The 110,655-nt window shown below is 41.9% G+C and overlaps 1 protein-coding gene across 1 annotated transcript; it reads right to left on the bottom strand.

Moving 5' to 3' along the window:
• Nucleotides 1-10,016: 10,016 nt before the first annotated feature.
• On the bottom strand, nt 10,017-68,102 carry zmp:0000000529 (WD repeat-containing protein 20). Its single transcript, XM_039768077.1, has 4 exons — nt 67,290-68,102; nt 41,812-41,994; nt 28,153-29,493; nt 10,017-10,522 (listed from the first exon to the last, which is right to left on the bottom strand). Exons 1-4 carry the CDS (start codon nt 67,731-67,733, stop codon nt 10,475-10,477), a joined length of 2,016 nt encoding a protein of 671 aa, XP_039624011.1. The 5' UTR covers nt 67,734-68,102; the 3' UTR covers nt 10,017-10,474.
• Nucleotides 68,103-110,655: the final 42,553 nt, after the last annotated feature.

Here is a 110,655-nt window from a genome sequence, read left to right as displayed (position 1 = left end):
TTAGCCAATAAAAGGAGTCACTCTGCTTGACTTTTCACCCCATCCCTAATGGCTGACACAGTACAACAACCCTAATACTACAAACATGTTTAAATAGAGACAAGAGTTTTATGGTCAGATATGAGGATTGCCTGCATCTCTTGGACTGACACAGACAACCTGACTACACACCCACGTTTTATGGAAAAACTCATCAGAAACTTCCAAAGACTCTGTTGGACGGCCATCTTATTAACAGATCTTGACTAGACATTGTTCTCCTCTCTTGTTAAATGAATCTTAGCCTGGAGAGGTCTGTTCATTTTAACATCTAAGATGTCTCACTTGAAAGTTTCCCAATGCTGTGTCTGTCCTGGTGTCTCTAGGGAACTCCAATCTCTCTATTACATCTAACTTGGAGAATTCGTGATGAGTTAGTGAGTGAGTGAGTGAGGGCTTTGCCTTTTATTAGTACAGTGGAACCTCGGTTCCCGAACGTCCCGGTTCACGTACAACTCGGTTCACGACCAAAAAGATCGCCAAACTTTTGCCTCGGTTCACAACCACACACTCGGTATACGAACAAGCCAGGTTCCCTTGCCTGCCTGCAAGCTGAGCTGAAAGAGAGAGAGAAAGAGAGAGAGAGAGAGCGAGCGAGCACGTGCCTGCTGAGAAGGGGGAGGAGGAGATTGCTGCACGTGTTTGCCTGCCTATCTGTAGGCTGTAGTGCAAGCTCCCCCTCCCACAAAAAGGCAGCCTGAGAGAGAAAGAGAGCTGCCATGCTTTTTCATTTAAGCAAAGCCGCTCCTTGTTCATTGTTTTCAATAAGACGTGCACTCTCTTTGTGCTCTACAGTATTTCGTGTGCTTTTGCAGTTAACTATGGCTTCTAAGCAAGTGGAGAGTGGTCAGAAGTAAGTTTTGAAGAAAATTGAAATCGAAGTAAAGAAAGAAATTACAAGAGGTGGAAAAACTGTTTACCAGTTTACTTATTTACCAATCGGAGAACCCTCGTGCTTTCAAGCAGTATAATGTAAACAAAGCCAGACTGCCAGTAATGTGGAGGGCAAACACGAAGGGTTGGGTCACAAGGAGTTTGTTTTTGGAATGGCTGCATGAGGCTTTCACTCCTACCAGCTAAAAGCACCAGAAACCCAAGAAATCACAAGAGAGAAAACACCTGAAGGAAAACACTTCATGCCAGAACTCGACTCATGCAAGGTTAGTTTTCTTGGTGGTTTTTGTATTACAGATTTTTCAAAAGTTAATTTTTCAGTTCATAACGCGATTTGTTGCAATGTTACTTTTATCTTTTTTCAAATGTTCCTTTTTTCTGCTGTGCTTAAAACTCATTTTAAAAACAGTGTTTACAGCGATTAGGCTTTAAGTTTAATAGCGTGATCTCCTGCAATCTTTCTTTTCTGGTTGCTTATGAAGTTGGTGTTTGCATGCACTGCACTTCGATTTGTTTTAATGTTCGTTTTTTTTCTGCTGTGCTTAAAACTCATTTTAAAAAAAAATGCTGCGTGAGCACGTGCTACAGAGAGATTAGAGAGCGCGAGCGAGCAAGCGCAGAGAGAGAGGGGGCAGCTGACAGGGATGGGGGTTTAGGAGGATAGGGTGTGTGTGTGTGTGCGTGCGCGTGCTACAGAGAGAGAGCGTCAGCCAGCCTGCTCCTGTAGCTGAGGGAGGGAGGGAGGGAGGGAGCGCGAGCGAGCCAGCTCCTATAGCTGAGCAGGGAGCCTGGGTGTTTTGTGTCAGTGTTATTCAAAGTTTTTACATTAGTTTACTATTACACTGTGCATTCTATGGTGTAATTAACTATATTTGTGCTTAATCTTTACATATATTTACATACAGTTTGTACTGTCTGGAACAGATTAATTGTATTTACATACAATCCTATGGGGGAAACTGCTTCGGTTCACGACCAACTCGGTTTACGACCAAAGTTCTGGAACGAATTATGGTCATGAACCGAGGTTCCACTGTACACAGTAGATTGAAGATTATTGTGTCCTGTTCTGTGAATTGTATTTACCCTTTTTCTGTACCACCCACTGAACGCTCAACCTACCTTGGAAAGGGGTCTCGCTTTGAACTACGTTTCCCAAGGTTTCTTCCATTTTTTTTCCCTACAAGGGTTTTGAGTCAAGAGGGGGGTGGGGCTGTCAAAAAAACAGGGCCTGTTAAAGCCCATTGTGGTACTCCTTTTGTGAATTTGTGCTATAGAAAAATAAATTGTATAGTATCTGTTGGAATGACAGAGAAATAGCGACTGGATGGACACACAGACAAAGACATTTATCCTTTGACTAGCTGCATTATCAGTCAAAGCTGGGTTTCAATCTAAGTAAACGTAGACCTCAGTGTTAACACTTGCAGTGCCCCATGTAATGCACATGTCTCTGTTCTACGCCATTTGGTATTGGATTTGTAAAAGCAGTGGTAATGTTTGTGATGCACCACCTGTAGGAATGACAGAGACATAGCAACTGGGTGGATGCACACATACACACTTACCATTTTATAATGCTGGATTGGGCTTGTTCAATCTTGGAAAGACAGAGGACATTTTAAAGAAAGAAGCGGGAAAAGAAGACATTGTAAAGAGGTGTTTCAGGTTCATACCAAAAAGATTCAATCACACTTTTATATACAGCCATGGCCAAAAGTTTTGAGAATGACACAAATATTAATTTTCACAAAGTCTGCTGCTTCAGTGTTTTTAGATCTTTTTGTCAGATGTTTCTATGGTGTACTGAAGTAGAATTACAAGCATTTCAGAAGTTTCAAAGGCTCTTATTGACAATGACACGAAGAGTCAATATTTGCAGCGTTGGCCCTTCTTTCTTTTTCAATTCACCCTGGCAGGCTGGCAATCAACTTCTGGGCAAAATCCTGACTGATGGCAGCAGCCCATTCCTGTAAAATCAATGCCTGGAGTTTGTCAGAATTGGTGGGTTTTTGTTTGTCCACCCGCCTCTTGAGGATTGACCACAAGTTCTCAATGGGATGAAGGTCTGGGGAGTTTCCTGGCTATGGACCCCAAATTTTGATGTTTTGTTCCCCGAGCCACTTAGTTCTCACTTTTGCCTTATGGCCCGGCGCTCCATCCTGTTAGAAAAGGCCTTGTTGGTCACCAAACTGTTCTTGGATGGTTGGTAGAAGTTGCTCTCAAAGGATGTTTTGGTCCCACTCTTCACTCATGGCTGTGTTCTTAGGCCAAACTGTGAGTGAGCCCTGCACTGCCTTGGCTGACATGAATGGTCTCAGGATGCTTTACTGTTGGCGTGACACAGGACTGATGGTAGTGCCACTCACCTTTACTTCTCCGGATGCCCCAAACAATCAAAGGTGGATTCATCAGAGAAAATGACTTGAACCCAGCAGTCCTCAGCAGTCCAATCAGTTACACCTGAACACCAGCAAGACCAAGGAACTGGCGGTGGATTTAAAGAGGCCCAAGCCCCACATGGACCCCGTGATCATCAGAGGTGACTGTGCAGACCTATAAATACCTGGGAGTGCAGCTGGATGATAAATTGGACTGGACTGCCAATACTGATGCTCTGTGTAAGAGAGGACAGAGCCGACTATACTTCCTTAGAAGGGTGTCGTCCTTCAACATCTGCAATAAGATGCTGCAGATGTTCTATCAGACGGTTGTGGCAATCACCCTCTTCTACGCAGTGGTGTGCTGGGGAGGCAGCATAAAGAAGAAGGACGCCTCACGCCTCGACAAACTGATGAGGAAGGAAGGCAGGCTCTATTGTAGGCATGGAGCTGGACAGTTTGACATCAGTGGCAGAGCGACGGGCACTGAGCGGGCTCCTGCCAATCATGGAGAATCCAATGCATCCACTGAACAGGATCATCTCCAGACGGAGGAGCAGCTTCAGTGACAGACTGCTGTCACCATCCTGCTCCACTGACAGACTGAGGAGACCCCACACTATGCGACTCTTCAATTCTACCCGGGGGAGTAAATGCTAACACTACTCAAAGTTATTGTCTGTTTTTACATGCATTTTTATTACTCTTTAATTTAATATTTTTTTTTTTATATCAGTATACTGCTAGGGGCGGCACGGTGGCGCAGTGGTAGCGCTGCTGCCTCGCAGTTAGGAGACCCGGGTTCGCTTCCCGGGTCCTCCCTGCCTGGAGTTTGCATGTTCTCCCCGTGTCTGCGTGGGTTTCCTCCGGGCGCTCCGGTTTCCTACCACAATCCAAAGACATGCAGGTTAGGTGGATTGGCGTTTCTAAATTGGCCCTAATGTGTCCTTAGTGTGTGGGTTTGTTTGTGTGTGTCCTGCGGTGGGTTGGCACCCTGCCCAGGATTGGTTCCTGCCTTGTGCCCTGTGTTGGCTGGGATTGGCTCCAGCAGACCCCCGTGACCCTGTATTTGGATTCAGCGGGTTAGAAAATGGATGGATGGATGGAGTATACTGCTGCTGGATTATGTGAATTTCCCCTTGGGATTAATAAAGTATCTATCTATCTACTGTCCCTGATGTTTTTGTTGGCTTCTTTGCTGCCCTTCTTGACACCCACCAGGCCATCCTCCAAAAGTCTTCACCTCCCTCTCACCTGCCTGCTGCCATTCCTGAGCAAGCTTTGCACTTCTGGTGCCCGTAGCTGAATCAACTTGAGGAGACGCTTCTGGCGCTTGCTGGACTTTCTTGGGTGCCCTGAAGCCTTCTTCACCTCTCTATTGTAATTCGATCAGCATGACAGAGTCCTTGTCCTTGTCGATACTCTCACCAGTGTCAATGAGAGGATCACTGAGATGATGTCAGTAGGTCCTTTTGTGGCTGGGCTGGAATGTTTTTTTTTGGGGGGATTTCAGTTCATTTTCACGGCAAAGAGGGACTCTCTGATCACCCTTCATAACATTCTCAAGTAGTTGCAAATTGCCATCATAAAAACTGAGGCAGCAAGCTTTGTGAAAATTAATATTTGTGCCATTCTCAAAACTTTTGTCCATGACTGTAAGCCTAATCACAATCTGAAAATCAAAGTTTCAATTGACAAACTTCTTGTTCTTCTTTCGGCTGCTCCTGTTAGGGGTTACCACAGCAGATCATCTTCTTCCATATCTTCCTGTCCTCATCATCTTGTTCTGTCACCCCCATCACCTTCATGTCTTCTCTCACCACATCCATAAACCTTCTCTTAGACCTTCCTCTTTTCCTCTTCCCTGGCAGCTCTATCCTTAGCATCCTTCTCCCAATATACCCAGCATCTCTCCTCTGCACATGTCCAAACCAACGCAATCTCACCTCTCTGACTTTGTCTCCCAACCATCCCACCTGAGTTAACCCTCTAATGTCCTCATTTCTAATCCTGTCCATCCTCGTCACACCCAATGCCAATCTTAGTACCTTTAACTCTGCCACCTCCAGCTCTGTCTCCTGCTTTCTGGTCAGTGCCACCGTCTCCAGCTCATATAACATAGCTGGTCTTACTACCGTCCTGTAGACCTTCCCTGTCACTCTTGCCGATACCCGTCTGTCACTATTTGAATTAAACTGGATACATTAGGATTAAAAGTCAAGACGGAGGTGAAAAGCTTAGGGGTAACTGTTGACTGTAATCTGAATTTTAAATCGCATATTCATCAGATCACTAGGTCAGCATTTTTTCACTTAAGAAACATAAGTAAAGTTAGACATCTTATATCATTGAAAGATGCTGAGAAATAACAACAACAACATTTATTTCTATAGCACATTTTCATACAAACAGTAGCTCAAAGTGCTTTACATATTAAAGAATAGAAAAATGAAAGACACAATTATAAAACAAAATAAATCAACATTAATTAACATCGAATAAGAGTAAGGTTCAATGGCCAGGGGGGACAGAAAAAACAAAAAAAACTCCAGACGGCTGGAGAAAAAATAAAATCTGTAGGGATTCCAGACTACGAGACCACCCAGTCCCCTCTAATTAGTTCACGCTTTTGTTTTCAGTCGACTAGATTACTGTAACGCACTCCTCTCAGGACTTCCCAAAAAAGACATAAATCATTTACAACGAGTGCAGAATGGAGCTGCTAGAATCCTAACTAGGAAAAGAAAATCCGAACACATTTCTCCAGTTCTGATGTCACTACACTGGTTACCTGTGTCATTCAGGATTGACTTTAAAATTCTGTTTATGGTTTATAAAGCCTTAAATAATCTCGCTCCATCTTATATATCAGAATGTCTGACACCTTATATTCCAAATCGTAACCTCAGATCCTCAAATGAGTGTCTCCTTAGAATTCCAAGAGCTAAACTTAAAAGAAGTGGTGAGGCGGGTGGCCTTCTGCTGTTATGCGCCTAAAATCTGGAATAGCCTGCCAATAGGAATTCACCAGGCTGATACAGTGGAGCACTTTAAAACACTGCTGAAAACACATTACTTTAACATGGCCTTCTCATAACTTTATATATACAGTGGTGTGAAAAACTATTTGCCCCCTTCCTGATTTCTTATTCTTTTGCATGTTTGTCACACAAAATGTTTCTGATCATCAAACACATTTAACCATTAGTCAAATATAACACAAGTAAACACAAAATGCAGTTTTTAATTGATGGTTTTTATTATTTAGGGAGAAAAAAAAATCCAAATCTACATGGCCCTGTGTGAAAAAGTAATTGCCCCTGAACCTAATAACTGGTTGGGCCACCCTTAGCAGCAATAACTGCAATCAAGCGCTTATGATAACTTGCAATGAGTCTTTTACAGCCTGGAGGAATTTTGGCACACTCATCTTTGCAGAATTGTTGTAATTCAGCTTTATTTGAGGGTTTTCTAGCATGAACCGCCTTTTTAAGGTCATGCCATAGCATCTCAATTGGATTCAGGTCAGGACTTTGACTAGGCCACTCCAAAGTCTTCATTTTGTTTTTCTTCAGCCATTCAGAGGTGGATTTGCTGGTGTGTTTTGGGTCATTGTCCTGTTGCAGCACCCAAGATCGCTTCAGTTTGAGTTGATGAACAGATGGCCGGACATTCTCCTTCAGGATTTTTGGTAGACAGTAGAATTCATGGTTCCATCTATCACAGCAAGCCTTCCAGGTCCTGAAGCAGCAAAACAACCCCAGACCATCACACTACCACCACCATATTTTATTGTTGGTATGATGTTCTTTTCTGAAATGCTGTGTTCCTTTTACGCCAGATGTATCGGGACATTTGCCTTCCAAAAAGTTCAACTTTTGTCTCATCAGTCCACAAGGTATTTTCCCAAAAGTCTTGGCAATCTTTGAGATGTTTCTTAGCAAAATTGAGACGAGCCCTAATGTTCTTTTTGCTTAACAGTGGTTTGCCTTGGAAATCTGCCATGCAGGCCGTTTTGCCCAGTCTCTTTCTTATGGTTGGAGTCGTGAACACTGACCTTAATGGAGGCAAGTGAGGCCTGCAGTTCTTTAGACGTTGTCCTGGGGTCTTTGTGACCTCTCGGATGAGTCGCCTCTGCTCTTGGGGTAATTTTGGTGGGCCGCCACTCCTGGGAAGGTTCACCACTGTTCCATGTTTTTGCCATTTGTGGATAATGGCTCTCACTGTGGTTCGCTGGAGTCCCAAAGCTTTAGAAATGGCTTTATAACCTTTACCAGACTGATAGATCTCAATTACTTCTGTTCTCATTTGTTCCTGAATTTCTTTGGATCTTGGCATGATGTCTAGCTTTTGAGGTGCTTTTGGTCTACTTCTCTGTGTCAGGCAGCTCCTATTTAAGTGATTTCTTGATTGAAACAGGTGTGGCAGTAATCAGGCCTGGGGGCTACGGAAATTGAATTCAGGTGTGATACACCACAGTTAGGTGATTTTTAACAAGGGGCAATTACTTTTCACACAGGGACATGTAGGTTTGGATTTTTTTCTCCCTAAATAATAAAACCATCATTTAAAAACTGCATTTTGTGTTTACTTGTGTTATATTTGACTAATGGTTAAATGTGTTTGATGATCAGAAACATTTTGTGTGACAAACATGCAAAAGAATAAGAAATCAGGAAGGGGCAAATAGTTTTTCATACCACTGTATATATATATATATATATATATATATATATATATATATATATATATATATACATAAGTATATCCAACTCATTATAATAACTATAATAACTATTAATTGTGGTTCTAAAATCTTTTCTAACCCCTAGTCTCTCTTCTGTTTCCATTTTTGGTGTCCTTTTGGACACTCAAAGCACCGTGATGTCCCAACAATGATGGATGGATTAAAAGCCAGAAGTCTGTATGACCATCAACATCAAGTGACTCCGTGAGAACCCTAACTACAAAGAGGACTGTTTCATTTATGTTAGGTAGAATGTCCAGAGGGGACTGGGTGGTCTCATGGTCTGGAACCCCTACAGATTTTATTTTTTTCTCCAGCCGCCTGGAGTTTTTTTTTTTTTTGTTTTTTCTGTCCACCCTGGCCATCGGACCTTACTCCTTTTCTATGTTAACTAATGTTGTCTTATTTTAATTTCTTATTTTGTCTTTTATTTTTCTTTTTTTCATTATGTAAAGCACTTTGAGCTACTTTTTGTATGAAAATGTGCTATAGAAATAAATGTTGTTGTTGTTGTCACAAATCACTCCTGACACTCTTCTCCACCCATTCCACCCTGCCTGCACTCTCTTCAATTCTCTTCCACAATCCCCATTACTCTGTACTGTTGATCCCAAGTATTTAAACTCATCCACCTTCGCCAACTCTACTCCCTCATCCTCACCATTCCCCTGACCTCCCTCTCATTCACACACATGTATTCGGTTTTGTTCCTACTGACCTTCATTCCTCTCCTCTCATATCTCCTCCTCTCCAGGGTCTCCTCATCCTGCTCCCTACTATCACTACAGATCACAGTGTCATCAGCAAACATCACAGTCAACGAGGACTCCTGTCTAATCTCATCTGTCAACCTGTCCATCACCATTACAAATAAGAAAGGGCTCACAAAAATCACTAATAAAGAAGTCGCAAGGAGATCACCCTAAGCACTGTCATGTCAATGGCGTCACAAGCTGAGCAGAACTTGGGGAAGGACTGCCATAGAAACAGGCGAGTTAGAATGGCTAAACAAAATAGTACGTGATAATGACAATAACTTTCCACTTTTAAACAGTCACATAAGGAAAATGATCAGTCAGTCATTTTCCAACCCGCTATATCCTAACTACAGGGTCACGGGGGTCTGCTGGAGTCAATCCCAGGCAACACATGGCACAAGGCAGAAACAAAGCCAGGCAGGGTGCCAGCCCACCACAGGGCACACACCAAGCACACATTAGGGACAGTTTGGATCACCAATGCACCTAACCTGCATGTCTTTGGACTGTGGGAGGAAACCCAGGCAGACACGGGGAGAACAGGCAAACTCCACACAAGGTGGACCCGGGAAGCGAACCTCAGGTCTCAGAAGAAAAATAATCCACAAAATGAATCCTTTAAGGTAAAAAAAAAAATCCAGAAACACCACCAAAGGTACATAAAATGAAATGAAAATAAAATAAGAATACCAGGCCTAACAGGGCATTGTTATCCAAATCAAAACAAGCCAGAAACACCAAGTCCTTCTCGAGCTTGAATTGGATTTTTAAAAACGCCCATCTTCTGCTTCTTCTCAAATTCCTTCCACTAACGTTTCCCCATTTTTAGCAGATCACTTTTTTTGTGGTGAAATCTTACCATCAAAGGAGGCCTTCAGGCTGTGCAGAAGGAATGGTGAATCCCATCACTCGCACGTTTTCCAGAGATCCATTTCCTCGTAATACAGATGTTTCGTTTCAACCCCACAGTTCACAAATCCACCTCCCCTAAGTGGTGATGACCACCTCCCTGGTGCGCTCCGTAATAACCCGGCTACCCAAATCGGATGACGCAGCAGACACAGGTTTCTGTGGTGTATTCTCACCTCCAAAAGCTAGGAGGTGCCATTTTATGTCAAAGCAGCCACCATAGTAGTCGGCAGGATCAAATGTTTGGTGACACAGGATTCCAAAGGAAAAGAGAGAAAGGACAAAGAATAAGAGACATCTCAATGAGCTTTTAATGGACATACCGTTATTAGGCAGAGTGGTGTCATTCACTACCACTAGAATCAGAATTCCATCTCAGACGTTTTGGGGGTGAACATCACTATTTACAATATAGTTCATATATTAAATTGTTACTTTGATACAGCTAATATCTCTGTTATTTATAGAATATTCTGTGTATTTACAATATAAATTACTAGAGTCTGTATGTTAAAATAAATAAATAAAATACAACAGTCATATTTCTAGAGTTTCCGAAGAAGCACCAACTGCCCCCCCCCCGCCCTTCCCCACCCCATCTGTCAACCTGAATGGTTGAGGCGGAAGATTCAGTGGGAGAAGTGGGTGGGTGGGGGGGGCTCTTCAGTCTTTGTGGTTGTGCACAGAGTTTGTTACTGGGGTGGGGTGGGGGGGCTCTTAGGGTTAAGGCTGTAAACTATCAGGCGCTACACCACGGTCCCACTCGGCGAGCTACCGTTCTGTGTAGTCAACGTCTGTGGAGAGACAGAGAAGAATAAATGCAATTAGTGTGAGTAAAAACACCACCCGCAATGGAAATCACCGAGAGGTACGGAGGAGAATCTTTAAATATTCCGCGTTGGTTGGACTTTGTCTTCACCATGCAATGGAAGGAATACTCACATGGGGCTGCCGACTCTCTTCCTCTGGAAATGAGGACTCTCCCTAGGATGTCATAATACACCTTTACACGGTCAGGTTTTTTAAAAATGATATAAACCTTTAGTAGCAGTTTATCACTTGTTCTTCTTCTTCTTTCGGCTGCTCCCATTAGGAGTCATCACAGTAGAACATCTTCTTCCATATCTTTCTGTCCTCGTCATCATGTTCTGTTACCCCCATTACCTGCATGTCCTCTCTCACCACATCCATAAACCTTCTCTTAGGCCTTCCTCTTTTCCTCTTCCCTGGCAGCTCTATCCTTAGCATTCCTTCACCCAATATACCCAGCATTTCTCCTCTCCACATGTCCAAACCAATGCAATCTTGCCTTTCTGAGTTTTTCTCCAAACCGCCCAACCTGAACTGACTCTCTAATGTCCTCATTTCTAATCCTGTCCATCCTCGTCACACCCAATGCCAATCTTAGCATCTTTAACTCTGCCACCTCCAGCTCTGTCTCCTGCTTTCTGGTCAGTGCCACCGTCTCCAGCCCATAGCCCACATAACATAGCTGGTCTCAGTACTGTCCAGTAGATCATTCCCTTTCACTCTTGCGGATACCAGTCTGTCACAAATCACTCCTGTCACTCTTCTCCACCCACTCCACCCTGCCTGCACTCTCTTTTTCACCTCTCTTCCACAATCCCCATTACTCTGTACTGTTGATCCCAAGTATTTAAACTCATCCACCTACGCCAACTCTACTCCTTGTGTCCTCACCATTCCACTGACCACCCTCTCATTCACACACATGTATTCTGTTTTGTTCCTGCTGACCTTCATTCTTCTCCTCTCATATCTCCACCTCTCTAGAGTCTCCTCAACCTGCTCCCTACTCTCACTACAGATCACAATGTCAATCTATATATCTATATAAAAGTCAATGTATGTGTGTGCGTATGTATGTATATGGTGGTCCAGATCTAATTATGCAATTTTCATTACGCTATAACTTATTAAGTTTATTACATAGAGAATTCACAAAATTCTTATTGTTGCCGATAGATGGCAGCACATGCCCTGCATTCCAAAATGGCGGGGAGACGTTGTCAGTCGAACAGCGGGTACGATGTGTTCACCGTTTCATAATTGCATAATTAGATCTGGACCACCCTGTACGTTCCAGCATCACTTCCGAATTTTCATGAAACTTGGTACACGTTTCTCATTGGTTGACTAAAAATACTATAGGGTGAAATCAGCCCTGTGCCTCGCAGTACAGAGACCTGGGTTCGCTTCCCGGGTCCTCTCTGCGTGGAGTTTGCATGTTCTCCCCGTGTCTGCGTGGGTTTCATCCTACAGTTCAAAGACATGCAGGTTAGGTGCACTGGCGATCCTAAATTGTCCCTTGTGTGTGGTTGTGTGTGTTCCCTGTGGTGGGCTGGCGCCCTGCCCGGGGTTTGTTTTCTGCCTTGTGCCCTGTGTTGGCTGGGATTGGCTCCAGCAGACCCCCGTGACCCTGTAGTTAGGATATAACGGGTTGGATAATGGATGGAAATCAGCCCTAACCCACCTCCTTCTGGGTAGGGCGGGGGGTGGTCTTGCGCTCTGGTATGCTTATCATCATCCAGTTGACACTCTGAACGACCACCAGAGGGCGAACTGGAGGTGACTGCCAGCATTCTTTATGTTTTGAGCTCCACCGCGCAGGCCCCTGTTGCTTTTCAAATTAATTAGAGATGGCCGGTTCTGAGTGTCAACTGGATGATAACAGACATACAAGATTGCATGACAAGCACATTACTGAGTCTTCATTGTTTGTTAATTTATTTTTAATTTTTAAAGTTGTAATTATATTTTTCTTAAACAATTAAAAAAAAACCACTTTATTTTCCTCCTGGGCAACGCTGGATATTTCAGCTACGTTAGCTAGTTATGATATGATGGCCACAATCCCAGTCACTGGCAAACTAATAAGCCATTATATCTTTTGAATTAATGAACAGGCTTCATTCCTTCCATTCTTATTGTGATAGCTTAACTGTCGTAAACCCGTAGAAAATGATACACATGGGAAATTCACTTCTAGTAAAATAAAAATAATTTTACTCTTTTCAATTTAGTTTATTTGCATTTATCTACATTCTTTTATATTTTTTATTCTCTTTCTCATTAAATCTGGGTTCTTGGATAAATATGAATAGAAATCTTTACATAGCATGTTACTGAAATTGAATCTTGGGAGCATCAGCACCTTAAGTGAATCTGCTCTGCTCTTTTGAAAAGAAGTCGTCTGTGAACTTGCACTTTCAATTGCTGAATTTATGTAAATGAAATAATTATGACAATATTATTAAATTACTTGGGGCTTATTACTTGATCAGGTGATAACTAAAAAGAAATTGCATTTATATGACCGAACAAATGTGTGATTGTGTTTAATTAACTTTAACAGTTGACTCATTCATTTACAATTATAAATCCATTTTGGAACAACGGGTGGTAATAACAATATTTTCCATTAAAATATTTCAAAGCAGTACTTACTCGCACTTAAATACGACGGACTATACCTGGGTGTATGAAATTTCTCGTGTAACCGAGAAGAATCGAAAATGAGGCCTAACAAGGACAACGTAAAATTGTAATTTCGATTTTGAATAAATTCACTTAGTTACGGTGAATTAGGATTACAAATAATTAAGGAAAGGAACAGCATTTATAATGAAGTGTCTACTCGCCAAAAAGACAACGTAAAATTGTAATTTCGATTTTGAATAAATTCACTTAGTTACGGTGAATTAGGATTACAAATAATTAAGGAAAGGGACAGCATTTATAATGAAGTGACTACTCGCCAAGAAGATAAAGCTGAACTCGAAAGATAAAGTGAAAAAGTCAAGTTGGAAAGACGTTGACTATTCTCGTCAATATCTGCGTTGTTTACTACCGGAAAAGAAGTGAAGATTCTGGGGGAAAAAAAGTGTGCGCAGTATTTACGCAAAATTGGTGCACGGCTTTACCAAATGATAAGGATTTGGAGATTTTCACATTTTAGGACCCAAAATTCTGGGCATTTTTAAAATTTTATTAAGTCCTCCCAGACATTCCATGGCAAGTTAAAAATGAGGACATTTGGCAGCTCTACACTCATGCTCTAAAAAGAATGTCAGCTGGGGTGTACCGTGCAAAGAATCACCGGGTACAACTTGTGGACTCGTATTATTAGGAGGGCAAGTCAAAAACTAAAGGCGGTGTGAAAATTCCACAGTAACTGCAATGGACAGAGGCTGATGCAACACGACATGTTTGCGATGGCCTGTGTGTAGTTCAAACATGCACAACTCATCGCTCCGATGTAATCCTAGTTGAAGCCAAAGTCAAACGAACATGGATGTTCCACCGTGGGATTGCACCATTGCTGTGCAATGCGCCAAAGTGAGATTTCTTTGGGCAGAGGGAGGGAAACCAGAGGAAATTCAATGAAGAATGTTGGCTCATGCAGATCAGAAAGCTGTTTGGGAAACCATCTTACGCAAACATCACGTTACTCCAAGTCATCACGCACTGTGGAATGAGCAGCTCCATAACTCCATCCAAATGTACAGCAACAGCCAACAACATAATCCTTTGGTCTTCTCTGATGATGACATTTGCCATGTAAATGTGGCCTTGTGTCTGCGATGATGTTGGTCAACCAGATCAACCGTCATCGGTTACACTTGTTCTTCTTGCTTTGAACCTTTCTACCCATTCATAAACGTTTTGTTGAGTCTGCTGTTTCCACTTCCATACTGAATGAACATCCTTCGGTAAATTTCAGCAGGTTTCACTCCCTCGGCCCAAAGAAATCTCACTACAGTGCAACTGTTCAACATCCTGCAGTGAGGTATCCTTGTTCATTTGACCTCGGCTTTAACTAGACCAAGAGTTCCCAAAGTGGTCGATATTGACCCCTGGGGTCAATTTAAACTTTCTAGGGGTCGATAGTTTAAATAAAAAAATTTGGGGGTCGACAACAGCAAAAATAGACCCCCTTACTACTGCTATTTGTTTGTTACTTCAAAATATCTATGATTCCAATAAGAAGTAAAACAATTCAAAAAAACACTTTTTTGATAAAAACACATTACATACCAAACTTGCAAACGAAAAGGTAAAATGTGTCATTAAAAGAGTCACACGTAAGAATGCATTCAAATACAAACATGTCTGTGCATTGTCTTATCGAATGTATCAAAGCAAGTGTGGACATGAAAAACCGTTGCACATCCGCACTTGCTTGCCGTGGGACGAGACGACGGATATTCGATATTAGCAGAATCTATCAGTCTTGTACGGTCATGCTTTCATAAAACACTAGAAATTGGTTCGTTTGCTGTGACATGTACTTATTTGTGATTTGAACTTTGAATATAATTATTTATTGAGGAGTAGTACTACGAAAAAGAAAATCAGAGGACACAGTTTGTTTATTCGAGTTTGAACAAAAATCTTCTGTTTCAAGTAAGTACGTACTGTATTGTTTTTTTTTTTTTTATCACAGGGTCTGTCAAAATTGTTTGTTAATAAAAGTTTTTATTTCTTCAGATAATAATATGACTGAACCAAAAAAAAAGAAATGCAGGCAGTACAGCTTGGACTATTTGTACTTATTTTGAATTTACATATTTATTTCATAAATGTTAAAAATGTAAAAAAAAAAAAAAAACTCGTATTTTTTTGCTTTCATTTTTGTTAGTGCAGGTTTCGATATTAAATGTTGCACAAGATAATGTCATATTCCATAGTCCTTTTACAGTTTAATGCAAAAGTTTGGGCACCCTTGTTAATAGTCATTATTTTCCTGTATAAATCGTTGGTTGTTACAATAAAAAATGTCAGTTAAATATATCATATAGGAGACACACACAGTGATATTTGAGAAGTGAAATGAAGTTTATTGGATTTACAGAAAGTGTGCAATAATTGTTCAAACAAAATCAGGCAGGTGCATAAATTTGGGCACCATTGTCATTTTATTGATTCACAAACTTTTCGAACTAATTATTGGACCTCCAATTGGCTTGGTAAGCTCAGTGACCCCTGACCTACATACACAGGTGAATCCGAGTATTTAAGGGGGTCAATTGTAAGTTTCCCTCCTCCTTTAATTTTCTCTGAAGAGTAGCAACATGGGGGTCACAAAACAACTCTCAAATGACCTGAAGACAAAGATTGTTCACCATCATGGTTTAGGGAAGGATACAGAAAGCTGTCCCAGAGATTTAAGCTGTCTGTTTCCACAGTTAGGAACATATTGAGGAAATGGAAGACCACAGGCTCAGTTCAAGTTAAGGCTTGAAGTGGCAGACCAAGAAAGATTTCGGATAGACAGAAGCGACGAATGGTGAGAACAGTCAGAGTCAACCCACAGACCAGCACCAAAGACCTACAACATCATCTTGCAGCAGATGGAGTCACTGTGCATCGTTCAACCATTCGCACACTTTACACAAGGAGATGCTGTATGCGAGAGTGATGCAGAGGAAGCACAAACAGAGCCGCTTGAGGTCTGCTCAAGCACATTTGGACAAGCCAGCTTCATTTTGGAATAAGGTGCTGTGGACTGATGAAACTAAAATTGAGTTATTTGGGCATAACAAGGGGCTATGCATGGAGGAAAAAGAACACAGCATTCCAAGAAAAACACCTGCTACCTACAGTAAAATATGGTGGTGGTTCCATCATGCTGTGGGGCTGTGTGGCCAGTGCAGGGACTGGGAATCTTGTCAAAGTTGAGGGACGCATGGATTCCACTCAGTATCAGCAGATTCTGGAGACCAATGTCCAGGAATCAGTGACAAAGCTGAAGCTGCGCCGGGCTGGATCTTTCAACAAGACAACAACCCGAAACACTGCTCAAAATCCACTAAGGCATTCATGCAGAGGAACAAGTACAACGTTCTGGAATGGCCATCTCAGTCCCCAGACCTGAATATAATTGAAAATCTGTGGTGTGAGTTAAAGAGAGCTGTCCATGCTCAGAAGCCATCAAACCTGAATGAACTAGAGATGTTTTGTAAAGAGGAATGGTCCAAAATACCTTCAACCACAATCCAGACTCTCATTGGAACCTACAGGAAGCGTTTAGAGGCTGTAATTTCTGCAAAAGGCGGATCTACTAAATATTGATTTCATTTCTTTTTTGTGGTGCCCAAATTTATGCACCTGCCTGATTTTGTTTGAACAATTATTGCACACTTTCTGTAAATCCAATAAACTTCATTTCACTTCTCAAATATCACTGTGTGTGTCTACTATATGATACATTTAACTGACATTTTTTATCGTAACAACCAACGATTTATACAGGAAAATAATGACTATTAACAAGGTTGCCCAAACTTTTGCATCCCACTGTATCTTTTTCAATCATTAATTACAAGTGATTAAAATGAAAAGTATAATATCTAATGAAATATGGAATATCGAGTACTGTACAAATGTACTAATTTGAGTAAGTTGTCAGAGGTGGCTGGGGTGGCGACCCGGCCAGGATGCCCAGGAGGACCAGAGGAAGGCTTGTGCCTTCCCCGAACCATCTGGGGGCGACTGCCCTGGTTCCTTTTGGGGCCACAGGTATAGAGCTTTGAAGCTCCACCCTGTAGGGGCCCGTGGTCTCCGCCAGGCCATGCCTTTGGAGCCCTGGACCTCAGCACTTCCGCCACACCAGGAAGTGCTGGGGGAAAAGAGGAGCAGGGACACCCGGAGTGCTTCCGGGGATACAGCCGGCACTTCCACCACACTGGGGCATATCAGTGGGAGATTGCCGGGAAGCACCTGAAGCACATCCGGGTGTGAATAAAAGGGGCCGTCTCCCTTCATTCGAGGCTGGAGTCGGGTGAGGAGAGGACGAAGCAGGAGAAGCGAGAGTGGAGGCAGCCTGAAGGAAAGGCAGAGAGTGAGAGAGGCCTGGACTTTTGGGGACTGAAGGGGTTTGTGTGCACTTTGGACTGTAAATATATTGTAAATAAACGTGTGGTGGTGGAATTTCAACATGTCTGCCTGTCTGTGTCCGGGGCTCGTTCACAAAGTAAAGTAAATGACTAGGGGGTCGACGGTTTTAAAAGTTTTTGGTAAAGGAGTCTGCGGCCGAAAAAACTTTGGGAACTCTTGAACTAGACTAAGGCCAAAGCGACATGCGGCATGTTTTCAAACTACCCATAAGCCACTGCAATTTCCATTTTGTGCTACCCAGTTTAGAATTACAAATCAAACATTTCACACATCCTGCTTAAAGTGCAGACTTTCATTAAAGGGGACCTGTATACATTTTGGTCCCAGAATTGCCAAATGATTTGTAACTGGGAAGCAGAAGGGGGGAATCAAGAAAAAAAAATGTGTCTGTGTCCCAAACATCATGGTGGGCAGTGTGCTCCAATGCCGTTGAAAGCAGTTTAAACTTCCACGCCTCGCTGCACTGTAGGCGGTGTTTGTAGAACATGTGATAGACGGCCGGGGACCGTGATCTACTGGGAGGCCTGGGGAAGCAGGTGACTGGGAGAGGGGCAATTCCTACCCCGGGACACAAGAGGGCAGCCCCCCTGGGTTGCATCGGGGCCATGGGCTTGGAGCTTTGAATCTCAACCCTGCTGGGGTCCGTGGCCACCGACAGGGGGCGCCTGGACAACTCAGGAGCCTTGGCGTTCAGCACTTCCACCACACCCAGAAGTACTGTCAGAAGGTGATCAGAGAGCATCTGGAGCACGTCCGGTTGCTGTATAAAAGAGGCCAGCTCACTCCATTCAAGGAGCCGGAGTCGGGAGGCAGAGGACAGAGCTTGTGAGCAAGGAGTGGAGGCAGCAGAAGAAACGAAAGAGAAAGAAAAGTACAAGGACTAGGTTGTAGAGACTGTGGCTTTGGGCACTGTGTTGTGTGAAAAGAGCACCATAAAATAAACGTGTGTGCTTTTGGACATTGTGTGTCCTTGGTGTCTCTCTGTAGCCGGGCTGGTCTTTCACAAACCCAAGAAAAGAACATGATCCATTTGCTGTTGACGTTGCATAGCAGGGGTGGCCAGCTCTGATCGTGGAGGATCCTGCAGTGGCTGCAGGTTTTTGTTCCAACCCATTTGCTTTAATTAGAAGTCAATCCTCACCAATAACAAATTTTATTTAATTTCATAGCTTGTGTTTTAACCCTAACATGTCAGTTCATTTGTAAATCACAGATTTTATTTTTTCCTTTCTGATGATACATTGTGAGCTCGGGTCCGAACACCATCAGGCTAACGCCAGCACTTTGCCAAACACACGTTTATTAAAGTATAACAAAGTCCCACACAGCACACAGTGGGGCACATGAGTATAGGGCTGCCAACTGTCCTCATTTTTAACTTGCCATGGACTGTCTGGGAAGAATTGACAAAATTTTAAAAATGCCCAGAATTTTGGGTCCTAAAATGTGAAAATCTCCAAATCCTTATCATTTGGTAAAGCCGTACACCAATTTTGCGTAAATACTGCGCACACTTTTTTTCCCTCAGAATCTTCACTTCTGTTCCAGTAGTAAACAACGCAGAAATTGACGAGAACAGTCAACGTTTTTCCAACTTGGCTTTTTCACTTCATCTTTTGAGTTCAGCTTTATCTTCTTGGCGAGCAGACACTTCATTATAAATGCTGTCCCTTTCCTTAATTATTTGTAATCCTAATTCACCGTAACTAGGTGAATTTATTCAAAATCGAAATTACAATTTCACGTTGTCCTTGTGAGATCTCATGTGGCCAGTACCAATCTCACCCTCTCCTCACGGGTCTCTCTTCCAAATGTCCGTAGGCCACCTTTCCTCTCCTCACGGGAGCTTCGTCTTGCTCCCGCTCCCGACTACCTCAATGATTGGAGTGAGGCGGCCCCTTTTATTCCCACCCGGATGTGCTCCAGGTGCCTGATGACACTCTTCCTGGTGTGGTGGAAGTGCTGCCCTTGCACCCGGAAGCACTCTGGGTGTCGCTGGAAAGATCTTCCCCCAACCTGGTGTGGCAGAAGTGTTGATCTCCTGGGCTCCACAATGCTCAGGGCGCCCCCTGGTGGTGGCCACGGGCTCCATTGGGCTTTAGCCTATTTGCTCCTTCCCCATGGTCCCCTCAACATCCAGGGCGGTTGCCCCCTCGTGGCCTGGGGGAAATATAGACCACCTACCGGTCCTTCTAGGCGTCCCAGTTGGGTCTGACCCCCAGCCTCCTGTGCCAACATGTACCATCCAAGTGATAGGAGGCCTAAAATGGACGAGTCATTTTCAGTTCTTCTCTTTCCTTGTGAGTACTTATCTAAACCAAACAGTGAATGATGAATGCACACGGGTGGAAATGGAGACAAGCTAGATGTACTACTGCCAGTTCCTTTGTCATTTTGTATCTTATTGCTGGTGAGGAGCAGTTCAAACAATGAATACAGCTGCTTAAGACCACAATAAGCAATTACAGTGCAGGAAATAATTATCTGATCCCCTGCTGAACTTGTAAGTTTGCTCGCTTACAAAGAAATGAACAGTCTCTAATTGTTATGGTTGTTTCATTTTAATGGAGAGAACACAGAATATCAAACCAAAAATCTAGAAAAAAAAAATAAAAAATCACATAAAAGATATAAATGAATTTGCATGTCATTGAGTGAAATAAGAATTTGATCCCCTACATCCCAGCCAGAATTCAGGCTCTCACAGCCAATCAATCAATCAATCACAGATACTCCTGATCTCGACTACTTATGTGTATAAAGCACTCCTGTCCACAGAATCAATTTCTTCCATTCAAGCCTCTCTACCACCAAGGGCAACACCAAAGAGCTGTACAAGGCTGGAGTGGGCTACAAGACCATCAGCAAGACGTTTGGTGAGAAGGCGACGACTGTTTGGTGTTGTTATTTGGAAATGGAAGAAACATAAAATGACCATCAATCGCCCTCGGTCTGGAGCTCCATACGAGATCTTGTCTCATGGGGTGAGGATGATCATGAGAAAGGTGAGGGATCAGCCCAAAACTACACGGGAGGAGCTCGTTAATGATCGGAAGTCAGTTGGGACCACCATAGGTCACCAAGAACACCATTGGTAATGCACTACACTGTAACAGATTGAAATCGTGCAGTGCCCGCAAGATTCCCCCTGCTCAAGGAGGCACACGTACAGACCCGGCCCGTCTTAAATTTGCCAGTGAACATCTAAATGATTCAGAGAAGGCTTGGGAGAAAGTGCTGTGGTCAGTTGAAACCAGTTGGCATCAACTTGATCCATCGTGTTTGGAGGAAGAGAAATGCGGAGTATGACCCAAAGAACACCATCTCACAGTCAAGCATGGAGGTGGACACCTTATGCGTTGGGGCTGTTTTTCTGCTCACCCCATGAGGCAAGACCTTGCATGGAGTTCCAGACTGAGGGCGATTGACGGACATTTTATGTTTCTTCTGTTTCCGAATAGCAACACCAAACAGTTGTCACCTACGCACCAAGCTTCTTGCAGGTGGTCTTATAGCCCACTCCAGCCTTGTCCCCGACGTCCTATGACAGCTCTTTGGCGTTGTCTACGGTGGTTGAGGGGCTGGAATGGAAGAAATTGATTCTGTGGACAAGGAGTGCTTTATACACGTAACGAGTGGAGATCAGGAGTATCTGTGGTTGACTGATTGATTGATTGTAATGACCAATCTGTGGGAGCCAGAATTCTGGATGGGTTGTAGGGCATCAAGTATTTATTTCTCTCAATGACATGCAAATCGATTTATAACTTTTATGTGATGTGTTTTTTCTGTATTTTTGGTTGATATTTGGTCTCTCTCTCCATTAAAATGAAACTACCATAAAATTTAGAAAATTAAAAATTTCTTTATAAGTGAGCAAACATTCAAATTCAGAAAAGGATCAAATACCTGTAATTATTTCCCCCACTGTAGGGTTCAAAATCTTAACAAGCAAGACAACTAAAATGAACTGGAAAAATGTCACTTGAGCAGTAAGTGCTTCATCAGCAGTGAATGATTTCTCAAGGAGCAATTGGGTTCAAACAAAACCCTGAAGCCACTGCGGCCCTCCAGGACCCACGTTACTCAGCCCTGATTTAAAGCGTCTGAGGCGTAAATAGCAAATCAGTTAAATACAGTTAATTAGCAGCAAAAACTAGTCACTAATTAAGGAACTGGATAGAATGATCACCTGTAGCCACTGTGTCTCTTTTGCGGTTTTTGTTCTATAGCCAAGAAATCATGGCGATTAAATCTGAGCGAACCTTACTGTATTAATAAAACAAAAACAGCAAATGAACTGCCATGAACTAGAATGATGGAAAAGGTGGTGGGAGACAGTGGTGGTGAGAGAGACTACACGAAAATGATCTTCATGTGTGTTGTGCCAGGGAAAAAAAATAACCATCAGAGCAAGACTGCAGTTTGCAATTGAACATCTAGGCTGGGGGTCCCCAACTCTGGTCCTGGAGGGCCCCAGTGGCTGCAGGTTTTCATTCTAACCCTGTTCTTAATTAGTGACCTGTTTTTGCTGCTAAATAACTTCTTTATATCAGAATATGAGAATGTTAGAAAGAGAAGGACAGGCTCATGATCTGTTGTATGGCATGATCATACAAGGTTTGCAAATAGAAGCCGGTCACTGGTGTTTATTGATGACTAGCAAAATACCCGCACTTCGCAGTGGAGAAGTAGTGAAAGTTAAAGAAGTCATAAAAAAGAAAAGGAAACATGTATCATGATTGACAATAATGTATATAGGCAAGGAGCCAACCACGTGGTAGGTGTGCGGACACCGGTCGTGCGGAAAAAGGATGGATGACCGGGGGCAACCCTTGGGCGTCTCTGCCATGAAATAAATCATCTGTTAACAGAAATAAGGAATGAAACTGCCAAAAGGAGAGGTCAGTTCCGAAAGTTCCTTATGACATAAAAAAAAGAAGACATTGTTTTCAAAAGTTTGTTACGGGGCACAGCGCGAAATGAAACATACTTAACGTTTGTAAGACAGTGTAAAAGATGAGCACGGGAAATTTGGGCTTCCTACGTATTTCGGAAGTCATAGAAATAGTGAGGAGGGGTTTCCCCTATATATATATATATATATACATATACATACACATACACACACATACATACACAGTGCATCCGGAAAGTATTCGCAGTGCATCACTTTTTCCACATTTTATGTTATGTTACAGCCTTATTCCAAAATGGATTAAATTCATTTTTTTCCTCAGAATTCTACACACAACACCCCATAATGACGTGAAAAAAGTTTACTTGAGGTTTTTGCAAATTTATTAAAAATAAAAAAAAAAGAGAAATCACATGTACATAAGTATTCACAGCCTTGGCCATGAAGCTCAAAATTGAGCTCTGGTGCATCCCGTTTCCCCTGATCATCCTTGAGATGTTTCTGCAGCTTCATTGGAGTCCACGTGTGGTAAATTCAGTTGATTTGACATGATTTGGAAAGGCACACACCTGTCTATAGAAGGTCCCACAGTTGACAGTTCATGTCAGATCACAAACCAAGCATGAAGTCAAAGGAATTGTCTGTAGACCTCCGAGACAGGATTGTCTCGAAGCACAAATCTGGGGAAGGTTACAGAAATATTTCTGTTGCTTTGAAGGTCCCAATGAGCACAGTGGCCTCCATCATCCGTAAGTGGAAGAAGTTCAAAACCACCAGGACTCTTCCTTGAGCTGGCCGGCTATCTAAACTGAGCCGATGGTCACTCTGTCAGAGCTCCAGAGGTCCTCTGTGGAGAGAGGAGAACCTTCCAGAAGGACAACCATCTCTGCAGCAATCCACCAATCAGGCCTGTATGGTAGAGTGGCCAGATGGAAGACACTCCTTAGTAAAAGGCACATGGTAGCCCGCCTGGAGTTTGCCAAAAGGCACCTGAAGGACTTTCAGACCATGAGAAATAAAATTCTCAAGTCTGATGAGACAAAGATTGAACTCTTTGGTGTGAATGCCAGGCGTCACGTTTGGAGGAAACCAGGCACCGCTCATCACCAGGCCAATACCATCCCCACAGTGAAGCATGGTGGTGGCAGCATCATGATGTGGGGATGTGTTTCAGCAGCAGGAACTGGGAGACTAGTCAGGATAAAGGGAAAGATGACTGCAGCAATGTACGGAGACATCTTGGATGAAAACCTGCTCCAGAGCTCCCTGACCTCAGACTGGGGTGACGGTTCATCTTTCAGCAGGACAACGACCCTAAGCACACAGCCAAGATATCAAAGGAGTGGCTTCAGGACAACTCTGTGAATGTCCTTGAGTAGCCCAGCCAGAGCCCAGACTTGAATCCGATTGAACATCTCTAGAGAGATCTTAAAATGGCTGTGCACCGACAAATCCCATCCAACCTGATGGAGCTTGAGAGGTGCTGCAAAGAGGAATGGGCGAAACTGGCCAAGGATAGGTGTGCCAAGCTTGTGGCATCATATTCAGAAAGACTTGAGGCTGGAATTGCTGCCAAAGGTGCATCGACAAAGTATTGAGCAAAGGCTGTGAATACTTATGTACATGGGATTTGTCAGTTTTTTTATTTTTAATGCATTTGCAAAAACCTCAAGTAAACTTTTTTCACGTTGTCATTATGGGGTGTTGTGTGTAGAATTCTGAGGAAAAAAATGAATTTAATCCAATTTGGAATAAGGCTGTAACATAACAAAATGTGGAAAAAGTGATGCGCTGTGAATACTTTCCAGATGCACTGTATATTTTATATATAGGGGAGACCCCTCCTCACTATTTCTATGACTTCCAATATACGTAGGAAGCCCAAATTTCTTACAAACGTTAAGTATGTTTCATTTCGCGCTGTGCCCTGTAACAAACTTTTGAAAATAATGTCTTCTTTTTTTTATGCCGTAAAGAACTTTCGGAACTGACCTCCCCTGTCCGCGCACGTACTACGTGGTTGGCTCCCTGCCTATATACATTATTACATATATACATTATTACATATATACACATTATATATATATATATATATATACACATTATATATATATATATATATACACATTGTGTGTATATATATATATATATAATGTGTGTGTGTATATATATATATATATAATGTGTGTGTATATATATATATATATATATATATATATATATATATATATATATATATATATATATATATATATATATATATATATATGGCTCTCACTGTGGTTCGCTGGAGTCCCAAAGCTTTAGAAATGGCTTTATAACCTTTACCAGACTGATAGATCTCAATTACTTCTGTTCTCATTTGTTCCTGAATTTCTTTGGATCTTGGCATGATGTCTAGCTTTTGAGGTGCTTTTGGTCTACTTCTCTGTGTCAGGCAGCTCCTATTTAAGTGATTTCTTGATTGAAACAGGTGTGGCAGTAATCAGGCCTGGGGCTACGGAAATTGAACTCATGTGTGATATACCACAGTTAGGTGATTTTTTAACAAGGGGGCAATTACTTTTTCACACAGGGCCATGTAGGTTTGGATTTTTTCCTCCCTAAATAATAAAACCACCATTTAAAACTGCATTTTGTGTTTACTTGTGTTATATTTGACTAATGGTTAAATGTGTTTGATGATCAGAAACATTTTGTGTGACAAACATGCAAAAGAATAAGAAATCAGGAAGGGGGCAAATAGTTTTTCACACCACTGTGTGTGTGTGTGTATAATATATATATATATATATTTATATATTTTATACACACACATATACAGTTTAGAGGGTACACCCATTTCCCCTTGGGTTTTGCAACAGGACATGAAACATACCTAGCTTTTGTAAATACACTGCAAGGAATGAGCACGTGAAATTTCGGTTTCCCGCCTACATGGAAAGTGGGAGAATTAGTGATGATTCAGTGAGGGCTTTGCCTTTGATATGTATACAGTTGTGCTTGAAAGTTTGTGAACCCTTTAGAATTTTCTATATTTCTACATAAATATGACCTAAAACATCATCAGATTTTCACTCAGGTCCTAAAGGTAGATAAAGAGAAACCAGTTAAACAAATGAGACAAAAATATTATACTTGGTCATTTATTTATTGAGGAAAATGATCGAATATTACATATTTGTGAGTGGCAAAAGTATGTGAACCTTTGCTTTCAGTATCTGGTGTGACCCCCCAATAACTGCAACTAAACGTTTCTGGTAACTTCTGATCATTCCTGTACACTGGCTTGGAGGAGTTTGAGCCCATTCCTCCGTACAGAACAGCTTCAACTCTGGGATGTTGGTGGGTTTCCTCACATGAACTGCTCGCTTCAGGTCCTTCCACAACATTTCGATTGGATTAAGGTCAGGACTTTGACTTGGCCATTCCAGAACATTCACTTTATTCTTCTTTAACCATTCTTTGGTAGAACGACTTGTGTGCTTAGGGTCGTTGTCTTGCTGCATGACCCACCTTCTCTTGAGATTCAGTTCATGGACAGATGTCCTGACATTTTCCTTTAGAATTCTCTGATATAATTCAGAATTCATTGTTCCATCAATGAAGGCAAGCCGTCCTGGCCCAGATGCAGCAAAACAGGCCCAAACCATGATACTACCACCACCATGTTTCTCAGATGGGATGAGGTTCTTATGCTGGAATGCAGTGTTTTCCTTTATCCAAACAAAACACTTTTCATTTAAACCAAAAAATTCTATTTTGGTCTCATCCGTCCACAAAACATTCTGCCAATAGCCTTCTGGTTTGTCCATGTGATCTTTAGCAAACTGCAGACGAGCAGCAATGTTTTTTTTTGGAGAGCAGTGGCCTTCTCCTTGCAACTCTGCCATACATACCATTGTTGTTCAGTGATCTCATGATGGTGGACTCATGAACATGAACTTTAGCCAATGTGAGAGAGGCCTTCAGTTGCTTAGAAGTTACCCTGGGGTCCTTTGTGACCTCGCTATTACACGCCTTGCTCTTGGAGTGATCTTTGTTGGTCGACCACTCCTGGAGAGGGTAACAATGGTCTTGAATTTCCTCCATTTGTACACAATCTGTCTGACTGTGGATTGGTGGAGTCCAAACTCTTTAGAGATGGTTTGTAACCTTTTCCAGCCTAATGAGCATCAATAACTCTTTTCTGAGGTCCTCAGAAATCTCCTTTGTTCGTGCCATGATACACTTCCACAAACATGTGTTGTGAAGAGCAGACTTTGATAGATCCTGTTCTTTAAATAACACAGGGTGCCCACTCACACCTGATTGTCATCCCGTTGGTTGAAAACACCTGACTCGAATTTCACCTTCAAACTAACTGCTAATACGTGAGGTTCACATACTTTTGCCACTCACAAATATGTAATATTTGATCATTTTCCTCAATAAATAAATGACCAGGTATAATATTTTTGTCTCATTTGTTTAACTGGTTTCTCTTTATCTACTTTTAGGACTTGAGTGAAAATCTGATGATGTTTTAGGTCATATTTATGCAGAAATATAGAAAATTCTAAAGGGTTCACAAACTTTCAAGCACAACTGTAGATGCGACTGCTCACAGAAGTAGCCGAATGAATTCTGAAGTGTCCAGGGTGCTATACTGTTCTGCTCTGATTCAATCAAATGCTGCAAAACTGATAAAATGACACTTGATAGTACAGATGGAGGATGAGCCAAAACATACTGTGACAGCAAACCAAGTGCTTTTAAAGCAAAGAGCAGGATATTCTTCAATGGCCAAGTCAATCAACTGAGCTCAACCCAACTGGACACGCAGTTCACTTGCTGAAGACAAAACTGAAGGCAGAAAGTCCAACAAACAGGCGACCCCTGAAGAAAGCAGCAGAAGAGGCCTGGCAAAGCAAGATTAGGGGGACACCCAGCACTTGGAGAAGGCTATGGGGTGCAGACTTCAGGCAGTCATTGACTGGAAAGGACTTTCAGCAAAGTATTTAAAATGATTATTATATTAATGATTATGTTAGTTTCTCCAAATACTTTTGAGCTCCTGAAAATGAGGGGACCATGTATAAAAATGGGCGTCTTTTCCAAACAGCAATGTTTTTATTAAACCCCTTGAATTAAACCTTAAAGTCTACACTTCAATCGTATCTTGATTGTTTTAATTCAAACGCACCGTGGTGACACACAGAGCCAAAATTATGAAAATCATGTCGCTGTCCAGTCACTTATATACCTGACTGTATACGCCATTACACTGGCTTAGCTAGCTAGACAGATAAAAACCCACAGTAGTTATGAAGATTTTTTCTTTAACTTTTAAACAGCTGGTAAACGCTCAACCATTTCAAATAAGCCACTTATGACAGAAAATGATATCATGGACTCCTCATTGACCTCCATTTCAATTCAGAATTTTTAATATCGCTACATTAAAACCTCAATGGCTGGGAGGGAGTGGAAATCTATGGAGATTGAAAGCTAGAAACGAAAAGGAAGGAAGGATAATTTAACTGAAACAGTCTAACCCGCATTCCAAAAGTCGACCCTTCCATGTCACAAACCAAGGAGACTTACAGTTTTGCCAGGCCGCGCCCAGGTGCAGATTAGTCCCTCTTGGCAGGCAGTTATGATGCAGTCATCAAGGAACATGAGGACAGTGAGTCGCTCGTGGGCAATCTTCTTGCAGACCAGCGGCTCAAGCAATGGCACCTCATTCATGCGTGGGCACAAGGTGGTCCCCAGCACTTTGGCAGCATCCAGACGGCTACTTCTTGGCGCCACGTTGATCTTGTCGTTGCTCTTACTGATGTTTCCCAAACTGTGGTAACGCTTATGCTCCTTCTCCGCCGAGGCCCCACTTGACTTGTCAGACTTTCGCTCTTGCAGAGAAAGAGTAGCAAAGCGGCCAATGCTGAAGGGGGCATTCCCTTCAGATGCCGTCTGTCCCTTGCTGGCATTAGTGACAGCTGGGTGCGGAAGAGAGTTGGAACGCGACAGCGAGCGAGGCAATGGAGGTCCGTGAGTTACTGGGTGATGGTGCACATGCTGCGGATGGTGTCCTACCGAGCCATCGGCAGTGGTGGTGGTCCCAAGGCTGCAAAGGTTACTACCCCCACTAACAGAAGGTGGTATAGTGGAACTGAAGGTGTTGGTCAGGGTCCGAGCACGAGACAGGGGGAGATGTGGATACAAGATATCTTCCGTTAGATCCCATAGGCAAAACTGCGTGTCCTGACCTACTGAGCCAAAGCGGTAAGTGACAGAACTCCCAGCTTTAGAACTGTGCTTGGAAAGACGTGACAGGGTACTGCTGGTCCGTACCCGGCCAAAATGAATAGGGTCCTGGAGGTCTTCCTCACTGCCGCTGAATCCCATTTGATCGTCATCCTCCAGATTAGTAGTGTAAGGGTCAAAGGCCACTACGTTGACCCAAGACTTGTGTCCGTGACCCCGAGCAATCACTCGGCCTTCCGCGAAGGACCAAACAGTTACCAAATCGTCCTCCCCCCCTGTGGCCAGGTACTTTCCATCAGGGCTCCAGGATACACAGAGAAGCCCCCCAAAGTAACTCTTCATGACACCTTGGAGCTCCATAGAATCAAAATGGAAGACACGCAGGCAGCCATCCTGACCCACACATGCCAAATGTGTCCCATCGGGGGAGAAAGCAAACTCATTTAGCCCGCCTTCACCAATTGACCACCGCAGAAGTGGGTTCCGGGGGGTCTTGCTTTTGCAGGTGTAGACAGTAAAGCCGTCACCCTGCCGAAGCAGCGAGTACTGAGGTGCCGTGGAGCCACATGGGTGCTCCACATTGTAGAGGTAAAGGTTCCCACTGGCATGAGAAGCAAGAAACAGCTGCTCAGACTCCGGCAGCCATTTTAGGCAGGTGACCTTTGTCTTGTCGATCAGTCTCTGGCCAAAAATAGGGAAAAAAAATATAAAGAAATAATTAGTGTGAAAGAAGGGCAAAAGAGTAAATATGACAGAAATTCATTACACCAGACACTTGGCAAAATGGTCAGCAGATACCGGACCTGCAGAAAGTATTCACTTTTCAGACATTTTGTCATGCAGTAGCCTTGTGCTAAACATTTTTAAAATTGAGGGCTGTCATTCGATTTAAAAAAAAAAAAAGATTGCAATTAATAGCAAGATTAAAATCTGAAACCAAAATTAAATGCATTTTATTAGAGAATTTACTTATTTTCTTTCAAGCATATTGATGTTTTTCTATTAAGCAGAAATAAACGAGTCATTCCTAATACAAAACAGTTTTAATAACCACTTGCCTGAGCATATGAAGTTATTTCAGTTCATTTACGGATAGACTGACTGAACAACGAAACACGAATCAGCTCAAAGCACGTTTGTATTTTTAATTTTGAGCTGCATCACAATGCAGATCAGTCTAGCACTTTGATTGGTTCTGTCAATACAGAGGGGGTCCTCCGGTTACAACGTCTAGACATACGACATTTCGAGTTTGCGACGCTCACTCCCATAAAAACTTCAAAAGAAAATTGAGACGTGAGCGTTTCGGCTTACGCGTCGTACTTGCAGACTATGTGGGCAAACTAGTTTGGTTGCGCACAGCGGAAGAATACGAAGTAACGCAGCGTATGAGTGAGGGAGTTGGTGAACTAGTTTGGTTGCGTGCAGCACAAGTGTTCTGTTTGTGTTGCTTTGTTTGGCGACTTTTTGTCTGTATTTTTTATTTTGAGCTGCATCACAATGCACTTTGGTTGGTTCTGTCAATACAAGGAGTCCTTGGATTACGACATCTCCCGTTAATTAATGTTGACTTATTTTAATTTCTTACTATGTCTTTTATTTTTCTATTCTTCATTATGTAAAGCACTTCGAGCTACATCTTTTGTATGAAAATGTGCTATATAAATAAATGTTGTTGTTGTTCACAAATGACATTTCGAGTTTGTGACGCTCACTCCCATAAAAACAAAAAAAAAAAAAATTGAGATGTGAATGTTTCAGCTTACGCTGTTAGTGTCGTACTTACAGACTACGTGGGCAAACTAGTTTGGTTGTGCACAGTGGAAGAATACGCAGTAACGCAGCGTATGAGTGAGGGAGTTGGTGAACTAGTTTGTGTTGCTTTGTTTGGCAACTTTTTGGCCCTTATCATGGCTCCTAAACCAAAGTCACATTCTTCAGATGGTAGTGCTTCAAAGAAGAGGAAAGCCATCACGATGGAAGTGAAATTACACATTGTAAAGAGATCAGAAGGAATAAAGGTAAGGAATTTTTTTGTCACTTTTTCTAATACTACAGCACAGTTTACAGTACAGTATATTTATGTCCTTTTCCTTTTTCTGTGGCTTAGTTGTGCTTTTATGTTCTAGATTATGATTTTGCAAATGTGTTAGGATAGGTAAGTGACTTAGGCTAGGGTGTGTTTTCGACATCAATATTCGGGTTACATCACTATTGTAGGAGCGGAACTGTGTCATAACCCGAGGAGCCCCTGTAATGCCGTCTCCAAAACGATATGAAGATAAAAATATAGGACACTAGGGGGCTTTGCCAACTCCCTTGCCTGTGCTATGCATCACTTTGCGTCTCTACCGCTTGTGTATGTGGATTTCACTTTCACCAAACACCAAATCTTTTAATTCTCGTGGATAGGCCTCTTCATTGGGAAGAAACCTTACTTTTCCCTGATGGCAACACAAATTAGACGATCTACAAGTCTCTGACTTAAAGTTTAAATCCAAACAAAATCTACATACTTCTGTCATATCACCTATGTCCATATATTCAATCTCTTTTTGTTGTTCCGTTATTTCACCGAGTAATAATTTCCATTTGTTTGTGCTAATGCGATCTTTACTTTCATTTTTTCGAGACTTTCGAATTTTAGTACTTTCATTATCTCTAACCTGCTCTGCATGTGTATCGTGCCAACGTTTTCTGAACCTCTTTACGAAGTTCTACTTTGTCATTTACTCTTTGTCTTTTATGTCTGGCCCCAGGCCTGGTTAAATCTCTTGGCACAAAGTCTCGTTTTGCGGGAAATTGAAATTATCTCTCTGAAAATGTCTTGTCTCGTCTTGTCCCAGGGTTTTTTATATAATTGAGAGATTAGAACAACTGTGACAAGAACAGGTCATTCTGCCCGATGAAGCTCACTAGTCCTATCCACTTAATTTTTCTAAAATAACATCAAGTCGAGTTTTAAAAATTCCTAAAGTCCTACTGACCACCACACTACTTGGTCACTTATTCCATGTGTCTGTGGTTCCATACATGAAGAAGAACTCCTTGACATTTGTGTAAACCCTTAGCAATTTTCCAGCTGTGTCCCCATTTTTTTTGGTGAACTTATTTTAAAGTCACCGTCTCGATCCACTGGACTAATTCCTTTCAGAATTTTAAACACTTCAGTCAGGTCTCCTCTTGATCTCCGTTTGCTTAAACTGTAAAGGCTCAGGTCTTTTAATCTTTCCTCATAACTCATCCCCTTTAGCCCTGGAATCAGCCTAGTTGCTCTTCTCTGGACCTTTTCTTGAGCTGCTATGTCCTTTTTGTAGCCTGAAGACCAAAACTGCATCCAGTACTCCAGATGAGGCTTCACACGTGTGTTATAAAAGTTGAGCAGAACCTCCTGTGACTTGTACTCCACACATCAAGGCGCTATATAACCTGACATTCTGTTTACCTTCTAAATGGTGTCTGAACACTGTCTAGGATTTGATAGTTTCAAGTCCACTACGACTCCTCAATCCTTCTCATGAGATGTACTTTCAATTTTTAGACGTCCCATTGTGTATTCACACCTCACATTTTGACTTCCCACATGTAACATTTTACATTTACGGACATTACATTTCACCTGCCACAAATCTGCCCAAGCCTGTCTGCTGTCTAAGTCCCTCTGTAATGATTTAGCGGATTCTCGATTATCTGCCAATCCATCGAGCTTGGTATCATCTGACATTGTAGCCTTCAACAGACCGAGTCCAGAAGGTGGGCTCTACAACCTTCTCAGTTTATTTCAGGATTGCATGAGCCAAAGGTTATCTCACCAGGATTGGGCAAAAGGCTGAAAGCAGGCCTAGACAAAACTCTAGTCCACCACAAGGACCACTCTGACACTTTCACACATAAGTGACATAACCTAGATTAAAAAATAAAAACCTTTGTAAGAAATTCTTCTTTGCTTGGGCATGTCGGCTGTAAGACTTTTCATGAATTGGGACTTGCAAAGCTGTTCAGTTATAACAGATGTTAAGGAAAAACAGAAATGAAAGGCAAACTCTATTACAGCAAGTGCCCTTTATGGATACCAGGTGAATGTGGTACTCTGATGTTGAATTATTGGGTGACCACATTTTCAAAGTCCCAAAATGGGACACTTGTGTAGCATGGATGCCCACCTACTTTGTTTAATGTTTTGCTTTATCTCGTCATCATTATCATCAGAGAGGGATCAGGGGATGGGAATTTAAAAAAAAAAATGATTCACAAATGAACACATTTGATTCCACACGATGGAAACAAATTAATGACAGCACTGTCTATTTTTATCTGGCTCAGTTCTCATCGCGATACTGTTTAAATTTAACACAAGCTCTTAATCAACCTTTCCCTCTCGGGAACTTTGAATATATTATTATTATTACATCAAAATGGGATCTGGGGTATTGGAATCTTGTATGTGCTGTTCCAAATGTATTGCAAGGATGTTTGTATCAAGGACGCAATGTTGTATTAGATGGGCAGCATGTTTAAATAAACTGCTCAAAAAAATTAAAGGAACACTTTGAAAACACATCAGATCTCAATGGGAAAAAGAAATCCTCCTGGATATCTATACTGATATAGACTGGGTAATGTGTTAGGAACAAAAGGATGCCACATCGTTTGATGGAAATGAAGATGATCAACCTACAGAGCCCTGAATTCAAAGACGCCCCAAAAATCAGAGTGAAAAAATTATGTGGCAGGCTAGTCCATTTTGCCAACATTTAATTGCAGCAACTCCAAATTGTACGCAGCACTTTGTATGGCCCCTGTGTTCTTGTATACATGCCTGACAACATCGGTGCATGCTTCTAATGAGATGACAGATGGTGTTGTGGGGATCTCCTCCCAGATCTGGACCAGGGCATCACTGAGCTCCTGGACAGTCTGAGGTGCAACCTGGTGGCATTGGATGGACCAAAACATAATGTCCCAGAGGTGTTCTATTGGATTTAGGTCAGGAAAGTGTGGTGGCCAGTCAATGGTATCAATTCCTTCATCCTCCAGGAACTGCCTGCATACTCTCACCACATGAGGCCAGGAATTGTCGTGCACCAGGAGCCACTGTACCAGCATAGGGTCTGACAATGGGTCCAAGGATTTCATCCTGATACCTAATGGCAGCCAAGGTGCCTTTGTCAAGCCTGTAGCGGTCTGTGTGACCCTCCATGGATATGCCTCCCCAGACAATCATTAACTCACCACCAAACTGCTCATGCTGAATGATGTTACAGGCAGCATAATGTTCTCCATGGCTTCTCCAGACCCTTTCACTTCTGTCACGTGCTCAGGGTGAACCTGCTCTCATCTGTAAAAAGCACAGGACACCAGTGGTGCATCTGCCAATTCTGGTATTCTATGGCGAATGCCAATCGAGCTGCATGCTGCTGGGCAGTGAGCTCAGGGCCCATTAGAGGACATGGGGCCCTTGGGTCACCCTCATGATGTCAGAGACATTCACACCAGTGGCCTGCTGGAGGTCATTTTGTAGGGCTCTGGCAGTGCTCATCCTGTTCCTCCTTGCCCAAAGGAGCAGATACTGGTCCTGCTGATGGGTTATGGACCTTCTATGGCCCTCTCCAGCTCTCCTAGAGTAACTGCTTGTCTCCTAGAATCTCCTCCATGCCCTTGAGACTGTGCAGGCAGACACAGCAAACCTTCTGGCAATGACACGTATTGATGTGCCATCCTGGAGAAGTTGGACTACCTGTGCAACCTCTGTAGGGTCCAGGTATCGCCTCATGCTACCAGTAGTGACACTGACTGTAGCCAAATGCAAAACTAGTGAAGAAACAGTCAGAAAAGATGAGGAGGGAAAAATGTCAGTGGCCTCCACCTGTTAAACCATTCCTGTTTTGGGGGTCATCTCATTGTTGCCCCTCTAGTGCATCTGTTGTTAATTTCATTAACACCACAGCAGCTGAAACTGATTAACAACCCCCTCTGCTACTTAACTGACCAGATTAATATCCCATAAGTTTCATTGACTTTATGCTATACTCTGATTAAAAAGTGTTCCTTTAATTCTTTTGAGCAGTATATTTTTGAGTTACTGTAAGAGCCATTTGCTAGTTATTTAAGTTATATAAACGTTTGCCTAAATATTAGTGCATAGTCCATGGCAGGGCAATTCAAATGGCAGCCCGCAGGCCACATGCGGCCCAGAAGCAACCTCCAAGTCGCCCAGTCCGTGGTTCTGCCATGGCTCCAGACTACAACTAAAATGCAACCAAAAATAAGCTTTGGCGGTAATCATTTCTACTTAGTTTGTCAGTTGTGAATGAAATCATCGAAACTTTAAACTAATTATATCGTTAAGCGGATGTGCTGTTAATGTGCCAGTACAGGCTCCACCTTGCATATATCTGAACAGTATAAAGGCTAGTTTATATCCCACACTGGGTGCAAGGAAGTCCCGGCGAAAATGACGTCAGACTTGGATACGTGCACGGGAAAATATTTCTAAGTACATGGTGCTGCTGAGGGGATGGCTGTGAATTTCAGCGACAGGCTGGTTACGCTTGTGCCGGAATAATAAATAAACGGATAAATATGATGCAACCGGTCATCAGAACAAAAGGTAGCCATGCAGAACATTTGAAATTCATCTGCCCATCACCATAGGTCCCCCGTTATGAATATATCTGTGCTCTGTGGAATTCAGTTGTCGTTCTGATTTGGTGCAGCACAATAAGGTATGATTGTCTCAATCACCTTGTGTTTGCACATCTTTGCATGCCGTTTCTCTTTTGATTAAACCTTACTCCATGCAAAATGCTGGCCTGTCTGTTAGTAAACACGTACGAGCAGCTGCCTGCCCGCTGTTTTGTCACGCACAGATGTGATGAAGTCTGCATTTTAAGGTTGAAGTCGTTTTATCAGGATGCTCTGTGATTGATGGCGGACAGTAGACTTTTGTTAAAATTCCAATTTTTTAGTTGTTACTTCAGTCATTTTGGCAATAAATTCTTCAACGGGAGCTCTTCAACAAAGAAACAGGGAAAATAAGATTTATTAAAAAAACAATACTACCAATAATTATAATTAACCTGTAACGGCGCACTGCACGATAACATGCAGTGAATACACTTGACTTGACTTGCCCGCTGCCAAGAGTTGATTCTACAATAAAATAAAATAAAAAGAGTAATAATTCCAAAACCCTTTCTTTTTAAAATAAAGCTATAGTGCAGAGTTTCAGAGTAGTACATGTGTGCCAGATTTCAGGTTTACAGGTTATTTAATTTTGACCTTGACCTTCCTGGGTTGATCTTTGACATTGGAGGTCAATCATCACCCCGAAAGTGGACAGCAGACATCACGTATGTACATATGTGTACCAAATTTCACGTCAATCGGTCAAACAGTTTGCGAGCTACAGGTGATTTAAAATCCTGGACAGAAAAACGGACAGCCACGGTACCATATTATATAAGAAGATAATGCATTACTTTACACCCAAGAACTCGGCACAAAGACATTTTAAAGACAAATTATTAAAATAAATGTACTAATCTACTTTCATGTCATACGAGGTGCCTTGCATTTACTGAGGTAGTATTATTCGGTGGGGGAAACAATTTCAACAGAAAAAGGCTTTGTCATGGAAGTTAAATTTAACCTCTGTCATATGACTGATTAAAACTGTGTGAATGAAATAGTTCTATGAAAAAAAAGAAAAAAACCTTTGCCTGTCATGACCACCCATTTAACACTAGAATTCCTGAAGCCAACGAAAAAACCCGTAATCCCGGCCCACCTTAAATCCATTTGCAAATCTCCATCAGCATCTTTAACTTTGTAAATGTGTCTATCAGCACAAGCAGCAAGCAATCCCATCACCCCACCGCCGGAGATCATCTCGGGCAAAAAGTTCTCCCAGCTCAAGTCAAGGCTCCTTATATGCGCGTGTGGTGCCTGGAGTTGTATAGGGTAAATAAGATATCGTCATTTGGAATGCATACATTTCATGTGTGTTCCATGTCTACAATGATCTGTGTAAATTGTAGGATGAACTGCAAGGCAGGAATAATTGAACACACGGCTAAAACAGAAACGTTTTTCATATTTTAGTAATAATTGACAAAATGTGCACATGGAGTGTATAATGTGTGGAGACTGAAGTCCAAATATCAAATAAACAATTTCACAACAGGTACAAATTTAGCACAACAAGTGTACTTTTACTCAAGAATATTACCGTAGAAAAAGAAATTGGTATAGGGTACAACACTGACATAATAGCTTTGTTGACACAACTGCTGACTGGCAATCAAAAGGTCACTGGTTCGATTCAGAGTGCACCCGTTTTGAGTAGTGAGCTGCTCTTATTCTTACTGGTATACAATAAAAACATACATTTGGATTTGTGACCAAATGTAAAAGGGAAACAATGAATAAACAATACTAGTTTTTAAATAAATTCATTTGTGTTGATTTAAAATTTGTCATTAACTGCTGCTGAAAATGTCTGGCCCAGCTAAATTTCTTGGTTTGAAAATCTGGCCCAACTTAAATTATAATTGAATAGCCCTGGTCTATGGGAAGTTCCTACAACCCCCAGAAGTTGAATTGAATTGGCATATTCTAACTATTTCTAGCCCCTCTGATTACACATTATACTCTGTTAGTGACCTACCTTGTCATGTGTAAAGCATTGAGGGCACACGGTTTTAAACCGTGCCTTATGTGCCAAGTAACATGAAAGACAACGTGCTCTATTGAATGTGCAGCACTGTACGTTTAAAGCGAACAGAAGAAGAAGTAAAGCATCTTTTAAGTATAGAAGCAACTAAAGTTTAACCAGAAAAGTTAAGTTTAGAGAAGATACATTTTTCCTTTTTTTTTGCATTTTATTCTACGTGTGTAACAACCTTTTTTCTTTATTCGTGTGTGGATTATTTGCTTTGAATTTTTACTAAATATTTTAAAACAAACTTTTGGACCAAGAGATTTCTTTTGGACCACATCTGACCCTTGCTTGATGCACCCGCAGCTACAGTAACTTATCGGGATGCATAGCCTGAGAATCGGATTTGTCCCTGTCACCTGGACGTCTGGCCACCCTAGTGAATTCAAGTGACAGTGAAATTCTGAATCATTATAATGTGCAGATAACGGAGCTGTGAGATTGTGGTTTAGCGTAAGGTAAATAGTACTAACTAAATGTTTATTTGCTCCATGGACGGCAATTTACACACCTCAGGATACTTCACTCATATGCAAAAAATCCTTTATCTTGCTTATATTTTACACCTTTATGGTTAGTAGTAATAATAATAATCAATTTTATTTGTATTGCACTTTATATTTTAGCAATCTCAAAGTGCTACAGAGTAAAAACAAAGTAATAAACAAGAGAATCTATAAAATACTTTAACAAAATGTCTTTCTAAAAAGACAAGTTTTCAAGTTTCGTTTAAAAGCATCAGTCGACTGGGGCTCTCAGGTAGTCAGGGAGGGCGTTCCACAGCCTCGGCGCCACAGATGAAAAAGCCCTATCACCCATGCGACAGAGTTTGGTTCTAGGGACTTGGAGAGTATTAGCGTGTGCAGAGCGGAGAGAGGGTGAGGAGTTCCTGTAAGTTAAGGGGGGCATGTCCATGAATGCACTGATGGGTGAGGAGAATGACCTTGTACTCTATTCTGAGTGGGACAGGGAGCCAGTGAAGGGTTTTCAGGATGGGAGTGATGTGGTCATGCTTTTGCACCCTCATCAGGATCCTGGCAGCGCTGTTCTGGATATACTGGAGTCTTTGGATACTCTTGCCAGGAATGCCGATGAAAAGCGTATTACAGTAATCCAGCCTGGAGGAGACAACTGCATGGACGAGCTTCTCTGCATCTGCCAGGGTGGTGTTGGGTGGAGTTTGGCAATGTTCTTGAGGTGATAGAAAGATGACTTACAGAGGTGTTTGATGTGGGTGTGAAAGGTGAGTTGAGAGTCCATTTTAACACCCAAATTGGTGACAGATGTGGAAAGAGGAATGTTTTGGCCAGAGAAAGTGATCCTGGTGATGGTAGAAGAGCAAAGATGGTGTGATGTGCCAATTAAAATGCCTTCTGTTTTAGATCTGTTCAGCTGAAGGAAGTTGAGCCTCATCCATCCCTCTATCTCCTACAGGCAGGTAGTCAGTGTGGATGTTGGCAGAGGAGCAGTAGATGAGGTGGGGGTAGTCCTGAGGTAAAGCTGAGTGTCATCGGCATAGCAATAGAAAGATAAACCATGTCTGCTAATGACATTTCCAAGAGGGAGCATGTAGATGGTGAAAAGGATGGGGCCTAGCACAGAGCCCTGTGGGACAGCACAGGTGATGGTTATGGGTGTGAGATTTTGCACTGCCCAAGGTGACATGCTCAGTTCTACCAGTCAGGTATGATGTGAACCAGTTATGAACATTTCCTGAGAGTCCAATGGTGAATTGCAGGCGGTGAAGAAGGATGTTGTGGTCTGTTGTGTTGAAAGCAGCTGTCAGGTCAAGGAGGATGAGTAAAGAAGGGGAACCAGTATCTGCTGTCATCAGAAGGTCATTGGTGACCCTGACCAGGGCTGTTTCGGTGCTTTGGCCAGGGCGAAAACCAGACAAACTTTTCAAACAGATTATTCAGTTTGAGGTGATCATGAAGTTGTGCTGCAACTATTTCATTTAACTTATGACAATTTCAAAATGATCACAGAACCAATAGTTAAACACGTGTTGTATCTTTCCAAGAGTGAATGGTGATCAGCGAATTTCACCAAAGCGTTATTCCCAGTGACTGTACTGCATTCGCATTCGCTTCTATTTGTCTGATTACTTACTGATATTTCGGCCAGTTTAGGAGAACATTTTCCCCCTGCGTCCCATAATGCTTTGCTCTGCTGTAACAGCCAACATTGAATGGGACTGCCTCCCCAGGTATATACTGCTGATCATCTGCATTACAGACTTTGTGATAGAACAGATAAATAATGCAGGTTCTCAAAATTTTATTTTTCTGAAACCTATACAGCATAAGTAATGATTTATCTCTGCTTGTCGGTAAATGTGCAGGTTGATCTTCGAGTGCCACATCAGTATAAGATAAGGAGGTGTGTGCCCTATCTTATATATAAACGTCTACACATGAAAGTGTGTGTGTGTCTGTCTGGCTCAGAAGTGAGAGGTGGAGTCAGGCTAAGGGCTCCGCCTCCAAGGATACACAAATTAGGCCAGCAGGTCGGCAAAGCGAAACCTCCGAAGAAAGAATCACTCACTTAACCGCTAATACAGAAGTGAGGCGAGCACATCGGCAAAACGTTATCCCTTTTACTTTTCCTCCTACTGCTAATACACTAGTGAGGTCAGCATACCGGCAAAAGGAAACCTCCGAAGAAAGACAGTTGCTTAGCCGCTAATGCACAAACGATGCGAGCACATCAGCAACATGAAACCTGCTAGGAGGGAGATGCCCAGAATAGTTCTTTTCATCTATCTGACATTTCTACATTTCTGTTTTTTTTCCTGACGATTTCAATAGTTTCTTGGACCCTGGGATTTTTACAGCACGGGCTTACAAAGCTAGTCTTATATATAAACTTCTACATGTGGAAGTGTATGTGTGTGTGTGTGTGTGCCTGCCAGACCGGCCCGGAAGTAACAGGTGAAGTCAGGGTAAGGGCTCTGCCTCCGAGGAAACAGAAACTCGGTTAGCCACAAATACAGAAGTGAGGCGAGCACATCGGCAAAACGAAACCTCCGAAGAAAGACAAAGTTGTTTAGCTGCTAATGCACAAATGAGGCGAGCACATTGGCAAAATGAAGCCTCCTAGAAGAGAGATGCCTAGAGTAGTTCCTTTCAATTACCTGACAACTCTACATTTCAAATTTTATCCTGACGATTTCAATAGTTTCTAGGACCCCAGGCGTTGTACACCAAGGGCTTACACAGCTAGTCTTATATATAAACGTCTACGCATGGAAAAGTGTGTGTGTGTGCCTATCAGTCCTGCCCAGAAGTGAGAGGGGGAGTCAGGGTAAGATCGCTACCTCTGAGGAAACAGAAACTCGCTTAGCTGCTAATACACAAGCGAGGCGAGCACATCGGCCAAACGAAATCTACTAGGAGAGAGACGCCCAGAGTAGTTCCTTTCAATTACCTGACATCTCTACATTTCAATTTTTTTTCTGACAATTTCAATAGTTTCTAGGACCCCAGGCTTTTTACAGCACGGGCTTGCATAGCGAGTCTTATATATAAATGTCTATGTGTGGAAGAGTGCATGTCTGTCTGTCTGTCCGGCGCAGCCCATGAAGCTCAAAGAAAGCAACTCTGTAGCTAAAGTGAAACCACAGAGAAAAAAGAAACTTGCTTAGCCGCTGATGCAAAAGCGAGGTGAAAACATCGACAAAACGAAACCTCAGAGGAGAGAGAAACTCACTTAGCCGCTAATACAGAACCGATGTGATTAATTGATTGAATTGCAAGAATCCATGGTTTCTAGGAGCCCAGTCTTTCACATCTAGTGTATGCATAATTAGACACAAGGAGCTAAAAAACAAACCTTGAAGGAGCCTAATGCCACCCAAACACAGAAGACTCTAAGTGATAATAATAATACCGAAAGATATATTACCGTTTGCAAGACGTTTCTATCTTTTTGATAGAAGAAATAGTGCAAAGCATCAGCACAGACAGTTTGGAGAGCCTTCGGCGCGACTTCAAAAAAAACAGAACGAGCCAGTGGCTTCAATCATGACACCCCACTTTGAATGTTCTGCCTTCAAAAGACCTACGTATTTTTCCTGAATTTTGAGTACGTGAACACTTCTGTGATTTCTCTGATCTCCGTGGAGTTCGCTCATCACTACTCTCCACCCCAGTGACAGACACAATCGCTCCCAAATAGCAGTGCCTTCTATCAAAATGAGACGGGCACATAAGAGACAATGCACAATAAAAGAAGACCACCTGATTTAGCAGTGCACTCCTTGCTGCTCACTTGCTCACCTCCTCATTGAACAGCTTGCTCGTCTCCTTCTTAATGGGGTCCAGGTACTGCACCTGTCCAGCGGAGAAGCCCACAATGAGGGAGACACTATCTGCGGTGGCAGAGAACTGGTTAAAGTCGTGGCACGTGGGCTGAGTCCCCTTGTAAATCCGCTTGTCGATTGGTTTGCTAAGATCGACGGCCTGCAACAGAAAAAGGAAGCACAGTGAATTGGAGTGGCCACCTAAAGTGCATCTGGTTAATTAGAAATGCCTTCAGAAAGGATTTTTCAATTTTTTTGTTGCAGCCTGAGGCTAAAATTGTTTAAATTCATATTTTCCTATCATTGAGCAACACTTAATATGCCAGAATGACAACACGAAAATAGAATTTTAGGAATTTGGGGGGAAAAAAAAAAAACAAAAAAATTAATTTCAATGGTTTTTGCCTAAGGCTGCAACATAAGAAAATTTGTAAAAAGTGAAGTGTTCTGAATACGCAAATACATTCAAACATCTGGGGGACATTTAAATATTTATTTGCTTAGCAGACATTTTTATCCAAAGTGACTTTCAAAAGGCGGTCAACATAATTTCCAGTTTACAGTCTTTTTAATACCATTCTGCCACATTGACTGGGGAAAAAAAAGCTCAAGGCTTTGCATCTTGATACACTCCACATGGACTACCTGACCAACAGGTGGCAGTTTGTGAGGCTGAGTGTGTCAGAAATGATGGTGTGTGATACTGGAGCACCTCAGGGAACTGTCCTGTCCACACAACAGACTTCCAGTTCAATACCAGCACTTCCCACCTACAAAGATTTTCAGATGACTCGCCCATCATGGGCTACATTAATAATGGAGACAAGTCAGAGTACAGGAAGGGTGTAGATGCCTTCATCTTGTGGCGCAGGGGCAACACACACCCTGCAACTAAACATCAGCAATAAAAAAGAGCTGGTGGTGGATTTTAGGCGTGCCAAGAAGCCTCTGAGACCAGTTACCATTCAGGTAACAGAGATACAAGTACCTGGGGGTTCACATGAACAAAAGACTGGACTGGTCTGACAACACAAGAAGGGCAACAGCAGACTGGACTTGCTAAGAGACTCAGGTCTTCTGATGTCTCTTCTGTTTCTTTTTCCTGCGCCGCCACCACCACCTACTCAAAGCATCATGATGCACCAACATTGATGGACTGAAAGCCAGAAGTCTACGTGACCATCATCATCAGGTCCTTCCATGAAAACCCTAAATACAAAGAGGACTGTTTGACTTATGTTAGGTAGATTGCCCAGAGGGGACTGGGCGGTCTCTTGGTCTGGAACCCCTACAGATTTTATTTTTTCTCCAGCCTTTGGAGTTTTTTTTTTGTTTTTTCTGTCCACCCTGGCCATCGGACCTTACTCTTATTCTATGTTAATTAATGTTGACTTATGTTTATCTTTTATTGTGTCTTCTATTTCTCTATTCATTTTGTAAAGCACTTTGAGCTACATTTTTTTGTATGAATATGTGCTATATAAATAAATGTTGATTGATTGATTGATTGATGTGTGCAACAGGCTGCTGGAGATGTTCTACCAGTCCATAGTAGCCCGTGTGGTGTTCAAAACAGCAGTCTACTGGGGAAACAACCTGAGCACCACACTGGCTATTTATTATGGACTGGCAGAACATTTCCAGCAGCTTGCTGGAACACAATGCCTGAACAGATCTATCAGGAAAACCTGCACCTTCACAGGGCCAACACTGGACAGACTGGAAACTGTTGTGGAAAAGGTGATGATGGCAAACTGAATTATTTTATGAAAAATCCCCACCAGGAGGCACTCTCTTGGAGCACTTTTAGCCACAGTCTCATTCCATCACGGTGTGCTAAGAAGAAGCACCACAGCATCAAACAGGCGTGGCAACTAAAAAACAATGCGACTCCCACCAAAGAAAAAAAAAATGACACCAACCATCCAAAAACATAACACAAAATGGTGTTGTGGTGAAATCACTCTCTTGGATCACTTTTAGCCACATGCTCATTCCACCATAGTGTGATAAGAAGCGCATCTGGGAGTCTTTTCTGGCCACTGCTTTCAGGCAATTCATTTCTTCCTCCCAGGGTTACTTGTTAAGTTCATTTTGAAATATCTGCGCAATATACATTCATTTATTTATGTACAGGGAATGTCAGAATTATATTAACATTTGAATGGTGGAAACAATTTATTCACAAAACATACTTCATATGAGCAAGATGATTTACAGGAATGTCTCAACCTGTATGCCATCATATGTGGCACATACATTGTCCACAAAAATTGTATATAAGTATATACATAGCAGTACCATTAGTGTTAACATAATTTTGACTCACCCTGTATTTTCATTTCCTTACCAATTGAGTCAAAGATGAACTGGCTGAATTATCTGTCCTGTGAGGCTGTATCCTTGTTTTTTACGCTTCTGATGCTGTATGCAACTGAATTTTAAAATGCCTAAAAGAAGGGGCCCGAGTTGCCTTGAAAGCCTGAATACCGTAATCTGTTCGGTTAACCAATAAAACCAGGTGTCATTTGGCTTGACTTCAGTTCATCACCTTGAGATTAATACATTTTATTAATCAAATACAGGTAAACATCAGTCTGGGGGACCTGTTTGGGAAACAAGTTTTGCCAGATGAAGGTAGTGATGAGCTCAGAACAAAATACAGCCAAGTTAGACCTTCAAGATTATAAAAGCCTAACAGCTAATATCAGTTAGAAATCCACCAAACAAAAAAAGAGAGTCTTCTAATGCTTCTGAAACACATTGAGGGAGTGCTTTCTTTTCTTCTTTTATTATTATTACTAGGGGGCTTTGCCCCCTGCTTGCTTCGCTTGCCAACCCCCCGGGGTCCTGTGCTACGAGCCAGTCTCATTGCAGCTCTGCCGTATGGGGATATGAATGTACAATTTAAACAGATTGTTATTTTCATGGGAATTGTTACATATGCATAATAGAACTAAATATTATACATTACAGCGAGTAATTAACCATATTAAAAAAGTAAACTATGTTTCATGTTGCGTTAAGGGTTATTCATTGCGTAATATGTTTTTGTTCTGTTTGGCAAAATTAACACACAAAAAAACTTCAGTAAAAACTATTTTTTCAATTAAATTTTCATCAATATCGCATTGAATTTTGATTCAATGGACTTTCATTGTGACAACGTGACATATAACTGCCTGTGAGTGAATTTCATTTCTTTCTCTCAATTAAATAAAACAACTTTTTCGAATGTTTGGCTCTGAGATTTGTTAATTGTCTTTGCAAGAGCTATTGAAACAGGAAACTGTTAAGATTTTAATATGAATGGCGTATCAAGTTCTCCATTGTTGTCTAATGTTATCTCCTGAAGATGTACTACATTACCTTTCTTGGATGCATCCTCCTTTCTACAGTAATTCGTGTGGTGGAAGACCGGATGTTGTTAACAGTTGTAGATATTCTTCATGATATTATAAGTTGATGTTTTCATCTTCCATACAATCACCACCAACTGTTTCAGCACAGCCTATTGATATGCATTTAACCCGTTTGCTTGGTAACCGATTGACACTTTTGGTGTTGACTTCATTCGCTTGACTTCATTGTTTCTTGGTGTTAGGATTGCCCGTGTACTCTTTTTTTCTGTTGATGATAACCCTTTGGGATGAAATTCTTTTTTTTTTTTTTTTATTTATTAATTTTATTACAATCAATACATAGCAATCAAGTTTTTACAAAAAGAATTATGCTAAGAACAGATCGATCCCCACCCTTGAGAGAGAGAGCAAGCCAAACGGTGTAAAATTTAAGGCTTTTAAAAATACCTAAATCAACAAATTCTCTGTGCTTTATAAAATCATTTCAAAATATTTCTGATTAGATCCTGCCATGTTTTGAAAAAAGTCTGCACAGATCCTCTAACTGAGTATTTGATTTTTTCCAATTTTAAATAATATAACACATCAGTTTCCCACTGACTTAAAAGAGGAGAGTTTGGGTTCTTCCAGTTTATCAGAATAAGTCTGCGTGCCAACAGTGTAGTGAATGCAATCACAATTTGTTTGTCTTTCTCCACTTTAAGACCCTCTGGAAGAACCCCAAACACAGCTGTTAATGGGTTAGGAGGGATTGTGAGTCCAAGGCTGTCTGAAAGGTAATTAAAAATTTTGTCCAGAATAATGTTAATTTGGAGCAGGCCCAGAACATGTGACCTAGTGAGGCTGGGGCTTGGTTGCAACGTTCGCAGGTTGGATCATGCCCTGGAAACATTTTGGAGAGTTTTAGTCGAGACAGATGTGCTCGATATATAATTTTGAGTTGTATAATTGTATGCTTTGCGCATATGGAGCTCGAGTGAATTCTCTGCATTGCTACTTTCCACTCCTTTTCTGATATATTAATTGAGAGGTCTTTTTCCCAGTGTCCTCTTGGATCTTTGAAAGGAAGGGATTGTAAAAGGATTTTATATATTGTAGAGATGGAGTCTAACTCCTTGAAATGGAGTTGAATTGGGATGAAATTCTTGAATAGGATTTGGACATGATAAGTGTTCTTTAATTGGGAACTTAAAGCGAGGAAAACGTTATAATTTATACGAACTGGAACTGTGTCTGTCAAAAGCATGCACATGAATGAGAGGTGATGTGTAGTGAGCTTCATGGCTGGTGAGGCACTGACTCCTTCAGAGTGAGATTTACAAATATATAAACCCCAAAGAGAGGCTTATTCACTATTCAATTGTTGACATGCTCACTGAATACTGGTTACGTTTCATATCTCATCAGCATTCTTTTCACACACACACACACACACACACAGGTGAGGTTCATATTTGGCTAAGAAAGAACGTTACATTTATAGCGGCGAGAGAGAGCAGAGAGAACACATTTGCTCCTCACCCTCCATGTCTTCTAAATTTGCTGTTGCAATTCCACAATTCATACTCATTCAACACAAATAAAAGTATAGAGTTTACAAAAAAAATGGAATTCAGTTTTGACCTTAATTGAAATATTTAGTTGGTTTTAAAAGCTTTTAATTTTGATGCTTTAATCAATTCTAATACAGCCTGTTCAACAAAAGGATTTAAGAAAAATGAATGATTATTTTATTAAAGGTCAAAATTTAGTTTTTAAATATTAGATTTTTTTTTTCTTAGTCTGATCCCATTTTTTATGAAATTGAAAACTGTTTATGGTCTTACCTTTATTTTGTAAAGTAAAGTATTCTTGTAAAAGTCCTCCTTATTTTCCTTTACTTTTAAAAATCTTAATCTTCCATTTTGGCAGTCAGTCGGAAAAAAATAAAAAATAAAAATAAACGGACCGCTGCAGTGTACTTGACTTTCTGATATTGTTAACTTATTGGCGCCTCTGCGTGGAAGAACAGCAGCAATGAGTACCTGTTTGGCTCAAAGGACGGCATGGTCCTGTCTGCCTCACTCACCTTGTGCCATTTCACTGCGGTTTTATGTCCGATCAGCAAGACTAAATTTGTCACACACATTCATTAAAGATATTAGCCAGACTATGGACAGTCAGGGTGTATAATAAACATGTCTGCAGACATTAGATTGGCGACAAACAGAGAGACAGCAACAGGCACGCGCCAATTGCAGACATCAACCATGTGCGTGAGGGAGAGAGCAGTCCGAGGGGAGGCGAGGCTTGTCGCTGCCGCACTTCACGTTTCTCCCCTGTATTTAAACTGAAAATGCACAAATTTAGCGATTTTGACTATAAAAAGGCTCAAAATTTTTGGACTCATATCAAAAACAGACTAGTGGACACATTGATTTTATGCTATCATTATTAGTTTTTTTTACTTTTCATGATGACAGGCAACGCTCTGCCTCCCCTGATCGCACGTCCCCGTTGAATATGGTTGAGAGGAGGGCGGGACTTGAAAAAAATCTCTTGAAAAAAGTCTTGTCTATTCCCAGGATTTTTTTTTTACATAGAGAGATTTTAATTTTATTTTGTTAGCTGGCTATCCAGTTTCTCATTACCACATATTCCAAGACTTTGGGTCATTAAACCAATGGCATCAGGACACTGGGATGACATGGGATGCCTGTGCATTACAAAGGTGTTTACATATTAAACAAAAATCAGACCAGTCCTTCATGTGCAGTATTTCTGGCAAATGAGAGAAAACTTAAATAATTTGAGAAAACTCACATGGGGAGCATGCAATGTCTACACACAAAATGAGCACAGTGGCTGAACACAAGTCCTGGTGTGTTTGAGACATCAGCGTTATGGCTCTGTGCCACTTAAACAGTAATAAGAAGAATCCTTGCCAGTTGTGTAAATATCAAATAAGCCATGGATTGAAATGTCTGCACTGTTTTCATTGTGCATAATGTGTTAACAGAGGTAAAAGAAAACCAAAAATGAAGTGCAGGCGATGCCAGGGTTAGGAAAACACTGGAGGAAAAAAAAAATCATTTTGAAGCACACTGTCAACTGAGACATGAAGGTTTTTAAATCCATGCACCCATTAGCTTGAGCAGAATGTTATTACACAACTCAATTAACCTTTATAATCTACTTATGTAATGTAGGCTGACAGCTTCTATAAAAAGTAGTCAATAAAAAAAAAAAAACACAAAATCTGATCCTGGGCACCGCAGTGGAGTCGACAGAAATAAGAACGGCCATTATGGAATCTGCAACAGTGGACTAGTGAAGAACTACAGTGGACTCAGAGTATTCAGATGTCTTCTCTTTCTGGACACTTTATTTTGTGTTGTAGATTTATCATTTTCAACAAAAAAAATTGCCTTTTTTACCCATCAATCTACACATAATAACCTATAATACCAAAGTGGAAAGGTTTTCAGACGTTTTGCAAATTGATTAAAAAAAAAAAACAAAATGTTAAATTGCAAATGTCTCGATTCTAGTATTCAGAGTCTTTGTTGTGGCACCCCAAATTATGCTCAAGTGTCTCCCATTTCCCCTTGAAATGTGTCTGCCACTTGACTGGAGCCCATCTGGGGCAAACTGAACTGATTTGATTTCATTCAGAAAAGCACACATGTAGCGGTGTATTGAAGGTCCCACAGTTCATGCTCCATTTCAGCACAAAAACCAAGCCATGAAGTCCAAAGAGCTCTCTGTAGACCTCTGTGATCAAACCATTTTGAAAGCCTGGAGTGTTTCCAGGATCACAGTGACATCTATAAATTGTGAAATGGTAGAAGTTTGGAACCCCCTAGAACTCTTCCTACAGTTAGCCATCAAACCAAACTGAAGAGCTAAGCAATAAGGGCCTTGGGGTTTGGAAGAAGACCTGGAATCCAATGGTAACTTCTGAAGTCCTCGGCTAAGATGGACAACTATCTCGGCAGCGCTCCAATCAATCAGATATTTATGGTAGAATGGCCAGATAGAAGCCACTCTTGAGTCAAAGGAATATAAGCAGATTTAAAGGACTCTCATGAGTCCTGAACTCTTGGGCAGAACCCCAAACACTAAGCCTGGCCAAACCTGTCTAATACCATCCCAACAGTGAAGCATGGTGGTGGCAGCACAATGCTAAGGGGACACTTCTTAGCAGCAGGGGCAGGGGGAATGGTCAGAATTGAGGGAACGATAAATGCAGCCAAATACAGAGAGGTCCTTGAAGAAAACCTGCTAAAGAGTGTATGCAACTTCACAAGGGCATTGGTTCAACTTTCAGTATCACAATGATCTGAAGCATACAGCCAAGACAACGCTGGAGAGACTAAAGGACAAGAGTGCGATTGTCCTGGAGTTAAATCCCATACTTAGACTTAAGGCCAGACTAAAATCCCATAACTTATGTGTGGGGAGACATGAAGATGGCAGTCTACAGAAACTTCCCCTTTAATCCATAGCTTGAGGTAATTTGGCAGGAAGAATGGAGCAAATTGCATAGAGAGATACAGTAGATGTAAAGGCACAGATAGATAGATAGATAGATAGATAGATAGATAGATAGATAGATAGATAGATAGATAGATAGATAGATAGATTAGATAGATTAGATAGATTAGATAGATTAGATAGATTAGATAGATTAGATAGATTAGATAGGATAGATACTGATGACAGAAGAAATGCCCCCAAACACCTATATGACCAATCAGAAACAGTCTTCAGGAGGCCAATGTGGATGTGTCAGAGGCGACTATCTGCAGAAGAATTCATGAACAGAAATACAGGACACACTGCAAGATGCAAATCACTAGTTAGCCACAAAAAGGATGGCCAGTTTGCAGTGTGTGAAAAAAAGACTTCAAAGAGCCTGCAGAATTCTGGGAAATGGTCTTGTGGACAAACAAGACAAAGATGAACCTGATCAGAATGATGACAAGAGCAAAGTGTGAAGATGAAAAGGAACTACCCAAGATCCAAAGCAGACCACCTCATCTGTTAAACAAGGCAGTGCTGGGGGTGTTATGTCTTGGGCATGTATGGCTGCCACAGGTCCTGGCACACTTCTCTTCATTGATGATGGAACTGCTGACATCAGTGGCATAATGAATTCTGAGGTGGACAGAAATGTCATCTGCTCAAGTTCCAGTCAATGTCTCCAAACTCATTGGAAGGCACCTCATTCTACAACAAAATAATGAGCCAAACACACTGCTGAGGCAACATTGCAGATCTTCAAAGCTAAAAAACTGAAGTTTCTTGAATGGCCAAGCCAGTTGCCCGATTTAAATCCAATTGCCCAGGCCTTCCATTTGCTGAAAAGATAACTTAAAGGGACAAACCCACCCGAAACAAGCAGGAGCTGAAGATGGCTGCATTAGAAGCTTAGCAGAGCATCACCAGAGAAGACCCTCAGCACCTGGTGATGTCTATGAATCGCAGACTTCAAGCAGTCATTGGATGCAAGGGATATGGGACAAAGGACTAAAAAAAATGATGGCTTTGATAGACCTGCCATTGCTGTGTCCAAACATTATGATGCCCAGAAATGGGGGTGCCATGTAGAAAAATGAATGTCATTTCTACATGGTGGGACCGAAATATCTGCAAATCACCTTAAAAAGCTGATAATCCTATTAATCATACACATGGAAGACCATGACATCAACTAGTAAAAAGCACCAGATCTTCATTAACATGTGCCTAATTTTACAGATCCACTTGGCCCAACACCATCACAAGCAAAGATCTGTGGCAGAAGACAAATCAGCAGCTGGAAGAGGAAGCGTTGGCGAGAAGATAATGTGGAAGGAATGGGCATAAACATCACAAGCCCACATCTCTCGCCTGGAGCCCTCAGGACAAGCAGGAAAGAGGACAACAACATAATACCTGGTACCGACACCTGGAAGCAGACATTAAAAGAATGGACAATGACTACAACTGCAGCCAACTGAAAATAAGGGCCCAGGGCCGAGGGATGGATGGATGGAGGACTCCTTCCAGCAGCTTATGCCCCCAAGAAGTGTAGTGACCTTAACTATACCATCCGTCTATTAGCACCTGCCATCTCTATCTGGCCTGAAGTGAAGTTGCCTTCTTGCCAGGGCCATTTGGTGCTTTACACCCAGTACCGCCAAGACAGGCTCAGACCCCATATGACCTTAAACTGGGTATGCTCACTGGTACTGGCATTCAAACACCTAGAGATAGACCCATGCAGACATAAGGAGAAGAGTACCAGGGCTGGGATTTACACCAAGAACTCCAGAGCTGCCCCGCCATCCTCTTACTATCATGTTTATGATGGCACTTATTTAGTCCGCCCACTGAAATTAACAGGTTGTATTTGGTTCCAGCTTATTTCTCAGGGAACAGTTGCCTATTGATAGCGTTAGAACTGTAGGTGTTTCCTCTGTTCCAGTCTTGCCAGCCAGTTCTCTGGCATATAGTAAAGATATCAGACCAAAAAAAAGAAAATGTATGCCAAGCACTGCAGGAGCTGATTTTACAGTTTTGCTCAATGCAGAGTGGAAGCTGCCAAGGACAGTGTTGTGCGTCTCCCTTGTGCCTTCGATGACGGCAGAGAATTTGCATCTTGCCTGATGAAGGGGCCTGAGCTGCCTCAAATACCTGCATATTGTAATCTTTTTAGTTAGCCAATAAAAGGTGTCATTTTGCTTAACTTGTCTTTTGCTGGAATAAAAAAAAAAACTGGTATTGCATTTCTTCCACGCGTGTGGCAGTGCCCTCAAACGCTGACCAGCAGACCCACAGGAATAGAGACAGACGGGCAACAAAATCATTGGATCTTAATACCGCATTTAAAAACTCCCCTCCTTTTCTTTTTGCATTTTAATGGTCTCTGCACACTTCCATCCATCCATCTGTCCATTTTCTAAACCCATTTATCCAGAGAAGGGTCACAGGGAAGCTGGAACCTGTCCCAGCAAGCATTGGGCAATTAATTACAATGGTGTGCAAATGTATTCAACCCCCTTGAAAGTCGTCATCATCATTTTCTGCATCACTAAAGATCCACCCATCCATCATCCAACCCGCTATATCCTAACTATAGGGTCACAGAGGTCTGCTGGAGCCAAACCCAGCCAACACAGGGTGCAAGGCAGGAAACAAACCCCAGACAGGGTGCCAGCCCATCACAGGGCACACACACACACCAAGCACACACATCAAGGACAATTTAGGATCGCCAATGCACCTCACCTGCATGTCTTTGGACTGTGGGAGGAAACCCACGCAGACACGGGGAGAACATGCAAACTCCATGCAGGGAGGACCCGGGAAGCATGCGAGGCAGCAGCGCTACCCAGTGCACCACCGTGCCGCCCATGACAAAAGATATGTCCGCATATTTATCTATTCAGTATTTTTTGAATGTGAACTCTTATGCTTTAACAATACATTTCCCAAGTCACAATAAACGATTTTCTGTAGATATGTAACTGAAGAAGACAAACTCCAAAGTTTGTGTTTGCCTCTTTGGAAGCTCCAGGGTTTACAAAAATGACACAAAGGTGACAGTCATAACACAACAAGCATTTTGCTACTGGGAGTTTTTCACCTTCACTTTAACAGGTTTCACTTACTGACTCCAAATCTGAAAACCATTTTAGACGAGCAGCACATGCCGCCTTTTAGTTTTGATGTTCCAGGTCTTGGACAACTAGGGTGACCGGACAGTAAAGGCGGATAACCATTTTGATAAATACCGGTGGGAATTCCACTAGGGATGCCATTGAGATAAAAGAATTTGCCACACGTTACTAACAGCTGTGAGTTGCTTACCTTGTCATTATTAATTTTATTTAAAAATTATTCACTTTTAATTAGCAGAAAAAATATTTGTTACTGATTACCAGGTCTTATATGACTCTAAAGCATAATGACACAACTCAGACATGACGGTGCAGTAGGTCGAGGTTTTACTGTTCAACACTGTTAAATTGCATTTCAGGACATTTTGTTCGTTAGATTCACCACTACTTTGAAAATTTTGTCAAGGCGATGGACAGAAACATTGATGCGTTTCAGCATTTAAGAAACAAGTTTGGTCTCGAGAAAAGTGAAGCCAAAATTAAGGAAGGTGTTTTTGTTGGCCCTGAAATCCGTGAACTGATGCTTGACGACGAGTTCAAAAGGAAACTGAAGCCAACTGAATCAGCACCCTCATTCGTGCAGGTTGTCCAGAATTTTCTTGACAGTCACAGAGCAGAGAATTATGCTGAGCTTGTGGTGAACCTGCTGAAAGTGTATCAGCTTATGGGAGCCCGATTGTCACTGAAGACGCATTTTTTACATTCTCTTCTCGACTTTTTTACACCAAGTCTAAGCGATGTCAGAGATGAGTATAGGGAAAGATTTCATCAAGATATAAAGGTGATAGAAAACTGTGAGCGGGGAAAATTCACTTCGAGCATGATGGGTGACTACTGTTGGTTCTTACAAAGAGAGACGGATGTGCAGTTCAAGAGTTCCAAAGAGTGTGTGATTTAAAAAGAACATGTCGTAGAGCTGAGCGTAAATGGAGGAAAACTAAACTAATGATCCATTATGAGATATTGAAGGCTAAAATAACCGAATACAATAACACAGTCCGTCTTGAGAGGCGCTGCTATTTCTCAAATATTATAAATAACAATGCTAGTAATCCCAGAGTCTTTATTTTCTACAATTGATCGTCTGTTAAACCAGGTAACTCAAAGGAATGCCCCCAGAATACTTCCAGTGAAACCTGTGAGAACATTGGTGTATTTTTCAATCAAAAAATTAATGATATTAGAGATAACATAGTATATCTCCCCAGCACTGTAGAACCTCCAAAGCCCCGGTACTCCATTATAAACAAATTAAATGCTTTCACCAGGATAGATTTACCTGAATTACATAGTATAATCTCTCAACTGATACTTCCTTGAAAAACCTTGTTGGTATTGGGTCAAGGACGCAGGTGGAGGGTATCAGGCGTGCTAATTGATAATGTTCTGGACATAGTTAATTCGTCATTAGATACGGGGGTCTTCCTAGACTGTCTTAAGACTGCTGTAGTTAAACCCCTGCTCAAAAAAATAATCTTGACCCCTCTGCCTTTGAAAATTTTAGACGCATCTCCAATCTGCCCTTCTTAAGTAAAATTCTAGAGAAGGCAGCCATTATGCAGTTAAATGACCACCTCAATAAACCTGCTATTCTTGATAAATTTCAGTCAGGCTTCAGAACAAATCACAGCACAGAAACTGCACTCGTTAAAGTAGTAAATGATTTGCGAGTGAACACAGACAGAGGCCATTTATCTGTTCTCATCCTCTTAGTTCTGAGTGCTGCATTTGACACCATTGATCATAATATTCTTAGAAATCGCCTTAGTCAATGGGTGGGCCTCTCTAGCAGTGTCTTAAATTGGTTTGAATCCTAACTGGCAGGTAGAAAATTCGTTGTGAGTTGTGGTAATAAAATCTCAAAGACGCATGATATCCGATATGGTGTTCCACAAGGCTCTATCCTGGGTCTGCTGCTCTTCTCAATCTACATGCTTCCGTTAGGTCAGATTATCTCAGGTTACAACGTGAGCTACCACAGCTATGCTGATGACACACAGCTGTACTTATCAATAGCACCTGATGACTCCGACTCTCTCGATTCACTAACACAATGTCTTACTGGTATTTCTAAATGGATGAATAGTAATTTTCTCAAACTAAATAAAGAGAAAACTAAAATCTTGGTAATTGGCAATAATGGATTCAATGAGGTTATCAGAAATAAATTTGATGCATTAGGATTAAAAGTTAAGACGGAAGTAAAAAACTTAGGGGTAATTGTTGACTGTAATCTGAATTTTAAATCACATATTAATCAGACCATTAGGACAGCATTTTTTCACTTAAGAAACATAGCAAAAGTTAGACCTCTTATATCATTGAAAGATGCAGAGAAATTAATTCACGCTTTTGTTTTCAGTCGACTAGATTACTGTAACGCACTCCTCTCAGGACTACCCAAAAAAGACATAAATCATTTACAACGAGGGCAGAATGCAGCTGCTAGAATCCTAACTGGGAAAAGAAAATCCGAACACATTTCTCCAGTTTTGATGTCACTACACTGGTTGCCTGTGTCTTTCAGGATTGACTTTAAAATCCTGCTTATGGTTTATAAAGCCTTAAATAATCTCGCTCCATCTTATATATCGGAATGCCTGACACCTTATATTCCAAATCGTAACCTTAGATCCTCAATGAGTGTCTCCTTAGAATTCCAAAAGCTAAACTTAAAAGAAGTGGTGAGGCGGCCTTCTGCTGTTCTGCTGCTATGCACCTAAAATCTGGAATAGCCTGCCAATAGGAATTCGCCAGGCTGATACAGTGGAGCACTTTAAAACACTGCTGAAAACACATTACTTTAACATGGCCTTTTTATAACTTCACTTTAACTTAATCCTGATACTCTGTATGTTCAATTCATCATAATAACTATTCATAGTGGCTCCAAAATCCATACTGACCCCAACTCTCTCTTCTGTTTCTTTTTCCGGTTTCTTTGTGGTGGCGGCCTGCCCACCACCACCTACTCAAAGCATCATGATGCTCCAACATTGATGGACTGAAAGCCAGAAGTCTACGTGACCATCATCATCAGGTCCTTCCATGAAAACCCTAAATACAAAGAGGACTGTTTGACTTATGTTAGGTAGATTGCCCAGAGGGGACTGGGCGGTCTCTTGGTCTGGAACCCTACAGATTTTATTTTTTTCTCCAGCCTTTGGAGTTTTTTGTTTTTCTGTCCACCCTGGCCATCGGACCTTACTCTTATTCTATGTTAATTAATGTTGACTTATGTTTATCTTTTATTGTGTCTTCTATTTTTCTATTCATTTTGTAAAGCACTTTGAGCTACATTTTTTTGTATGAAAATGTGGTATATAACTAAATGTTGATTGATTGATTGATTGATGCTACGGGGACGCTTTACACGTGCTTTGACTGGGAAGTTGAAGGGACAATGGATGGATGGAAATATTGAAAGGAGAACTTGTTCTGGTGTGCTATGAACCTGCGACTCTGGAGAAGATTAATCTTTCAACAAGACAAGGACCTTAAGCATAAGGCCAAAGCGACACTGGAATGGCTCAGAAAAAGAAAGATGAATGTTTTGATATGGCCACATCCAAGCTGTGATCTTCATCCTGTTGAGAATCTGTGGCACTATTTTGAAAACTGCTGTCCAGAGGTGCCATCCCATCAATCTAGAGGATCAATTCTGCCAAGAAGAATGAGGAAGAATCACAATGTGCAAAACTGGGACATCCTAACATAACCAAAAGAATGAAGGCTGTTATGGCTGCAAAAGGCTTCTTGACAAAGTATTAATGCGTGGGGCTGGAATACTTGAGCAAACACAAACTTATTTAGTTAAATATCTACAGAAAATGGTTTATTGTGACTTTGGGAATAGATTGTTACAGCAAGAAGAGTTCACATTAAAATACCAAATGGATAAATAAACTGCTCAAAAAAATTAAAGAAACAATTTGAAAGCATATCAGAACTCAATGGGAATAAAAAAAATCATGCTGGATATCTATACTGATATGGACTTCATACAAGTATATTATAAATTAACTTACAAAGTGATCAAAACTCTCTTTTATATCCTGAGTCCTCTCATTAAACTTAAATCCCGCATTACCCGTGGGCATGACAAACGCTAGCGGAAGCCTGTCTATGAACTTAATTTAAAGTTTAGGTTTACACCGTGCTTTGTTTCCGAAGTAGCAGCACTCATGAATATGGTTGTATATGTCACTTGCTCGCTTCTATATATATATATATATATATATATATATATATACTAATAAAAGGCAAAGCCCTTACTCACTCACTCACTCACTCATCACTAATTCTCCAACTTCCCGTGTGGGTGGAAGGCTGAAATTTGGCAGGTTCATTCCTTACAGCTTCCTTACAAAAGTTGGGCAGGTTTTATATCGAAATTCTACGCGTAATGGTCATAACTGGAAGCTGTTTTCTCCATTTACTATAATGGAGATGAGCTTCAACGCCGTGGGAGTTTAGTGTGACATCATCACGCCTCTCACGTAATCACGCAGTACATAGAAAACCAGGAAGAGCTCAAAAAGCGCTGAAGAAAACATGCATTATATAATTGAGAAGGCAGCGAAACAATAAGAAGCGAGCGAGTGACATATACAACCATATTCATGAGTTCTGCTACTTGAACAAAGCACGATGTAAACCTACACTTTAAATTAAGTTCATAGACAGGCTGCGCTGGCGTTTGTAATTTAGTGCCTGCCCATATAAGGCCGTCCGTCAGCGGCAATCCAATAGCAAACTGCCACGGGTAAATATTCACGGGTGAAGGACTGTGCTTATGGAGAGGAAGATGAGATGGTCAGGGTGGTGTTTGACACAAACTCAGCGAAACTGCGAGAGAAAGTTTTAAGTGCCAGGACTAAGGTAACATTAAATACAGCCATGGACATAGCACGAGGCGGCACCAGCACAGCTGGGAACCTTCGATGCATGTACACCGAGTGGCTGGCGTGAACTGGCGCAGTGCACAGATAAAAGCAACAGTTCCAAAGAGCGCTGAACAAAACCGAATTACACAATTGAAAAGGCAGCAAAAAATATGAAGCGTCTGATAAGCATATTCATAAATCCAGCTACTGCGGAAACAAAGCACACGGTGGAAAAAGTCAATGTCCCGCTAAAGGAAGACAGTGTTAAAAAAACCCGTGCATGCAGTGTGTCAGGTCTCAGATAAAGAAGAAGACGAGCTGTTTATTTATGCAGTAAGAAACGAATCAATGAAAGAAACCTGTCATCTTTACAACGATTGACAAACACGGAATGTAACTTGAACACAACACATCCTACAAATACGAACCTGATTGAAAGAAATAATGATAATCAAATCCTTGATGACAGCAACACTCAGTAACACTCACAAAACAAATACTGTATATTGACAGTCATGTTACGTTATTTTTAAAATGTTCCCTTTTCTTTTTCTAGCTTTTTAAACACACTACTTCTCGCTGCGATACGCGGGTATATATATATATATATATATATATATATATATATATATCCCAATCTACATACTCGAATAATGGATACTTTATTCACCATCAATGATTGTTTTGGTAAAGCCATACTCAGTGTATTCATTAGATGAACGGTAAAAAAGTAAGAGCGAGGGGAGGATGACTTATTGAGGCATGCAAGCAAAACCACAATAGCACGCGGGCTCGATGTACGAAAAAATACATCTTTTCAAGTTCTATTTACTCCATATGTGTCAAACTCAAGGCCCGCAGGCAACATCCGGCCCGCGAGATCATTTTATATACTGTATTATTGTTATTAATGGCCCGGGGATATGAAGCACTGGTAACACAATAAACTACAGATCCCATAATGCAGCGCTTCAGCTGCCTTGCCGAACACTTACCGCGTCACCGCCGTCTCTTCAGTCGTTTCCTTACTTTGCGAAGGAAGCAGCTTTTTCAGAGCTTCTGCACTATTTTATAAACGAACGATATATAAGAAAGTCCTTTTTCCTTGCTTCGCCAACGAAGCAGCCTTTTTATTTAATCCACGGGTTCTCCGCTGTTTCATTGTTCATTTATTACGATTTTTATAGTTATTGTGTAGGTTTTATTTAATCCACGGGTTCTCTTCTGTGTTCACTGCGCTGTCTTCTTTCGTTTACGAGCTTGCCAAGGAAGCAGCTTCTCACAGCTTCTGCACTGTTTTAAAAACGAACGACATATAAGAAAGTGCTTTTTCCTTGCTTCACCAATGAAGCAACCTTTTTATTTAATTCACGGGTTCTCTTCTATTTTATTGTTCATTTGTTACGATTGTTACAGTTATTGTGTAGGTTTTATTTAATCCACGGGTTCTCTTCTGTGTGTCACTGCGGAGTCTTCTTTCGTTTACGACCTTCGCCAAGGAAGCAGAAACTTACAACCACCGAAACTTTGTAACGGCACAGGACTTCAGGTCACATCTCTATAAAACAACCTAATTGAAGCAACTATATTTACTGGCAGTGCCTCAGTGACACAGTTTTTATTTCTCGCATCCCCGTTATACCATCTAATCTCCCATTTTAATTCAAACGCGTTCAATTTCCAGTAAGGCTCTGCTTCGCAATGACAATTAATAAGTCTCAGGGACAAACACTACAAAAGGTTGGCATTGATTTGAAGCAGGATTGCTTTTCACATGGCCAACTGTATGTTGCATGCTCAAGAGTGAGCTCAGCACACAGCTTAGTCATATTACAACCAGAGGGCCGAACTGACAACGTGGTATACAGAGAGATCCATAATTAATTTTTGACATATTTTCGTTCAGTCTAAAAATGTTTACTTTTTTATTAATAAAAATATTCAGACAGTATTTCACCGCTGCGCTGGTATTTTGCTAGTATATATATATATATATATATATATATATAAAATTTAATTATTTAATTAATTAATTTGGCCCTAGAGACACATGAGGTTCTGCCGATCTATCTAACTCAGACATTTAGTTTGCTCCTTGCTGTTGAAGTGTGTCTTATCACTGCGTCTAGATTGAAAGAGCTCTCCGAGGCCTTCAAAAAAAAAAAAAAAAATTACAAATGTCTAGGGAGGGATCTAAAAAGGCCTCTGCAGAATTGGAAATCAACCATTCCGTTATCTAGAAAATCTAGTGGAGGGGATTTGAACAATTGCCAACTCCTTCAGGGCAGAACACAATATGCTGAAAATCCTCAAAAATTAAACATGGGACCTAAAGGTACATCTCACCTCTGTTGATGTCAATGTGCAGGGTTCTGTCATTAGAAAAAGATGAGATCTACACAAGAGATGGGCAAAACAGAAACCATGATAAACATCAGGGCATGAATATAGTTTGCTTATGAACACCAAGACAAAGACCAGGATGTCTGGAACAATGTCCTCTGGCCAGCAAATGTTTTGCGAAAACTTAAGACAGCATTTGAGTGGAAGAACTTGATGCCAACTGTGAAGTATGGTGGTGCAGATGTTCTGGTTTGGGACTGTTTAGCTGAATTAGTGCCAGGGCAGCCCACCTATACAGAATTCACTATGAATTCTTTATTGAACCAGAGGGCTCTTAATAATAATGTGAGACCATCTGCCAGAGGATTGAAGCTCAACTGAATGAGGACCGTGCAAACATGACAATGACCAAAACACATGGCATTAAATATACTAAAGAATGGCTGAAAAGAAAGAAAAGGAGGGTCCTGAAATGGCAAAACTCAAAGCCCAGATATGAATCCCATCGAGATGCTGCATGTCAGGGAGATCTGAAATAAGCTGTGCATGCAGGACACTCCTCAAACATCTCAGAGCTGAAAGAATTCTTCAATGGGGGGTGTGGGAAGAACTTTCTCACAGGCGATGTCAGAGACTGCTAGACGGCTCCAGGAAACACCAACCTGAGGGGGCAATACCAGCTATTGGAGCCAAGGTGCATTGCTGAGCATTAACGGTAGGCACAGCAGACACCAATGCAGACAACACTGAATGCTAAAGGGCAGCCATTTTAGCGTTATCTACGTCTGTGCTTATTGGCAAACTAATGACAAAAATAACCAAACACACAGTATGTATGGAAAAAATGAATTCTTATCTAACTAACACACACACACACACTACTGCTTGATTCAGTAAAATTTTACCATAAGCAGTTTGTAATACCAACCAAAAAAAAAACACACACACACACACACACACAAACTGGAAAGTACAGTAGCAGCAGCTTGCTGAATTAAAAGTCCAATGACAAATGCAAATTGCTTGCTATGAAAACCTGCAGTCTCAGGGGTCTTCAGGAGTGAACTTGAGGACCACTGGGGTATTTGATCTTTTTTTCATCCTATTTCCCTCCCCTATCGTTCATTTTGAATTTCTGAGAAGCAATGTCAGCATGAGAAAGGCCCTGCTTAATTAAAATGTACCATCAACATTCGATTAAAACCTGGACCTCAGACCATTTCGCCCATGTGTAACACCACACACACACTAATTATTGACAGTATTTTCACACAGATAATCATCCATCCATCCATCCATTTTCCAACCCGCTGAATCCGAACACAGGGTCACTGGGGTCTGCCGGAGCCAATCCCAGCCAACACAGGGCACAAGGCAGGAACCAATCCTCGGCAGGGTGCCAACCCACCGCAGGACACACACAAACACACCCACACACCAAGCACACATTATGGCCAATTTAGAATCGTCAATCCACCTAACCTGCACGTCTTTAGATTGTGGGAGGAAACCGGAGCACCCGGAGGAAACCCACGCAGACACGGGGAGAACATGCAAACTCCACGCAGGGAGGACCTGGGAAGCGAACCCGGGTCTCTTAACTGCGAGGCAGCAGCAGGGCTACCACTGCGCCACCGTGCCGCCCCACAAATAATCAGCAGCAAGATATTAACACTTGAATGATCCAGAAGGCAGTCACTCTAACCACTCCTTCACCCTGATGATCCATACTCATTTGCAACACCGTTTTTCAGTCTTGTGTTTGTATACCAAGTGGAAAGCATCCACCTTTACTAAGAGTTCCCATAAACAGTTCATTAATCCAGAATATGTGGAACCTCTTTGGATAGGAACATGGAAAGTGGACAAATTTGTTTGTACTCCTCCGTGGGGAATAAAAAAGAACCCACAACTGTCTCTGAAATAACTTGAACCTGACCAACGTAATTGGGCCCCATTATTGCTTATTCTGCATTTAACAAAAATCAGATTTTGCTTCAGAGTTTGGATTCAACAGAATATTTCAAATAAGAGCACAAATGAAAATGGCATGGACAAAAATGATGGAACCCTTAACCTCATATTTTGTTGCAGAACCTTTAGAGTTGGCAATCACGGCACACAAGCGATTTCTGGAGCTCTTCACAAGATGTCTGCACCTGCCCACAGGTCGTTCGGCCCACGTGTCCCGAGTAAACTGTTCCAGCTGTGTCAGCTTTGAAGGAGTCTTCTCCAGACTGCATGTTTCAGTTCTTTCCATACATGTTTGATGGGATTCAAATCAAGGCAACTTCACCCAATGTTTTGTTCTTAGCCATTCTTGGGTGCTTTTTGCGGGGTGTTTTGGCTCCTTATCCTGTTGGTGGGTAAAAGACCTGCGACCGAGACAGATATTGGGCGGTAAGTTTTGCACCAGAATGTCTTGATGTTCTTGAGATTTCATTGTTTCATGCACAGAAACGAGACACCCTGTGCCAAACACAGCAAAGCAGCCCCAAACTATAACTAAGCCTCCTCCATGTTTCACAGTAGGTATGCTGTTCTTTACTTTGAAAGCTTCATTTTTTCATCTCTGGACACACAGCTGGTGTGACCTACCACGCCCACCTCAGTTATGTCCCATCTCGCCAAAGGACATTCTCCTAGAGCAGTGCTACCCCAAACTCGGCCCTAGGGACCCCCTGTGGCTGCAGGTGTTTGTTCCAGCTTCTGGTTTTAATTGGACTCCTGGGCTAATCAAGTGAACTGTTATTTCTCAAGTCCTATGTTTTGTGAACAATATAGAAATTAGAAAACTAAGTTTGTTTAAATAAATAAAAATATATATTATATAAACAGTATATATAAATATATAAATAAATGTACCAAGCAGTCATATGGGAATAATTATTTTTTCTTTATAACAATTTTTTATCTTGATTTTCATTCTACTTTTCTAGGTGTTCTAATTGTTTAATTAATCCATTATTTACTAATTAGTGGGTCTGACGCAGAAGTAGTTGCAGCCTTTGATGATTCAGTGTCGTTTGCCTGGGTGTCTGCTATGCTCATTTTTAATTGGCATTAATAAGATACAACGAAGTGGGAAAACTGAACAGAGAAAGGGCAAAATATAATGAAATGAAACAAAAGATCAACAAATTCTTTGTTAGTTGTGGTAATTATATGTTAAAGACCCCCGATACTCTATATGGTGTCTCACAAGGACCTCTCCTGGGTCCGCTGCTCATTTCGATTTACATGCTTCCGTTACGTCAGATTATCTCAGGTTACAACGTGAGCTACCACAGCTATGCTGAGGACACACAACTGTATTTATCAATTGCGCCTGATGATCCCGACTCTCTTGATTCCCTGACACAATGTCTTACTTGTGTTTCTGAATGGATCAGTAGTAATTTTCACAAACTAAATACGGAGAAAGCAGAAATCTTAGTGACTGGCAAAAATGGATATAATGAGGATATTAGAAATAAACTTGATGCATTAGGATTAAAAGTCAAGATGGAGGTAAAGAATTTAGAGGTAACTATTGACTCTGACGTGAATATTAAATCATATATTAATCAGATTACTAGGACAGCATTTTTTCACTTAAGGCACATTGCAAAAGCTAGTCCTCTTATAACACTGCAAGATGCTGAGAAATTAGTTCACGCTTTTGTTTTCAGTCGGCTAGATTACTGTAATGCATTCCTCTCAGGACCACCCAAAAAAGACATCAATCGATTGCAACTCGTGCAAAATTGAACTGCCAGAATCTTAAGTAGGAAAAGAAAATCCGAGCACACCAGTTCTGATGTCACCACACTGGTTACCTGTGTCATTCAGGATTGACTTTAAAATCCTGCTAATGGTTTACAAAGCCTTAAATAATCTGCTCCATCTTATATAATCGTAACCTTCGATCTTCAAATGAGTGTCTGCTTAGAATTCCAAGAGCTAAACTTAAAAGAAGTGGTGAGGCGGGTGACCTTCTACTGTTAGGCACCTAAAATCTGGAATAACTGACCGATAGAAATTCACCAGGCGGATACAGTGGAGCACTTTAAAATACTGCTGAAAACTCATTATTGTAACATGGCTTTCTCAGAGCTTCATTTTAGTGTAACCCCGATACTTTGTATATGCATTATCATTCTTGGTGGCTCCACATACCGTACTCACCCCTACTTTCTCTGCTATTCCTTTTCTGTTTTTCTGTGGTGGTGATCTGCACCACCACCACCTGATCAAAGCACCGTGTTTTCTTTACATTGATGGATTGAAGGCCAGAAGTCCACATGACCATCATCATCAAGTTCTTCTATGTGAGGCCCGAGTACCATGAGGACTGATTGAGATCATTGATATTAGGTAGAATGCCTAGAGAGGGCTGGGTGGTCTCGTGGCCTCTGAACCCCTGCAGATTTTGTTTTTTTTTTCTTCAGCCGTTTGGAGTTTTTGTTTTCTGGCCATCGAACCTTACTTTAGTCTTTGTTATTTAGCATTGCCTAATCTTATTTTTTATATATCTATTTTGATAAACTTTTCTTTCTTCATCTTGTAAAGCACTTTGAGCTACATCATTTGTATGAAAATGTGCTATAGAAAAATGTTGTTGTTGAAAAGAGAGATAAGCATTTAACTCTCTAGCAAAAGCAAAAATATTTCTAAATGTCTTATAAATGCAAAAATCATGCTGCTGTACTTTTCTTAAGGTAGAATAGGAGAAAATCCCAGCTAATTAAATGAGATCAGTTGTTATTGATTATTATCACCAATTGTGAATCTGGTTGGAACAAAAACCTGTAGGACTGCGTTTGGGAAGCACTGTGCTAGAAGCATTGTGTTGTGCTTGTTCATATTCTTTTTAGCAAATTCCAGTCTGGTTTTTTATGTTTTTCCTGGGTGTTCTTCCGTTGAGTTCACCGTCACTCAAATAGAAATGGATGGTGCGATCAGACACTGATGGACCCTGACCTTGGTGTTCAGCTTGTATCTCTTTGGAAGTTCTCGTTAGCCTTCTGATCATTCTGGGGTCGATTTTTCCTCTTGCAGGCACATCCAGGCAAGTTAACTACAGTTCTATTGACCTCAAACTTTTTAATAATATTTACAACTGCTGGCACAGGAACATCCACCTACTTGGAGATGGTCTTCTAGCCTTTGCCTTTAACATGCCGGTCTATCATTTCATTTCTGATCTCCTCAGACAACTCTCTCCGGTCCATGTTTAGTGTGGGACACATGATGACACCAAATAGCAGGGTGATGACCCTGTTCTAGGGGTCATAACAAATGTGCCCAGACCATTTCAGAATCTCTTTGTTTGATAAGCAACACTTGATCTCTTGTCACACTTGCCTTGCTTTACTCGATGACATATCAAAGTCAGGCAGGTACACAGAGAGACAACTGCTTTTCATATAATCTCTTTTCGGGAGGCACACAACACTTTTTCAATGAACTGTAAAGGGAACCAACAAATCTGTCCACATCTGTATGGCCTGGCAAATGGGACAGCCGTGCAATGAACTGACAACTTAGGTTGGTTTCCGCTTTACATGCGAAGTGCTCTGTCACTTTTAACAGGACAGGAGGGCTAAAAATGGATTGGTGGACGATTGTGGCACCCCATCAAAGATTTGGATGCTGCTTAAAGTTGCCGGTAGCCAATAGTCACAGGCTTCCCGTGACCCCAAACTGGATAAATGAGTTAAAAGTGGGTTGATGGGTGGTGGATTAACCAGTACAAGTAAACATGCTTTTAAGGACACTTATTTGGTTGAGGCCTTTATCCAAAGCGACTTACAAAGCAAGTCAGAATCCACACAAGAATGATTAGAAGGTGCAAGCATCAAAGCAACAGAGAACAAGGTAAAAAAAGCAAGAAAATATACTTTAGAATTGCACCTGCAGGTAAGACCAAGGCACAAATCAGTACCCTGAACTTATTGTCAGTATAACAAGAGAACCATTTCACCCATTTAATTCTTTGAAGGGTTCATTGCTTATTAAATTGATTCTTGGGGCTTTGAAAAGGTTCCTAGTATGTGGACAAAACAGAAATCTTTTAATGCACAGTAAGAGACTTAACAGGATACAACCGATCAAGAAAAGCAAAACTTGGCCTGAGTGATTGTATAAAGCAAAAGTCCTTTAAAAATCAGGAACCTGTTGGGATTTCACAAATCTGCTATCTTTTCAGTTCTTTATGGAGCCTGTTATGGATCTAAATAATAATAATAATAAAAAAAGGTTTGTTGTGAAGCCCTCATAAGGATGGCAATTTTGGAAAACATATGGTATTGTTCCTGCTTTTTTTAGTTTTTAAGAGTGCACCCATTTAAATAAACTGAGGTACAGATAAATGAATGAATGGGTGAATGAATGAATGATTGAATGAATGAACAGGACGACCAGTAATTCAGGTGGTTAAGTGACCAAATGACTGGCCATAAAAAGATTAAATACATTTCAGTCAGCCCATTAAATTGAATGACTAATCGATCATCTGAAACTTGGATGCATCACTCACTGGGAATTAATCAGTTTGATCCAAGTCACGTATAGACGGCACGCTGCTTCTGACGGAGTGCAGCATTCCTTGTAAAATAGTGGAAAAATTCCTTTGAGGAAAAAAAAAGTTTCCCTCCTTTAGTGAAAATAAAATAAATCGTTTTGTCACAGCCTTTGGTTTGGGATAGATGCTGACCGTCACGGTGTACAACATCGGCGATCAAAGGAAAGCCAAGGCGACCTGTTCTCTACAAGGACATCCAGTTTCTACTCGGCCAGCACTGACACGGTGTTTTCGGTGACACAGCAACACCCTGCACGTCCGAGGCATTAGGTTGGGGCGGACAGCGTGTTAGCAGCAGGAAATGGTATTTTCAGTACTGACCTTTACTACCCAAGGGACACAATCATATTGTCAGGCAAGGAGTAGATGGCACCACGGCCAGAAGAATGACCCACAAAGCCATCGATTTGGCTCAGCCTGGCACTGCGGTCGTTTCCTGGAGACGTGCCGGCTTATCTTGGCGGTGAAACAAGCCCTTCGTGCATCGATAGCTACAAACCAGTTTAATAAAACGCGAAACAAAATGCTGCAAGCATTATATGAACCGGCTTTAGGTTGTGCTCGGAGCCCCGGGGACACTGCAGCATGCCGTAGCCCCCTTCCCTCACCGCCCCTCTACCTTTCAAACAGCCCCCTCGATCAAAGCTGCTCACCTTCTTTATGTTGGTGTAGGTGTAGAAGTAGAGCTCCCTGCCGATATTGAAGCACACCCTCTCGGACTCCTCTCCGGGACTCTCGGGTTGCAGCTTCACCATGGATACCCGGACCGGTGGGAGAAAGCCGGCCGGGGACGAGGTGGATGAGGAGGATGAGCCGGGGGCGACCGATGCTGTAGATGAAGTCGAGGAGACAGACGCGGGGCCCGAACCGGCACCTGGACCGGGAGCTCCTCCACCTCCTCCGCCCCCTCCACCAGTACCGGGGATCGAGCCCGCTCCTGAGCCGGTAGCGACTCCGGTGCCCACAGCTTGGCCACGGGGTCCACCTCCCCGCTGTTGAGAGTCTGAGAGGGTTAGCAGCTTGTAGAAACCCTCCCGGGTCCTGAACTGGCATTTAATCTCATTGAAATCCTTTAGCGCTCCTCCATCCCCGGCCATCTTTAATACAAACACACCCGCACAGGAAGCCTGGACGCTGCGACCTGGAATTAATCAGCGACGGGGCGTGCACGCGCATTGTGCGCGTGTCTGTGTGCTCAGAGAGGGCGAGCTGGTAGGCACAGCAGTGCGCGGCTCACTCGGTCTCTAGAGAGGAACGTGTGAAGACGTCTGCATGCGGTCTTCTATTCAACGGTACACTTTTCCAGGCGAAAAGGTAAAAAGCTTTCAAACACCAAGCCCATTCAGTGGTACAACGTTACTTACTCTCATGTGCCGTGGAGAGCGCCGCGGCCTTCAGAGCCAGTAAATGAAATCGAACGCCGCTCCAGTCTCTGTATCCACGGACATTGTTCGCCATCTGCTGGATTTTCTGTGGATGCTCGGTTTTCTGCTCTACACGTCTCGGCTATTTTTAACTGGTGCGTCAAAACGATCCGTTACGAATGAGTGACTAAACGATTTTATATGCAGGATTGGAAAATTAATGCATAAGCTGTATTCTATTAATGTAAAGCCAAACTAATATAAAATACACTGTACATAATCAGATTGAGAGTTGACAGCTAGACTAAGAAGGAAGGAACCAAACAGAGACTCATACATACATACATACATACATACATACATACATACACTATATGGCCAAAAGGTTGTGGACACCAGAAAATCTGACTTATATCAGCTTGTTGGCGATCCCATTCCAAAACCAGGGACATTAATATAGAGTTTCAATGCCCCATTGCCACTATAACACTCTTCCGGGAAGGCTTTCCATACTACCTTGGAAAATCTGAGTGCATTCAGCCCAAAAAGCATTTTTGATGTTGGACGAGAAGACCTGATGTTCAATAGGGCTGAAGTCAGGGGTCTGTCCAGACCACTCGAGTTCCTCTCTGTCTTTATGGACCTGGCTTTGTGCACAGATTAGATTATTTCAGATGTTAAAGATCCTTTTTGACACATATACTGCCGAGAGCATAGTAAAATTCTTGTGCCACACTTATGGAGATGTATAAATGAATACAGTAACTAAAAGTAGCAGAAGATAAATTAACAAATAAATAAAGAGCATGAATAGATAAGCAAATAAATAAGAGTGTAAAAAGTAACGTACATCACATTTTCATATAAGCCAACAGGTGGGTACAGTACACAGTGCAGGTAGGATCAGGTTACTGGGAGTTCAATAGTCTGGGGGAAGAAGCTGTCGCTAAAGTGGAAGGAGTTTAGTGGTGAGGCTCTGGTTTCACAATCCAAAAGGCAGAAGTGAAAATGGGGGGTGAGCTGGGTGGCTGTCATCAGAGATGATGGAGTCAGCTCGCCTCAGACATCTAGTTAAGTAAATGGTATGAAGTTGTGGAAAGACAGCACCAATTATTTTAGATGCTACGTTCACAGGGACGCTGTGTTTCTGGGTTGCTGCTAAACTGTTGTCACAAAGTTGGAAGCACACAATTATCCATCCATCCATTATCCAACCCGCTATATCCTAACTACAGGGTCACGGGGGTGTGCTGGAGCCAATCCCAGACAACACAGGGCACAAGGCAGGAAACAAACCCCGGGCAGGGCGCCAGCCCACCGCAGGCACACAATTATCTAAAATGTTTTTGTATTCTGTAGTAGCATTGACAATACCCTTCACAGGAGCCAAGGGACTAAGCCCAAACCTTGAAAGACAGACCCTGATCATTAGCCCTTCTCAGCAAAACTTTACAGTAGACACAATGAAGCAGTCCAGGATGTTGCATTTTCCTGGCATCTGCAAAACCCATATTGGTCCATCAGACTGCCAGATAGTGTAGCATGACTCATCGCTCCACATTTTCACTACTCCAATGGCAGTGTTGCTTTACACCACTATCAGCTGACGCTTGGCATTGTGATCTTAGGCTTGTGTGTAGCTGCTCATTCATGTAGCTCCTGATGCAGTTCTTGTGCTGATGTTGCTCCCAGAGGCAGTTTGGAATGACACTGCTGTGAATGACGCCACAGAGGGTAGGCAATCTTTATGCTCTATGTGCTTCAGTACTCGGCAGCTCCTCTCTATTAGTTTGTGTGGTCTACCTCTTTGTGGTAAAGCTGTTGTTGCTCCTCAGCACTTTCATTTCACAAAAGTAGCACTTAACGGTTCAGGGGGCACATCTAGCAGAGCAGCACAAATGTCATCCTATAACTGTGCTACTTTTGAAGTCACTGGGCTCTTTAGTATGACCCATTGTACTGCCGATGTTTGTCAATGGAGATTGCATGGCTAGGTTCCTGATTTTATACACTTATTAACAGTGAGGATTTGCAAAAACCTCTACGCTGTTCACCAACATCTGCTTTTCTGCATGCCTCAGTTGTATTGAGTGGTTATTTGAGTTGCTTTTCTATCTGCTCAAACCAGTTTGGCTATTCACGTCTGATCTCTGGTATCAACAAGGCATTTTTGCCATCCTCTGTAAACCCCTGAGATGATTGTGCTTGAAAATCCCAGCAGTTTGTGAAATATTCAGATCAGCCCGTCTGGCACCAACCATCATTCCACATTCAAAGTCACTTCAATCCCCTCTCTTCCCCATTCTGATGCCCAGTTTGAATTTCAGCAGGTTGTCTTTTAACGGGGTCTACAGGCCGAACTGCATTGAGTTGCTGCCATCTGATTGGCTGATTTGTGTCAAGAAGCAATTGAACAGGAGTACCTAATAAACTGGCCAGGGAGTGTAGATTTATTAATATATGTTTAAAGAGTTAACATATATTTCCAACAATATTCCATTAAAAATATGTATTAAATGCATTTTTCAATTAATAATCAAATTTGATGAAAGGGTATTCAAATTTGTGCAATGAAGTAGAATATTATACTTTTAAAGAATGTGAACTTTTGTGAGAAATCTTAAAATAGTGAAACTTAACTTTTCATACCATGTCCATGATAACCATTCCATTTCTTATGTACTAAGATGTGCATTTGTGTTAGGTAATTTTATTATTAAACATAATAATAATAATAATAATAATAATAATAATAATAATAATGCATTGTTATCAGCTTGTTCAGTAGTTGTATTTTGAAAGAGAAAGTACAGCAAGGTTTTTTTGGAGGCAACTGTATTGGTTTTCTGAATGTTGTTTTTTTTTTTTGGATGGATATTTCAATTTTACTGAATTCTAAAAAATTCAAATAACACTCCATACATATAAATCAAGTTTTACAAAAAAGAAAAAAAAAAAGGTTGGAAACTAATCAGTCCCCACCCCTGAGAAAGAGAGCTAGGCCAGCAGTGTACAACTTTATGTTAGTAAAGACAAATGAATAGATAAAATAATAAATGAGTAAAAGATGGGAGAGAACCTGCTTCCTCAATTTAAATGTTTATTATTAATGTCAATGTATTTATATAGCACATTTAAAACAACATAGGAATGCTGTGGCCAAAGTGCTTTACAATAAAATAAAACAATTATTTTAAAATGTTCTTGATGAGATCCTGCCAGGTTATGAAAAGGTTCTGCACACATCCTCTAAGTGCGAATTTGATTTTTTCCAGTTTCAAATAGTATATAACATCAGTTACCTGCTGACTTAGAATAGGAGAGTTAGGATTCTTCCAATTGAGTAAGATAAGTCTACGTGCTAATAGTGAAATAAGGGCCATTATAGTTTGTTTGTCCTTCTCCACTTTAAGCCCCTCTGGGAGCCCACCAAACACAGCTGTTAGTGGGTTAGGAGGGATTGTGACCCCAAGGCTGTCTGAAAGGCATTTAAAGATTTTGGTCCAGAATGATGTTAATTTGGTGCAGGCCCAGAACATGTGACCCAGTGAGGCTGGAGCTCGATTGCACCGTTAAACGAGAGAGATGTGCTACATTGATCATTTTAAGTTAAGTAATTCTATGTTTTGCACATATGGAGCTATTCTGTGCATTGCTACTTTCCACTCCTTTTCTGAGATGGTGAGTAAGATATCCTTTTCTCACTGTTCTCTTGAATCTTTGAAAGGGGGAGACTGTAAAATAGTTTTATATATTACGGATATGCTATCCGAGTCCTAGAGACTGAGCAATATTTTTTCCGGCATAGAGGTAGGTGGGAGGGGATGAAAATTGGGCAGGTTCTGTTTAATAAAGTTTCTGATTTGAAGTTAGTGAAAGAAATGTGTTGCTGGTAAGTTAAATTTGGAGTGTAATTGTTAGTAGGATGCAAAAACGTTGCCTATGTACAGATCTCTAAGTGATTTAATCCCGAATGTTTTCCTGTTACGTTTGAAAGGGTGGAAAAAGGTGGTTCTCGTGCAGAGGTGCCACAGATAAAAGCTTCTTTATCTTAAAGTACTTCCTACATTGGTTCCATATTCTAATGGAGTGAAGCACACTTGGGTTGTTAGTGTATTGGCGATAATTTGCATTTATTGGGATACAAAGCAAGGAATATAAAGAAGTACTGCAGGATTTTATTTCTATTGCAGACCAAGCCTGTGTATGTTCGTCTATTTGTGTCCATGTCCAGGTTTTTATACTTTGTATATATGCTGCCCAGTAATAAAATTGAAAGTTAGGTAGTGCCATGCCACCTTCCGCCTTAGGTCTTTGTAGGGTTGCCCTTTGGATACGTGGATGTTTTAAGTTCCAAATAAATTAGGTGATTGTTGAATCTAATTTCTTAAAAAATGATCTATTGATGTACAGTGATCTCTCGCTATATCACGCTTCAACTTTCGCGGCTTCACTCTATCGCGATTTTTTTCTCATATACGCTTACGTCACTACACATGCGCTTTCTGAGAACTTTTATCTAAGCCCTACGATGGCTCCTAAATGTATTGCTTTTTCTAAGCCTTCTGACAATAAAACTAAGTGCCGGAGGAAGATGCTTACTATCCAGGAGAAGGTGAAACTCTTGGATATGATTAAAGATGGCAATACCCTACAAAAGCCTCCTCACGCATATGAAAAGACAGCGCCAGCAACTGCCCATCAAGATGTTCTTCAGCCGCGCACCCAGACACCCACTGCCTACTCCTAGTACTTCTTCACTGAAGACAACAACGTACCTGCTGAAGATACTGCACCACCTCTGAAGACTCTCCTACTGAGGTCGTGCCTTCATAGGTTAGTAGTTCTGTGCAATTAAATGTACAGTACAATAATCTACTATATAAAAGCGGTCGGGATTGTCCTTCCGTCCCGTGAGTGCAAAGCGTAGCGGTATTCCACTTATTACAGACTTACTACTTGTGGCTTGAGGTACGAAGCGACGCGATGTGAGCAGAGTTCTGGTGCTCTCATCGTTCCCTTGCTTTTGTGTGCGATGCGCTGGAAAAATAGACAGAATTATGTCTCTGGAAATAATTAATGTTGATGGAGTACAAATGCCTCACCGCGTAGTAAATATCAGGGGAGATGGTGCTTGCTTATTCTCATCTATAGCTTATTTAGTGCATGAAACTCCGTCTTTAGCGGTACAGATTCGGGCTGACATTGTACGACTTTGGACAGGCACTTGAGGGGATAAAAAAAACGTAGGTTTTCGGGAGATGTTATGAATGGGCACTTTGATGTTCTCATTCTCTACACTTACATACCTGATGTACACATGGAGCGCACAAAAATTGAGGATAAAAGTCGGTCTCCTTAAAAGGCGAGTGCACCTAGTAATATGATATTTGTAACGTCTAATATGTCTTATTTTCTCTTATTTTGTCTAATATATTGGGTAATATGAGTGTAATGGTGACTAAAGTGTGTTATTTCATGTCTAGAGGGCTCTAATAATGTTAAAAAAACGTATTTAGAAGGTTGTAAACAGATTTTCTATACTCTAACTGCGAAAATATTCGATTTATAAATAAAGAATCCTACTTCACGAAAATTCATTTATCACAGTAGAGTCTGGAACGGATTAACCGTGATAAACGAGGGTTCACTGTATATTGGAATGTTTTGAAATAAAAAGAGAAGCTTAGGAGGATATTCATCTTAACAGTGTTAATTCTTCCAGCTAGAGTGAGATGAAGGGTTGACCATCTATGCAAGTCTTGCTTCATTTTTTCCATACAGATATCAAAATTTTGTTGATAAAGAGCTTTATGTCTACTTATGATGTTTACCCTAGATATTTAAACTGATCTGTGATGATAAAAGGGAAGGTGTCCAATCTAATATTGTGTGCTTGTGAATTCACTGGGAAGAGCACACTTTTATTCAAATTAATTCTAAGACCAGAAATCTTTTGAAATTCTGCTAATGCTGTTAGGACTGCTGGGACAGTATTTTGTGGATCTGATATACAGTATACAGTACCATATCATCTACATATAGAGAAACTTTCTGTTCCAGTCCTTCTCTGATAATCCCCTTTATCTCAGTAACATTTTGACAGTGAATTGCCAGTGGCTCAATGGTGAGTGCAAAAAGCAGCGGTGACAAGGGGCATCCTTGGCTGGTACCAGGCGGTTTTCTGAATGATTTACTGGAACGCAGTGTCACACACTTGCGTATGGGAGGCAGCTAAAGGGCCTGAATGAAAGTAATTCCCTCGGGTGCCGGAGTGCACTAACTCTTTCTCATCCTTCTCTGCAGACCAATTATGGGAAATCCCCAAAAGGGGTCGGTCTGGCTGCAGACCGTGCACTCTCAGCCACATGCACGCTCAGCCACTGACGTCAGATGCACGCTCAGCCACAACAGGAAGTGCAACCGGGGAGTCGTTTCCCGATTGCTAAGTTGGTACGTTTGCTAGTTATAGTCTTACCATTTATGAACAATACGGAATATTCTTAATATACAGGCTGGCCTGTGTTGGTTTATTAACATGTTTACCATTTTAACAGATCAAGTTAGCCAAGGTAAATGCTTGCCTGTTATTGTAATTACTAGCATCATGGCCGTGGTAGCGTAGCGAGAGCGCTGATGTTTAGAGCGTGCTAGTTTAGTTTTCCCGCTGTTATCCCAAAAAAAAAAAACAATTATGCAACCATCATAACTTGCTAACATTATTTAAATTTAATGTATACAGTATTTACGTGTGAATAAAGAGTAAAATGAAAACAAAACAAATCTGTGTCGTTGATAATCTTATATATCAGAACTGTAATACATACTATACTTTACTTTGAGGATGCATCAATACCGCCAGAAGTACAAGTACATTTTTTATCAGCTTTTTATATATCAAAAATAATTGCATAAAACACATTTACATAAATACACCAAATTTTTATTCCTGTCTAAGGTATCTGTCCTTGCACACGCAAAAACAGCCAGTCAGTGGTGCAGTGACAGCCAACACCAATTCATTGGTCTGGTCCAGTTGCCCCAGATGCTGACTATGAAAGAGGAAGATGCTGGAAGGCTCTGCAGGAGTACGAAGCAATGAATGCAGAGGAAGATTCACTAGTTAATAGAGATGGGGGGTATTTTCCGTACGTCGCTTAAATCATCCGAGATCAGATGCCTCATCTTGGATATGTTAATGCCGGTGAAGCATATCCGGGATAAGTCGGTTTTTCAAACACAGCGATGCAGTAGATTAGTCTAGCTGAATCTAATCATCCGAGATGAATGCACACGCCCGCGCTGATTGAAAAGCCTGTATATATTGAGTCTAGAAAAAATGATCAGCAAGTCTTTGATAGGCTGTAACAAAATGACGAAAGAACGGGTGCATTATTTTTTTTTTACACAAGCAGAGCAGGACCTTTTATTCGAAGAATATGAAGAATTTCAAGATTTAATATGCACAAGGGGTAACACTGCAAAAGCAGCCCAAACCAGAAAAGACAGCTGGCAAAAAGTGACTGACAAATTAAACACTAAGTAGTGTGCATTGTACTTACTGAATGCAGCGTTTCATTTCCCATGTGTCAGATTAATTATTATTTAATATATCATACTTCCAGATCAGATGTGAGAACATGGGAACAGGTTAAAGTGAAGTACAAGAATATACTTCAAACTGGCAAATATTGGTGTATAACTATTTAAAGAATTGTTGACATAAAGAATCATATATAAGAAACATTAATTTTAAAGCTAATAAGAAGGCAGACAAGCAAAAAACAGATGGAGGTCCACGCGGTTCAGACCTAACCCCCGCAGAAGAGTTGGCTCTCCAGCCATCGCCCTTTTTTTTTTGGGTCAGTTGCAGGGAATGTCATATCCCTAGAACCCGTGTCTGACAAAGGAGATATTGACGAAGGTCAAATATTTGATGAAGACACTGTGTCTGATTATTTATCAGGAGGAGAGGTACATTTTCCAAATAATGTTTGATCAAACTCCACTCTGATCAGTCCCATGTGCCCCAATCACATTTGGAAATCCTAGGTAATGAACATGTTAGGCTGATTGTGAGATTCTTTATGGAGCTGTGGGTGTTTTTGCCTGTGTATTACCTACCTGCAATGGCATGAAACGCATCTTTTATTGTCTGCACACGCAGGTGTCCAGGAAACACTAAGAAACCCCGAAGGAAATATTTCAGAGCCAAGCAGACTTTACGAATTGCCTGGCAAACTGCACTTTTAGATAGTGTGAACGCTGGCCCCGGCACAGACAGACGGACAACATATTTTCACCCAACACACCGTTTATTAACACTATGTACAATATTTACAGTTCCAATGTCAAAGTCACGTGCACTCACAACCCCAGTGCCTCATGCACCGATTCCCCAAAGTCCAGGGCCCACAGTCTTTGTGCCTTCCTGGCCGCCTCCCGTCTTCTCTCTCCAGCTCAGTCCTGCTACCTCCCGACGTCCACCACCGACTGGAGGGAGGCGGCCCCTTTTTTTGGGAACCCGGACGGGTTCCAGCTGCTCCCCGGCACTTAGCGGTGGCCACACCCCTGTGTGGCGGAAGTGCCGGCTGCGCACTCGGAAGCCGTCCGTGTCTTCCCGGTCGTCTTCCCCCCAGGCACTTCCTGGTGTGGCGGAAGTGCCGGGCTCCCGGGATAAACAGGCACTGGGGCGCCGCCTGGGTCCCTACAGGGCTGGGCTTCAAAGCCCCCTACCCGAGGCCCCCTGCATAACCAGGACGGACGCCCCCACTCGGTCTGTTAGCGTCTCAGTTAGCGTTTCTGTTAGCGTCTCACCTGCTTATCCCGTTTGGGCTTAGCAGCAGGCAAGACGCTCTCTGCAGCTGCCCTCCTCTACATACTCGAGACTGGAGACCTCCCGATCCCTGGCTTCGGTATGGCTGTGACGATGTGGGTTCTGGCTCCACGCTCCCATGGCTGTTTGGGAACCCTTGAACCCAACACCGTCGATAATGAAACCGAGTGAGCCAGTCAATGGAGGCAAATTGAGCATCTGAGCAAGGGGATGGTTGAAAGTACAAAAGTGCTTTTATTAAAACAGTCAACAAAAAAACAGTGTTCCATAAATAGTGCAGTTTCAAATTCATTAAATAAATAATCCATAAAACGAACGTGGGGTAAAACCAATAAATAAACACAACAATCCTTTAAAAACGAAGGTTAAAATCTTCTCCTGGAAGCAGTCTTTAAAACATAAAAACAAATCCGGTGCTTTTCTGTATGCGTCTCACCTGCTTATCCCGTATGGGCCAAGCAGCAGGCAAGACGCTCTCTACAGCTGCCCTCCTCAAACACACGCAAGACTGGAGACCTCCCGATCCCTGGCTTCGGTTTGGCTCTCATCCCAGCCTCGAGACTTGGACTCCTTGGTCTCCAGGACGCTCACACCAAGGACTGCCACTCCAAGCCTCCCGACTTCCGCTGCCTTTCTGCGGCCTTCTGCGGCTCGTCGCTTTCACCTTGGTCACTCCCGCTACATAATCGCTCAGCGGGAGCGACATCAACACAAACACGTGGGTGTCGGCCTAACACCCAGCTTCCATGCAGCTGTCCTCGCGCGCTCACCACACGCTCCGCGTGTCCGTTTCTCTCCTGCACCGCTTGCTTCCACGCTCCCTGTAACCTCCGTCCTCTCCTTTCCTTTCTCTCCGAACGTTTCTTTCTTTTTCCCGATCGTTTCTTACACTCCAATCGATTCTCTCTCTTTCTCCCCAACCGACTTGCGCTTCTTTTAAAAACGTGAGGGGCCATCACAGCTGCAGCATTAGCCACGGGAGCAATCACGAATGTGGGCAGTTCCTCACCTGTGCACACGGTGAGAAACGCCCACATCGGCGACTGCCCGCTGCTCGCTAAACAACGCCCCCCTCACGAAGCCGCCTCGGGTGCGGTGATTATTTATTTAAAATCAATGGCCTTTTCTCCACGAGCTGTGGACCCATAACACCACAATGGCACTCATCCCAGTCCCCGAGACTTGATTACCCCCAATGGCCAGGACGCACACATTGGGGACTCCAACCTCCAAGTCTCCCGACTTCCACTGCCTTTCCACGGCCCTCTGCGGCTCGTCGCTTTCTTCTGGGCACTCCCGCTACATGGTCGCTCAGCGGGAGCAACATCAACTCAAACGTCTGGGTGTTGGCCTAACACCCAGCTTCCTTACAGCTGCCCTCGATCGCGCGCTCAACACACGCACGCACCACCTGCTTCCTCGCTCCCTGTAACCTCCGTCCTCTTTTCCTCATCTCTTTTTTCTCCTCTCTCCATTTTTTTTCCCCCTCACAACCGACTCGCGCTTCTTTTTAAATGACGAGGGCCACAGCAGCTGCAGCATTAGCCAGGGGACAATCACGAATGTGGGCAGTTCCTCACCTGTGCACTCGGTGAGAAACGCCCACACCCTACGGATCGTCCCACGGCTCGCTATGGCCCAACGTCCCCTCGCTAAGCCGCGATCATTTATTTAAAACGAATGGCTTTTGCACAATGAGCTGTGGACCCGCTACACCACACCCTCTCTATATGAAATTCTCTTCTTATAATTTTGCGCACCGATATCAATTAGTAGCTCATTCATGAACGGCAAAGCCATGACTGAATGAATTCCATGCACAGAGTGTGTGAGCTAATCCTTATATACATAAATCAAACCTGCTCCGAGCAGGTTTGAGGATTTGGATCTGCTGCTATGACAACACATCCAGCAAGAGTTTCAAAAAACCGACAGATCCAGGATCAGGCCAAATCGTCAACAATTACATCCGGCTAAACGAGTAGTCCACGTACAAAAAATACCCCCATGATGTTCTGGCTCCATTTTGTTTTGGGTTTAGCCATGTGCAAGACATGCACAGAGTTTTAGAAGAAATGGTGGATCGCAGGAAGTTAACTATGTACTGCTGCCTCCTTAATTAAATTCATGTTTTTGTTGGTATGTGTTTTGTTGTTATTGGGTTTTTTTTGGGGGGGGGGTTCCTTATTTTTATATTAATATATAAACATTTGATTGCTGGTGTGTCCAATGTCCTTTTCCTTCTACCATTTATTAATCACAGTTTGGTACTTCATGACATGTAAAGTATAGTATGTATTACAGTTCTGATATATTAGATTATTAACAACACAGAATTGTTCTATTTGTTTTATTTTCATTTTACTCTTTATTCACACGTACTGTATACATTAAATTTAAATAACGTTAGCAAGTTATGATGGTTGCATAATTGTTTTTTCCTTGGGATAACAGCGGGAACACTAAACTAGTACGCTCTAAAAATCAGTGCTCTCGCTACGCTACGCTACCACGGCCATGATGCTAGTAATTACAATAACAGGCAAGCATTTACCTTGGCTAACTTGATCTGTTAAAATGGTAAACATGTTAATAAACCAATACAGGCCAGCCTGTATATTAAGAATATTCCGTATTGTTCATAAATGGTAAGACTATAACTAGCAAACGTACCAACTTAGCAATCGGGAAACGACTCCCCGGTTGCACTTCCTATTGTGGCTGAGCGTGCATCTGACGTCAGTGGCTGAACGAGCATGTGGCTGAGAGTGCACGGTCTGCAGCCAGACCCTTCTCAAATCCCCGATGACGTCAATTCAAGTTCTGGCCTCAATGGTGTCATTTCCAGTCTCCCCCAAATCCCATCCACTCTGATGATGTCGTCGCTTTCTGGTCCCGGGGCCAGTGACATCACTTCTGTTTCCGGCCCTAGTAATGACGTCATTTCTGGCCCAGTACCCAATTGACACCTCTTTCCGTTCCGGCCCCACTATTTACGTCACTTTCTCCGGTCTCCCTTAAAGCGGCCATCTTTGTGCCACCAAGTCAGTTCAGTTGTGGACTCCAACACGTACATCTGTACCTTGAATCTATCCATTTGCAACCAGGAACAATATACGGGTGGCTGCCGCAAACCTTTTTTTGTGTGACACTTTGTCATACATCTGACAGCAGTCAACTTGGGTGTGATGTCATTCCCAACTCCAACAGCCGACTTCAGAGGTAAATGGAACACAAGCTCTCAGGAGACTGGCAATCTGTAATAGACTATATTATATTATAACAGGCACCAAGAAATTGGGTACTAAATATTAATATTTAATACATCCACTGAAAGTATGCTGGTCCATTTCTAAACCCGTCCTACGTTCATATCGGTTTGAGCAGCTGCATCTTTCTAATGTAATTAATTAGTTCAAACATTGTTTAGCTACAGGTTGAGAATGTCAGTTCTTTACAGTAATAAGGTCAGTCAGTCATCAGTTAGTCATCTTCCAACTCGCTATATCCTAACATACGGTCACGGGGGTCTACTGGAGCCAATCCCAGGCATTGTGCCAGCCCACCGCTGGGCGCACACCAAGCACACACCAGGGACAATTTTAGGATCGCCAATGCACCTAACCTGCATGTCTTTGGACTGTGGGAGGAAACTGGAGTACCCGGAAGAAACCCACGCAGACATGGGGACAACATGCAAACTCCACACAGGGAGGCCACCGTGCCGCCCTCAGTAATAAGTTGCCAATAATATTAGGTCAGACAGTTCAGTCTTATATAATCATACATGGTTGCTTTCATATTCCATTCCTTTCCAGAAAATGACTTTTGATTTTTTTTTCTACTTTTATGGTGTAATGGAGTGCAAAATGAGTGATATCTAGCATACAAGTTGAATTTGTGATGTTAAAGAGTCAGAAAGCTGGACAGTGCAGTTTTCTACCCCTAGAGTTTCATTTATAAGGAAAGCACCATTTAGGCCAGTTTTCTATGGCTTAGTAGTTTCCTTTCTTGCTGGTCTATTACAGTAGCTGAACTGGGAACCCAAGCTATTCCAGTGGTAAATGGCTTTGGAAGGTTTGTGGTTGTCAGGACAATAAAAAGGGAGACTTTCAAAAGCATGGTTTATCTTAAAATCTGACCATATAGTGTGGAACGGGACCCGGACACAGACAGGCGGACATCGTTTTTCATCACACACACGTTTATTATCTACACTATATACAATATTTACAAGTGCACAACCCAGTGCCTCCAGCACTGTTTCCCCAAATGTCCGGGCCTCTCGCACAGTCCTCTGTGCCTTCCTTCAGGCCGCCTCCAGTCCTCTCTCCAGCTCCGGTCCTCTTCCACCCGACTTCCGCTCTCGAATGCAGGGAGGCGGCCCCTTTTATACCACCCCGGATGGGCTCCAGCTGCTTCCCGGCACTCCTCCTTGGACACGCCCCCATGTGGCAGAAGTGTCGGCTGCGCACCCGGAAGCCCTCCGGGTCTCTCCATTCTTCTTCCCCCCAGCACTTCCTGGTGTGGCGGAAGTGCTGAGGTCCAGGGTTCTTCAGGCACCGGGGCGCCGCCTGGCAGTAGCCACGGGCCCCTACAGGGTTGGGCTTCCAAGCCCCCTACCCGAGGCTGCCAACAAAACCAAGGCGGTTGCCCACTCGTGGTCGGGAGGAGGCACCAGCCCTCCTCCAGTCCCCTCGGGCGTCCCGGCTGGGCTCTACTCCCAGCCGCCTGCAACAATAGAGAAGACCATCGTTCTCTCTTGCCATTCCTCTATGAAAAGCAGGTACTGTAATTGTTATTCGGCATCCATATTGAGACAGGTAGGCTGCCTGGGCCTGAGCTGACCAAAAAGAATTGAATGCAACTGCAAGTTAGCGGGCCACCTGAAGCTACATAGCTAGTTTTATCAGGTTGTATAGTTCTGGTTTGTAAAGCCACATTCTATTTGCAGGCAGGTCACTAGTAATAATAAAAATTCAACTCAATCAAATAAAAGCAAATTTTATTTGTCACATGCAAATTATACATACACCACAATATGCAGTGAAATTTTTAGTTGCTCCACTCGTATGACCGTGTCTTGAGATGAATATAAAGAGACAATTACAAGGCATAACTTTATAAATTCAAAACTCATTAAAATAATAATAATAATAATAATAATAATAACTTCTAATTAGATGGCGTAACTTATATAACTTAATGTGAGAGAGTTAACAATAGGGCATCATGTGTTTCTAGTCACTTTCCTTATTTACCACGTGGATGGATGGTGGTCAGAAGTTCCTACTCCGTCTTTCTGAAATGGACTTTAGGCAGCGGTGGCGTTTACCTGACTGCACCACAGAAAACAGGCTGTTGTTGGGATGGCTAGTGTCACAGATAATTTTCCTTGTCCTGGTTCAACATCACTTGGTGTAAACGTCCTGTAGGTTATTGATGGCAGCTGACCACACCACTCTCTGCAGAGCCTTGTGGTGCTGCTGCTTGCTATTCCTAAACCAGGCGGTGAAACTGTGGAAGAAATTAAAAACTATAAATAAAATATACTATAAGTAAAAACTATAAGCCATCAGACAGGAGGAAGCTCGTTCATGCGTCCTTAATTTCACTTCATGAATAGGGAGTACCCTGTTACAGCAGTCTGCTGAGGGATCGTACTCCAAGCAGAGGTGTCAAAGGGATGGTCACAAAGCAATAGATAGATACTTTATTAATCCCAGGGGGAAATTCACATACTCCAGCAGCAGAATACTGATAAAGAACAATATTAAATTAAAGAGTGATAACAATGCAGGTACAGTTGAGGCCAAAATTATTAGCCCCCCTGGAATCATGGAACATTTTCCTAAACATCTTCCCAAAGTTTGCAACATTGATGAAACTTGATATAATCAAACATCCACCAGTGCTATTTACTAGCTTTTGATACATTTTGTAATATAAAATATATTTTTAGTCTTGCTTTATATCAAATATAGTAAAAAATGGAGTGGTCAAAAATATTAGCCCCATGTTAATGTTTGCTTTCAAAACCCACCTAAACTAATTAACCAATCAGCTTTGAAACCACACCTGTGCAATCAATTGGCTTCCTAACAACACTCAATCAGCATAAAAAGACTCCCAAGGAACAGGGCTCTTGAACACATGAGAGGGACTACTGTTACCGACCATGCCAAAGACAAAGGAAATCAGTCTGGAGCTCAGAAAGAAGACAGTAGAGGCTCATGATAAGGGGCAAGGCTACACTGCCATTTCCAAGCGATTCACAGTGTCTAGAACCGCTGTACGTTGCATCATTGCTAAGTACAAGGAGACAAATTCTGTTAGAAACAAACCTGGCCGTGGCCGTAAGCGCAAGATTTCAAGAACTCTGGAGAGAAAAATAGTCAGAGATGTCAGCAAGGAACCCCAGACATCTGCCAAGATGATTGTTGCTGACCTGGCCTCTTCTGGAGTTGATGTTTCAAGGAACACAGTTGCGAGGGCTCTTCACCGTGGTGGGCTTCACGGCCATCGTCCCAGAAGAACCCCTTTACTCAGAGAGCGGCACATCACAGCCCGACTGAGGTTTGCCCGTGAACATTTGAAATGTAAAGATGATTTCTGGAAGTCTGTGCTTTGGTCTGATGAGACTAAACTGGAACTGTTTGGGCACATGGATGTTGCTTATGTTTGGAGAAGAAAGGGACGGGCCTTCAACCCTAGGAACACAGTTGCCACAGTTAAACATGATGGTGGGAGCATCATGCTGTGGGGCTGTTTTGCAGCCTCAGGCACAGGGAGCCTTGTTCGGGTGCATGGCATCATGAAAAAAGAAAATTATGTTGACATTCTGAGGGAGAATATGCAGAAATCTGCTTGTAGTCTAGGCTTAGGTCGTCGCTGGGTCTTCCAACAAGACAGTGACCCAAAGCATACATCAAAATTAGTTCAACAGTTTTTCAAGGATACCAAAACCAAGATCTTGGAGTGGCCCACCCAGATCCCAGACCTCAATCCCATTGAGAATCTGTGGCAAGTGCTCAAAGTGAATGTCCGTACTCGGAAACCGCACAATTTGGACAAGCTAGAACAATTTGCAATGGAGGAATGGACCAAAATCCCTCAGGAGACCTGTGCTAATCTAGTAAAGACCTACTCTAATAGATTGTTGTCAGTTGTGGCTCAAAAAGGGTACAGTATTGACTATTAATGGGCATGGGGCTAATAATTTTGGATGTCTCATTTTTGCCCTTTCTTCTTTCCACTCAGTGTGTCAATAAAATATCCAAACTACAATTAGTGGACCTTTTTATTTTGGACACAGATACGCTTTAAAAAACAAACATTTGTTGTTAATGGTCATTTTCATATTGGAATCAGGAGTGTTGCTTAATTTCATAAGGGGGCCTAATAATTTTGGCCACAACTGTATAACAGACAGACAGTAACTTTGTATAATGTTAACGTTTACCCCCCCGGGTAGAATTGTAGAGTCGCATACTGTGAAGGAGGAATGAGGAGTCTGTCAGTGGAGCAGGACGGTGACAGCAGTCTGTGATGAAGCTGCTCCTCTGCCTGGAGATGATCCTGTTCAGTGGATGCAGTGGATTCTCCATGATTGACAGGAGTCTGCTCAGTGCCCGTCGCTCTGCCACGGATGTCAAACTGTCCAGCTCCGTGCCTACAATAGAGCCTGCCTTCCTCACCAGTTTGTCCAGGCGTGATGTGAGGCGTCCCTCTTATTTATGGTGCCTCCCCAGCACACCACCGCGTAGAAGAGGGCGCTCGCCACAACCTTATCTTATTTCAGATGTTGAAGGCCGTCATCTTTCTAAGGAAATATAGTCGGCTCTGTCCTTTCTTACACAGAGCATCAGTATTGGCAGTCCAGTCCAATTTATCATCCACAATGACAGAGACTTATATTTATTGATAACTACATTTGCATAAGAGGGCTGAATTAATGCTTACAATACCACCTAACGTTTACTCTCATTGGCCCACATGCTTACTATACCATCTGACATTTTACACAGATTGGTTCATTGGCTTACATTACCTGAAATTTACTCTGATTGGTTTATTGGCTTACACACTCAAATAAACATACCCAAATATAAGTCTTATTCTACTACATTCTTGTTTTTCTTAATATTTCTCGTTCATCTCTTACCCTTTAATGGAATTTCTGTGCATGTGACAACTGTCAAGTCCTACTGTGACATCAGTCAGTTTCGTAAGCCACCACCTTAAATGCTCTGTCCCTTTACTTAACCCTTTCAACAATCTCTTCATTCAATTTCTAAGAGAAATGCTATATAGGCAGTCCCCGGGTTAGGTACGAGATAGGGACTGTAGGTTTGTTCTTAAGTTGAATTTATATGTAAGTCGGAACAGGTACATTATTTTGTTGGCCGACTGTAACCAAGTGCTCTGCCAATGAATGATGAAGTGTCACCTCTCTCTGACCTTTTTATTATTTCTACTTTATTTTCCATGGTGATAGTTTTTCTTTACTGTATCACCAGCGCATGCATAAGATTTGTGTTTCAGAGACATTGTTGAAGGGTGAAGACAAAAGGTTTAGATGAGTTCTTCTGCACAGCACTGTACACGCTATCACAGCAGGAAGGCACCCGTCCTCAACACGTCTGGTGTACTGACGAGCGACAACTTCCTGCTATGTACGTAACAGTATAAGCAGGCTTGCTATTGAGAATGAATGGGGGCGGCGAGGGGCGGTTCACCACCTGACCACCACACAGTCACCTCCACTTGCATACAGTATGCTGCCTGCAGCATCCGCCCACCGAGAACGAACAGGGTGTGGCCAATGGCGGGTAGTGAATCGCCCACCGCTGCCTCTATTGAACAGGCAGCCACCCAAGGCACACTACAATACTGCACCGCCGTCCCATTCACCCTTAATGGCCTCCGTTCCAGCCACATCGGGTCACCGCTTGCAGCATCACCAGCCGCCCTCCGAGAACAAACGGGGCAGCCAATCAAGGGACACTGCAAGTCTGTGTTGTGGGCGGGCAGCGAACTGCCCCATCAAGCCTCCATCCTGAACATGAGCGGTAGCTGCGGCCCCGGTGACTATGGACCCCAGGTCACCGCTTGCCATGCACCCATCACCCGATTAATCAACCGGAGCCACCTGAGGGACACTACACTGCACGAGCAGCGAAACCGCCCCCCTCCAGCCTCCGTCCAGCCAAAGCTTGCAGCATCCCCAGGATGAAGATGACGGAGCAGCAGTTACTGAGGAGCCAGCATTGCATCTCCCATACAGATGAAGGAGCAGCTGCGGCCCCATTCGTAAGTCGTATGCTGGATGTCTGTAACTCGAGGACTCCCTGTACACTTCATGCACAATAACTATATTACCCCTTGTTCATTCTCCTTGTTTCCCTTTATTCTCTTACAATACTTCCATACTTTCGATGATGGATGTATATTTGTAAATAATGTAAATTTATTATCTATAATACACCATTAAATGCATAGCTCTCACTCATGGTTGTTCTTTCACTCTAATTACTTGGGGTTATAAATAAAGAAAGGGAAGGTGGAGGAAGTGCTGACCACAGAGTGGAAATCGTATGGAATTTGAGATATTTTGGTAAAATGTATGTAAATAAGAGTATAAAAGAAGAGAACAGGGTCACATAGGAATGAGTACAACAAAACATATGGTTAACTTACCTAAAGCAGCTGCAGAAGAAAGGGTGCTGCTGTGTGAGCTGCTTGTGCACGTGCTCTCTCTTGCACCTCACTCACTTGCATTGGACATCTGAGTGGCTATCAGACAAGTAAAATGGGAAAATAAACAAGATCAAGCAACCACTCTTCACATAAGATTGAAACAGTAAACCCATTTGTAGTTGAAGTCGCACAGGATGTTTCTCTATTTTAAGATGCAAATTGGGTAAGGCTTTTCAGTATGTAGTTTGTATAGCGCGATCTGTTTGAGATATCTCAACAAAACTTGAGCCGTCTTGACAATTTTTCTTGAAGAATAAATGTGCCACATTTTAACAACATCAATCTGGTGGGACTGAATAGATAGATAGATAGATAGATAGATAGAATAGCTTTGTACGAACAGTCAGCTGGACATGGCTATTGCAATAGGTGCTTTGTGCATTACTGCCTATGCAAAACACCTAATAAGAAAGAAAATGGTAAAAGCACATGGCCTACAGGTGAACAAAAATGTATTTATTTAAAGATATAAAGATGTCTGAATTTCAAATTATTGAAAAAAGAGCAGTTTGCATTTGGCTTCACAAACAGAGCACAATATAATAATTGCGTATTAAACCCTGAGGTTGTGCTTTTTGTGTGGAATGCGAGTAATGCAGATGTATGAGGTACTTCTAAACATCACTGAGATTTGCGTTTTCATTCATGGCAGTACATAAGCCAGCATGAAGGCAGTGCTGCCAACAACACGTGTAGCTGTATATGAATCTTACAAATAGGTTTAAAGGTGTTGGTAATCACATGAAACAATTTAAAATACAGTGGTGTGAAAAACTATTTGCCCCCTTCCTGATTTCTTATTCTCTTGCATGTTTGTCACACAAAATGTTTCTGATCATCAAACACATTTAACCATTAGTCAAATATAACACAAGTAAACACAAAATGCAGTTTTTAAATGATGGTTTTTATTATTTAGGGAGAAAAAAAAATCCAAACCTAGATGGCCCTGTGTGAAAAAGTAATTGCCCCCTGAACCTAATAACTGGTTGGGCCACCCTTAGCAGCAATAACTGCAATCAAGCGTTTGCGATAACTTGCAATGAGTCTTTTACAGCGCTCTGGAGGAATTTTGGCCCACTCATCTTTGCAGAATTGTTGTAATTCAGCTTTATTTGAAGGTTTTCTAGCATGAACCGCCTTTTTAATGTCATGCCATAGCATCTCAATTGGATTCAGGTCAGGACTTTGACTAGGCCACTCCAAAGTCTTCATTTTGTTTTTCTTCAGCCATTCAGAGGTGGATTTGCTGGTGTGTTTTGGGTCATTGTCCTGTTGCAGCACCCAAGATCGCTTCAGCTTGAGTTGACGAACAGATGGCCGGACATTCTCCTTCAGGATTTTTTGGTAGACAGTAGAATTTATGGTTCCATCTATCACAGCAAGCCTTCCAGGTCCTGAAGCAGCAAAACAACCCCAGACCATCACACTACCACCACCATATTTTACTGTTGGTATGATGTTCTTTTCTGAAATGCTGTGTTCCTTTTATGCCAGATGTAACGGACATTTGCCTTCCAAAAGTTCAACTTTTGTCTCATCAGTCCACAAGGTATTTTCCCAAAAGTCTTGGCAATCATTGAGATGTTTCTTAGCAAAATTGAGACGAGCCCTAATGTTCTTTTTGCTTAACAGAGGTTTGCGTCTTGGAAATCTGCCATGCAGGCCGTTTTTGCCAAGTCTCTTTCTTATGGTGGAGTCGTGAACACTGACCTTAATTGAGGCAAGTGAGGCCTGCAGTTCTTTAGACGTTGTCCTGGGGTCTTTGTGACCTCTCGGATGAGTCGCTCTGCGCTCTTGGGGTAATTTTGGTCGGCCGCCACTCCTGGGAAGGTTCACCACTGTTCCATGTTTTTGCCATTTGTGGATAATGGCTCTCACTGTGGTTCGCTGGAGTCCCAAAGCTTTAGAAATGGCTTTATAACCTTTACCAGACTGATAGATCTCAATTACTTCTGTTCTCATTTGTTCCTGAATTTCTTTGGATCTTGGCATGATGTCTAGCTTTTGAGGTGCTTTTGGTCTACTTCTCTGTGTCAGGCAGCTCCTATTGAAGTGATTTCTTGATTGAAACAGGTGTGGCAGTAATCAGGCCTGGGGTGGCTACGGAAATTGAACTCAGGTGTGATACACCACAGTTAGGTTATTTTTGAACAAGGGGGCAATTACTTTTTCACACAGGGCCATGTAGGTTTGGATTTTTTTTCTCCCTAAATAATAAAACCATCATTTAAAAACTGCATTTTGTGTTTACTTGTGTTATATTTGACTAATGGTTAAATGTGTTTGATGATCAGAAACATTTTGTGTGACAAACATGCAAAAGAATAAGAAATCAGGAAGGGGGCAAATAGTTTTTCACACCACTGTAATCTCTACTCTGAAGTCCAAAGGTGTTTTCCAACTGCAGGAACTTTGGTTTTAGGAACGTATGATGTTGGCCCTGGGCTACTTGTGGTCTCTTTTGTGTGCCGCATCTTCCCCACGCATAACAGGAACTGTCACCTTTTTGCAAGATATGTGACACTGTGATATACAGTAGAGCAGGGGTGTCGAACTCCAGTCCTGGAGGGTCGCAGTGGCTGCAAGTTTTCATTCTTACCATCTTCTTAATTAGTGCTGATTACTTCTTTTAAATAGCTTGACTCAGGCCCCATAGTTGTTTCTTTTTCACTTAATTAGCAGCCAAACAATAATGAGATGCAAAACAGGCTGCCATATGACCAGCTCACCTGTGCCCATCACACAATATCTGAAAATAAAGAAAGGTGAAGGTCTCAGTAAGGCTGATTTCCGGGGTCACCAAAACATCTTGACGGTGTTCTTAGAAAAGGCAGAAAAGCAACAGCTTTGGAAATGTGTGCTGTGACAGAATGAGAGACGCAACAAGCCATGGAATTAAATAACGGGTTTAATTAACAACAAGAATCGGCTTCTCATTAAGAAAGTGATTAGAGTGAAATTGGTTGGAGTTTCAAGCTCCAGTTTTGATGGTCATTTGTCAGCTCGTTTCACATCTCATTTCTGTTCAGCTGTCATTTAATGAAGAAATGAATCAATTCAGAGGATGGAATCCTTAAAAACAGGGCTATTAAAATGAAGGGAAAAGGAGTTAATTAGCAGTAAAAACTGGGCACTGATTAGGAAAAGGGTTAGAATGAAAACCTGTAACCACTGCGGCCCTCCAGGCCTGGAGTTCGACACCCCTGATATAGAGGGTCCATGGCTCCAAACGAATGGCCAGTTTTAATAAATAATTCATTTTGCCATGTCAGTCACTGTGAGTGCACTCGTGCGAACTCGGGGAGTTAATGAGGTAATTGGGGTGACAGGCTTCATTGGCTTTCTGCAGTGCATGATTGAGACATTGCGCCCATGGAGCCGTATAAGTGCAGGCTGGCACAAGAGACTGAGAGGGAAAAGAAAGTGAAGAAACAAGATAGAACAAAATTTAGAGAAAGAAGAAGGCAAGAGGAGAAAAAAGCTGGAGTAGGAGAGAGAGAGAGCAGACTCGCTTGAGCAAAGGAAGGAGTGCCTTGGCAGGGTGTAAGGCCGACACTCATGGGCGGATGGATTGGCTAACTCCTGCTGAGCTTTTCAGAGGAGAAGGAGTGACCAGGACCATGGACGGCTCACCGCGTAAGGCAGAGAGAAGGCAGAAGGAGTCGAGGACATTTGGGATGGAGAGCTTCAGCATGAGTGCCCTGGCCGTTGGGGAGTTGTGGTCCAGCGAGTGAGCAGTATGTAGCCAGGTGATGGAAGGCTACCAGACCAGTTGAGAGTCAGCTGCACCTGCAGATCGGGCAACTACCCTGTTACAAGGCCCATATGGGCGAAGCAGGGGAGCCGCCAGTTGAAAGGAAGAAGGCACCAGGTTTTTTAAAAAGGACAGCTTCCAGCCAGTATTTTAAATTTGTTTTTTTTTTAATGGAATTACTGTATTTATTGGGATTTTAACCTCCACATTTCACCTGCTTTTATGGATTATTTATTTATTGAAACGTTTTTGGAGCACTGCCCTATTTATTTGAACACTGTTTTGGTCTTTTTGTTAATAAAAGCACGAGGCACTTTTACACCATTACCTTGCTCCATGTGTGATTTGGCCTTACCTGCTAGCTCATCCAGTTACATTGTCGATGGTGTTGGGTTCAAGAGGCTCCCAAAATGGGAAGAGGGAGCTATGGAGCAGACGTGCAGATGAAAGCGATGTGGTGGAAAGCGGGGTGCGTTTGGAAGTTCATGGCGGACACCCAACCTTATTGCTTCGAGGTGATGATGATTTCACAGAGTAGCTCAGTCGGTAGAGCGGGTGGTCCAGCAATCGGAGGGTCGCAGGTTCGATCCTGGCTCCCGGCATGAGAATGCAGCTGTTGTGTCCTTGGGCAAGACACTTAACCTACCTTGCCTGCTGGTGGTGGTCGGAAGGATTGGTGGCGCCAGTGTTTGGCAGCCTCACTTCTGTCAGTGTGCCCCAGGGCAGCTGTGGCTACATAGTAGCTTATCATCACCAGCGTATGAATGTGTGTGTGAATGGGTGAATGACTGTTGTGTTGTAAAGCGCCTAGGGGGGTTCTTGAACTCTAGTTAGGCGCTATATCAAATACAGGCCATTTTTTAAGATGATTGCATCAATGTGGTGCAAAGTGAGGTGCATTGAATTCATTGGACCTTTCTGTTTATTGCTTTGATGCGGTGCATGGCACAATGTGTGGCACGCCATGGAGTTGAAGAGTGCAAACTGCATTGCGATTGGGAGTTCACTGGGGGCACCCCACTTTATTACTTCAAAGTGGTGGTACCTTCATGTGGTGCATGGCACTGCATACCAGGGAGGCAGCCATAAAGAGTGATACAGTGCACATTCTCGAGGACAGTCCAAAGTCCAAACTACAAATTGATTTGCTAGATAGCACCAGTGCTTGTGGTCAAGCATCCATCCATCCATCCATTATCCACCGCTTATCCGAGGTCGGGTCATGGGGGCAGTAGCCTACGCAGGGAAGCCCAGACCTCCCTCTCCCCAGTAACCTCCTCCACCTCCTCTGGAAGGACCCCGAGGTATTCCCAGGCCAGCCGGAAGATATAATCCCTCCAGCGTGTCCTGGGTCTGCCCCTTGGCCGTCTCCCAGTGGGACTTGGCCAGAACACCCCCCAGGGAGGCATTAAGGGGGCATCCTGACCAAATGCCCAAACCACCTCAACTGACTCCTCTCAATGCGGAGGAGCAGCGACTCTACTCTGAGTCTCTCCTGGATAACTGAACTCCTCACCCTATCTCTAAGGGAAAGTCCAGCCACCCTACAGAGAAAACTCATTTGGGCCGCTTGTATCCTCAATCTTGCTCTTTCGGTCACAACCCAAAGCTATCTTGAGGAACCCAGGGTGAACCTCGTCCACCCCAGGGGCTTTGCCACCTCGAAGCTTTTTAATTACCTCGGCGACCTCAGGCCCCCCATCCCCCCCGCCGCCCTGGAGTCCTCTAGCTCTGCTTCCTCTAAGGAAGACATGCTGGTGGGATTGAGAAGATCCTCAAAGTATTCCTTCCACCAGTCAATAACGTCTGCAGTTGAAGTCAGCAGGGCCCCATCTCCACTGTACACAGTGTTGGTGGAGCACCAACCAATCAGCACAATTCACTCCCTGAGCCCCACCATGATAAGTTCTGGTTGAACTAAGAGTATATACTCTAAGGTAAGAGCTAAAAAAAAAAGTACCAGGAACTACAAATGGCTCAAGTTCCTGTGGTGGGAAAGCTACACAAGTTCTTGAGATTCTAAAAAGTCCCTGTTGTGGGAAACAGCCTGGTGTGTAGTTTATTGTTAGGCAGTAAGGAAAAGTTGGAAACCTTGCTATTTGCTAGTGCTGTTCCAATTCAATTGGTGGGCTGCTACCTTTTTCATCATGGGTTAAGTCTCACAATTTCATGAGGAGTCTTAACTGATTATGCAGCAACTGCCCAGTCACTTCCGGACATTACAGCTGGGAAGGAACTGGGAAGAAATATGAACATGTCAAATCAAGAAATTAAAAAAAAAAAACCTTACCTTTTACTCTTGTTTACTTCCATGACTGTTGGACACAGTGAGGCACGTTTACCAATACGAAAAAAGGATTAAAGGAAGGCACCAGACGAGCTGTCCAGCCTCCCAGCGATCCCACTGAAACATACACTTAGGACTCAGCCAGCACAGAATTCTAGAATGCCAGGTCTGAAGACCTATATAAGGGAATAAAATGAAGATCAGAGGGATTAAAAACAATGTTAAAAACAAATATCAGACATTATTGTTTTTTCATTGTTTAATTTGAACTGTTACTTAAACCTTTAACTGCTTTGTCATTATTCATATCTCTCTAATATAAAAGGAAGTCCTGAGATAAAACTTTTTCAAAGAGATAATTTCAAGTTCCACGAGACAAGACTTTGTCCATGAGATATGTTCAGCTCTCGCCCTCCTCTCAATCATATTCATCCACCACACGGTCTTCTCACTTCTCATTCGTGTAAATGCTTTTGACAGACACAGTTCCTGCTCTCTCAGCTCTTATAAATTTTTTACATTTTCCTCATTTTAAGTTCCCAATTAAAGAACACTTATTATGTCCAAATCTTATTCAAGAATTTCATCCCGAAGGGTTATCAACAGAAAAAATGAGTACACTGGCAATCCTAGCACAGAGAAACGATGAAGTCAAACAAATTAACGTGAAAATTGTCGATCAGTTACATGGCAAACCGTTTAAATGTGTATCAACAGACTATGCTGAAACAGTTGGTGGTGATCGTGCGGAAGATGAAAACATCAAATTACAATATTCTGAAGAATATCTACAACCGTTAACACCGTCTGGTCTTCCACTGGCCGAATTACTGTAGAAAGAAGAATGTATCCAAGAAAGGTAATGTAGCACATCTTCAGGGGATAACATTAGATAACAAAGGAGATCTTGATATGTCATTTGTATAAAAATGTTAATAGTTTCCCATTAGATAAGCTTTTGCAAAGACAATTAACAAATCGCAGAGACAAACATTCAAAAAGTTGGTTTATTTATTAGAGAGAAAAAAAACGAAATTCACTCACGGGAAGTTATATGTTGCGTTGTCACGATGTAACTCCAAACACGGAATCAAAATTCAATGCGATATTGACGAAAATTGAATTTAAAAAATTGCTTTTACAGAAGTTTTACAGTAAAAGTGTAAGTTTAAAAAGTATTTGCGTGTTAATTTCAAATCCAAACAGAAAGAAATTGCATAACTGAACGAATAAATAACTCTAGTACAACATGAAACATAATTTACTTTCAAATTATTACGTTTTACTATTTTTTAATATGGTTAATTACTCACTGTAATGTGAAATAGTTCTATTATGCATATGTAACAATTCCCATTAAAATAACAATCTGTTTAAATTGTACATTCATATCCCCATACGCGAGCAACGGAACCGCAAAGTGGCTAGTGCATAGCGCCGGCTCGGGGGTTGGCAAGCGAAGTGAGCAGAGGGCAAAGCCCCCTAGTTATGTAAAATTTCAGTTCAAATCGATCAAATAGATGTCCTAGGCAGTGGTGGATTTAGATAGGGGAGACTTTCTGGAGGATGGCATCCGCAGCCAAAGCTTCTGAATGGTGATTACTGCCTGAGCTGGTCAATCAATTAGGGGCAGCGTTTGTGAAAAGTTTATGGAGCTTGTGGGAATTACACATTATTCTGCATTATCTTTAATAAATGGAGCACAAATGTTATCACTAGACTTCAGTGACTTGGGGAAGGGGTTCCTCTCAGGGTCTGGAGTACATTTATGCAACCATAGTGGCGCTCAGTGTACATAACATTGACTTTACACAGAGGGGTGATGTTTATGTAACTTAAGGGAAGGCTGCTCTGGACACCAAGGGGGAAGGTTATTGAAGTTTCATACTGACTACTTACTATGGACCCCCTCTCTATGTATAAGGCTCCAAATAAGGTTCAACTAGTACTGGTCATAGGACTTGCTGCCAAAAATCATACAGCCATACAGAAACAAACACATTAGAGGAGACTATTAACTCTGAGCAACTCTATTGACTTGGAGTAACATGAAGAGCATGGCTTCCTCAGCAGACCAGGTTCAAGTCCTATGCCTGATCACTGCCTATATGAAGCCTGCACATTTCTGGAATGGGTTTTTCCTCTAAGTAGTCAAGTTTTCTTCCCATATTAAAAAGGTGTGCATCAGGGTGGTCCAAAAAGTAAAAAAAAATAAAAGATTTAAGTTTACCACATGGGTAGTTTTATTCTATATCATGTATAAGAAACACAACATTTTAATGAAAATCAACTTTAGAACAGCAGTTTTTTTTTTTTTGTGATTTTACCTTATACATTTTCTTGTATTTGTTAGTTTGTTAGTTTTCACATTCACCTTGCGGTCAGAGCATGGCAAATGGAGGTTAAGGGCCTTGCTCAAGGGCCCAACAGAATAGGATCTCTCTTGACAGTGACGGGGATTCGACCGGCAACCATCTGGATACCAGCGCAGAATTGGATGAACGCGTTAGGAACCTGATAGCAATTAGGCAAACTGAAAATTAGATCGACTAGGCTTGTTTAGGCAATTTGGCTACTTTTGATTTGGCTTCAGTCTCTCCATGTCCCACTGTAGTCATTGCGTGGCCGAAGTCAGCAGCACCAATTCAGCCACAGGGCGAGTGGGTAACAGTAAGACAGGGGTCTAAGAAGCCAAAATTTAGTCCTTCGGCACCCAGGTCACCAATTCGACCCAGAACAGATTCTCAGCTCCCAGCGCCTGTGGAAACTGAGAATAAGAAAGTGCTTATAATTGGCAATTCCATAGTGCGGAATGTTAGAATTTCAAACTGTGTTAAACCAGCAGTTAATGTTAAATACCTCACAGGGGCCAAGATTTTTGACACAGAAGCCACATTGGACCGTGTCGCTGACGATTAGGTATCTACCTTATTGCTGTATGTCGGCACTAATGATATTTATTTACAGCAATCTGAGGTAATAAAGACAAACTTAATCTCTCTATGCACCAAAGCTAAAAGAAAATGTCGGAATTTAATTGTATCTGGTCCCTTACCAAGATTATATAGAGGGGATGTGATTTATAGCAGATTGCATTCCTTTCACTGCTGGCTAGAAACCTGGTGTGCAAATAAAAGCATAGCGTTTGTGAACAATTGAGATGATTTTTGGGAAAGGCCTGGATTTTTCAAAAGAGATGGTCTTTATCCTAACTGGAGGGGATCTTATGTGTTCTCCCAAAATATGGCAGCAAAACTGCCTGGTTGACTGATTAGAGCACCATCCAGGCCGCAGTCATGTGATCTTAAATCACAGGCTGTTGTTTATCCCACCTGTTATTTTCCTGAAGCTGTTACCCATAATCCCTGCTGTGGGGCATCCAGTAAATTGATACAAACCTTAAATTAATTGATAACCAAAAAATAAGGTGTATAATTAGACCAAGGGATAAAACCAGACCCTCCACCAGGGGCATCTGTAATAGAAATTTAATTCAAATTAAAACAAAAAATATATCAGCAGTTCAGAAAGAACCATGCAGTTTTAAATGCTGTTTATTGAACATTCTCTCTTGGCACTAAAGCTGTTTTGGTAAATGATATATATTAAGTACAAAATCTGATCTGTGTCTTCTTACTGAAACCTGGCTTAGTAAATGTGACACTGTTCCCCTAGCTGAGGCGTCACCAGATGGATACTCGTTCCTTCATAAGTCTAGAGATTCTGGTCGAGGAGGAGGCCTTGGAATAATTCATTGTAACAAAATGCAAATCACTCTAAAAATTTAGGCAACTTTACATCCTTTGAGGCATTCATTTTAAATATTAAAACAGATTCCAACACAATTATAGTGCTAGTCTACAGACCACCAGGGCCATATTCATTGTTCATGACTGAATTTAGCAACCTTCTATCTGATTTGGCTATAAATTATGATCACGTAGTTCTGATGGGGGATTTTAATGTACACATTGATGTGGAAACTGACACTTTTAGCAAATGTTTTACTTATTTGTTAAATTCAGTAGGATTTTGTCAGATTGTCAAAGGTCCAACTCATAATCATAACCACACATTAGATTTAATTATAACTTACAAAGTTGAAATTCAAAATTTAAATATTACTCCATTAAATGTAGTTATTTCCGATCACTTCTTAATTACATTTGATTTAGTTCTGCCCATGCCAACGACTCACAGATTAAAACAAAGACAGTGCGACATCTAGATTGTAATTCTGCTTCAAAATTTATAGATACCTTGAGTAAGTCGAGTGTAATTGTGGAAAACCATTTAGATCAGTTAACATCAAATGTAAACGTGGAAAACAATTTAGATCAGCTAACATCACATTATAATGTGACCTTGAGAGATGCTCTGGACACAGTGGCTCCCTTAAAACAAAAGTGATCAAAGCACATAGAAACTCTCCCTGGTTTAATGAAAACACTCGAGCTCTTAAATTAGAGTGTCAAAACTGGAATGCAGATGGAGAACAACAAAGCTACATGTCTTTCAAATTGCATGGACAGAGAGTGTTAATATAAAAAAGCCCTCTTTAAAGCTCGCTCAGAATACTATTCTACATTAATAGATAGCAATAATAAAAATCCTCGGGTACTGTTTAGAACAGTGGCTAAATTAACAAATGGGAATTCAGATCAACAGTGCAAAATACCAACAGATATTAGCAGTACAGACTTTATGAACTTCTTCAATAAGAAAATTAAAAATATAAGATCCCAGATCTCCGCATACTAGCTTAGCAGACCCTGTCTCACATTGCATTCAGCACTTTAATGATGTTAATCCTGTAACTCACCAGGAAGTCTTAACTTTAATTTCTAAAATGAAGCCCACTACTTGTTCCCTAGATCCAGTGGCAACAAAACTAGTAAAAAGTGCAATGGATGTTCTTGCAGCACCTATTCTAAACATTATCAATAGTTCATTATTGCATGGCACAGTACCTGATGCACTAAAAGTGTCAGTCATTAAACCTTTACTTAAAAAGTCAGACCTAGACCCACACATACTAAATAACTATAGGCCTATTTCAAATTTACCATTTCTCTCTAAAATACTAGAAAAGTAGTTGCCATCAGCTTCAGTCACACCTTACACATTACAATTTATTTGAGAAATGCCAGTCTGGTTTCCACACTGGTCATAGTACAGAAACGGCACTAACATTCTCTATCCAGGCCTCAGGAGCTAACCAGCGTAACACTGTCCACCACCCCTTTCGTTATTCCAGCACATTGTTGACATCCGTGAGTAACAACAGCGTACTAAACTGGTAGGTGGTTTACTCATGCATGGAATTCACGGACAAACAAAGATCAAGATCTAAATGAAGATCTCTTTCGTTAATTTAAAGCACAACAATTTGTTTAGTTTGAATGTCTGTGTTTTGAGGTGTGACTGGCGTACTGCAGTCTTCAGTAGTATAAGCCTGGAGGAGATTCTTAATGCAATGCCTATGTTTTAGCTGTCTCTCTACTGCCATCTAGTGCTTCTTCTTCTAATTCATTCACGGACAAACAAAGATCAAGATCCAAATGAAGATTATATATAGAGATGTTAACATTTACATTATAAAATGTGCTGATGGTGGTAACAAAGGCAAAAGTATATTAAGGAAAAGGGTGTCAGATCTGACCAAGTGATGTTGTAAGGCAACCTACCGTTTAATGCCAAGATGAAAAAAAAAATACCATAGCCTACAACAGAATGTTAGTAGCTTCATATCCCATATTCAGAAAATAAGGAAAGTAATAATCAGCCTGGATGTCCCGCGAGACAAGGCAGTGAGACAGAAGTACAGCTGCTGTACAGGCTTTTAAATGATCGACGCGCAGCGCAACAAGCAGAACACGCACCTCAGCAGCAGCAGCAGAAAGACAGCAACTGATCTGTCCGCATCTCCTTAGTGTGTGTTCAGCCCCCCACCCACCACAACATGAGTGGCAGAGATGCGATGTGGCAGGTGCTTAGCACGCCCAGGTTGGGGGGTAAGCAAGCAAAGTGAGGACAGCTGCTGTACATGCTTTGAAATGATCAACGCGCAGCGCGAGAAGCAGAACATGCAGCACGGCAGGAGCAGCAGTAACCAAGCAGGTGATCCGTCGGCATTTCCAAAGCATGCATTGAGCCACCTTCTTCACAACGCGAGCGGCAGAGAGACACGAAGTGGCTGGCGCGTGGTGCACCCTGGGGTGGGGGGAGGGGTGGGCTCGCGAAGCAAGCAGGGGGCAAAGCCTCCTAGTTAAAATATATAAATAAATGTATATTGTGCAGATATTTCAAAATGAACTTAACGAGTACCCCGAGAAGAAGCATTAAATTGCCTGATAGCAGTGGGCAGAAAAGACCCCCAGACTGCGATTAAACTAGAAATAAAATAGAAACTCCTACTTACTACTGGAATGTTCCTGCAACTTTCCCTTACTACTAGAATGTTACATCTAGAATGTGCTGGGAATCCCACCTTTGTACTAGAATGTTCCGTTTCATTTCTTTGGTTTTGTTTTGTTTACTAATCACTTAACCCGTTAAGATCCTCATGCAAGTGTAATGTGGTGGATGGCCGGGACCCTTACCCGGGAGAGAACATTATCTCCCCCAGAGGGCTAGATAGCAATCCCCCTGGGTTGTAACAATTCCTCTGACTCCCACGGGGCTCCATGGGAGTTGGAGTTTGGCACGGACAGCCCTGTTAGGTTTTGTGGGTGCCACCAGTGCCAGCTACTTCGTCAGGCTTCCACCTCACCCAGAAGTGATTCTGGACCATGCTAATGGGCTACTGGAAGTACTCCCGGGTGCTACATAAAAGAAGTCTGCTGCCACTACTTGAGGAGCCAGAGTCGGGAGGAAGAGGATGACGCTTGCTAGAGGAGGAGTGGAGGTGGACTGAGACAGACAGCGAAAATAAGAGAAGAAAGTACTTTATTGTGACTATTGTGATTTGTAACTATGCTGAGAATGTGAGAAACGAGAAAAGTGTTTCCCACAGCCAAAATTAAAATACAGGTTGTTCTGCACTTGTGTCCCATGCAGAGACAGGCCACAGTATGTACGTAACAAAGTAACAATAAGGATATCAAAGCAGGATGTTGATCTTTCCCTTACCAGATCTTCCAACTTCAGCTGTGCAGGTTAAGACGTAAAAGAACACCAAGTAATGGTGGCAGCTGGACGTTTTGTGCCATCTTTTCCTTTTTTTTAGCTGAGCCTCTGTCATCAAAAGGGCTAAAATGGAATCTCCTACCTACAAATAGAATGTTCTTAAACTCCTACTTATTCCTAGAATATTCTGGGAACTCAGTACTAGAATGTTCACTTTTTCATTTTGTTTATTATTTACTAATCATTTAACCTGTTAAAATCCCCACCCTGTCACGCCTCAGGTTCACCTTCCTGGCTCTGGGGATCATCTCCTATATTCACCAGATCTCGCTCCCTGTAGCTACTTTTGGTACCACATATTGAAACTAAGACTGAAGGGAAGACAATTTGTTACCGTGTTATAAATCCAAGGAAAAAAAAAATCACAGGATCCTGTAGACACGATAAAACACGATAACAAAAGATGTTAGTAGGACTGGAAGAAGTGCGGGGACAAGCACTCTGCAATTCAAGGAGATTATTTCCACAGTGACTAAAAGGTTGTATGATATTTTTGAACAATTCTGGGAATTTTTAGCCCCCCCTATGTACATAGGTGCTAACCATTCACTACGTTGTAGGCATGTATCAAAGATTTGAACTTAATTTGTTCCGCTATAGGAAGCCAGTGTAGTTATCTGAAGAGAGGTGTGACATGTCCCCTCCTGGGCTAGTTGTGCACCAGATGCGCCACAGCATTTTGAATCATCTGCAGCAGCTTGGTGACAACATGCCAGCGCTGCTGCCAGCAGAGAGTTGCAAAAGTCCAAATGCGTCACAACCAAAGCCAGTATGCAGTTGTGCCGCATACTCTGTCAACTAAAGTCTGATCTTGTGGATATTGTACTGAGTGAATCGGCACGATCGAGAGACCATAACAACATGGTCCCTGAAGGACAGCTGGTCATTGATCACCACCCCGCGGTTGCATACCGACTTGGCAGGTGTTGGCGATAATAAACTGAGTAGAACAGACTTGGGGTGCTGAAGAGACAGCTGAGCTAGGAAAACAAGAAGGCCCATCTTTTCCTGGCTAAACTGGAGCCAATGCCCCTTCATCCAGGTTGTAGTATCAGTGAGACATGCAGAGATTCTAGATCATGGTTTTCATTCTAACCGTCTTCTTCATTAGTGACCAGTTTTTGTTGCATAATTAACTTATCTTGGCCCCTTAGTTTTCTCTTTTCCCTTAATTTAGTAGCCAAACAATAATGAGACATGAAACAAGGTGCCAGCTCACCTTTGCCCATCACACAATATCTGAAATTAAAGAAAGGTGAAGGTCTCGGTAAGGGTGATCTCTCAAGTCACCAAAACATTTTGACAGTGTTCTTAGAAAAAAAAACTGAAAATCGACAGCTTTGGAAATGTCTGCTGAGGCAGAATGAGAGCAGCAACAAGCCATTGAAATAAATAACGGGTTTAATTAACAGCAAGAATCAGCTTCTCATTAATAGACTGGTTGGAGTTTGAAATACCAGTTTAGGTGGTCATCTGTTAGATCGTTTCACATCTCATTCTGTTTGGCTGTTATTTAATGAAGTAAAGAATCAATTCAGAGGACTGAATCCTTAAAAAACAAAGCAATTAAAATGAAAAGAGAAGAACTTAATTAGCAGGGAAAACTGGTCACTAATTAGGGAAAGGGTTAGAATGAAAACCTGTAGCCAGTGCGGCCCTCCAGGCCTGGAGTTCGACACCCCTGTTCTAGATGATATCGCATGGGGGAACGACAAGTATAGCAGTCTATCATCAGCATAGCTCTGAGGAAAACCGTGGGACTTGATGAGATGGGACTAGCGACGAAGTGTTTAGATAGAAGAGGAGAAGCCTCAGCACTAATCCTTAGGGCAGCTCAACACTAGCCTGGTGCACCCTTGACATCTCTCCATGCCAGGACATAGAGTAGGATCTGCCCAAGAGATAGGGCTCAACCCACTTGAGGGCAGTCCCAGTGTGATGCCAAGGTCAGAATAGGTGGTAATGTAGTTTTAGACATAAACGGTACAAAATGTCCCCAACGTGCCAGCACAAAAAGTTAGTGCCATGCATTTCCAGCTCGTCAGGGATTCGGACAAACTGCACGGACTTTCACACGTGTATTTATCAGTATATTCCTGATTATCACACTTTGCCTCAACTCAACGATTATGAGTTTATGGTTTCATTTCTGGTTTAATAATAATGATCTACTCTCTATATAAAAGCCTAAAAGTGCAACGATTTTATGTGACGTTTTTATGTCACATTTTTGGTCACACTTTAAATCAGGCTTTATTTTAAAACCTATAGTACTAGGTTGTTGTACCGTGTTAGCCATGTTGTCTACCTAATTCTCTGCATGAAATGTCCTGACACTACACTCTATGTGGGAGAAACTGGACAAACACTCCAGAGAATGAATTTACACAGGGTCCACATTAAACATGGCAACACAGATGTTCCTGTAGCGGCCCACTTCAACAGCCATGGACACTGTGAGAGGGACTTTAAAGTCACAGTGCTTATGGGCAACTTCAAAACGCAGCAAGAGAGAAAAGAATGGGAAGTTAAGCTCATGTTAAAATTTAATACATTACAGCATGGCTTGAACAGAGACAAGAGTTTTATAGCCAGATATGAAGACTGTTTGCATCTCTCAGACTGACACACACAACCTGACTACAGATCTGCATTGTTTTGAAAAACTTCACAAACTTCAAAGGACTTTATTGGACAGTTATCTTATCTAAAGATCTTGACCATACATTGTTCTTCTATCTCCTGTTAAATTAATCTTAGCCTGAATGAACCTATTAATTTTTTACATTTAAGAGTTTTCATTCAAAAATTTACCATTGTTGTTTCTTGTCCTAGTGTGTGGATATAAACTCAGGGAACTTCAGTTTCTGTATTACATCTTGCCTTTTAAAACCTACATATATATGTTTGGTATCATTCTTTTCAGAATTTATCGAATTTTAATGTGATGTTGTTAGGTTCTCAGATTCTTATTCCATTTTTAAATGATCAACTAAAATATCAAGAACAAGAACAAGAAGTCCCACAAGACGAGACTTTGTGCCAAGAGATTCAACCAGGCCCAGGGCTGGAAATAAAAGACAAAGAGTAGATGATAAAGACAGCTGCAGGCTACAGGCTTTTAAATGCTCAAAGCACCGTATGAGATGCAGATCACGCGGCACGGCAGCAGCAGAAAGTTTATCTTTACACAGAGAACTACAGACACTTGGAATAAGTGACCAAGTAGTGTAGTAGACAGTAGGACTTTAGGGAACTTCAAAACTCAATTCGAAAAATTAAGTGGATAGAACTGGTGAGCTTTGTTGGGCAGAATGGCCTGTTCTCATCCAGATTGTTCTAATGTTCCAGTAGCTTAAAAAGAAAGTGTTTCAGTTGTGAAGTTACTGAACCTATCATAATAACAGATATTGTCTCTCTACTATATGAAAAAAAACTTTCTCACTATTATATAAAAAAAACTTGGGACGAGACGAGACCATCTCAGAAAGACATTTTCACGTCCCGCAAGACAAGACTTTGTGCCAAGAGATTTAACCACACCCAGGGCCGGAAATAAAAGACAAAGAGTAGATGACAATGTTCGTTTTAAATGTTCGAAGTGCCATGAGAGATGCACATCACGCGGTACGGCAGCTGCAGCAACAATCCAGCAGCTGATCAAGCAAAGAGGAGGTAAAAAACAAACTGTATTTGTTTCCCATTGTATCACCGTTTAAGAGGGGGTTTCGGAGGAGTTAGTGCATCTCCTTGGGGTGCATTCAGCGACGTGAGTGGCAGAGATGTGAAGTGGCTGGCACATAGTGCAGGCCGGGGGGGTTGGCAAGCAAAGTGAGCAGAGGGCGAACCCTCTAGTTATAGTAATAATAATAATAAAAATAATAATAATTTATTTTATATATAGGCACCTTGTAAGGCACTCAAGGACACCTTCCAGAGCATATTAATAACAGTCACAATATAAAATTAATAAAATTATTACAGTACAATAAAACCAGAATAAAAACAATAATAAAATTGAATTTAAACCCTACAACTAAAATTATCAGACAGAATACCAGCTTAAAGATGAGATTTAAAGGTAGTAAGAGAGAGTCGATATTACGAATGTCTTGAGGGGGAGAGTTCCAGAGGCGAGGGGCTGCTCAACTGAAAGCTCTAAACCCCATGGTAGTCAAAAAAGTTGAGGGATAATAAGATTGATAGAGGAAGAAGATCTAAGGATACGAGAAGGAATGGAGATGTGAAGAAGATCAGAAAGATAAGAAGGTGCCAGATTATGGACGGTCTTGTAAGTAATAAGCAGAATCTTTAAATCAACGTGATATTTAATAGGGAGCCAGGGAAGCTGTTAATTTGTGATGTCACATTTTTTTGGTTTATGAACTTGGCATGGCTTCTGGCTTATGTGTCTTCTTCTTCTGGTCCCAGATTGAAATCCTTAAATCTAAAATTGTTTAGTAGAACACTTTGAGTGGAGCACTTTACACTTACCCTTGCCAAACTGCATTTTCCAAGTGTTCTTCAAGTCCTTGAGTTTGTCCGAGACTTTCATCTTCAGTATGTGGTCTTTTTGTGATCTTCCACCAATTTTAGCTACCTGCAGATTTCAAAAATTAACCATCAGGTAAGATATCTCTCTACTGATACCAATACTACTACTGCTAAAGATCTCACATGATGTGGAACATCATGTTTGGGCCCAACTTGTCTACAATGTCCCTGAAGAAGGGGCCGGAGGTGCCTTGAAAGCTTGCATATTGTAATCTGTTCAGTTAGCTAATGAAAGGTGTTATTTTGCTTCACTTCTCAAGGGATGCTATGGAAATGGTGAGCAAGAATACATTTCTGAGAGTGACCATCACTGATGGATTGAAGTGAGAATAGCACACTTTGTCCTTTGTCAAGTTCACCGATGCCTCTGCTTCCTCAGAAGTCTCGCACATGTGCAATAGAGACCATCTTCACTGGCTGGTTTACTGCAGAGTTGTGGTGAAAGCCACTCAAAATATCACCAGCACCCAGCTGCTTTCCATTCAAGATAACTATAACACATGCTGGGAAGATTATTGCATACTCAACCATTATGCACAGTTGTTTTTCTCATTCCTCCTTTCTGGCAAATGGTAAAGTAAAGTTTAGTCAAAATAAAACAAGTGGGAGTTCAGGGTGATGTTTTTAGATGGGTGCAGAATTGGCTCAGACACAGGAAGCAAAGGGTGATGGTGCGAAGAACCTCATCAGAATTGGCTGAGTGGTGTCCAGCAGGATTCAGTGCAGGGGCTGCTGCTGTTTTTAATGTATATTAAATGATGTGGATAGGAATATAAATAATGAGCTGGTTAAATCTGCAGATGATACCAAGAGAGGTGGATTAGCAGATAATTTCAAATCCATTGAATCATCACAGAGGGACTTTGACAACATACAGGCTTCGATGGATTTGTGGCAGATGAAATTTAATGTCATGTGGAGTGCCCTCTCAGGGTTGGGGGAGAGATCCTGCCCCAAGTGGAGGAGTTCAAGTATCTCGGGGTCTTGTTCATGAGTGAGGGAAGAATGGAGCGTGAGATCGACAGGCGGATCGGTGCGGCATCTGCAGTGATGCGGGCTCTGCATCGGTCTGTCGTGGTGAAAAAAGAGCTCAGCCGTAAGGCAAAGCTCTCAATTTACCAGTCGATCTACGCTCCTACCCTCATCTATGGTCATGAGCTATGGGTAGTGACCGAAAGAACGAGATCGCGAATACAAGCGGCTGAAATGAGTTTCCTCCGCAGGGTGTCTGGGCTTTCCCTTAAAGATAGGGTGAGAAGCTCAGTCATCCGAGAGGGGCTCAGAGTAGAGCCGCTGCTCCTCCGCATTGAGAGGAGTCAGATGAGGTGGCTCGGGCATCTGATCAGGATGCCTCCTGGACGCCTCCCTGGTGAGGTGTTCCGGGCACGTCCAACCGGGAGGAGGCCCCGGGGAAGACCCAGGACACACTGGCCTGGGAACACCTTGGGATTCTCCCGGAAGAGCTGGAAGAAGTGGCCGGTGAGAGGGAAGTCTGGGCTTCTCTGCTTAAGCTGCTGCCCCCGCGACCCGACCTCGGATAAGCGGAAGAGGATGGATGGATGAAATTTAATGTCAGTAAATGTAAAGTATTACACATAGGAAGTCAAAATGTGAGGTTTGAATACACCATGGGCAGTCAGAAAATCGAGAGTCCAACTTATCCAACTCTTAAGTTATTGACTTCCCGACAGTGTTCAGAAGCCATTAAGAAGGCTAACAGAATGTCAGGTTATATAGTGTCCTGATATGTGGAGTACAAGTCACAGGAGGTCCTGCTGAATGTTTATAACACACTGGTGAGGCCTCATCTTCAGTACTGAGTGTAGTTTTGGTCTCCAGGCTACAAAAAGAACATAGCAGTGCTAGAAAAGGTCCAGAGAAGAGCGACTAGGCTGATTCAAGGGCTACAGGGGTTGAATTATGAGGAAAGATTAAAAAAGCTGAGCCTTTACAGTTGAAACAAAAGAAGATTAAGAGGAGACCTGACTGAAGTGTTTAAAATCATGAAGGGAATTAGTGCAGTGGATTGAGACGTTGACTTTAAAATGAGTTCATCAAGAACACGGGGACACAGTTAGAAACGTGTTAAAGGTAAATTTCACATAAACATTAGGAAGTTTTTCTTTACACAAAGAACGATAGACACTTGGAATAAGCTACCAAGTAGTGTTGTAGACAACAGGATTTTAGAGAACTTCGAAACTCAACTAGAAAAATTAAGTAGATATATATATATAGTCAACATCCGTACGAGCGTATACTGTTTACTACAGCATTGTGACTGTGTGTGTGTGTGCGCTTGCGTGCGTGCGAGTCCCCATCTTGCACCACCAGCTTTATTCAGCTTGAAACAGCAACAGCGCGTTTATTTATTGTAGCGGGATCTGCCACTCTCCTATACACAGACACAGCAGTCAGGCAGGGTCGTGGCCAAGTAGTACTGTCCCCTACGCATTTATAATGTTCCTTTGATATACGAGTGCTTTGGACTGCGAGCACATTTCCGGAACGAATTATGCTCGCAAACCGAGGTTCCACTGTATTAGAAAACACAAGCAGATACACAAATAGATGTGCCCACTCACAATTTACGACTGAGTGTGGAATTTGAACCCGAGACGGGAGGTTTCCAGGTGTCTTCTGCTCTGACCACTCATATTTAATCACTAAATTCATCCATTCAATATCCAACCTGCACACGGGGAGAACATGCAAACTCCACGCAGGGAGGACCCAGGAAGTGAACCAGAATAAATGTTTGAAATGTGGCACTCCTTTTTGGCACCCCCTGTATATAATTTTCATTGCTATGAATACTTATTAATAGTCATAAATGCTAATAACCAATATTTATTATTGTGACTATTATTATTGTGGCCTGCGCCACCACCACCTACTCAAAGATTCATGATGCTTCAACAATGATGGATGGATTAAAAGCCAGAAGTCCACGTGACCATCATCATCAAGTCTTTCCGTGAGAACCCTAAATCCAAAGAGGACTGTTTCATTTATGTTAGGTAGAATGCCCAGAGGGGACTGGGTGGTCTCATGGTCTGGAATCCCTGCAGATTTTATTTTTATCTCCAGCCGTGTGGAGTTTTTTTTGTTTTTCTGTCCACCCTGGCCATTGGACCTTACTCTTATTCTATGTTAATTAATGTTGACTTATTTTATTTTCTTACTGTGTCTTATTTTATTTTCTTACTGTGTCTTTTATTTTTCTTTTCTTCATTATGTAAAGCACTTTGAGCTACTTTTTGTATGAAAATGTGCTATAGAAATAAATGTTGTTGTTGGGCTGAATGGCCTGTTCTCATCCAGATTGTTCTAATGTTCCAGTAGCTTAAAAATAAAAGTGTTTCAGTTGTGAAGTTACTGAACCTATCATAATAACAGATATTGTCTCTCTATTATATAAAAAAAACTTGGGGAAAGACGAGACCTGTTCAGAGGGACCAGACGTGACCTTCTCAGAAAGACACTTTCACGTCCCACGAGACGAGACCTTGTGCCAAGAGATTTAACCACGCCCGGGGGCCGGAAATAAAAGACAAAGAGTAGATGACAAAGTAGAACATCGTAAAGAATACAAAATTGTTGGCGTGATACACATGCATAGCAGGTTAGAGATAATGGAAGTACAAAAATTCGAAAGTCTCAAAAAAATGATGGTAAAGATCACATAAGCGCAAACAAATGGAAATTATTACTCGGTGAAATAACGGAACAGCGAAAAGAGATTGAATATAAGGACATAGGTGATATGACAGAAGTATGTAGATATTGTTTGGATTTAAACTTTAACTCGAAGACGTGTAGATCGTCTAATTCGTGTTGTCATCAGGGAAAAGTAGTGTTTCTTCCCAATGAAGAGGCCTATCAGCGAGAATTAAAAGATTTGGTGTTTGGTGAAAGTGAAATCCCACGAGAGAAAATTTCAAGCCCCACGAGTCAAGACTTTATGCAAAGAGATTTGGAAAAGTCTCACCCACATCTGAAACATTTACACCCACACCCACGGCTCAAACATTTCTCATTTGTGTGAATGCTATTGTCAGACACATTTCTTGTAGAGAGAAAGAAACGATATTCACTCACGGGCAGTTATATGTTGCGTTGTCTCGATGTAATTCCAAACACGGAAACAAAATTCAATGCGATATTGACGAAAAGGTAAAAGAAAAGAGATCTAATATATGGACATAGGTGATATGACAGAAGTATGTGGATATTGTTTGGCTTTAAACTTTAAGTCAGAGACTTGTAGATCGTCTAATTCAAGTTGCCATCATGGAAAAGTAGTGTTTCTTCCTAATGAAGAGGCCTATCCGTGAGAATTAAAAGTTTTGTTTTGTTGAAAGTGAAATCCACATACACGAGCAGCGGAGATGTGAAGCTGCTGGCACGTAGTGCAGGCATGGGGGTTGGCGAGCGAAGTGGGCAGGGGGTGAAGCCCCCTAGTATGTCTAATATTAATGTGTCTTGGAAGCATGTGCTGATTATACTACCACACAACGAACCACCCAGATTGGGACCCGAGTGCAGCAGGTGACACCTCAGCACCACACTGGCAGTTTTTTTTTACGGTGCCTGGAATGCCAACCCTAGGCATCAACCCCCATGTTTTCCCCTTCAAGTTAGAGGACCTGCTTGCAGGGCTGAATGCAGATTAACATCAAACCAAGGACGGAGCAATTGCAGGTTAAGGGCCTTGCTCAAGGGCCCAATGGATTTATTTATTTGTATTCTTACCTAATTTTAATTTGCTTTTCTTCATAATTATTTCTTTGACATCTTGTAAAGCCTGTTTATGGAAATGTGCTATAGAAATAATTAATAATAAATCAATGTTGTTGTTGTCATCGTTGTAGTTTTATTACTACAAAACCCAAAATCTGACAACACCAAGAAAGCAAAAAAATATTTTTCTTTTGATTTTGTTGTTAAAAACTCTAAATCAGTGGTTCTCAACCTGTGCCCAGGGGGGGCGCGAAGATGTGAAAAAAGGAAAACAAGAATCAAAAATATGAAAAATACATCTGTTGAAACCAAAACAAATTAACTTAAACTACATTCTGATACAAGAACAATAAATATAGAGTTAGATCAATGTCGATAAAAGTTGGTATAATAAAATATGCATCTACATTTCAAAAAAATTTACGGGAGGGCCGCGATTAAAACTGTTATGAAAACTCGGGTCGCAAATACTTTAAGGTTGAGAAACGCTGGACTAAATACATTCAGCATATATCAGTGTTTCCAAATCTATGGGTCGCGGTGGCAGTGGCAGTAGAAGGAAAAGCATTGACAATCACGCTTGATTCATGTTATCGTCCTGACGAGAGCACAAAATCCCCCACCCTACTATGGCAATCGCATTAAATTCAATCTGGGGGGACGTGGCACCCCAGCAGCCAGTTGATCACAATAATTTAACAGAGGGGGGTTTGATACATTGTAGTAAAATTCAAAGTGGGAGACCCTCACTTGGTTGCACTAAATTCATAAAGGGGGAGTATGGTGATAATAAAGTCATGAAGGGGGAGCCCCCAATTAGCATGTCAAAAACTAGGCTGTGACACCACAAAGGCTGGGAAAATGCTGACATATCTCTCTCTATATATAAAAAATCCACTGTCTGTCTGTCTGTCTGTCCGCTTTTCACGAGAGAACAACTTAACAGATTTAGATCGGGTTTTTTTTCTTGAATTTGCTTGAACATTCCTGTTGATTTTGCGACCTCTCTCATCGTGGTAAGAATCATAGTTCGCTTGCAGGAACGGTATATTTGTGCTAATTCAAGACAGAGGCTGAGTGGAGGGGGAAGCAAGACATCGGGAGTGGAGAGTCGGTCTACCTCTGCATTTTGGAGTGTACCCTACCTTCACTTACTGTAGCTAGCGATACCTTTTTGTTTATTGATTTTTAAAGTTTGTCCTGTTTCACTACTATGCAGGTGCAGCCACGGGGAACGGCTTGCATAAAATAAATTTATATTGTAATTCAGGGTTGTAGATCATCCTGTGATCAGAAAGCAGGAGATGGAGCTGGAGGCAGCAGAGTTAAAGATGCTAAGATTTGCATTGGGTGTGATGAAGACGGACAAGATTGGAAATGAGGACATTAGAGGGTCAACTCATGTTGGACAGTTGGGAGACAAAGTCAGAGAGGCGAGATTGTGTTGGTTTGGACATGTGCAGAGGAGAGATGCTGGGTATAATGGGAGAACGATGTTAAGGATAGAGCTGCCAGGGAAGAGGAAAAGAGG

The sequence above is a fragment of the Polypterus senegalus genome, chromosome 11 (genome assembly GCF_016835505.1).
Source record: "Polypterus senegalus isolate Bchr_013 chromosome 11, ASM1683550v1, whole genome shotgun sequence".
NCBI classification, from domain to species: Eukaryota; Metazoa; Chordata; class Cladistia; order Polypteriformes; family Polypteridae; genus Polypterus; species Polypterus senegalus.
The sequence above is the reverse complement of the archived record's forward strand: the minus strand, read 5'-3'. Positions and strand labels throughout refer to the sequence as shown.

Coding starts and splice junctions, on each gene's coding strand:
- zmp:0000000529 (XM_039768077.1), bottom strand. CDS start 67,733: ATGGCCGGGGATGGAGGAGCGCTAAAGGATTTCAATGAGATTAAATGC. Junction 41,995..67,289: donor CCTACACCAACATAAAGAAG/GTGAGCAGCTTT, acceptor TTTCTGTTGCAG/GCCGTCGATCTTAGCAAACC. Junction 10,523..28,152: donor GGGCGCGGCCTGGCAAAACT/GTAAGTCTCCTT, acceptor GTCTCTCCACAG/ACGTTGACTACACAGAACGG.